A 113399-nucleotide genomic window follows, 5' to 3' on the forward strand; every position below is an offset into this window, starting at 1 on the left:
GGAGTCTGTAATCAATAGAAATTGATAAGAGGCCAGAGGAGAAATTCAGGAAAGGCTTCTTTGGGACTCGCTGTGAGGGAATGAAAACAAGCAACAGGTGCCCTTGCTCGCCCTCCGAGGGGCTTGGATGGTTCCGTGAATGGGGTGAGGCGGGGGCAGACCTGGGTCGGGCCGGAGGGATGGCTTAGATGGTCTGCCCCCGCTGCTGGTGGTGCCGTGTGCCGGGATCATGCACAGGACCCTGCTTTTCCTCAGCACCTCAGAAATGGCAGTTCCTATCTTATGTTCTTAATTGTCCCCGCTGGGCATGTTTGCCGTTACTTTTAGTCCCTTAGAGTTTCTGTATCCTGTTGAAGGAGAAGATGTTTGTCCAAGGGCAAGGGCAAGCACTGCAGTGAAGGGTCCCAGCCTATCTCACTTTCACACACACCACCCATCCTTGCCCTTGAATCCTGTATGCAGCTGTGACAGTGGTCCAGAGAGGTAGTGCACAATCACAGGATCATTAACAGTTTGGTGACACAATTTTTATGGAGCCCCACGTTTAAATATCACGACTTATGTGGAACACTTATGTGATTTGTGTCACTAAGTGAACAAATTCTCTGTGTGAAAAATTGGGCAAAGTATGGTACCAAACGGTATACTGTGAAAAGAGGTCCCATGCCAGTCCCCATGTCACTTGGTTGGGCCCATTGAAAGCCATCAGAATTTCCAGGTGCTTGTGGGGTTTTCAGATCTCTGCGTGTATCAACGTGTGATCTTCTGTAAGCCCGAACGACCACTGACCTGTACGTTTTAAATTGTAATAGAAACTGCCAGATTGTTGTTGGAATGGCTCCCAGGGTCTGAGAAGGGCTGTTCTCCCCCATTCTGGCCAATAGCTCTGAAGTTCATGGTCACATGGAAGGGTTGAGTCAGCCCTCACTTGTGTGGCTGGGTTCACCTTACTCACCGAAGCTAGCTTTGCATCTTTTTGAAGTTTCCTTCTATGGCAAGATTCCCTGGCCAGGTTTTGCAGAACTAGAAGATTTGATCCTTCTATTAATTTTAGTCCACAGTTCTTTTTTTCCTACCATGTCTGACTTCTCAGAATGAATTCTGGAAATTTTCAGTGTCCTACATGCTGTGGTTTTTCTGTTGTTTTTCTTTCACGGAGGCATGTGCTCTCCAATATGATAACCAGTAGCCACATATCTTGTTTTTATTTAAAGAGTTTAGTGTGTATTTTTAAAAAACAGCTTCATTGAACTATAACTCACGTACCATATAATTCACCATTTAAAGTGTATGCTTTAGTGGCTTTTCGTATTCAGAGTTGTACAACCGTCATCACAGACATCTTTAGAATATCTTCACTACCTCAAAAAGAAACCCTATCCCTTTTACCTGTCACCCCCTATCTCCCCAACCCCTACCCCCGCCCTAAGCAACCACTAACCTACCTTCTTTCTCTATAGATTTCCTTCTTTGGGGTATTTCATATGAATAGAATCATATAGAATGTGGTCTTTTACGATTGGCTTCTTTCATAATGTTTTCATGGTTCATCCATGTTGTAGCCTGTGTCAGAATTTCCTTTTTAAGGCTGAATAATATTCCCGTGTAAGGATGGACCCCATGTTTATCCATTCATCTGATGATGGACACTTGGATGGCTAACACCTTTTGGCGTTGTGAACAAATGTTGTGAACATTTGTGTACAAGTATGTGTTTGAAGCTGTTCTCAACTCTTTTGCTAGATCCCTAGGAGTGGAATTGCTGGGTCATGTGGTAACTGTATGTTTACTCATTTGAGGAACTGCCAGACCTTTTTCCACAGCAGCTACACCATTTTACATTCCCACGAGCAGTGAATGAGGATTCTGATTTCTCCACATGTCACCAAGACTCGCTGTTATCTGACTTTTTGATCCCAGCTCCCCAGTGCATGTGAGTGATGCCTCGTCGTGGTTTGCGTTTGCACTTGCTTGGTGGCTCATGCTGTTGAGCGTCTTTTCATGTGTTTATTGGCTCCTTGTGTATCTTTCTTGGAGAAATGTCTCTTTAGCTCCTTTGCCCACTTTTACTGGATAACTTATCTTTTTATTCTTGAGTTGTAGGAGTGTTTAAAAATCCATTCTAGATACAATTCCCTTATCACATATATGATTTCCAGTTATTTCCTCCTATTCTGTGGATTGGCTTTTCACTTTCTAGATCATGTAAACACATCCTCAGCCTTGCCCCAACCCCTGTTCAGTCACCCTGGGTGAGCCCTCCAGCACCAGAAGCATTCCTTCTAGAACCTGGAAAAGGTTGGGGCTGGCTCTCTGGGGAGGTGGGGTGTGGGCGAGGTGGGGGTCAGGGCAGAGCAGAGGCTTCCCTGTGTGTGATGGGAATCAAACAGCTGTGCTGGGCCTGAGAGAGGCAGCAGAGGGACAGGTGCTCACAGACACTCCCCTGTTCCTTACCTGTGTACTGTGCCCTTAACATGTGCCCCCATACTGGGATATATTATATTTATTATATATGCTATTCGTTAATACGGTTATTTCCTGTCCCTCCTCACTGGAATCTAAGAAGAGTAAAGGATTTTTGTGATCATTTACTACCATACTGTCCAGTTCGGAGAACAGTCTGGGACATAGGAGATGCTTAACAAGTATTTATTAGAGGAATACGCTGCATTTTTCTTTGTGCGCACACAAAAAGTCTTTGTAAGGTTATACAAAATGCTGGTGATGGTGTTTGTCTTGAGGGAGGGCTCTGGGGGATGCGGTATTTGGATTGAGAGGATCTTTTTATTGATAATGAATTGCCACAAAAAGTCCTTAACCTTCAAATAGTTAGACCCTGTGCTTTGGTTTGGGCCAATTATCATATTTATTATTCAGTAAAAGAAAAAGATATAGTTGCACAAAAGTGTGTATGAAATGATGCCACTTTTGGAAAAAATTGGAAGCATCATAAGAAAACCCTAAATATGGGTGTATCATTTGACAGCCTTATAAGGATGAAGAAAAAGAAACAGGATTTCCCTGTTCTGGATGTTTCACATAAATGGAGTCACACACTATGTGTCATTTTGTGTCTGGCTTCTCTCACTGAGCATCCTGTTTTCAAGTTCTGTCCACATACCATGTGTCAGTGCTTCATTCCTTTTCAAGACAGAATAATATTCTACTGTGTTGTTGGCTCACATTGGGTTTATCCACCCATCTGTTGATGGACACTTGAGTTGTTTCCACCTTTCAGTTGTGAATAATACTGCAGTGAACATTGATACACAAGTATCTGTTTGAGTACTTGTTTTCAATTCCTTTGGATATATTCTGTTGACCTAAAACAATAAAACAGCAAAATGGGTTTATTTGGGAACAGCAAAATTGCAGTCCTGGACTTGTAATTTATGGTGAGCCACAGGCAAGTCTGGAGGACCAAAGAAAGCAGGATTCTTCTATAGAGGAGAAGGGGGAGCTGGGAGGGGCTGTTATAAACAGAGTCCATTGGAGGAAACTGGGGGTTCAGAGTGTAGTGGTTTTTCCTTGGCTGAGTGCTGATGCTCCCTCATCGGCTGGGCTGTTGCCAGGTGAGGAGGAATTCTTCCTCCTCCTGCTGAGCAGTAAAGTAGTAAACTTCCTGCTAGAGATGCAAAGATATGTCTCTTCCTATTGAGTTAGAAAGGCTTAAGAGCGCCCCCTTCTGGCCTCCCGAAATTTTACGTGAGGATTTTGTTTATTTTCACAATACCTAGGAGTGGAATTAATGGATCATATGCTAATTCTCTGTTTAACTTTTTGAGGAACCACCAAACATTTCCATAGCACCTGCCCCATCTCACACTCCCACCAGAAGTGTACAGGGGTTCCAGTTTCTCCACCTCCTCACCAATGCCTTTACTCAAGGCTTTTTTTAATTTTCTGTGTCCTGATGCTCTGACAGCCGGGGCCTCAATGACCCTAGAGGGATCTGCCCCTCCCAGGGGTAGCCAATCCCTAGAGAGTAAACTCACCCATGAGTTCACCTTTCACACACAAACCAGCCAGTGCAGAGCTGCATCCCAGCCCCTCCTCTACGGGGTTCCCACACTCAGGGCCACTATCCCCCTGTCCTAGTCACCCCAGTAGCCCCTCCTCCCCAGAGCCCTGGAATCATGCAAACTAGCCGATCCTGAGCCTGCTCACCCTGCCTGCCGGCTCCTTCCCCAGGGAACCGCAATAAAGCTTCTTGCCCACATTCTCCCTTCATCCCTCTGCCTCCTGAGCATGCCTGGTGCTTCTCCGTCTGGCCCTGTGTGCCCCCTCCCAGGGGGGGGGGTCTGTGAGAACACATTATCTTTTCAGTGACATTCACCTCCTAAACTGCTGGCCTCGCCATAGCTGAATAATAATAATCCCTGCATCTCAAAACAGCCAAGACTTGTTATGTTCCATTTTTTAAATTATAGCTTAATGAAATCTATTTTATCTTTTTTTTTCTTCTTTTGTAGCTCATGCTTCCTGGGTTCTATCTAATAATTCTTTGTTCCTAGAACTCAAGGATAGACCCTAATGTTTCTTTCTCAAAGGTTTGCATTTTACAGATGGGCCAACAGGCACATGAAAAGATGCTCAACATCACTAATTATTAGAGAAATGCAAATCAAAACTGCAATGAGGTATCACCCCACACCAGTCAGAATGGCCATCATCTAAAAATCTACAAACAATAAATGCTGGAGAGGGTGTGGAGAAAAGGGAACCCTCCTACACTGTTGGTGGGAATGTAAATTAGTACAGCCACTATGGAGAACAGTATGGAGGATCCTTTATTATTATTATTATTTTTTTTTTTTTTTTTGCGGTATGGACCCAGCTGCTCTGCGGCATGCGGGATCTTCCTGGACTGGGGCACGAACCCATGTCCCCTGCACTGGCAGGCGGACTCTCAACCACTGCGCCACCAGGGAAGCCCCTATTATTTTTAAAAATATTTATTTATTTGTTTGTTTTTATTTTGCTGCACCGGGTCTTCTTGGTTTCGGCACAAGGGATCTTCGTTGCGGCATGTGGGATCTTTGGTTGTGGCATGTGGACTCTTAGTTGCGGCATGCATTTGGGATCTAGTTCCCTGACGGGATGGAACCCGGGCCCCCTGCATTGGAAGCACGGAGTCTTAACTGCTGGCCCACCAGGGAAGTCCCTGGAGGTTCCTTTAAAAATGAAAAATAGAGTTACCATATGATCCAGCAATCCCACTCCTGGGCATATAACTGGAAAAGACAAAAAAACTCTAATCTGAAAAGATACATGCACCCCATTGTTCACAGGAGCATTATTTACAATAGCTAAGACATGGAAGCAACCGAAGTGTCCATTGACAGATGAATGGATAAAGAAGATGTGAGATATATATATATATATATCTATATATATATATACACACACACACACACACCACATATATACATATACATCTACACAGTGGAATACTCCTCAGCCATAAAAAAAAGAATGAGATAATGCCTTTGCAGCAACATGGATGGACCTAGAGATTATCATACTAAGTGAAGTAAGCCAGACAGAGAAAGACAAATACCATATGATATCACTTATATGTTGAATCTTAAAAAATGATATAAATGAACTTATTTACAAAACAGAAATAGCCTCACAGACATAGAAAACAAACTTATGGTTACCAAAGAGGAAAGGTGGTATAAATTAGGAGTTTGGGATTAACAGATACTACTATATATGAAATAGATAAACAACAAGGTCCTGCTCTATAGCACAGGGAGTTTTATACTCAATAAATGTGTAATAACCTATAAGGGAAAAGAATCTGAAAAAGAATATAGATAGATAGATATGTATAACTGAATCACTTTGTTGTACACCAGAAACTAAAACTATTTACAACTATAGTTGTAAATCAACGGTACTTCAATAAATAAAAAGCTTTGTACTTTAGCTTTTACATTTAGATCTATAATCCATCTCAAAATAATTTTTGTTTATAGTGTGAAATTGGGACTAGAGTTCATTTTAATATGGATTTCCAGGTGTTCCAGAACCATTTCTACCTTGAATTGCCTTTTGGCAAAATTAATTGAGCATATATATAGGGTTTACCACTGGATTTTTAAATTCCATTCCATTGATTGATTCAACTGTCCTTATGGCAATACAACACTGTCTTGATTACTAGATGTATTAATTTGCTGGGGCTGCCATAGCAAAATACCACAGACTGGGTGGCTTAAACAACAAGTTTATTTTTCTTCCAATTCTAGAGGCTTAGAAGTTCAGACTTCTAAGATCCAGGTGTCAGCAGTGTTGGTTCTTTCTGAGGCCTCACCTTGGCTTGTAGTTGGCTGTATTCTCCCCTCCTCCCTGTGTCCTCACGTGGTTGTCCATCTGTGTGTGTGTGTTTGTGTGTGTCCTAATCTCTTCTTATTAGGACACCAGTCAGATTGGATTAGTGTTGGAGTAAAATGAGGATTAGGGGAATTCCCTGGCTCAGCACTTTCACTGCCTGGGCCCCGAGTTCAATACCCAGTCTGGGAACTAAGATCCCGAATGCCTTGGGGTGTGGCCAGAAAAAAAAAAAAAAAAAGGTTGGGAAAAAAATAAAATGAAGATTAGGATCTCATTTTAACCTAATCACCTTTTTAAAGATCCTCGTCTCCAAATATAGTCACATTCTGAGATGTTGGGGGGTCAGGGCTTTGACAAATGAATTGGGCACACAATTCAGCTCTGTGACACTAAACACTATCCTTATACTAAAATTCATAGAACTGCACACTGAAAGAATTAAATCAATTTTACTGTTTAATACTCTAAAAATAAAAAAAAGAAGATACAACAAGTGGTTTGTGTTGGATCTTGGTTAGGACAACCAGCTATAGAGAACACTTGGGGATAGTTAAAGGAAATGAAGACACAGGCTATTGTCAACTAAAAAAAAAAGCACAACCTAAAAGTTGAGAATTACATTTTATTCAGTGGACATTTGTAGGACTTCAGGCCCGGGAGACAGCATCTCAAATAACTCTGAGAGACTCCTCCGAAGTGGAAGGGGGGAAGCCAGGATATATAGGAGTTTTTGCAACAAAAGCAGGTAGAACAGAAAATGAAACAGAAAATGAATTTTTCTAGTTATAAGTAAAATGGTCAACGGTATAGAAGTTTATAGTTTTTTACTCCAACTCAAGTTGGAGGGTATTTTTTTTTAATTTCTGTGAACTTTATTGACCCTCGCATGATACAGACCCTGTGCTTAAGAATACACCTTGCAGCACTACCCAGTTATTGCTGTATTTTATAGCAGCAATACACAAGCCATGTTTAAGGAAGAAAATATAAAAATGCTTATAAATAGACCTATGTTTTGCCAAAAGGAAGGTACAAAATGCCACATTCAAACTAAATGCTTCAAATGACCAATTGAAGGAGCTTCCCTGGTGGTGCAGTGGTTAAGAATCTGCCTGTCAATGCATAGGACACGGATTCAATCCCTGGTCTGGGAAGATCCCACATGCCATGAAGCAACTAAGTCCACGCGCCACAACTACTGAGCCTGTGCTCTAGAACCCGTGAGCCACAACTACTGAACCCACATGCCGCAACTAATGAAGCCCATGTGCCTAGAGCCTGTGCTTCACAAGAGAAGCCACTGCAATGAGAAGCCCTCACACCACAGTGAAGGGTAGTCCCTGCTCACCACAACTAGAGAAAGCCCGTGCGCAGCAATGAAGACCCAACGCAGCCAAAGATAATAAATAAATAAATAAATATATATATATATATATATATATATTTTTTTTTAAAGACCAATTGGAGAACAAAACCGTCAGATTGGGAAGGTCTGTGGCATTTGGTTACAGTGAGACAATCACAAGACTGTGACAGTGCTGAGGCCCCCAGACCACGTGGGTACAGCCAGTGCAGAAAACACAACTTCAAAAAGGTGTCGACAACCAGCCAGACACAGCCAGCCCACTGAACCCACGTCCAAAAGGCTGTCTGTGCTTCTGGGTGAAGCCACCCAGCCATCAGCAGTGTGGGCAGATAAGCCACTAACTGCTGGGGTTCAGCGTCCAGAGCCTTCTGAGTGGCAGTCAATCTACCTTGAATGCTGAGCTCACGGGTCTGGCTAAATACCACCAGTGGTTCATAGGCCCGAGGCAGCTCTTGTTATAGCTCTGGTACCTGGTCTGTCTTTTAATAAAGGACTTGAAGTGGACAAACACTAGCCTCAACCAGATGCCCTTAAAAACATACCAGCTGGGATTTTCCTGGTGGCGCGGTGGTTAAGAATCCACCTGCCAATGCAGGGGACACGAGTTCGACCCTTGGTCCAGGAAGATCCCACATGCCGCGGAGCAACTAAGCCCGTGCGCCACAACTATTGACCCTGAGCTCTAGAGCCCGCCAGCCACAACTACTGAGCCCATGTGCTGCAACTACTCAAGCCCATGGGGCTAGAGCCCGTGCTCCGCAACTAGAGAAGCCACCTCAATGAGAAGCCCGTGCACCGCAACCAAGAGTAGCCCCCACTTGCCGCAACTAGAGAAAGCCCGTGGGCAGCAACGAAGACCCAACGAAGCCAAAAATAAATTAATTTTTTTCAAAATCAGGGCTTCCCTGGTGGTGCAGTGGTTGAGAATCCGCCTGCCGATGTAGGGGACACAGGTTCGTGCCCCGGTCCGGGAAGATCCCACATGCCACGGAGCGGCTGGGCCCGTGAGCCATGGCCACTGAGCCTGCGCGTCCGGAGCCTGTGCGCCGCAGCGGGAGAGGCCACAACAGTGAGAGGCCCGTGTACTGCAAAAAAAACAAAAAACAAAAAAATCAACTGATTTTCTTCGTCTACAGAAAGTAACAAACCAGGAGAGATTGTAGGGGAAGGTGACCCACTTTCAAAAGCCTGTCAAAGCACATCTTCCCCTAGAAGGTTCATCAACAGAAGACGTTTCCAATAAACTCAAAAGAGTAATTTGCTGCTTTACCTGGCAGACGGCGCTGTGTTGTTACCGTCCAGTGACTGCAGGGCATCTACTAACTACTCACGCCACCTCACTTAGCTGGGATCCCGTCTACCAATCAGTGTAACCACCACTCATGTTAGACTCTGGCGTCAGCACCAAGTCTTGAAACCACTGTCCATTTGCAAATCTGAAGAACTCTAGATCAGAAAGCTGCTGTCTATGCTGGCACTCTCAAGATCAGACAAGCAGCACGCCTTGGGGAACACTGCTCCATTTCTTTGATTCTTTCTCCAGCAGTGGACAAAACTGATCTTTGGCTTATGCCTCACATAGGGAAACAAACAGCTCCCTCGTACAGAATACTCTCCGAAACACAAAATGAAATATTCTCAATTTTTATTGTTCAAGTTAAACTTGCACACTAGCAATTCGGTTCTATTTCCCCTAACCAAAATGTACCCCTTATAGAAATTAATAACAACCCAAATCTACTTTTCATTAAAAAAATCACGACAATTTTAAGAGTTTAAAAACTAGCTCCATTCCATTAACAAACCAAAACAATAACCACCCCTCAGACGTCTCTAGCTCAGGCCTCTGTCCTCTCCCTGTAACTCTCAGGCCAGTAGGCCAGCAGATAACTGACCTTCCATCCTCAAGTTTACCCAGGAACTTCCCTGCTTCCAAAAAGCCTTTGTATTCCACCTCAAGAACTATTACTCCAACAAGAGATGACAACGATTCATATCAACAAATTTAAAAAATGTCACACGTACTCAAATCAGTCAAGAATCGCTGCAAGAACTATTTCCCATTCCAGAGACCCAGGGGTTATTAACCCCCTTGGCAAGCAAGACCCTGCCACAAGCCAAGAAGAATACAGACACCTGGCTGACAAACTGGCGGACACCAGCTCCTTTAAGAAAACCAAACAACCTTCCCTCGAGGTCCCCGGGAAGACAACAGTTTTACAAATCAGCAATATTCATGAAGGGTATTTTCTGAAATGAGCAGTCATATGAAATGCTATTAAGTGTTTTCGCCTAACTTAATCAGAATATTAAGAGTTTTCAGGTCCAATGGAAACTATTTAAGCTTTTCTTGCTTTTTCTTATGTCAGTTAAAATAGTTCAGTTGCTTTAGGGATATCACAGACTTTTTGTATTTCAGAATTTTCTAGCGACACAAAAAAACGGATCTAAAAAACATTTCCTTGCAGTTTAAAATGCACACCTGAAAACTGTGGCATCTCACAACTGTGGATGTGCTGAGACGAGTTCTGCACGCCCGCTGGGGCCTCGGGGTCCGACTTCTCACGGGGGAAAGGTCCCTGGCCCTTGGGTTGCTGATCTCAAGCCCCAGAGGCGGGGGAGGGGACGAAGGGCGGGGCTTTCCCGTGTCAGAGGTGAACCTGCTTTGCACGTGGTGATGTTAACTGCGAGTCTTTGTTTTTAAAGGGAATATTTCCACAGTGACCTCGGCCCTTGCAATGTCCGGCCTTCTCTCATCCTCACTCCGGATATGTAGCGATCCGCGGGGAAACTGAGTCTGGACTACCAGGTGCAAGAAGAGGACACAAGGGAGCCGCCCAGCTGTGGGCACATGCCACAGGGTCGGCCAAGCAGGGAGCCCAAGTCCAAGACAAGAGGATAAGCTACGCGTGTCCCTGTGGCCTGTCACTCAGGAGTAGGGGCGGGGTCTGGTTAAAATGTCCAATCAGCGGCGACTGGGTGGGGTCCGGACAACCTGCAATCAGAATAGGATGGGGTGAGGAGGATTGAGCGTGGGGGCGGGGCAAGGATTACTGTCCAATCAAGGCCAGGGGCGGGCGCAATTTCGGTCCCAAGAAGAGGCTGTTCGCCCTCTGCTGCGCTTGTACGCTCGCCGAGCTCGTGCGCGCCTACCCCGCGCAGCCTCAGGTTTACGTTCCTCATCGCTCTCACCTGCCCAAGTCTCGGGGCCGCTGACATGACGCTGGGGAGCGCTCAGAGCGAGGCGGAGATGGTGAGTGCCCAAGCCGGGGCCGGAGACAAGGAGGGGCTGGTTCGAACCGGCAAGGAACCCGCTGGAAGCTGACGCGGTCTCGCGTCGCCCTCCCCGCTCCCCCTGCTAGCCTCCACCCCAATAAGCCCTCCGCCCCGGGGTGGGGTCTTGGCGTCCTGTCCCGTCCCCACGCGGGGGTCCCTCCCCGAGTCCTTTGCTGGGTGGGGTCGGAGGGAGGACAGGACTTGGGGAGGGCGGTTGGGGTGGCTGCAGGGGACCCGCCCTGGACCTGACGGTTCTGCTTTCACTCTGGCCTCAGTTTTCAGTAAAGGTAAAATAACGGATCCTTCCCCCCTCCTCTTCCACTTAGAGTAGTAAGTTCCTCAGGTCTGTTCTTGGTCTCCTGGCGCGGAGCGTGTTGTTTCGACTCGTGTTGTTTTGGGAAGGTTCTCAGGAATGTCCTGTCTTCCACTGCAGTTGTGGGGAAAATGCGGAAAGTTCCATGGAATTAATTGAGGAAACCTCAGCTAAAGTTGGAGTGGAAATGGGCCTATAGGGAGAGCTCTCTGCGTCCCCCTCCCTCTCCCCAAGCTTCATCAATTACTCCAAACAGGTAGAGACCACCCTCTACATCTCCAACCGGAAGGCGCATCTTACTACCCAGCAGAAAGAAGAAAACCTCTCTGGGCCAGGACAGCCCAGCCACTGAGAAGCCTCCATATTTTGGACGCCCAGCTCCTCCAATGGACCCCTCGGTTATTACAGCCCCTCCAGACTACTCCTTTTCCCTGTAATAGTAAGCGCCCCGTCATTATCCTCTGGGTTTGCCGGTGCTCCGTCATAGATTGCAATTACGTCCTCTATTGCTGAACTCACTTTTGCTGGTAAGATAAGTGGCTGTTACACTGATAAACTTGACAGGACACTGAAATAAGGTCGACAAAGAGGTGGATTCATGTCTTTATAAAAATAATAGTGACTCATCCATACAAGGTACAGAGTTCCTGACGCTCTGGTCCTGTTCCATTTCCTGTTAACACGTGGCATTCAGATTAATGAAAATTCTGTAAAATGTGACCTGTAAAAGCAACTAGTGTTCAATTCTGATTAATTAACAAACTGTGTTACCATGAGGGTATTAGCTGATAACTGTTACCTGGGTTCTTGGAGCCCTTAATCAGTAGAAATAGATCAGGCCAGGTGAAGAGTTCAGGCAAGGCTTTATTGAGGTTCGTGCTACAGCATGAGGGAGCGAGAACAAGTTACTGGTGCCTTTGCTGGATCCAGGAGGAGGGGCGGGCTGGTCCCTTAAACGGGGTGAGGGTGGGGGTAGGTGGGTGGGTCGGGCCGGAGCGGTGGCTTAGATGGTCTGGCCACCCCCTTGGTTCTGTGTGCGGGGATCATGCACAGGATCCTGCTTTTGCTCCCGTATACCTCGTTAGTGGCATTTGGGTTTTGGCCTTTTTGTATCTTGTTCTTAATTTGCCCCCACTGCGCATGCGTGCAGTTATTTTTAGTCCCTTAGAGTTGCTTTGCACCTGTTGCTGGAGGAGATGGTTGTCCAGGTGCAAGCACTGCAGCAAAGGGTCCCAGGTCCCAGCCTGTCTCAATACCTGTCTTCTGAAAGGAATAAGCAGGATCCAGTTATTAAAACCATAAAAGTGCCCTAGAATTTCCCTCCTTTACGTTATCCATGAACACAGGTGGAAGCAGGGATCCTGCAGGCTGCCATTCACACTCTGGGAGGAGGGTCTTTGTTTCCTGTAAATGACCCACGGAGCTTGAAGCAGGGGCATCACCTGGGGTGGGGGACAAGCTGAGCACAAAGCTGAGCCTGCGAGGGAGGTGAAGGGAGGTGCCCTGGGGTCTTGCTGCCCCCCTCACCCCATGCAGGTGGCCTCCAGACCATGGAACTACCACAGGAGGAGCTGTTGATGCCACGATCATGAGGGGAGGGGATCCACTTCCAGTAGTGCTGGCGGTAGTGTGTCCTCTGTGAGGTGTACTGTGCTTGCCGTGGGGCTGCTCTTAAATCGTGTGACTTTTGCATTAAGTTAATGATGCCAAAATAATCTTGGCTTTTTGTGCACCGATGCGGAACCGAAATAGGGAGACAGAGTTTTGAGGAAAAGAAAGAAAAGCTGGATTCTTTGCCAGGCAAAGGGGGGAACACAGTAGGCTAGCGCCTCAAGAACTGTGCCCCCCTCGAGAGGGTAGAGAGAAGTTTTTTATACTCAGGACTCTCGGTCTGGGGTAGGTGATAAGGATCAAAGTTGTGAAGGTGTTGAATTTTTTTCTTGCATTATTTCAAAATGGTCACAGCTGGCGTTAGGCAGCCTGGCAACCGGGTCCAGTATCCCTGAAGTTATAGGCCTCTGACCTTCTTTCTGAAATAAAGAGCGCTACAAGGGAGTGTAGGGAGAGAAGAGTGCCAGGTGCAGAGTGTAATTCATGTGGATTCCTAGGGTAATCAGCTTTGTGAAGGACAAGTCTAGCTACAAGTGTTTGTTAGTAGTAACAGCTAAAGAATAACCAAGGTTGCTTATCTCTTTCAGGCCCCTTTGCTTGTTTCTGTTTTGCTGCAACATTAATAACTATAAACACCTGTGGACTCACCCCCCAGGTGTACAGGCAGGCCCTGGTACCTGTTGGCATCTCCGCATCTCCTGTGCTTCTCCCACATCTTCTCTCCCTCCTGTTGCCAAGGTGACCTCTGTCCTGATTCTTTATTATTATTCATACCTTTACCAAGCAGTGCGTCGTCTGATTTTGCCCCTTCAGTTTCCAATAAGTGAACGTTAGTTCGTAAATCACCAGTAATGTCACACAGAAGTTTCTCTGGGGTTTCTCAGCCCCAGTCTGTTTCACACGTGCTGGTGTCTGAGGCTCAGCTCTCCCCATTGACTCTTGTGTTCCAGTGCCTTTGCTGCCTGGGTTTTTCCAAGTGTTTTTTTTCTTTTTTTGGCTGCACCATGGCTTGTGGGATCTTAGTTCCCGGGCCCCCTGCAGTAGAAGCGCAGAGCCCTAACCCCTGCATTGCCAGGGAATTCCCCAAGTGCATTTTTTGATTAGTTAGCAATGCTGCGACAGTCATTCTTGTTTTTATCTCCAAGTGCGAGATAAGACTTGAGTTTCTGCACTTCAGAGAAAAAAGCGTGGCTTTGTAGCTTATGGATAAGTTTAAATTTATTCAGAAAATGCTGGTCGTGTCTGGAGTGTATTCTTGCCCGCCTGTTTATTTCTTCCTTGTGGTCCCCATCGCTGAGTGACCTCGACAAATGTTTGTCCACCTCGAGTGGGACCCAGGGTCTCTTCGTGGTTACGTAGGGTTCTTACCGGACAAGGGTGTGGTGGTTCATCTTCTGTGTGATGTGTGTATTTGTATGTTTATTGATTTCTTCAGTTTTCTTTAGATGCTCTGGGCATGAATCCTTTTTCGTTTGCAGGCACTGCCAATATTTTCTCCCCATGTGTGGTTTATCTTTTCATCCCCTTTATTCTGTGCTGGTGAATGGACTCAAGGTTAACAGGTCCATCTCCTCCTTTGTAGCTTCTTTTTTATTTTCCTTATAGAAGAAAAATCTGTATACAGAAGTCATGGGACACTTGCCTTTAACTTCTTCTGAAAGTACTTCCCTGGTGGTTCAGTGGTTAAGACTCTGTGCTTCCACTGCAGGGGGTGCGGGTTCAATCCCTGGTCAGGAAACTAGGATCCCTCATGCCTCGGGGCTCGGCCAAAAAAAACCCCCCAAAGTCTGCATTAAATGGATTATTATACATGACATTGACAGTGTTACTCAGCCCCCTACCCCACCGCCCGTAGACAGCCGTTTGTCATCGCCCTGTGGGCCAGTGCCTGCCCCAGAGGAGATTCCTGCCCCACATCCATTCTTTCCCCAGGTCTGTGGGTCCCTCCTCCTGCTAATGCTGTGTGGCCCCAACTACTGCCCGGACTTAAATGCTTTGATGTGTTTTAAGGAAAGTTCTTCCACCTTGTTCTGTAGGAAACTTGGCTATTCTTAGACATTTGGCTCTCATTTCAGTTTTCAGAAGTAGTTTTTCATAAACAAACCAAAAAAGCCGACCTGGTATTGGATGCAATGGAATTTTGTTAACAGTCTGCATCTGTTTGGGGGAGTTGCCATCAGGATGGCATCGCGTCTCTTTTCCGAGAACTCGCGCTCTCTTTCTTTCTCCTTTGATGTTGTTCGGTAATGCTTTATAATTTCCCATTAAGATCGTTTCAGGGACTTCCCTGGCAGTCCAGCAGTTAAGACTCCGAGCGTGCACTGCAGGGGGCCCGGGTTTGATCTCTGGTCGGGGAACTAAGATCCCTCAAGCCAAGTGGTGTGGCCGAAAAGAAAAAAAAGATCATTTTATGTCCTTCGTTAGAGATTGCCGTGGAAGAAACTACAGCTCTCTGCACTGTGTCTGTCTGTTTTACTTTCACACAGAACATTTCACTTCTGATACTTCTGGTCACCAGAGCTATAGGGGTTTCCCAGACCCAGCAATTCTGTGACACCAACCAGGTGTCCTACAACCCAACTCAGTTCTGACACCGTCCACCTGGAACCAGTGTCAGACCCCACAGGTTAAGGGCTCAGTCCCTAAGGACCGTCCCCCCACTTTAGATGCTAATCGAAAGTAGTTGGTCCCTAGGTTGCCCACAACTTCTGCCTGACTTGGCTACAGATCAGAGTTTCCCATAAACCCCTTCTCAGTTTCAGTTAATTTGCTAGAGTGGCTCTCAGAACGCAGGGAAACATGTGCTTATGTTTACCAGTTTAGTGAAGGATATGATAAAAGATACACACGGCTGTCCAGATGAAGAGATAACACAGGACGAGGTCTGGGAGGGTCCCGAGTGCAGGAGCTTCTGTGCCCCTGGACTTGGGGTGTGTCACCCTCCTGGTGTGGATGTGTTCACCTTGAAGCTCTCAGAACCCCCTGCTACTGGGATTTTATGGAGGCTTCTTCACACAGGCGTGATCACTTACTCACTCCGTTTCCAGCCCCTCGCCCCTCTCTGGAGGGTGGGGGGTGGGGCTAAAAAGCCCAAGCTTCCAATCATGGCACAGCCTTTCTGCTGACCAGCCTCATCCCGGAGCCCACCCAGTTGCCTCCACAGAACAGAAGATGCTCCTGGTGCTTTTATCGCTTAGGAATTTACAAGGGTTTTAAGAGCTCTGTGCCAGGAACCCGGGGTAGACATCACTATATAAATTTTGTATTATTTCGCAGACATACTTTAGGACTTAAAATTTCTAACAAATTGAAGAGGTGCCATTAAAGTTAGTTTTAATAGTCTAGGTTATCTTCTAAGAATGTCTTTTAGCTGCTGTTACTAGTGATTCAGAATGCACCAAGATCTGTTTTTGTATTGCATTTCTGGAAACTTACCAAAAACCCTATACTCTGATTATAAGCTTATTCTCTTGATTCAACTTCTTTGTGGATCTTCCATATGTAATACTTAGTTATTTCATGTTGGACTGTATTTGATTTACAATGTGATAGTTTCAGATGTACAGCAAAGTGATTCAGTTATACATGTACATATATCTATTCTTTTTCAATTTCTTTTCCCATTTAGGTTATTATGGAATATATATATTTTTAAATTTTATTTATTTATTTTTGGCTGCGTTGGGTCTTTGTTGCTCCGCGGCATGTGGGATCTTCCCGGAGCAGGGCTCGAACCGTGTCCCCTGCATTGGCAAGCGGATTCTTAACCACTGCACCACCAGGGAAGCCCTATTATGGAATATTGAGTAGAGTTCCCAGTGGTCTTGTTGGTTCTTGTTGGTTATCTATTTTATATATAGTAGTGTGTGTATTTTTTAAAATTAATTAATTTTTATTGGAGTATAGTTGCTTTACATTGTTGTGTTAGAGTACTGTGTGTATGTTAATCCCAAGCTCCTAATTTATCCCACCCCCCAGGTTTACCCTTTGGTAACTGTAAGTTTGTTTTCAAAATCTGTGAGTCTGTTTCTGTTTTGTAAATAAGCTCATTTGTATCATTTTTTCAAATAAGATCCAACATATGAGTGTTATCATATATTTGTCTTTCTCTGTCTGACTTACTTCACTTAGTATGACAATCTCTAGGTCCATCCATGTGCTGCAAATGGCATTATTTCGTTCTTTTTAATGGCTGAAAAATTTCATTGTATATAGGTATCACATCTTTATCCATTCATCTGTTGATGGACATTTAGGTTGCTTGCATGTTTTGGCTATTGTAAACAGCACTGCAGTGAACACTAGGGTGATGTATTCTTTCAAAGCATGGTTTTCTCCAGATACATGCCCAAGAGTAGGATTGCTGGATCATATGCTAGCTCTATTTTAAGTTTTTTAAGGAACCTCCAAAGGAGCCTCCATACTGTTCTCCATAGTGGCTGTACAAACTTACATTAATACCAACAGGGTAGGAGGGTTCCCTTTTTCCCACAGCCTCTCCAGAATTTATTATTTGCAGACTTTTTGAAGATGGCTCTTCTGACTGGTATGAGGTGGTATCTCATAGTTTTGATTTGCATTTCTCTAATAATTAGCGATGTTGAGCATCTTTTCATGTGGCTCTTGGCCATCTGTATCTCTTCTTTGGAGAAATGTCTATTTAGGTCTTCTATTTTTTTTTTAAGATTTTTTTTTTGATGTGAACCATTTTTAAAGTCTTTATTGAATTTGTTACAATATTGCTTCTGTTTTATGCCTTGGTTTTTTTGGCCATGAGGCATGTGGGATCTTAGCTCCCCGACCAGGGATCGAACCCACCCCATGCATTGGAAGGTGAGGTCTTAACCACTGGACTGCCATGGAAGTCCCTTTCTGCCTATTTTTTGATTGGGTTTGTTTTTTGTTTGTTTGGTTGGTTGGTTTTTTTTGCTGTACGCGGGCCTCTCACTGTTGTGGCCTCTCCCGTTGCGGAGCACCGGCTCCAGATGCGCAGGCTCAGTGGCCATGGCTCACGGGCCCAGCCGCTCCATGGCATGTGGGATCTTCCCACACCGGGGCACGAACCCGTGTCCCCTGCATCGGCCGGCGGACTCTCAACCACTGGGCCACCAGGGAAGCCCGGGTGTTTGTTTTTTTGATATTGAGCTGTGTGAGCTGTTTGTAAATATTGGAGATTAATCGCTTGTTGGTTGCGTGGTTTCTAAATATTTTCTCCCATTCTGTGGGTTGTCTTTTTGTTTTGTTTATGGTTTCCTTTGCTGTGCAAAAGCTTTTGAGTTTAATGAGGTCCCATTTGTTTGTTTTTGTTTTTGTTTTCATTACTGTAGGAGATGGATCAAAAAAGATATTGCTGGGCCTCCCTGGTGGCGCAGTGGTTGAGAGTCCGCCTGCCGATGCAGGGGATACGGGTTCGTGCCCCGGTCTGGGAGGATCCCATATGCCGCGGAGCGGCTGGGCCCGTGAGCCATGGCCGCTGGGCCTGCGCATCCGGAGCCTGTGCTCCGCAACGGGAGAGGCCACAACAGTGAGAGGCCCGCATACCGCAAAAAGAAAGAAAAAAAAAAAAAAAAAAAAGATATTGCTGCGATTTATGTCAAAGAGTGTTCTGCCTGTGCTTTCCTCTAAGAATTTTATAGTGTCCGGTCTTACATTTAGGTCTTTAATCCATTTTTTATGGCGTATAATTGTTTTACAGTGGTGTGTTAGTTTCTGCTTTATAACAAAGTGAATCAGTTATACATATACATATGTTCCCATGCCTCTTCCCTATTGTGTCTCCCTCCCTCCCACCCTCCCTATCCCACACCACTAGGTGGTCACAAAGCACTGAGCTGATCTCCCTGTGCTATGCGGCTGCTTCCCACTAGCTATCTATTTTATGTTCAGTAGTGTATATATGTCCATGCCTCTCTCTCGCTTTGTCACAGCTTACCCTTCCCCCTCCCCATATCCTCAAGTCCATTCTCTAGTAGGTCTGTGTCTTTACTCCTGTTTTACCCCTAGGTTCTTCATGACATTTTTTTTCTTAAATTCCCTATATATGTGTTAGCATACAGTGTTTGTCTTTCTCTTTCTGACTTACTTCACTCTGTATGACAGACTCTAGGTCTATCCACCTCATTACAAATAACTCAATTTCGTTTCTTTTTATGGTTGAGTAATATTCCATTGTATATATGTGCCACATCTTCTTTATCCATTCATCCGATGATGGACACTTTGGTTGTTTCCATCTCTGGGCTATTGTAAATAGAGCTGCAATGAACATTTTGGTACATGACTCTTTTTGAATTATGGTTTTCTCAGAGTATATGCCCAGTAGTGGGATTGCTGGATCATATGGTAGTTCTATTTGTAGTTTTTTAAGGAACCTCCATACTGTTCTCCATAGTGGCTGTTATCAATTCACATTTCCACCAGCAGTGCAAGAGCGTTCCCTTTTTTCCACACCCTCTCCAGCATTTATTGTTTCTAGATTTTTTGATGATGGCCATTCTGACTGGTGTGAGATGATATCTCATTGTAGTTTTGATTTGCATTTCTCTAATGAGTAAAGATGTTGAGCATCCTTTCATGTGTTTGTTGGCAGTCTGTATATCTTCTTTGGAGAAATGTCTATTTAGGTCTTCTGCCCATTTTTGGATTGGGTTGTTTGTTTTTTTGTTATTGAGCTGCATGAGCTGCTTATAAATTTTGGAGATTAATCCTTTGTCAGTTGCTTCATTTGCAAATATTTTCTCCCATTCTGAGGGTTGTCTTTTGGTCTTGTTTATGGTTTCCTTTGCTGTGCAAAAGCTTTCAAGTTTCATTAGGTCCCATTTGTTTATTTTTGTTTTTATATCCATTTCTCTAGGAGGTGGGTCAAAAAGGATCTTGCTGTGATTTATGTCATAGAGTGTCCTGCCTATGTTTTCCTCTAAGAGTTTGATAGTTTCTGGCCTTACATTTAGGTCTTTAATGCATTTTGAGTTTATTTTTGTGTATGTTGTTAGAGAATGTTCTAATTTCATACTTTTACGTGCAGCTGTCCAGTTTTCCCAGCACCACTTACTGAAGAGACTGTTTTCTCCATTGTATATTCTTGCCTCCTTTGTTGTACATTAATTGACCATAGGTGTGTGGGTTTATCTCTGGGCTTTCTATCCTGTTCCATTGATCTACGTTTCTGTTTTTGTGTTAGTACCACATTGTCTTGATCACAGTAGCTCCATAGTATAGTCTGAAGTTAGGGAGCCTGATTCCTCCAGCTCCATTTTTTGTTGGCCCAAAGATTGCTTTGGCTATTTGGGGTCTTCTGTGTTTCCATACAAATTAAAAAATTTTTTGTTCTAGTTCTGTGAAAAATGCCATTGGTAATTTGATAGGGATTGCATTGAATCTGTAGATTGCCTTCGGTAGTATAGTCATTTTGACAATATTGATTCTGTCAATCCAAGAAAATGGTATATCTTTCCATCTGTTTGTGTCATGTTCAGTTTCTTTCATCAGCATCTTATGGTTTTCATAATACAGGTCTTTGCCTCCTTAGGTAGGTTTATTCCTAGGTATTTTATTCTTTTTGGTGCGATGGTAAATGGAGTTGTTTCCTTTATTTCTCTTTCTGATCTTTCATTGTTAGTGTATAGAAATGCAACAGGTTTCTGTGTATTTAGTTTTGTATCCTGCAACTTTACTGAATTCCTTGATGAGCTCTAGTAGTTTTCTGTAGCATCTTTATGGTTTTCTATGTATAGTATCATGTCATCTGCAAAGAGTGACAATTTTACTTCTTCTTTTCCTTTTATTTCTTTTTCTTCTCTGATTGCCATGGCCAGAACTTCCAAAACTGTGCTGAGTAAAATTGGCGAGAGTGGACATCCTTGTCTTGTTCCTGATCTTAGAGGAAATGCTTTCAGCTTTTCACCATTGAGTGTGATGTTAGTTGTGGATTTGTCATATATGGACTTTATTATGTTGAGGTATGTTCCCTCTGTGCCCACTCTCTGGAGAGTTTTTATCATAAATTGGTTTTGAATTTTGTCAAAAACCTTTTCTGTATCTATTGAGATGATCAGATGGTTAAAGTGGTGTATCACAGTGATTGATCGGCAGATATTGAAGAATCCTTATATCCCTGGGGTAAATCCCACTTGATCATGGTGTATGATCCTTTTAATGTATTGTTGGATTTGGTTTGCTAGTATTTTTTTTTTCTTGCCCATGCTGCGTGGCTTAAGGGGTTTTAGTTCGCTGACCAGAGATCGAACCCAGACCCTCAGCAGAGAGAGCATGGAGTCCTAACCCCTGGACTGCCAGGGAATTCCCACGGTTTGCTAGTATTTTGTTGAGGATTTTTGTGTGTGTGTTCACCAGTGATATTGGCCTGCAATTTTCTTTTTGTTGTGGTATCTTTGTCTAGTTTTGGTATCAGAGTGATAGTGGCCTCATAAAATGAGTTTGGGAGTGTTCCTTCCTTTGCAGTGTTTTGGAATAGTTTCAGAAGCAAGGCATTAACTCTTCTCTAAATGTTTGATAGAATTCACCTGTGAAACAGTCTTGTTCTGGACTTTTGTTTGTTGGGAGTTTTTAAATCACAGTTTCAATTTCAGTACTTGTGATTTTTCTGTTCATATTTTCTATTTCTTCCTAGTTCAGTCTTGGGAGATTTCACTTTTCTAAGAATTTGTCCATTTCTTCTAGGTTGTCCATTTTATTGGCATATAGTTGCTTGTAGTAGTCTCTTATGATCCTTTGTATTTCTGTGGTGTCTGTTGTAACTTACGCATTTTCATTTCTAATTATTTTGATTTGAGCCCTCTCCATTTTTTTCTGGATGAGTCTGGCTAAAGGTTTATCAGTTTTGTTGTTTATCTTTTGAAAGAACCAGCTTTTTGTTTCATTGATCTTTTCTATTACTTTCTTTTTCTCTAATTTCATTCATTTCTGCTCTGATCTTGATGATTTCTTTCCTTCTACTAACTTTGGGTTTTGTTTGTTTTTCTTTCTCTAGTTGCTTTAGGTGTAAGGTTAAGTTGTTTATTTTATATTTTTCTTGTTTCCTGAGGTACAACTATCTTGCTGTAAACTTCCTTCTTAGAACTGTTTTTGCTGTGTCCTGTAGGTTTTGAATTGTGTTTTCATTTTCATTTGTCTCTAGGTATTTTCGATTTCTGCTTTGATTTCATCAGTGATCCATTGGTTGTTTAGTAGCATATTGTTTAGCCTGTATGTGTTTGTGTTCTTTACAGTTTTTTCTTGTTGAATTATAATCTCATAGCATTGTGATCAGAAAAGATGCTTGATATGATTTCAGTTTCATAAATTTACCGAGGCTTGCTTTGTGGCTCAGCATGTGTTCTATTTTAGAGAATGTTCCATGTGCACTTGAGAAGAATGTGTATTCTGCTGCTTCTGGTTGGAATGCTCTATAAATATCAATTAAGTCCATCTGATCTAGGGACTTCTATGGTGGCGCAGTGGTTAAGAATCTGCCTGCCAATGCAGGGGACACAAGTTTGAGCCCTGATCTGGGAAGATCCCACATGCTACGGAGCAACTAAGCCCATGCGCCACAACTACTGAGCCTGTGCTCTAGAGCCTGTGAGCCACAACTGCTGAGCTTGCGTGCCACAACTACTGAAGCCCCCATACCTAGAGCGTGTGCTCCACAACAGGAGAAGCCACCACAGTGAGAAGCCCGTGAACCGCAACGAAGAGTAGCCCCCGCTCGCCGCAACTAGAGAAAGCCCGTGCGCAGCAGTGAAGAACCATCGCAGGCAAAAATAAATAAATAAATAAGCATTAAAAAGACTCAATGTATAAATAAATAAATAATAGGGCTTCCCTGGTGGCGCAGTGGTTGAGAGTCTGCCTGCCAATGCAGGGGACATGGGTTCGTGCCCCGGTCTGGGAAGATCCCACATGCCGCGGAGCGGCTAGGCCCATGAGCCATTGCCGCTGAGCCTGCGTGTCTGGAGTCTGTGCTCCGCAACGGGAGAGGTCACAACAGTGAGAGGCCTGCGTACTGCACAAAAATAAATAAATACATACATAAAAAATAAAAAAGTCCATCTGGTCTAATATATCATTTAAGACCTATGTTTCCTTATTGGTTTTCTGTCTGGATGATCTGTCAATTGATGAAAGTGGGGTGTTCAAGTTCCCCACTATTATTAAGTTACTGTTAATTTCTCCTTTGATGGCTGTTAGCTTTTGCCTTATATATTGAGGTGCTCCTCTGTTGTATGCATATGTATTTACAATTGTTATATCTTCTTCTTGGATTGATGCCTTGATCATTATGTAGTGTCTTTCTTTGTCTCTTGTAACAGCTTTTATTTTCATGTCTGTTCTGTCCAATACGAGTATTGCTACTCCAGCTTTCATTTGATTTCCATTTGTGTGGAATACCTGTTTCCATACCTTCACTTTCAGTCTGTATGTGTCCCTAGATATGAAGTGGGTCTTTTGTAGACAGCATATGTACGGGTCTTGTTTTTGTATCCATTCAGCCAGTCTGTGTCTTTTGGTTAGAGCACTGAATCCGTCTATGTTTAAGGTAATTATCGATTTGTACATTCTTATTCCCATTTTGTTAGTTGTTTTGGATTTGTTTTTGTAGGATTTTTTTGTTCTCTTGTGATTTGATGGCTAACTTTAGTGTTGTGTTTGAATTCTTTATTCTTTTGTGTGTGTGTATCTATTGTAGATTTTCGGTTTGAGGTTACCATGGAGTTTTGATATAGCAGTCTATATACATACAAGATTGTTCTCAGTTGCTGGTCTTTTAATTTCAAATGCATTTCCAGTATCCTGTATTTGTATTTTCTCTTCTCACAATTATTGGTTTTGATGTTATATTTGTATGTGGATGATTTCTTACCTCTGCTGTATGTTTGCCTTTAGTGGTGAGCTTTCCCATTTATAATTTCCTTGTTTGTAGTTTTGGCCTTTTCTTTGCCACCTAGAGAAGTTCCTTTAGCATTTGTTGTAAAGCTGGTTCGGTGGTGCTGAATTCTCTTAGCTTTTGCTTGTTTGCAAAGCTTTTGATTTCTCCGTTGAATCTGAATGAGAGCCTTGCTGAGTAGAGTATTCTTGGTTGTAGGTTTTTCCCTTTCATAACTTTAAATATATTGTGCCACTTTCTTTGGGCCTGTAGCATTTCTGCTGGAAAATCACCCTATCACCTTATGGGGATTCCCTTTTATGTTATTTGTTGCTTCTCCCTTGTTGCTTTTAGTATTTTCTTTTTGTCCTTAATTTTTTTTTTAATTTTATTTTACAAATTTAATCAGTTGTACATATACATATGTTCCCATATCCCCTCCCTTTTGCGTCTCCCTCCCACCCTCCCTATCCCACCCCTCCAGGCGGTCACAAAGAACCGAGCTGATCTCCCTGTGCTATGCGGCTGCTTCCCACTAGCTATCTACCTTACGTTTGGTAGTGTATATATGTCCATGCCGCTCTTTCGCTTTGTCACAGCTTACCCTTCCCCCTCCCCATATCCTCAAGTCCATGCTCTAGTAGGTCTGTGTCTTTATTCCTGTCTTACCCCTATGTTCTTCATGACATTTTTTTTTCTTAAATTCCATATATATGTGTCAGCATACAGTATTTGTCTTTCTCTTTCTGACTTACTTCACTCTGTATGACAGACTCTAGGTCCATCCACCTCATTACAAATAGCTCAATTTCATTTCTTTTTATAGCTGAGTAATATTCCATTGTATATATGTGCCACATCTTCTTTACCCATTCATCCGATGATGGACACTTAGGTTGTTTCCATCTCCGGGCTATTGTAAATAGGGCTGCTATGAACATTTTGGTACATGTCTCTTTTTGAATTATGGTTTTCTCAGGGTATATGCCCAGTAGTGGGATTGCTGGGTCATATGGTAGTTCTATTTGTAGTTTTTTAAGGAACCTCCATACCGTTCTCCATAGTGGCTGTACCAATTCACATTCCCACCAGCAGTGCAAGAGTGTTCCCTTTTTTCCACACCCTCTCCAGCATTTATTGTTTCTAGATTTTTTGATGATGGCCATTCTGACTGGTGTGAGATGATATCTCATTGTAGTTTTGATTTGCATTTCTCTAATGAGTAAAGATGTTGAGCATCCTTTCATGTGTTTGTTGGCTGTCTGTATATCTTCTGTGGAGAAATGTCTATTTAGGTCTTCTGCCCATTTTTGGATTGGGTTGTTTGTTTTTTTGCTATTGAGCTGCATGAACTGCTTATAAATTTTGGAGATTAATCCTTTGTCAGTTGCTTCATTTGCAAATATTTTCTCCCATTCTGAGGGTTGTCTTTTGGTCTTGTTTATGGTTTCCTTTGCTGTGCAAAAGCTTTGAAGTTTCATTAGGTCCCATGTGTTTATTTTTGTCTTTATTTCCATTTCTCTAGGAGGTGGGTCAAAAAGGATCTTGCTGTGATTTATGTCATAGAGTGTTCTGCCTATGTTTTCCTCTAGGAGTTTGATAGTGTCTGGCCTTACATTTAGGTCTTTAATCCATTTTGAGCTTATTTTTGTGTATGGTGTTAGGGAGTGATCTAATCTCATACTTTTACATGTCCCTGTCCAGTTTTCCCAGCACCACTTATTGAAGAGACTGTCCTTTCTCCACTGTACATTCCTGCCTCCTTTATCAAAGATAAGGTGACCATATGTCCGTGGGTTTATCTCTGGGCTTTCTATCCTGTTCCATTGATCTATCTTTCTGTTTTTGTGCCAGTACCATACTGTCTTGATTACTGTAGCCTTGTAGTATAGTCTGAAGTCAGGGAGCCTGATTCCTCCAGCTCCATTTTTCGTTCTCAAGATTGCTTTGGCTATTCGGGGTCTTTTGTGTTTCCATACAAATTGTGAAATTTTTTGTTCTAGTTCTGTGAAAAATGCCATTGGTAGTTTGATAGGGATTGCATTGAATCTGTAGATTGCTTTGGGTAGTAGAGTCATTTTCACAATGTTGATTCTTCCAATCCAAGAACATGGTACATCTCTCCATCTATTTGTATCATCTTTAATTTCTTTCATCAGTGTCTTATAATTTTCTGCATACAGGTCTTTTGTCTCCTTAGGTAGGTTTATTCCTAGATATTTTATTCTTTTTGTTGCAATGGTAAATGGGAGTGTTTCCTTGATTTCACTTTCAGATTTTTCATCATTAGTATATAGGAATGCCAGAGATTTCTGTGCATTAATTTTGTATCCTGCAACTTTACCAAATTCATTGATTAGCTCTAGTAGTTTTCTGGTAGCATCTTTAGGATTCTCTATGTATAGTATCATGTCATCTGCAAACAGTTACAGCTTTACTTCTTCTTTTCCCATTTGGATTCCTTTTATTTCCTTTTCTTCTCTGATTGCTGTGGCTAAAACTTCCAAAACTATGTTGAATAAGAGTGGTGAGAGTGGGCAACCTTGTCTTGTTCCTGATCTTAGTGGAAATGGTTTCAATTTTTCACCATTGAGGACGATGCTGGCTGTGGGTTTGTCATATATGGCCTTTATTATGTTGAGGAAAGTTCCCTCTCTGCCTACTTTCTGCAGGGTTTTTATCATAAATGGGTGTTGAATTTTGTCAAAAGCTTTCTCTGCATCTATTGAGATGATCATATGGTTTTTCTCCTTCAGTTTGTTAATATGGTGTATCACGTTGATTGATTTGCATATATTGAAGAATCCTTGCATTCCTGGAATAAACCCCACTTGATCATGGTGTATGATCCTTTTAATGTGCTGTTGGATTCTGTTTGCTAGTATTTTGTTGAGGATTTTTGCATCTATGTTCATCAGTGATATTGGCCTGTAGTTTTCTTTCTTTGTGACATCCTTGTCTGGTTTTGGTATCAAGGTGATGGTGGCCTCGTAGAATGAGTTTGGGAGTGTTCCTCCCTCTGCTATATTTTGGAAGAGTCTGAGAAGGATAGGTGTTAGCTCTTCTCTAAATGCTTGATAGAATTCGCCTGTGAAGCCATCTGGTCCTGGGCTTTTGTTTGTTGGAAGATTTTTGATCACAGTTTCAATTTCAGTGCTTGTGATTGGTCTGTTCATATTTTCTATTTCTTCCTGATTCAGTCTTGGCAGGTTGTGCATTTCTAAGAATTTGTCCATTTCTTCCAGATTGTCCATTTTATTGGCATAGAGTTGCTTATAGTAATCTCTCATGATCTTTTGTATTTCTGCAGTGTCAGTTGTTACTTCTCCTTTTTCATTTCTAATTCTATTGATTTGAGTCTTCTCCCTTTTTTTCTTGATGAGTCTGGCTAATGGTTTATCAATTTTGTTTATCTTCTCAAAGAACCAGCTTTTAGTTTTATTGATCTTTGCTATCGTTTCCTTCATTTCTTTTTCATTTATTTCTGATCTGATTTTTATGATTTCTTTCCTTCTGCTAACTTTGGGATGTTTTTGTTCTTCTTTCTCTAATTGCTTTAGGTGCAAGGTTAGGTTGTTTATTCGAGATGTTTCCTGTTTCTTAAGGTGGGATTGTATTGCCATAAACTTCCCTCTTAGAACTGCTTTTGCTGCATCCCATAGGTTTTGGGTCGTCGTGTCTCCATTGTCATTTGTTTCTAGGTATTTTTTAATTTCCTCTTTGATTTCTTCAGTGATCACTTCGTTATTAAGTAGTGTATTGTTTAGCCTCCATGTGTTTGTATGTTTTACAGCTCTTTTCCTGTAATTGATATCTAGTCTCATAGCATTGTGGTCGGAAAAGATACTTGATACAATTTCAATTTTCTTAAATTTACCAAGGCTTGATTTGTGACCCAAGATATGATGTATCCTGGAGAATGTTCCATGAGCACTTGAGAAAAATGTGTATTCTGTTGTTTTTGGATGAAATGTCCTATAAATATCAATTAAGTCCATCTTGTTTAATGTATCATTTAAAGCTTGTGTTTCCTTATTTATTTTCATTTTGGATGACCTGTCCATTGGTGAAAGTGGGGTGTTAAAGTCCCCTACTATGATTGTGTTACTGTCGATTTCTCCTTTTATGGCTGTTAATATTTCCCTTATGTATTGAGGTGCTCCTATGTTTGGTGCATAAATATTTACAATTGTTATATCTTCTTCTTGGATTGATCCCTTGATCATTATGTAGTGTCCTTCTTTGTCTCTTCTAGTAGTCTTTATTTTAAAGTCTATTTTGTCTGATATGAGAATTGCTACTCCAGCTTTCTTTTGGTTTCCATTTGCATGGAATATCTTTTTCCATCCCCTTACTTTCAGTCTGTATGTGTCTCTAGGTCTGAAGTGGGTCTCTTGTAGACAGCATATATATGGGTCTTGTTTTTGTATCCATTCAGCCAGTCTGTGTCTTTTGGTGGGAGCATTTAGTCCATTTACATTTAAGGTAATTATTGATATGTATGTTCCTATTCCCATTTTCTTAATTGTTTTGGGTTCGTTATTGTAGGTCTTTTCCTTCTGTTGTGTTTCTTGCCTAGAGGAGTTCCTTTAGCATTTGTTGTAAAGCTGGTTTGGTGGTGCTGAACTCTCTCAGCTTTTGCTTGTCTGTAAATGTTTTAATTTCTCCATCAAATCTGAATGAGATCCTTGCTGGGTAGAGTAATCTTGGTTGCAGGTTTTTCTCCTTCATCACTTTAATTATGTCCTGCCACTCCCTTCTGGCTTGTAGAGTTTCTGCTGAGAGATCAGCTGTTATCCTGATGGGGATTCCCTTGTGTGTTATTTGTTGGTTTTGCCTTGCTGCTTTTAATATGATTTCTTTGTGTTTAATTTTTGACAGTTTGATTAATATGTGTCTTGGCGTATTTCTCCTTGGATTTATTCTGTATGGGACTCTCTGTGCCTCCTGGACTTGATTAACTATTTCCTTTCCCATATTAGGGAAGTTTTCAACTATAATCTCTTCAAATATTTTCTCAGTCCCTTTCTTTTTCTCTTCTTCTTCTGGAACCCCTATAATTTGAATGTTGGTGCGTTTAATGTTGTCCCAGAGGTCTCTGAGACTGTCCTCTGTTCTTTTCATTCTTTTTTCTTTATTTTGCTGTGCAGCAGTTATTTCCACTATTTTATCTTCCACCTCACTTATCCGTTCCTCTGCCTCAGTTATTCTTCTATTGATCCCATCTAGAGTATTTTTTATTTCATGTATTGTGTTTTTAATCGATGCTTGATTCATCTTTAGTTCTTCTAGGTCCTTGTTAACTGTTTCTTGCATTTTGTCTATTCTATTTCCAAGATTTTGGATCATCTTTACCATCATTATTCTGAATTCTTTTTCAGGTAGACTGCCTATTACCTCTTCATTTGTTAGGTCTTGTGGGTTTTTATCTTGCTCCTTCTCCTGCTGTGTGTTTTTCTGTCTTCTCATTTTGCTTATGTTACTGTGTTTGGGGTCTCCTTTTTGCAGGCTGCAGGTTCGTAGTTCCCGTTGTTTTTGGTGTCTGTCCCCAGTGGCTAAGGTTGGTTTAGTGGGTTGTGTAGGCTTCTTGGTGGAGGGGACTAGTGCCTGTGTTCTGGTGGATGAGGCTCGATCTTGTCTTTCTGGTGGGCAGGTCCACGTCTGGTGGTGTGTTTTGGGGTGTCTGCGGACTTTTTATGATTTTAGGCCACCTCTCTGCTAATGGGTGGCGTTGTGTTCCTGTCTTGCTAGTTGTTTGGCATAGGGTGTCCAGCACTATAGCTTGCTGGTCGTTGAGTGAAGCTGGGTGCTGCTGTTGAGATGGAGATCTCTGGAAGATTTTCGCCGTTTGATATTGTGTGGAGCTGGGAGGTCTCTTGTGGACCAGTGTCCTGAAGTTGGCTCTCCCACCTCAGAGGCACAGCACTGACTCCTGGCTCCTCAATTTGGGATGATTTGTTGTCTATTCCTGTATTCCACAGATGCAGGGTACATCAAGTTGATTGTGGAGCTTTAATCCGCTGCTTCTGAGGCTGCTGGGAGAGGTTTCCCTTTCTCTTCTTTGTTCTCACAGCTCCTGGGTTTCAGCTTTGGATTTGGCCCCGCCTCTGCGTGTAGGTCGCCGGAGGGCGTCTGTTCTTCGCTCAGACAGGACAGGGTTAAAGGAGCAGCCTCTTCGGGGGCTCTGGCTCACTCAGGCCGGGCGGGAGGGAGGGGCACGGAGTGCGGGGCGAGCCTGCAGCGGCAGAGGTCGGCGTGACGTTGCACCAGCCCGAGGCGCGCCGTTCGTTCTCCCAGGGAAGCCGCCCCTGGATCCCGGGACCCCGGCAGTGGCGGGCTGCACAGGCTCCCGGAAGGGCGGTGTGGACAGTGACCTGCGCTCGCACACAGGCTTCTTGGCGGCGGCAGCAGCAGCCCCAGCGTCCCACGCCCGTCTCTGGGCTCCGCGCTTTCAGCCGCGACTCGCGCCCGTCGCTGGAGCTCCTTTACGTGGCGCTCTTAATCCCCTCTCCTCGCGCACCAGGAAACCAAGAGGGAAGAAAAAGTCTCCTGCCTCTTCGGCAGCTCCAGAGTTTTCCCGGATTCCCTCCCGGCTAGCTGTGGCACATTAGCCCCCTTCAGGCTGAGTTCTCGCCGCCAGCCCCAGTCCTCTCCCTGCGCTCTGACCGAAGCCCGAGCCTCAGCTCCAGCGCCGCCTGCCCCGGCGGGGGAGCAGACAATCCTCTCGGGCTGGTGAGTGCCGCTCGGCACCGCTCCTCTGTGCGGGAATCTCTCCGCTTTGCCCTACCCAGGTATGTGGGGAGTTTCTTGCCTTTTGGGAGGTCTGGGGTCTTCTGCCAGGGTTCAGTAGGTGTTCTGTAGGAGTTGTTCCACGTGTAGCTGTATTTCTGGTGTATCCGTGGGGAGGAAGGTGATCTCCGCGTCTTACTCTTCCGCCATCTTACCCGGAAGTCTGTCCTTAATTTTTGTAAGTTAAAAAAATCTTTATTTATCTGTTTGGCTGTGCTGGGTCTTAGTTGCGGCACGCAGGATCTTCAATATTTGTTGCGGCACGTGGAATCTTGAGTTGCAGCATGAAGGATCTTTAGTTGTGGCATGCACACTCTTAGTTGTGGCATGCAGACCCTTAGTGCGGCATGTCAACTCTCAGTTGTGGCATGTGGGATCTTCCTGGACCAGGGCTAGAACCTGTGTCCCCTGCACTGGCAGGCGGATTCTCAACCACTGTGCCACCAGGGAAGCCTGGGATTGTAGTTCTTGATTCAGGTGTCTGCCCCCTGGTGGGTGAGGCTGGCGAAGGGCTTGTGCTGACTTCCTGGTAGGAGGGACTGGTTCCTGCCCACTGGTGGGTATAGCTGGGTCTTGTCCCTCTGATGGGCAGGGCCGTGTCAAGGGGTGTGTTTAGTGGGAAGCTGTAGGCTCAGGAAGACGTTAGGCAGCCTGTCTTCCAATGGGCAGGGCTGTGTTCCTGCCCTGTTGGTTTTTTGGCCTGAGGCGTCCTAGCACTGGAGCCTACAGGCTGTTGGGTGGGGCGGGGTCTTGGTGAGAAAATCTCAGCCTCCAGGAGGGTTCACGCCAATGAGCACTCCCCAGAACTTACACTGCCAGTGTCTCTGTCCCCACAGGGAGCCACAGCCGCCCCCTGCCTCCACAGGACATCCTCCAACATCAACAGGTAGGTCTGGCCCAGGCCCTTATGAGGTCATTGCTTTACCCCCCGGGTCCTGGTGTGCTCGAGACCTTGTGTGCCTCCTCCAAGAGTAGAGCTTCTGTTTCCCCCAGTCGTGTGGAATTTCGGTGATCAAACCCCAGTGGCCTTCAAGCCCAGCTGGTTTGGGCACTCTCCCTCCTGATGCCAGACTCCCAGGCTGGGGAGACGGATGTGGGGCTCAGAACGTTCACTCCTGTGTGCGAACTTTCCAGTGTAAATATTTTCTAGTTTGTGGGTTGCGCAGCCGGTGGGTGTGGAGTTTGATCTTGTCGTGATTGCGCCCCTCCTGCTGTCTCTTTGAGGCTTCCTCTTTGTCTTTAGATGTAGGGTAACTTTTTTGGTAGGTTCCGGTGGGTTTTGGTCAGTGGTTGTTCAGCAGTTAGTTGTGATTTTGGTATTTTCATGAGGGGGGCGAGCTCACGTCCTTCTACTCTGCCATCTTGTCTCCAAGCCCCGACTTCATAGAATTTAATTGTCAAATATAGTGTCTCTAGAAAATGCATAAGCTGTTGCAGGACCCACCTAAACCTACTAAAGTGGACATCCACGGAAGGACGGCCAGGCCAAGACCTGGATGGATCCCTCACACCAGCCCCCGCTCGACATGACTCCCAGACAGGCCTCCTCTGTCGGGTGAGTGACAAGTGTGTGCCTCCCTGGGTCACTGTGTTTTAATTCTGTGTGCTTTCTTTGGAGTGCAAATGGCATTGTGTCAGTTTTCCGTTACTCAGTGCTGTTAGCTGCCCATGGGATGGCAGTCTGGTCACTTTTGCTGGTCTGTAGGGCCCTGTGATGGGGCTGCACCCTGTTCATTTCTTGATTCTACTGCTAGTAGCCACTTGGGTGGCCTCGAGGGTTTTCTGTTATGACATGTGCTTCTGAAAACTTTGGAAATCATATACACTTGGATGTTGCGGCCTCATCCTCTCCAAATTGCCCATACTAGACCCCTGTTTCTCAGCCCCCAAACATTTTCTCCTCTGTTCTATGGTTGCCCTTTAGGAGGGGGATCAACCCTGCCCCCCACCCAAGATGGGCTTGGTTGTCAGGATGATGCCACTTGCACCAAGAGGATCAGAAGACAGTTGGTGATCTGGGGATATGGACGCAGGTGGACGCTCCTGCAGGTGGCCAGGGCAAGAGCTGGTGGGGCCTCCGTCGTGGCTGGGTGTTTATGAGGTTTGATCTTCCCACCACAGGACAGATGGCACTTGTGGGCCTCCTTATCCATTCGCATAGACTGGGCTGGGCAGGGAAGAGGGTGGGGCTCTGAAAGTTCTTCCTAGTCAGACCACAGATCACATCACGAATGGATCCAGCCTCTTTATTGTAATTCACCTCCGATGTCTGCTTGATGACTGACACACCTCATCTCATCCAGTCGAATATGAACGTGTCTGAGTGTGAAGATTAGAAGCCTAGTGCCCATGCAGTGTAATTTAGTTAAGACAAGCAGACGTCGGAGGAGTGTTGGAACCTGCTCAATCCCAGGGCATTGGAGAGGGGCGGGAGACACGCTGGGGGATTCCCGGTTCTGGTCTACTATTTCTGCCTTTGTGCAGCCTTGCCAGGGCTGTCTCCCACGTGCAATGAAAGGCCCCTTCAGGGAAACTGCCCCTGCCCTGGCTGGTCAACAAATAGTCCTCAGCCAAGCGGTCAGCAGCTCCATGGAAAGCATCTAAATACAAGCCATCTGCTGCAAGTGGCTAGAGTATTTTGGGTATTTCCTGAGTACCAGCTGTGTGGTGGGTCCACGAGACCATCGTCACGTGGGAGGTGCCAGGGGCACTGGTTCACCCATGTCCTGGCGGCAGCAGTTCCTTTCAGGAAGGAGGCCTCTGGAGGGGTGAGCCTGTGTGGTGCTGCACGCACAGCCCAAGGAATCCGGGCAGCTGGGTGCCAGCAGCCCGGTCTCAGGGCCTGGGAGGGCCTCGGCTCCAGCAGGGCCCAGGGAGTGGCCGTCGTGGTGGGCCACTGCTCTGTAGCGCTAGGAGGGCTACCAGATGCCCGTGGGCACTTAAGGGCACATGGTAAATTGGGCCTGCTGGCCTACAGACCTCTGGACGTGTGAGATGGTGGTGTGTTTGTTCCAGTGGATGAACCTACACTGACATGTCATCATCATCCACAGTCCACAGTTGACTTTGCATGTATGTTCTGTGGGTTTAGATGAAGATGCATCCACCTTTAGAGAATCCTACGAAACACGTTCACTGCCCTAAAAAACGCCCTGTGTGCCTCCTAGTCACCCCTCCGCCAACCCCGATCCCCGGCAACCACTGGTCCTTCTACTGCCATCTCCATAGTCTTGCCTTTTCAAATAAATTTAGAAAAATCTTTTGATATGCTGTGATTTTTCTTCTTTAGACTGTTGAAGTGATTTTTTAGAATTATTTTATTTATTTTTATTATTTTTGGCTGTGTTGGGTCTTTGTTGCCGCACGTGGGATTATCGTTGTGGCATGTGGGATCTTTCGTTGCAGCGCATGGGCTTGTCTCTAGTTGCGGCCCGTGGGCTCTCTAGTTGTAGTGCACGGGCTCCAGAGTGCACGGGCTCTGTAGTTTGCAGCATGCTTGCTCTCTAGTTGAGATGCGCGGGCTCAGTAGTTGTGGTGCGTAGGCTTAGTTGCCCTGTGGCATGTGGGATCTTAGTTCCCTCACCAGGGATCAAACCCACGTCCCCTGCATTGGAAGGTGGATTCTTAACCACTGGACCACCAAGGAAGTCCCCTGAAGTGATTCTTGAATGTTGAGCCAGCCTTGCATTCCTGGGATAAATACCACTTGGTTATGGTGTATAATTCTTCTATATTATTGGATTCAGTTTGTTAATATTTTTTAAAAATATTTATTTATTTATTTTAACTGCACTGGGTCTTAGTTGTGGCTTGCAGGATCTTCCTTGAGGCATGCAGTCTTCTTAGTTGCGGCATTCAAATTCTTAGTTGCAGCATGTGGGATCTACTTTCCTGACCAGGGTTCAAACCTGGGTCCCCCATGGAGTCTTACCCACTGGACTACCAGGGAAGTCCCCAGTTTGTTAATACTTTGGGATTTTTACATCACTGTTTATGAGAGAGACTGATCTATAGTTTCCTTGTCATGTCTGTGTCTGGTTTTGTTATTAGGGAAATGCTTACCTCATAGAATGAGTTAGTGCACATTCCCTCTGCTTCTGTCCTCTGAAACTAATTGTAGAGAATTAATTTCTTCCTTAAATGTTTGGTAGAATTCACCAGTAAACCCATCTGGATCTGGTGTTTTCTGTTTTGGAAGGTTAGTAATTATATTATTTTTTACTTTACTTTTTTATTGAAGTATAGTTGATTTACAATAGTGTGTTAGTTTCAGGTGTACAGCACAGCGATTCAGTTTTATACACACACGCCCACATACATATCTTTTTCAGATTCTTTACTCTTACAGGTTATTACAAAATATTGAGTATAGTTCCCTGTGCTATACAGTAGGTCCTTGTAGGTTATCTACTTTATATATAGTAGTGGGTATATGTTAATCCCAACTTCCTAATATAGCCCTCTGTCCACGCCCCTTTCCCCTTTGGTAACCATAAGTTTGTTTCCTATGTGTGTGAGTCTCTTTCTATTTTGGAAATAAGTTCATTGGAATATTTTATTTTCTTTTACTTATTTATTGTTTTAGATTCTATATATAAGCAATATATGATATTTGTCTTTTTCTGTCTGGTTTACTTCACTTAGTAGGACTATCTCTAGGTCCATCCATGTTGCTGCAAATGGCATTATTTCATTCCTTTTATGGCTAAGTAATATTCCATTGTATGTGTACCACATGTTCTTTATCCACTCATCTGTCGATGGAAATTTAGGTTGTTTCCATTCTTGGCTATTGTGAATAGTGCTGCTGTGAACATTGGGATGTATGTATCTTTTTGAGTTACAGTTTTGTCCAGATATATGCCCAGTAGTGGGATTGCTGGATCATATAGTAATTCTGTTTTTAGTTTTTTAAGGACCCTCCATACTGTTTTCCGTAGTGGCTGCACCAATTTACATTGCCACCAACAGTGTAGCAAGGTTGTGGGAAGGTTACTGATTGTTCATTCAGTTTCTTTCAAAGATATAGGACTATTCAGATGATCTGTTTCTTCTTGTGTGAGTTCTTGCAGGCTGTGTCTTTCAAGGAATAGGGCCGTTCCATCGAGGTTATTAAACTTGTAGGTATAGTTATTCATAGTATTCCATTATTACCCTTTCAACATCCATAAGACGTGTAATGATATCCCCTAGTTCTTTGCTAATAAGAATAATTTCTGTCTTCTCTATTTTTTTCCTAGTTAGCATATGATTTTATTAATATTTTCAGAGAGCCAGCTTTTGGTTTAGTTGATGTTCTCTACCAATTTCCTGTTTTAAATTTTATTGATTTGTGCTCCAAATTTTATTATTTTTTTCTTCTGATTACTTTAGATTTAATTTGCCCTTTTTCTAGTTTCTTAAGGTAGAGGTTTAGATTATTGATTTTTGATCTTGCTTCTTTTTAAATATATCCTTTCAGCGCTTTCTCTTTCTAAGCATTGCTTTCACTGCATCCCTCGCATTTTAAAAAAATTTATTTATTTTATTTTTGGCTGCATTGGGTCTTCATTGCTTCGTGCGGGCTTTTCTCTAGTTGTGGCGAGCAGGGGCTACTCTACGTTGTGGTGCACAGGCTTCTCATTGTGGTGGCTTCTCTTGCTGCAGAGCAAGGGCTCTAGGCACGCGGGCTTCAGTAGTTGTAGCTCACAGGCTCATTAGTTGTGGCACATGGGCTTAGTTGCTCCATGGCTCGTGGGATCTTCCTGTACCAGGGCTTCAACCCGTGTCTCCTGCATTGCCAGGCAGATTCTTAACCACTGGGCAGGGGGTTCTTAACCACTGTGCCACCAGGGAAGCCCTGCATCCCTCAAATTTTTATAAGTGTTATTTTCGTTTTCATTAAGTTCAAAATATTTTTTATTTCTCTGGAGATTTCTTCTTTGATCCATTTGTTATTTGGAAGTTTGTTGTTTACAAGTACTTCGGGGACTTTCCAGCTACCTTTATGTTATTTCCAGTTTAATTCCACTGTGGCCTAAGAGCATCTATTGTAATTTCTCTTCTTTTAAATTCATTAAGGTTTGTTTCATGGCCCAAGATATGGTGTTTGTTGGTGATGGTCCCACGTGCACTTGAGAGGAATCTGTGTGCTGCTGTCTTTGGATGACATCGTCCGTAGTTGTGAATTATATCCAGTTACGGATGGTACTGTTGAGTTCATTTATGTTCATACTCACTTCTTGCTTCCAGGATCTGTCATTTCTGATAGATATATATTGAAGTCTCTAACTTTAATAGTGGATTCATCCATTTTTCGATGCAGTTGTATCAGTTTTTGTCTCTAGCATGTGGACTCTGTTGCTAGGCGCACACGCACTAAGAGTTCTTATGTCTTCTTGCAGAATCGATGCCTTTATCATCATGTCATGCCTCTCTTTATCTCTGAGAATTTTCCTTCCTGTGAAATCTGCTCTGTGTGAAATACCACTACTCAAGTTTTGTGGGTTTTTTTTTTCATTTTTTGGGGGGCTGCGTTGGGTCTTCGTTGCTGTGTGCGGGCTTTCTCTAGTTGTGCCGAGTGGGGGCTGCTCTTTGTTGTGGTGCACGGGCTTCTTATTGCAGTGGCTTGTCTTGTAGCGGAGCACGGGCTCTAGGCATGTGGGCTTCAGTAGTTGTGGCATGTGGGCTCTAGAGCACAGGCTCAGTAGTTGTGGTGCACGGGCCTAACTGCTCCACAGCATGTGGGATCTTCCAGGACTAAGGCGTGAACCCATGGCGCCTGCATTGGCAGGGGGATTCTTTTTTTTTTTTTTTTTTTTTCTTTTTGTGGTATGCGGGCCTCTCACTGCCGCGGCCTCTCCCGTTGCGGAGCACAGGCTCCGGATGCGCAGGCTCCGGATGCGCAGGCCCAGCGGCCATGGCTCACGGGCCCAGCCGCTCCGCGGCATATGGGATCCTCCCAGACCGGGGCACGAACCCATATCCCCTGCATTGGCAGGCGGACTCTCAACCACTGCGCCACCAGGGAGGCCCTGGCAGGGGGATTCTTAACCACTGCACCACCAGGGAATCCCTGCCCTCTCATATTTATCACCAAAGGGTGTTTGGTGTAATTTTGCTTCTTTCGAACTTTTAATCATGGGTATTCCCAGTAATACACTATTGATATTATTATTGAAAATGTTTCCTGTCTTAGCCCAGTCGGTTTCACACAGGCTGGTATCTGAACCTGTGAGTCATCTGATTAACTCATCCATTTGCTCTTGGGGCCTCTGTTGTGTTTAGAGTGTGCGTGTGTGTGTTCAACAGTTCAACTGCAGTCTCGTTTTTCTCTTTTTTTTTTTTTGGCTGCGCTGTGCAGCTTGTGGGATCTTACTTCCCCAATCAGGGATCAAACCCGGGCCCTCTGCAGTAGAAGCGCAGAGTCTTAACCAATGGACTGCCAGGGAAGTCCCAACTGTTTTTATCCTTAACTGCAAATACATCAGAAATTTTCTTCACATTGGAGAGAAATCGGTGCATTGTAGATTATGCATCTACAGGTCCCTCAAGGATTTCACACTGTGGCAGTGCCACCTGGGGAGTCGACACCCAAATTGAGCTTGACCTTCATGGCAGAGATGTGGTGCTCCTACCTGTTGGCCTTGACATTGGGGCCAGAAGCCTGGGGTCAAAGGACTGACCTTCACCCATGTTGACATTCACCAAGATGAGGGGCCACTTAACCTGGCTTCACAGCAAATGAACAGCAGTAGAGAAAACGAGGAAAAAGGATATCACTGGTTCTAACTTTAAAAGGAAGTAAGCCACCGGGAAAGGAAGTGAAAAAAACTAACGCTACAGAAAAGACGTCATTTCCACTCTCTTGGTCTTCCTGCAACTGTCGTCGTGTGTTTTACTTCTAGAGATACACTAGCCCTCCAGTATATCAGCGTTTTGTTGAAATAAACAAGTATTTCTCAGACTGAAATGACAAAAAAAAGAAAAACCATCTAATTTTTTTTTTTTTTTTGGCTGCATTGGGTCTTCATTGCTGTGCGTGGGCTTTCTTTAGTTGTGGCGAGCAGGGTCTACTCTTTGTTGCGGTGCGCAGGCTTCTCACTGTGGTGGCTTCTCTTGTTGCAGAGCATGGACTCTAGGCGCACAGGCTTCAGTAGTTGTGGCTCGCAGGCTCAGTAGTTGTGGCTCGCGGGCTCTAGAGCTCAGGCTCAGTAGTTGTGGTGCACAGGCTTAGTTGCCCTGCGGCATCCGGGATCCTAGTTCCCTGACCAGGGATCAAACCTGTGTCCCCTGCATTGGAAGGAAGATTCTTAACTACTGTACCACCAGGGAAGTCCCCCATCTTACATCTATGTCCATGTAGCCACACATCCAGAACCTCCAAGCTTTTGTACAGATCTCCCATTCTAGCTGATGTCCTGTCTCTTCTGCCTGAAAGACTTCCTTTCCCTTTTCTGGTAGTGCCAGTTTGCTGGGGATGGATTCTTTCAGCATTTGTGTGTCTGACTCAGTTTCCATAGTGTAGAAAGGTGTTTCCTCTTAGTATAGACATTTTCTGTGACATACAATTTTGCTCTGAGCATTTTCAATGTTACTGCAATGTATTTGCACTGGCATTATTTCCAGTGAGAACTCATGTGTCATCCTTATGTTTGTTCATCTGTGTATTATATGTTGTTTTTCTCTGGGTGCTTTGAAGATATTCTCTTCATCTCTGGTTTTTGTTTTGTTTTGCCTCACTGCATGGCTTGTGGGATCTTAGTTCCCTGACCAGGGATGGAACCCAGGCCCTGGGCAGTGAAAGCATGGAGTCCTAACCACTGTACAGCTGGGGAATTCCCTCATCTCTGGTTTTGAGAAATAAAATTATGACAAGGCTTGGTGTAGATTTCTTTGTTTCCTGTGCTTGGTGATTGTCAGCCTTCTTAGATCTGGGCTTTATATTTTTCATTCACTTTGAAAAATTATCAGCAATAATTTTGATTATTATAGCTAGAAGATTTTCTTCTAGCTTCCTTCTCTCATTTGGGAATCCAACTACATGTTTAGTTGGTAGGGGTCCTTTCACAGCTCACACATGCTCTCTACGTTTTTTGATATTTTATTGCAGAGTTCACATCTTTGCAGTAAAGACCCATCCTGATGTTCACATCTCTTTTTTCTGCAATATTGTATCTGCTTTTAATGCCATGCAGTGTGTGTGTGTGTGTGTGTGTGTATATATATATATATATAGTTCTAATTTATTTTATTCAGTTATTTTTGGCTGCTTTGGTTCTTGTTGCTGCACGCGGACTTTCTCTAGTTGTGGCGAGCAGGGGCTACCCTTCGTTGCAGTGCACAGGCTTCTCATTGCGGTGGCTTCTCTTGTTGCAGAGCACAGGCTCTAGGCATGCAGGCTCAGTAGTTGTGGCACGTGGGCTTCAGTAGTTGTGGCACGCAGGCTCAGTAATAGTGGCTTGCAGGCTCTAGAGCGCAGGCTCAGTAGTTGTGGCATACGGACTTAGTTGCTCCGTGGCATGTGGGATCTTCCCGGACCAGGGCTCGAACCCGGTCCCCTGCATTGGCAGGTGGATTCTTAACCACTGTGCCACGAGGGAAGTCCCTCCATTCAGTATATTTTTCATGTAAGATGTTGTAGTTTCCGTGTCCTGAAGTTTGATTGGGGTCTTTTAAAATAATATCTCCATTTCTCTATTTAAGATTTTTGTCATATAGAACAGGGGTCCCCAACACCACCCCCCCAAGGCCTGTTAGGAACCAGGCCACACAGCAGGAGGTGAGTGGTGGGCAAGCAAGCGAAGCGTCATCTGTCCGTCTCCATTGCTCACATTGCCGCCTGAACCCTCCCCCCTCCCACCCTCCATGGAAAAATTGTCTTCCACAAAACCAGTCCCTGGTGCCAAAAAGGTTGGGGATCACTGATCTAGAAGACAATTATAAAAGTTCCTTCTCTAATGTTAACATGGTGTCAGTGCTGGGGTGTTTCAATAGATTGATTTCTCTCATCATCATGAGTCTTGCATTTAAACCTTTTAAAAATTTTATTTTTTGGCCACACCTCGAGGCAAGTGAGATCGTAGTTCCCTGATCAGGGATGGAAATCATGCCCCCTGCAGTAGAAGTGCAGAGTCTTAACCACTGGACCGCCAGGGAAGTCCCTACATTTCAGCTTTTTCAAATGCCTTATATTAGATCAGATGGCGCACATTATGAAGTTTACCTTGACGGGTGTTTGGTATTTTCATATTCCTGTCAATATTCGATGGACCTGAATTCATAGAAGCCTGTTGTTTACCTCTTTTGGGCCTTGGGTTCCGTGTCAAGAGCTTTGCACTTCTCCCTCACAGTTAATTTGCACAAAACTTCACACTTAAGTCCAAACTGAAAATTCTCCAAAATAATATTCCAATTGGAAAAGTAGGCCTGTGTTCTTTTTTATTTTTTAATTTATTATTTTATTTATTTTTGGCTGCATTGAGTCTTTGTTGCTGTGCACAGAGTTTGTCTAGTCATGGCGAGCAGGGGCTACTCTTCGTTGCGGTGCACGGTAGGCCTAGTGTTCTCTTAATGGCCTAGTGTTCTTCCAGAAAGATGGCCAGTGAAGATTGCTGGTGGCCATTCTGATTTCCCTCTGGGTTTCTGACAGTTTGGAAGGTGCATTAAAAAGAATACCACCTCCCCAGTCCTTCAGTGTTTTCCCATTGTTAAACACCTCTGTAGATCTGATACTTGTCTCATGTGCTGATAGCTGTGTTGGGCAAGGAAATGGGAGATAAAATAGTTGTTGTCATTTGAAATGGGTGATCTTGATGCAGACATGGTTCATTTCTAGAGCATGTCTGTCATTTCTTCATAGTGCACATGGGGACGAAATAAACCAGGAATGGTCACAGTCTAACTGCTGGGGAAATAAGTTCAAGATGTCAGAGGTGCTTGGGGAATTCCCTGGCAGTCCAGTGCTTAAGACTCCATGCTTCCACTTTAGGGGGCATGGGTTCAATCTGTGGTCGGGGAACTAGGATCTTGCATGCTGCTGTGGCTTGGCAAAAAAAGAAAAAAAAAAAAGATGTCACAGGTGCTGTTAGATCTACGGGATGTGATGAGATCAGTGATCAAGAGGACTCTGGATAGAGTGGAAAGGTCCAACTCCTAAGGCTTAAGTTTGAAGCTGGGGGACGACAGAGCCTTGGGTGAACATAGTATGACTGAGTCCAGTTCCCCTGGGCTGTGAGCTGCACCAGCCTTCCTGCTCGCACTGGAGGACGTGGGTTTGTTGCTCTAAAATATGTGTTCTGTTTCAGGACTCAGTGGTCTTTGAGGATGTGGCTGCGGACTTCACCTGGGCAGAGTGGACTTTGCTAAGTCCTGTTCAGAGGAACTCTACATAGATGTGATGCTTCGAATCTTCAGGAACTTGGCCTCAGCAGGTAGGGGTGGCATCATTCCTTCACTTGTCCTTTTAGAGAACAACCTATCTTATCTGTTGACCTTGTTCCAAGATTTGGGCTGAGAAACGGGCACACGTTAGCAAACACACAGACGTGGTCACATGCCTCATGGAGTCTTGAGACTAATGAACAGCTTTACTTTGAAAACAAAGATCTGCTTAAACATCTTTTAAGATGTTTTAAGCTGGCTTTTTAAAAAAATATTTATTTGGCTGCACCGGGTCTTAGTTGCGGCATGTGGGATCTTCATTGCCATGTGCGAGATCTTCCTTGCAGCAAGTGGTTATCTAGTTCCCCAACGAGGGATCGAACCCAGGCCCCCCCTGCATTGGGAGCGTGGAGCCTTAACCACTGGACCACCAGGGAAGTCCCTAAGCTGACTTTTTATTTCCATCTTGAGGCTCTTTTTTTTTTTTTTTTGCAGTACACGGACCTCTCACTGTTGCGGCCTCTCCTGTTGCGGAGCACAGGCTCCGGACGCGCAGGCTCAGCGGCCATGGCTCACGGGCCCAGCCGCTCCGCGGCATGTGGGATCTTCCCGGACCGGGGCACGAACCCGTGTCCCCTGCATCAGCAGGCAGACTCTCAACCACTGCGCCACCAGGGAAGCCCCATCTTGAGGCTCTTTAAACTGATAAGTGAGCACAGTTTTCAAATATTGGGTTGGGGCACCCTTATCTGAGGAATACTATGCTTAAAACACACTGCAGCATCAGAAACATAAACAGTCACAAATATTGGGTAATGTGTAGTTATAATAATCGTGAAAAACTATCCGTCCTTACATCGTTAATGATTATGAATTTTAAAAAATATTTATTTATTTTTGGCTGTGTTGAATCTTTGTTGCGGTGCGCAGGCTTCTCATTGCAGTGGCTTCTCGTGTTGCGGAGCACGGGCTCTAGGCGCACGTGCTTCACTAGTTGTGGCTCGTGGGCTCAGTAGTTGTGGCGCAGGGCTCAGTAGTTATGGCATGCGGGCTCTAGAGCACAGGCTCAGTAGTTGTGGCGCATGGGCTCAGTTGCTCCGCGGCATGTGGGATCTTCCCAGACCAGAGCTGGAACCCGTGTCCCCTGCATTGGCAGGCGGATGCTTAACCCCTGCGCCACCAGGGAAGCCCAATTATGAATTGTTAATGTACTTCGTCCATATGTGGAACAACAGTGATGTAGATGATCAGTGGGGAGAAACCAAAGCGAGACTACAATAGGTTTGGACACTATTTTTGTGTTTTTAGACATGACTATACAGTGGCCATATGGTGTTCTCCATCCCCATCAGAGCGATGGTGTGGTTTTATGCTCCACGGATTGTTTAACAGAACCCGCCCACCATTCCGTGAGTGCCAGCAGTATGTGCCAGGTCAACTGTTGGGCTGTCAGGCAGCTGTCTTTTGTCAGCCCCTTCTCTTGTCCACAAGCAGATGAAGTCCAGCTTCAAGACCCTACTGTATGGTACCCAGAACTTTATTACAGACTTTGTAATCTGGATGTTTTCCAGAGAATGTCTGTACTTGGAATAGGATTAGTCTCGCCTGCCTTTTTTTTTTTTTTTTGATGCAAAATGATCAGATGAATCCTCTGATGCGACAATGGCTGTGCAGTTTTATTTATTTTTCTTGCGGTACGGGGGCCTCTCACTGTTGCAGCCTCTCCCGTTGCGGAGCACAGGCTCCGGACGCGCAGGCTCAGCAGCCATGGCTCACAGGCCCAGCCGCTCCGTGGCATGTGGGATCTTCTCGGACTGGGGCATGAACCCGTGTCCCCTGCATCGGCAGGCGGACTCTCAACCACTGTGCCACCAGGGAAGCCCTGCATTTATTTTTTTAAAATATTTATTTGGCTGCACTGGGTCTTAGTTGCAGCACATGGGATCTTTAGTTGCGGCATGTGGGCTTTCAGTTGTTCTGTGCTAGATCTAGTTCTCTGATCAGGGATCGAACCCGGGCCCCCTGCACTGGGAGTGTGGAGTCTTAACCACTGGACCACCAGGGAAGTCCCTCTAGTTTTGATTGGTGTTAGCATGGTATGTCTTTCTCCATCCATTTTCTGTTATTCGCATCTTTATATTTAAAGTGAGTTTCTTGTAGACAACCTATGGTTGGGTCTTGTTTCCTTGATCCACTCTGACAATCTCTGTGGTAAGCTCCACAGGGGTCTTATGTAAGGGGTGCACAAGGGGAAGCAGGGGAGACTGTTGATCACAAGGGCCGCTGGTGAAGTCATATGAGGAACTTATGTTTGTTCATGACTCTGGGGGCTGCCGTCAAGTGTATGCACTCATGCAAGGGGCTAGTGTCAATTCAAGGACCCTGAAGGCTGCTTGGCCCAACAGAATGGATGCCAAAGCAGCGGTACCATGGAGCAGCTTAGCTAAACCCTCGATGATCCATCCTGTGATGCCTCGGCATCAGAAATAGCAATCCTCTGAGTAGCAGATATGTCCAAGGACATAGATACTGAGGCCCCTGTAGCACACATTTAACCAGGGGCAACAGTGATGAAGCCTGTGACGAAGACTCCATAGAGTTTGAAACCCTTTTCTCAGCCACTGCTCCTCCAGTGGATGGCAAGACCCACGGGAACAAATCAGGGACCTCAGGAGAGTGGAGTTGAAATACTTTAGTTCCATTCTGCATGACCTGTATGTCTTAAGACGTCTTCTGGAGGTTGGCCTATGCTGCCTTGAGTTGTTAGGGTTCCTACAGCAAGAGGTGCCCTGCAAGGAAGAGACTCACTTGGTGAAGCATCACTGTTTGTGCTAGTGAGCCATGCTGTTGCTGCATCAGACTCTGAGCACGGTGGAGCGTCTGCATGTGGTTGTTTAGGGTGGTTGGTCATTGCTGGGTGGCTTTTTTTCTTTTAATTAATTTATTTTGGCTGCGTTGGGGCTTCATTGCTGCGCGCGGGCTCTTTGTAGTTGCAGCGAGACGGGCCTACTCTTTGTTGTGGTGCGCGGGCTTCTCATTGTTGTGGCTTCTTGTTGAGGAGCACGGGCTCTAGACGCGTGGGCTTCAGTAGTTTGGCACTCAGGCTCAGTCGTTGTGGCACACGGCCTTAGTTGCTCCACGGCATGTGGGATCTTCTCGGACCAGGGCTCGAACCCCTGTCCCCTGTATTGGCAGGTGGATTTTTAACCACTGCACCACCAGGGAATTCCCTGCTGGGTGGCTTTTAATATTTGATGTTATTCCTATGCCCCCCAGTCCACTGGTGATGGCCAGTCCCAACAGGACAGGGACAGGAATGGCCCTTTCTGTATGTGAGCAGGACAGCTCTAGTGGAAAAGTGTCAGAAGAGTGAAGGGTGCTGGGATCTTAAAAGTAACAGTATTGTAACCATAGGGGTTATCTCTGTGGATATGCTGCAGACTGGGCAGGGTCCAGCGGGCTTGCTCCTGACTGCTCGGGGCAGGTCCAAAGCAGAATCTGAATGAGGTGTTAGCTGTCATTTGGGGGCAGTGAGTGTACAGGGTGAGGGGCAGTCTTTGTGCCTGCATACAGTTAGTAGCCTTTAGAAAGTACCACCACGGGGTTCCCTCGTGGCGCAGTGGTTGAGAGCCCGCCTGCCAATGCAGGGGATGTGGGTTGGTGCCCCGGTCTGGGAAGATCCCACATGCCGTGGAGCGGCTGGGCCCGTGAGCCATGGTCACTGAGCCTGCGCGTCTGGAGCCTGTGCTCCGCCACGGGAGAGGCCACAACAGTGAGAGGCCTGCGTACCGCAAAAAAAAAAAAAAAAAAAAGAAAGTACCACCACGAGGTGTGGGTGGTTAGTTATTCTGGTTATCCTGATGCTTACCCTCAGGGTGCCCCGTATGGGGTCCTGATTACGGGTTTTGTTTAGCCTGAGTGAGGCTCAAGGTATTTTGGAGGGAATTAGCACACAGCTGATCACTGTGAGGCACTGCAGGTTAGTGACCTGGGGATGTAGGTCTGGCCCCGCGTAGAGACAGAGACAGCGTTGTTTTGCTTGTAAGGCCAAGGCTGCTGTCAGAGGATTGCACAAATACATTTGTCCTGGCAGGTGTGGCCTACTTGGTCGTGGTGTTGGAGGGGATTCTGGCGTATGTCGGGGAGCAGCTAGTGCCTTCGCTGTGGGTACAAAGGAGGGCAGCAGCTTTGAGTACGGAAGGTGGTGGTGGGAATAACGTGGGAGTCGGATCTGTTATGGGCGCATCGGGTGGGGAGCAAACGCTGTCATCAGCGCATCAGCCAGCACACACGGCGGCAAGAGGCCCCTGATCAGAGGCTCTAGGTAGGTCAAGGTAGGACCGTTGGGAGGAGGTGCCCCCCGTGGCCGATGGGGGTTAGAGTACATGGCTTGACTTGTCATGAAGGCCAAATGACGTTACTGGTGCCATGCAGTTGGCAGGGGACCTACTGTTTGTTTTTTGTTTGTTTATTTTTTGCTTTTTTTTCTTACTGGGGTAGAGTTGTTTTACAATGTTGTGTTAGTTTCTACTGTACAGCAAAGTGGAGTTCCCTGTGCTGTACAGCAGGTTCTTATCAGTTACCTATTTTCTATACAGTAGTGCCTAGTAAGTATTGTGAGTGCAGCAAGGAATTAGCGATTTCACAAGAACAGTCTTCTAGAGGGCCCTCAGCGTCCAGCACCTGGAGGCAGTGGTGCAGCTTGACCTTCAGGTTGACCATCACCAGTCTCTTCCCTGCTGATGTGAAGGCAGTCTGGGAGGGGAAGGTCCCACTGTCCCACGAGCTCGGGGAGCACGATTTCCCTCGTAATTCTCTTGGGTTGAGACGTCACCCACTGAGACATTGGTGTGCTTGGGGTGGCCTTCCCAGGTGGAGACCCGTGAAGGGCAGAGTGGCTAAGAGGTGTTAAGTTCCGAGCAGATCTGCTGGAGGCCTGGGCACTGCACAACTACAAGCACAGGCTCTGCTGGTGGTTGAGCGGATCAGTAAGCTCCATCAGAGCAGTAGGGGTGCATCTTGGGAAGGGCATGCCGTGTCCAAGACCGAGCCTTGTGGGGATCCCATCCATGATGCACACAGATTCCGGACACACTGGTGGGCTAATTGTAGGCACACATTGTGGCCTACAGCTTCAGAATCCAGAGTTCACCCTATGAAACCACGGTAGGATCATGACAGCCCCAAACTGCCAGCCATCTGGGTCTGATTCGGTTAACACTGGGAAGGCCGTTTTGCCTGGGGTATATAACTTGAGGTTTTGTAAAAGGAGGGAGCTACTTGTTTCAGCATCGTTTCTACTGGCACCATGTGACGTGGAGAGAGGTGAGCTCTGGTTAGAATCCACACCCAGTCGTGTGCCAGCTGAAGCTCTTCTCACAGGGCCTGCCTGCACTGGCACTCAGCCGTCCCGTGACCTAGTCATGCACTTGGCTGATGTGTTCCTGCACAGCTCCTGGGGCAGCACTAGGCTCCAGGGGTCCACGAGCAACCCTGCTATCCAGGCTGTACACATTAAGAGCCACAACCAAGGGGACTCAGATGTGCACCTGGCTTGCTGGGGCCTCCTTTGAGTTGAGAAGTGTGGATACTGTGTTTAGCTGCTTTGGGGCAAGAGGCTGTTTGTCTCTTGGTCTAAAGTCGGGTAGGGACCTGGCCCACTTCTGCTGATAGTGACACTGGATTCCGGGTTTCCCCTGTGGATTTCATTTCCTAACGACACCAGCATCCACTAGGTGGGGAGCCTCTTTGTCTTTTCTCTGAGATCCACGTGAGTTGCACTAGTGGGTCCTGGAGCTATAACTTCAATCTCCTGCAAAACTTTTGATGAATATGGTTTAATAAACCAGCTGTTCAAAAAGTGAGGTGAAGCCAGTGGCCTTAAGATTTGCGGCTAGTCCTGGGCCATCATGTGGGCCAATAAAATCTGTATAATCATGATCTCTAAGCCGTTGGGTAGAGGCTTGTCCCCTTGGGGGCTTTCTCTCTATATCACGTTGCACAACCAGCCCTTGATTGACCTGATTAGGTGCGTGGAAGATGGTGAGATGGTGGGCAAGGGGAGCATTCGTCTGCTGAGCAGATGTGAACGACGCCTGACGTCAGAGGGCTGAGGGTTCCCTTTACGTGCTCAGAGAGTCGTCCGTGGAGAAGACTGGCAGCTAGTGCGTGTATGGTGGGGTGTGGAGATCTGAGGGCTGGGGGTCAGGCAGTGTTAGAGCTTGTAATGTTTTTTTGTCCATTTTGGGGACCACCTTTGTTTAAAAGCTTGGGGGGGGCCTGCCTTTGAGTAGACCATGGTATCTCTCTTTAAGTTTAGCCACTTGGGGCTGCTAAGTTAGTTGGAAATTTTACAAGAGTCCATGTGCCAGAGCCCATGACCGAACAGACTGGGAGGTGAAATGGGTACCTTGATCTGAATCCATGATGCCTGGTGGGCCGAAAGGTTTGGGCACATACCTGGTCAAGAAGGAGATTACAGCATTTCTGGAGGGAGTGGCAGAAGTCCAGGGTAGGAATCAATGACAGTGGTTGAATACCCACTACCTCTAGCAGAGGGCGGCAGTGGCCTGATAAAATCAATTTCTCACTGGAAGTAGGGTCTGTCAGCCCGGGGTGTATGCACGTGCTTACCTGGGGGGCTTCCAGAGTTTTGTTTGAGAGCAGAGGGGGCAACTATCTACCACCACTTAGGCTGGAGCCAAGGCAAGGGGCCTGTATACCACAGCAGTGAGCACTGCCACTTCCCTGTGGACCCAGTGTTAGCAGGTATGCATCTCTGGAGGAATAGCTGTGTCTGGACCTGTGTCATACTGTGAGAGGTGGCTTACGTTGGGCTCTGGAACAGGTGAGTATCTCCTTGTGGTGTTGGCATGTGTAGGCAGAGCCACAAGTATCCATAATCGGCGTGTGTGTTGCCATCTCTTTCCAAGTGGAGGCGCCCCAAGGAGGCCATTGTCCAGACCAGACTGTGAGCCCACTGGCTACTGCTCGGGAGTCAGTGAAAATCTGTGTCCTTGGGAGCCTGAGGGCCAGTGGTAGAACCAGGCACACCACCATCAACTCTGCCAGGCAAGCCCTCCTAGACGGGGGATATGCCACTAGCAGGAAAGCACAGCACAGCTTTCCAGCAGGCGGCCTTGTGTACAGTGGAGAACACCAGCTCCCTTCCCATGTCAGACAGTTGGTCCCAAGGGGCTTCACAGCTGTTAGGCCGACACTAACTGTATCTTCATGTCAGAGGGCAAGGGGCTGAGCATGGGGGAAGCCACATCCTCCTGTATTCTGGAAAGGCCCTTGACATCAGGTATAGCCCTTTCCTGAAGGTGTAATTTCCATTTCAGCAGTGAGGCCTGCTGACGAAAAATCAAATAACAGTCAAGCTAAGAAAAAAGAAAAGAATTTTATTCAAGTCAAACTGAGGATTATAACCCAGGAAACATTCTCAGAAAGTCTGAAAACTGCTCCATTGATCAGGAGTCAGAGATGCAGTTTTATACATCTTTGAGACAAATTATGTCTCATATTGACAGATTAGCACTGTGTACATAGTTCAGTCAACAAGTTGGGTTTTTTTCCCCTTAATATTGCATGTACAGACAAGCCTTTGGTCAGTGCGACCCCCATGTACCCTTGTATGAGAGGAAAAAGAAATATATTAGTCATAGAATTACAATATTGAAATGCAGGCGTCTAAAGAAAAGGGTCATCTTTTTCTCAAAGACTGATTTCATCCTGCTGCTTTGAGGAGGTCCGGTTAATGTATCATATAGATATGCACATTGAACACTGGGAAAAGCTTGCCACAAAGGGAGCATGTCATTTGTTTTTTTGTTTTCTTTCTTAGTTGATTGTCCTGCCACAGAATATTTATGATTTCCCTCATCATCTTCCCCCTTCTGATCATAAATCTTTTGATAGAAAGCATTAGATGATCAACTATTTGGTCCCGAGGTGGTTGCTTACCTGCTTCCAATTCATCATGTCCCTCCATGCTGGGTCTTGAGAGCCCGGTCCTTTTTTTTTTCTTTTGCAGGGGGAATGCACTAGTAGGATGCTTGGCAAGGACTGGTAGCCAATTCTAAGGTGTCCTGTAGGACTTAGGCCAATTGTACTTTATGTGCATTGTGTATGTCCATTACCTTATACAGAATTATAGAAATGATCAGCAGTTTCAACTTGTTTAAGCATCATTATATATTTTACCAAAGTAATTTAATGCAGTAATCATAGAAATATATTGATGAAGGCAAGTTTTATAGATTATACATTTGATCAGTCATCTCAGTTTGTTGTACAATCATTGTATGTGTGCTTTTGCTTAGAACAAGCAGTGATACATGTTATGAGTAATTTGATAGCCAGGAAGGGAAATGGATGGTAGTGCATATAATGAAAATAACAATTGTCTGTAAAGCAAAGCGGAAAACGTTGCCTAGTCCTGAGGGTAGCTGACTAAAAAGGTCACTTAAAGCAGGGGTCCCCAACCCTTGGCATGCGGACCACTACCAGTCCTCGGCCTGTTAGGAATCGGGCCGCACAGCAGGAGGTGAGCGGCGGGCAGGCGAGCGAAGCTTCATCTGCTGCTCCCCATCACTCACGTCACTGCCTGAACCATACCTCCCTGCCCCCGCCCCGGTCCATGGAAAAACTGTCTTCCATGAAGCTGGTTCCTGGTGCCAAAAAGATTGGGGACCACTGACTTAAAGGATCACTTTCTTACATCTTGTAACCATTTTGCTCTTCGGAAAATTTTTTCCGGGTGTGTCTCAACCTCTCTGGAGGTGTTAACATAAGTGTAACCCGTGTGACCAATAGCATAAAACGCCTCCTTGTTTGGGCAGTAGGAGATCTAAGGCAATTCTGTTATCTAACACAACTTGGGCTAAGGAATCAAAGGATTTCTGCTGTGCTGCAGTGCTTTTTGCAGTTTCTTCAACCATTTGACTAATGGTGGCTGATAGGTTTCTAAGCGTACCCCTGTTTACATATACTCCTGCGCTAGGAACCAAAAAGACTTTGCCACCAGGTTTCTTTGGTATCCTCCTCACATGGATCTCCTGACTCTGTAATGGGGAGAAAAAGGAGGTCCCATCTGTCTCTTTCTGGATAGACAATGGGGTAACATAACGTCCCGATCAAATAAACCTTCTACTTGCCAGCTCTTCAGACATGTATGTGAATACCCTTGGGAAGGTGGGTCAGTTCCAATACCATATATGAAGACAAAACCTGGGGGAGCACAAGTGACTCCACCTAGAGCGCTTTTGTTGATGGCTTCGTTAACTGGAAGTTCCCTTAACACAGTATTTAAACCGTGGGCCATTTCTTCTGCAGACTTTCCAAAAGCTATCGGTATGATATTGGAGGTGGGGGAGTTGCTGGCATACGTAACTCGTATTTTTCTCTTTAAGACATCTGTTAATTAAGTACAGGACACGGGGACTTCCCCAGCGGCCCAGTGGTTACGACTCCGCGCTTCCACTGCAGGGGGCTCAGGTCTGATCCCTGGTCGGGGAACTAAGATCCCGCATGCCGTGCGGCACAGCCAAAAAACAGTAAGGGACAGTGAGGGGGGCCGGGGGTGAGTTGTGTGCCGTCTCTAAGAAACGAAGATAGTGTCAGTCAAGGGACGGACATATTCGTGTTTTGGAGAATTTGAACCTGAAAAGTTAGGCCAGAGGGAGGTGTGTCTGAGTAAGTGGTATAACATTAGGAACATCTGAAAAGTCAGTGACGGGAATTACAAGGGGTTTAATCGGCCTCGTACTGACGGAGCAATCTGATGACAAATCCAACAATCAGTTAACCTCCCCCAGTACGTATACTTTGTGATAGTTTTACTAAAGAGTTTTCTTTCCACCCTAAACATTGGCCTAAGAACATAGCTAGAAATAGAACAATAACTTTCAATTTTTTTGGCTGTACCGTGCGGCATGCGGGATCTTAGTTCCCTGATCAGGGATGGAACCCATGCCTCCTGCAGGGAAAGCGGGGTGTCTTAACCACTGGACCGCCAGGGAAGTCCCATAACTTTCAATTTTGATAGAGAGGAAGACATTTTGATGGAGAGAGACAGTTTCTTACAGGTCTGGTCTGGACTCTTGGGTTAGCTGTCTACCACTGTTGTTGTGTTCTTCTCATCCTGGTTTGATGGAGCCTCTCTTAGTGGAAGTGGGGTGTCAGAAATAGGAGTTGCAGTCCATTCAGCAGGGGAGGCCCTTTTGAGGTGAGAGATGTGACGCCAAGAGATTAGTCCTTGGGCTTCCCTGGTGGCGCAGTGGTTGAGAGTCCGCCTGCTGATGCAGGGGACACGGGTTCGTGTCCCGGTCCGGGGGGATCCCACATGCCGCAGAGCGGCTGGGCCCGTGAGCCATGGCTGCTGAGCCTGCGCGTCCGGAGCCTGTGCTCCGCAACGGGAGAGGCCGCAACAGTGAGAGGCCTGCGTACTGCAAAAAAAAAAAAAAAGAGAGAGAGATTAGTCCTTTAAGTTTTGCCCCACAGGGATTTGTTAAGAGTAGCTGGTATGGTCCTTTCCAATGTGGTTGTAAGGAGTCCTTTTTTTTGACGTCTTTTCCAATAGACGACATCTCCAGGCTGTAACCCGTGACCCTTAATAAGGTCTTCGTCTCCCAGGAGCTCACTGTGGAAGGAATCAGTTACTAATTTTTCATTTTCTTTAAGCACTTTGATGAGTCCCTAACAGTAATGTAGAATGTGACCTTTAAGCAGTGCTGGTTCATAGGTACCTTCATCTAAAGGCATAGGTCGCCACCCAGTAATTATTTCAAAGAGAGACAACTGATGTTTACCAAAGCGGGTAGAACTAAGGTTGAGGAGTTACCAAGGGAAGAGCTTTTGGCCATGGAAGATGAAAAGCCTCTGAAAATTTAGCCACTTGTGTTTTAATAGTGCTCTTGGTCCTTTCTACTACCACTGAGGATTGAGGTGATAGGTGCAGTGAAAATGTTGCATTAGCGGCCGAATCTGACCAGTGGAGTTAATAATCTGTCCAGTAAAATGGGTTCCCTGGTCACTATGCAAATCAGAAGGAATTCCCCAAAGTGGAATTATTTTTTTTCCAATAGTAATTTGCCTACTGCTAAGGCTACTGGCCTTCTGCAAGGAAATGCCTCCACCCAGTGTGAAAGCATGCAGACCACAACCAGGATGCATTTATAGCCTTCAGAGGAAGGCACGTGGATGAAGTCCAGTTGCCCAAACCTACAAGGGTTCCTCAGGGAGGGGGAAGTGGCCTTGCGAGCCATGAAGGGGTTTACCAGGATTATATTTAGGACAGACAGAACATAGGTCATAAATCTTATGAGCTTTAGTGGGAGAAGGTTTCCAGATACATTGTTTTCCCTATAATACCATTTTCTCGGGTGCCCGTGGGCCAGGGAATGTCCTGGCTGGAGTAAAGGCAACGAAAAATAACTAAATTAAAAAAACCCAAAACACCCAGTAATGACCAGCCACCCCTAAACAACCGCACGCAGATACTCCGTATTTGTGAGATGGGATCCAAATAGCCCCCCTTTTTTTTCTTCCAGCCCTGCTCTTCATTTTCTTTCTTTTTTTTTTTTTTTGCGGTACGCGGCCCTCTCACTGCTGTGGTCTCTCCCGTTGCGGAGCACAGGCTCCAGACGCGCAGGCCCAGCAGCCATAGCTCACGGGCCCAGCCGCTCCGCGGCATGTGGGATCCTCCCGGACTGGGGCACGAACCCGTGTCCCCTGCATCGGCAGGCGGACTCTCAACCACTGCGCCACCAGGGAAGCCCTGCTCTTCATTTTCTGAAGCCAGTTCCTGAGCCTGCAAAAGAAATTTCTTAAGTTTCGTCAGAGTTATGATCAAGCAGAGGAGATCCTTGAAACTGGGCAGGGACAAGACTTCAGGCAGCTTGTTTACCTGCAGCATCAGCCGGTCCACGTCCTTTGGCCTCTGTTGAGTCAGATTTGGAATGCCCAGGTATCTTCATGATCGTGAGCTGTCTGGGAAATTGAGTGGAGTCTAATAGTGTTGAGATGAGCTGTCCATTCTTTACAGGCTGACCAGAAGAGGTGAGAAATCCTGTTTCCACAGCATTTTAAAATCACGAGCCACTCCAAAGGCATAGCAGCTATCAGTATAGACATTGTTTATTTGACCTTTGGCTAACTGACAAGCCCTAGTCATGCAATCAGTTCAGCTTGTTGGGCCGATTTGGTGTCTGGTAAATAAGAACTTTCACTTATTTCTGTTGAAGTTATTGCAAACCCAGCTCAATCATGTCCTTTTAAGCAGGATCCACCTGTAAACCAAATTAAATCAGAATTATCAATGGGAACTTCTTGCACGTCAGTCCTCAGAGTTAGAAGATAGTATAATGCAGTCATCTTGAGATGCTGGAAACAAAGTTGCAGGGTTAAGACCGTTACACCAGCAAGCGAAAGTAATACTGGGTAATGAGAGTTAACAATACTTCCTAAGAGGCCAAGCGACTCACAGAATAGTGCTGAGTATGATGGGAACTTAAGAGAGATTCAACTGAGTGAGAAACACAGATAGCCAGAGGAGACCCCATGACAAGTTCTTCAGTAGCTTTGCATAAAGAGGGCAGTCGCCGAAATAGCTCCCATACAGGGTGGGAGCCCTTCTGCCACCAAATCTAAAGGGCGACTATAACACCCTGTGGTCACAGTGCCTCTGAGTGAATACACCCAGGGCGTGTCCTCTGTCTTCAGCCACAAAGAGGGAAAATGGTAGTTTATAGTTAGGATGGCCCACAGCTGGAGCCTGGGCTAGTGCAGATTCCAGGGCATTTATAGCTTTCTCTCCTTCTGTTCATCCATTCAGTTGGGTCTGGCTGATCAGGTTGTTTTTTTTTTTTTAAGTATTTTTTAAATTAATTAATTGTTTTGGCCATGCCCTGCAGCATGTGGGATCTTAGTTCCCCAACTAGGGATCAAACCCGTGCCCCCTGCAGTGGAGTCTTAAGCACTGGACCGCCAGGGAAGTCCCTCTGGCAGATGAAACTTGAGTAATGCATAGAGGTTATTAGGCCACGAGGGAGAAAGTCGGTACCCAATTCCTGCAATACCCAGTTAGACCTAGAAATCCTCTCCGCTGTTTCTTTGTCTGGGGGAGTGAGAAAGCTAGGATTCCCTTAATCCTTTCAGAATCAATCAACAATCCTTCCTTAGATATTAAATGACCTAATTATTGCACAGTTGGTGAGCAGAACTGTAGTTTGTCTTTGGACACTTTATGCCTCTTTGACACTAATTGTTGCAGCAAGTGGACAGTGTCTCTTGGCAATCCTGTCCAGTTCTAGAACACAAAGTAAATTATCTACGTACTGAATCAGAGCAGAGTCATTAGGGAAGTGTACATCAGCCAAATAGGCTTTAAGTATTTGAGAAAAATAAGTAGGGCTTTCAGTATAGCCTTGTGGCATAACTGTCCAAGTAGATTGGCAATCTTCCCATGTAAAGGTGAAGAGGTATTGACTTTCTTTTTCTACTGGAATACTCAAGAATGCGCTCCGTAGGTCAACTACTGGGAAATAACAGGTGTCTGATGGGATGGCTGAGAGCAGTGTGGGAGGATTAGGGACGACAGGGTGGCGGGGAATCACAAGAGTACTTAGAGCCCTCAGGTCCTGAACCGACCTCCAGGCCTTTCCATCTGGTTTCTTACTGGTAAAATGGGAGTATTGCAGGGACTGGTGCAAGGAATTATAAGTCTTTTCTTAAGGAATTCCTGAATAATAGGTCTCATTCCTTTTAATGCCTCCGGTCTGCATGGCTATTGTCAGGTATTAGGTAGAGGCTTGGAATTATCCATAGTTACTTTAATAGGAGTAGCCATTTAAATTTTCCCAATATCTGAGGAAGATGACCATAATTCCTTAGGCACTTGTAATAGCAAATCATTTTTTTACTGAAGCCTAGTTGATTTACAATGTTGTGCCAGTCTCTGCTGTACAGCAAAGTGACTCAGTTTTATGTGTACAGTCTTTTTAAAATATTCTTTTCCATTATGGTTTATCCCAGGAGATTGGATATGGTTCCCTGCACTCTACAGTAGAAACTCGTCGTTTATCCATTCTAAATGTAATAGTTTGCGCCTACCAACCCTGAATTCCCATCCCTCTCCCTTCTCCCCGCACCGCTTGGCAACCACAAGTCTGTTCCCCTATGTCTGTGAGTCTGTTTCTGTTTTGTAGATACGTTCATTTGTGCCATATTTAATTTCCACACTTAAGTGATATGGTATTTGTCTTTCTCTGACTTACTCCACTTAGTATGATAATCGCTAGTTGCATCCATGTTGCTGCAAATGGCATTATTTCGTTCTTTTTTATGGCTAATATTCCATTGTATATATGTACCACATCTTCTTTATCCATTCCTCTGTCCGTGGACATTTAGGTTGTTTCCATGTCTTGGCTGTGAATAGTGCTACTATGAACATTGGGGTACATGTATCTTTTTGAATTATAATTTTGTCTGGATATATGCCCAGGACTGGGATTGCTGGATCATATGGTAACTCTATTTTTATTTTCTGAGGAAATCTCCATACTGTTCTCCATACTGGCTGCACCAACTTACATTCCCACCAACAGTGTAAGAGTGTTCCCTTTTCTCCACACCCTCTCCAGCATTTGTTATTTGTAGACTTTTTAATGATGGCCATTCTGACTGGTGTGAGGTGATTACCTCATTGTAGTTTTGATTTGCACTTTTCTAATAACTAGTGATGTCGAGCATCTTTTCTCATGCCTATTGGCCATTTGTGTCTTCTTTGGAGAAATGTCTATTACGGTCTTCTGCCCATTTTTCGACTGGGTTGTTTTTTTGTTGTTGAGTTGTAATGAGCTGTTCATATTGGGTTGGCCAATAAGATACTATGGAAAAACCCAAACTTTTTGGCCCACCCAATATATTTTGGAAATTAAGCCCTTGTCAGTCAGTCACATCATTTGCAGATATTTTCTCCTATTCCGTAGGTTGTCTTTTAGTTTTTTTGTTTGTTTATGGTTTCCTTTGCTGTGCAAAAGCTTGTAAGTTTAATGAGGTCCCATTTGTTTATTTTTGTTTTTGTTTCTATTGCCTTGGGAGACTGACTTAAGGGAACATTGGTACAGTTTATGTCAGAGACTGTTTTGCCTATGCTCTCTCCTAGGAGTTTCATGGTGTCATGTCTTATGTTTAACTCTTTAAGCCATCGTGAGGTTATTTTTGTGCATGGTGTAAGGGTGTGTTCTATCTCCATTGATTTACATGCAGCTGTCCTGTAACAGCAAATCATTAATTTCCTCTTGATTTGTCTGAATTTTGATTTTCATAACCATTCACTTTTCAGTAATTATGTTCTCAGCATCTACAGCTTCTAAATCTAAAATCATTTCACCTATTGGTGAAAAGGCAATAGGGGCATTATATGCCTCTAAAAGGTCTCATCCAATCAGATTAATTGGAGCACATTTCACCAAAAGGAATACATGTCTTCCTGTGACAGTTCCTAGCTGAACAATTATTGGTTCTGATTTTAAAACCTACACAGGAAAGTTTGAAACCCCTATCATTAGAATCGATTGTTTACCCCGAGCGAGAGGGCAGTGAATAAGGGTCGGATTAAGGACAGAGAATGGAGCCCCTGTGTCCACAGGGCCTTAGAAGTTTCCCCTCTGATAGTTATTTCAGTCTCCCCTAAGGTATTTGTGAGGAGGAGGGGAAAATACCCTCTCGTAATCCTCAGAGCACCCCCTCTTCCTTTTTAATTTTACCTTGTTCCAAGTCTCGCTTGAATTTGTGGCACTCCCTTTTAAAATGTACATGTTTTTTGCAATACAAGCAGGTGTGATCCTTTCAAGCCTGGCTGGAATTTGGGCAGGTGAGTTTTGGAGGGCGGCCAAACTGCTGTAGCTGCGCAGTCATAATCTCGGCAGCTTTTTCCTTCTCTCCTTTCCATAAGGTTTTAGAAAGCTTATCAGCAGTAGTGACAAGGGCATTAGTATGCATAGTAGCCCAATCAAGTTCATGTCTCTTAACCAGGCATACCAATTTTTCATCTAATCCTTTGAGAAAAATAGAATGTAATACTGAATCATTCTGATGGTTTACAAAACTCTCTGGATCCATGCCAGAGTGTTGTTTGAATGTTTTTTCAAATCTTTCAAATAATCAAATAGTTTCTCCTGGCCTCTATTTACACTGATGGACCTTTGCCCAATCTGTTTCTTCTCTCTTTTATTTCTAAAAAACACTTGTTTTATTTATTTATTTGGCTGCGTTGGGTCTTCGTTGTGGCATGCAGGATTTTTCAGTTGCGGCACGTGGGATCTAGTTCCCTGACCAGGAGTCGAACCCGGGCCCCCTGCATTGGGAGCGTGGAGTCTTAACCACTGGACTTCCAGGGAAGTCCCATGCCCAGTCTGTTTTCTGTGGGAAGATTTTTGGAATAGCCTGATATAACTTGTGGGCAACTTCTCTACATTTCTGGCAATCTGTAGCCTCACACTTATGGAAATCCTCCATAGGTGCTTTCCAATTTATGTCTTAGAGCCATTCTTAGAGCCATTCTTTTGCTTTACTTTCAGAGACTAGACAGTGTACGAGCTGGTACAACTCTGAATATCCAGGCTCGTAAGTTCTTACTGTAAGATCAAATTCCTTAGCAAAAGCTAAAGGGTCTCTGTAAGGGAGCTGGAAAATACTTAGTCAAGTTCCTAAGTTTTATCCTAGTCCAAGGGCTGTAGATAGAGCAGGTTCCCCTCTGCTCATGGGCTTCTCCTTACACTTGGTGTTGCTTTCATTTTCTACCTCGCATTCAATATATTTTTCTTTTGGTGTTGGAGGAGGGAGAGCAGGGCAACTCAGAAAGAAGAGAACATAAAGAAGCTGGAGACGGAGGTTGAGGCTTTCTCTAATTCAGCCACCACCGTTTCTAATCATTTTCGGTTTGTTTCTTACAATGAAGCCATTTTATTATTTCCTCATTTGTGAGGCTTCCAGGTCCCAATTAAAATATGCCTCCCTGGTGGCGCAGTGGTTGAGAGTCCGCCTGCCGATGCAGGGGACATGGGTTCGTGCCCCGGTCCGGGAATATCCCACATGCTGCGGAGTGGCTGGCCCCGTGAGCCATGTCCGCTGAGCCTGCGTGTCCGGAGCCTGTGCTCTGCAACGGGAGAGGCCGCAACAGTGAGAGGCCCGCGTACCGCAAAAAAAAAAAAAAAGCTTGTACACGGATGCTCAGAGCAGCAGGGGTTTTCTTCCACAACCAAAAGGTGGAAACAACCCCAATATCTATCTATCAACATACGAATGGATAGGCAAACTGTGGTGTACACACACACAGTGCAATCACACTCTGGATAGGCAAACTGTGGTGTACACACACACAGTGCAATCACACTCTGCCATAAAAAGGAAAGAGGTACTGACACATGCTGCACAAAAACATTATGCTGAGTAGACACTAGACCCAAATGATCACATATTGTGTGAATGGTTTTTTTTTGGTGGGGCGGGTGGCCATGCAGCCTGGCATGCGGGATCTTGGTTCCCCGACCAAGGGTCCAACCTGCACCCCCTGCAGGGAGAGTCTTAACCACTGGACCACCAGGGAAGTCCCCGTGTGACTGCCTGTAGAATGGGCAAATCCATACAGGCAGGAAGTAGAGGACCGCTTGCCGGGAAGGCTACAGGGGAAATAGGGAGCCACAGCCTAAAGGACACAGGGTGTGCTGGCGTGAGGAAGAGGCTTTCACATTAGAGATGGGGGTTGCACAGCACAGTGAACGGGCCAAATTGTATATTATTAAATGGTTAGCTGTAGGTTTTGTGAATTTCATCTCGATTTTTTTTTTACAGAGCCATGCAGATCTTTGCAAAAGACCATCTAGACTTGGGGATATTTCCACTGACTGTGTTTGGTAACCTAGGACCCTGTCTTCGGAGAAGAAACATTTTTATTTCTAGTAAATTTCTGTGTTACAGTTGCCCTACTCTCTTTAGAGGTTTAAATGCCACTGCAGGGACTTCCCTGGTGGCCCAATGGTTAAGACTCCATGCTCCCAATGCAGGGGGCCCGGGTTCGATCCCTGGTCAGGGAACTAGATCCTTCATGTGACAACTAACAGCCCCCATGCCGCAACTAAAGATCCCGTGTGCTGCAACTAAGACCCAGTGCAGCCACATAAATATATTTTAAAAATAAATGCAACTGCACAGCCATTGTCGCATCAGAGGATTCATCTGATCATTTTGCATCAAAAAAAAGAAGGCAGGCGAGACTAATCCTATTCCAAGTACAGACATTCTCTGGAAAACATCCAGATTACAAAATCTGTAATAAAGTTCTGGGTACCATACAGTAGGGTCTTGAAGCTGGACTTCATCTGCTTGTGGACAAGAGAAGGGGCTGACAAAAGACAGCTGCCTAACAGCCCAGCAGTTGACCTGGCACATACTGCTGGCACTCACAGAACGGTCGGTGGGTTCTGTTAATCCGTGGAGCATAAAACCACACCATTGCTCTGATGGGGATGGAGAACACCCATAAGGCCACTGTATAGTCATGTCTAAAAACACAAAAGTAGTGTCCAAACCAGAAATAAGATCAGCTCAGCACTCAAACCTATTGTATCTATATCTGCAGGAACTTTTTCCACTTTCCCCAATTACAAGTGAGCTCCACTCCATTTTTCCAGCTCTGTAGGTAAGAATTACTAACATTCTTTCCATACGCGACCCCATGAGTACATCCAATCCACAAATCCTGCCTCCTTACTCCTTGCACAAACCTGGCGAACACGAGGCGAGATCTCCTGATAAGGTCTCTCCCACCATCCTCCTGAGCTAACACATGGTTCCTCGCGGACTCACTGCAGTCAGTAAGCAGATGTTATTCAACCATAATTGTGCTGCTGGGTGTGAGGAATGAATAAAGATCCTCCCACATCTCACACTTACACGGTGAGGGCTTTTATGTCATGTAATGACGACGAAAGCCTTTCCCACATTCCTTATATTCCCAAGACTTCCATTATGAGTAGTCACGGGTCATCTAAGGGCAGAGCAATAAATAAGAACCTTGCCGTGTTCTTTCCCTTCATAGGTTTTCTGCTTGTGACCACTCCCATGTCTGAAAAGATGAGTGACGATAGAGTTCTGCCACATTCCTCTCGTGGCATTTACCAGGGAGACATGTTTCTGAAGAGGAGAGAAAAGGAAAGGCCATCCCACATTCCTGACATGGACAGGTTTTGTCTACAGCATCAGATCTCACATCAACGCTTAGATATGAGACCCGTCTAGCCTCACACTGAAGGCGGGGGTCTAGACTTGGGTTTCCACTGAAGCCCTCCCCGCCCCTGCACTCGGTACATTGGTAGGATTCGACTCCAGGAGGGTGTCTTTGTTTCACAGCAAGACTGTAGTCTCGCTTTGGTTTCTCCCCACTGATCACCTACATCACTGTTGTTCCACATATGGACGATGTACATTCATAATCGGGCTTCCCTGGTGGCGTAGGGGTTAAGCTTCCGCCTGCTAATGCAGGGGACACAGGTTCCAGCCCTGGTCTGGGAAGATCCCACATGGCACGGAGCAACTGAGCCCATGAGCCACAACTACCGAGCCTGCGCTCGACAGCCCGTGAGCCACAACTGAGCCCACGAGCCACAACTACTGAAGCCCGCGCGCCTAGAGCCCATGCTCAGCAACAAGAGAAGCCACTGCACTGAGAAGCCCGTGCACCGCAACGAAGATCCAACGCAGGCAAAAATAAATAAATAAATAATATTTTAAAAAATTCATAATCATTAATGATGAAAGGACTGACAGTTTTTTACGATTATTATAACTACACATTTCCCAATATTTGTGACTGTTTATGTTTTTGATGCTGCAGTGTGTTTTAAGCATAGGATTCCTCAGATAAGGGTGCCCCAACCCAACATTTGAAAACTATGCTCGCTTATCAGTTTAAGGAGCCTCCAGAGACAAATAAAAAGTCAGCTTAGGGACTTCCCTGGTGGTCCAGGGGTTAAGGCTCCATGCTCCCAATGCAGTGGGGGGCCTGGGTTGGATCCCCGGTGGGGGAACTAGATAACTGCATGCTGCAAGGAAGATCTCGCACGTGGCAATGAAGATCCCGCGTGCCTGCAACTAAGACCCAGTGCAGCCAAACAAGTATTTTTTAAAAAGTCAGCTTAAAACATCTTAAAAGATGTTTAGGGCTTCCCTGGTGGCGCAGTGGTTGAGAGTCCGCCTGCCGATGCAGGGGACACAGGTTCGTACCCCGGTCCAGGAAGATCCCACATGCTGCGGAGCGGCTGGGCCCGTGAGCCATGGCCACTGAGCCTGTGCGTCCAGAGCCTGTGCTCCGCAACGGGAGAGGCCACAACAGTGAGAGGCCTGCTTACCGCAAAAAAAAAAAAAAAGATGTTAAGAAGATCTTTGTTTTCAAAGTAAAGCTGTTCATTAGTCTCAAGACTCCATGAGGCCTGTGACCACGTCTGTGTGTTTGCTAACATGTGCCCGTTTCTCAGCCCAAATCTTGGAACAAGGTCAACAGAGTAAGATAGGTTGTTCTCTAAAAGGACAAGTGAAGGAATGATGCCACCCCTACCTGCTGAGGCCAAGTTCCTGAAGGTTTGAAGCATCACACCTCTGTAGAGTTCCTCTGAACAGGACTTAGCAAAGCCCACTCTGCCCAGGTGAAGTCTGCAGCCACATCCTCAAAGACCACTGAGTCCTGAAACAGAACACATTTTAGAGCAACAAACCCACGTCCTCCAGTGCGAGCAGGAAGGCTGGTGCAGTTCACAGCCCAGGGGAACTGGACTCAGTCATACTATGTTCACCCAAGGCTCTGTCATCCCCCAGCTTCAAACCTAAGCCTTAGGAGTCAGACCTTTCCACTCTATCCAGAGTCCTCTTGTTCACTGATCTCATCACATCCCATAGATCAAACAGCACCTGTGACATCTTTTTTTTTTTTTTTTCCAAGCCACAGCAGCATGCAAGATCCTAGTTCCCTGACCACAGATTGAACCCATGCCCCCTAAAGTGGAAGCATGGAGTCTTAAGCACTGGACTGCCAGGGAATTCCCCAAGCACCTTTGACATCTTGAACTTATTTCCCCAGCAGTTAGACTGTGACCATTCCTGGTTTATTTCGTCCCCATGTGCACTATGAAGAAATGACAGACATGCTCTAGAAATGAACCATGTCTGCATCAAGATCACCCATTTCAACTGACAACAACTATTTTTATCTCCCTTTTCCTTGCCCAACACAGCTATCAGCACATGAGACAAGCATCAGATCTACAGACGTGGTTAACAATGGGAAAACACTGAAGGGCTGGGGAGGTGGTATTCTTTTTAATGCACCTTCCAAACTGTCAGAAACCCAGAGGGAAATCAGAACAGCCACCACCAGTCTTGACTGGCCATCTTTCTGGAAGAACACTAGGCCATTAAGAGAACACTAGGCCTACCGTGCACCGCAACGAAGAGTAGCCCCCGCTCGCCACAACTAGAGAAAGCCACGTGCAGCCACGAATACCCAGAGCAGCCAAAAACAACTAAATAAATAAAATAAATTAAAACTATACACACACACACACACACTGCATGGCATTAAAAGCCGATAAAATATTGCAGAAAAAAGAGATGTGAACATAAGGATGGGTCTTTACTGCAAAGATGTGAACTCTGCAATAAAGTATCAAAAAATGTGGAGAGAGAGAGAGGGGAAGATGGCGGAAGAGTAAGACGCGGAGATCACCTTCCTCCCCACAGATACACCAGAAATTCATCTACACGTGGAACAACTCCTACAGAACACCTACTGAACGCTGGCAGAAGACCTCAGACCCCCCAAAAGGCAAGAAACTCCCCACGTACGTGGGTAGGGCAAAAGAGAAAAGAATAAACAGAAAAGGATAGGGACGAGACCTGCACCAGTGGGAGGGAGCTGTGACTGAGGAAAAGTTTCCACACACTAGAAGCCCCTTCACGGGTGGAGACTGCGGGGGGCGAAGGGGGGAAGCTTCAGAGCCACGGAGGAGAGCGCAGCCACAGGGGTGCAGAGGGCAAAGCGGAGAGATTCCCGCACACAGGATCAGTGCCGACCGGCACTCACCAGCCCGAGAGGCTCGTCGGCTCGGCCGCCAGGGCGAGCGGGGGCTGGGAGCTGAGGCTCCCAGCCATGGCTAGCCAGGAGGGAGTCCGGGAAAAAGTCTGGACCTGCTGAAGAGGCAAGAGACTTTTTCTTCCCTTTTTGTTTCCTGGTGCGCAAGGAGAGGGGATTAAGAGCGCTGCTTAAAGGAGCTCCAGAGACGGGTGCGAGCCACGGCTAATAGCGCAGACCCCAGCAACGGGCGTGGGACGCTGTGGCTGCTGCTGCCGCCGCCAAGAGGCCTGTGTGCAAGCGCAGGTCACTGTCCACGCCCCCCTTCCAGGGAGCCTGTGCAGCCCGCCACTGCCAGGGTCCCAGGATTCAGGGACCACTTCCCCAGGAGAGCGCATGGCGTGCCTCGGGCTGGTGCAACGTCACGCCGGCCTCTGCCGCCACAGGCTTGCCCCGCACTCCGTACCCCTCCCTCCCCCGGCCTGAGTGAGCCAGAGTCCCCGAAGCAGCTGCTCCTTTAACTCCGTCCTGTCTAAGCGAAGAACAGAAGCCCACCGGCGACCTACACACAGAGGCGGGGCCAAATCCAAAGCTGAGACCCAGGAGCTGTGAGAATAAAGAAGAGAAAGGGAAATCTCTTCCAGCAGTCTCCGAAGCAGCGGATTAAACCTCCACAATCAACTTGATGTACCATGCATCTGTGGAACATATGAATAGACAACGAATCATCCCAAATTGAGGAGGTGGACTTTGAGAACAAGATTTATGATTTTTTCCCCTTTTCCTCTTTTTGTGTGTATGTGTATGCTTCTGCGTGAGATTTTGTTTGTACAGCTTTGCTTCCACCATTTGTCCTAGGGTTCTATCCGTCCGTTTTTTGTTTTCTTAATTTTTTTTCTTAATAATTATTTTTTATTTTAATAACTTTATTTTATCTTTATTTTACTTTATCTTCTTTCTTTCTTTCCTTCCTTCCCTCCTTTAGACAACGAATCATCCCAAATTGAGGAGGTGGACTTTGAGAACAAGATTTATGATTTTTTCCCCTTTTCCTCTTTTTGTGAGTGTGTATTTGTATGCTTCTGCATAAGATTTTGTCTGTACAGCTTTGCTTCCACCGTTTCTCCTAGGGTTCTATCTGTCCATTTTTTGGTTTTTAAAAAATTTTTTTTCATAATTATTTTTTATTTTAATAACTTCATTTTATTTTACTTTATCTTCTTTCCTTCCTTCCCTCCCTCCCTCCCTTAGACAACAAATGACCCCAAATTGAGGAGGTGGACTTTGAGAACAAGATTTATGATTTTTTCCCCTTTTCCTCTTTTTGTGAATGTGTATGTGTATGCTTCTGTGTGAGATTTTGTCTATATAGCTTTGCTTCCACTATTTGTCCCAGGGTTCTATCCATCCGTTTTTTTTAAATTTCTTTAAAATAATTATTTATTATAATAACTTTATTATATTTTATCATACTTTATTTTACTTTATCTTCTCTTTTTTTCCTACCTTCCCTCCTTCCTCCCTCCCTCCCTTCTTTCTTTCCTTCTTTCTACTTCTACTAATTCTTTCTACTTTTTCTCCCTTTTATTCAGAGCCATGTGGATGAAAGGTCTTGGTGCTGCAGCCAGAAGTCAGTGCTGTGCCTCTGAGGTGGGAGAGCCAACTTCAGGACACTGGTCAACAAGAGACCTCCCAGCTCCACATAATATCAAATGGCGAAAATCTCCCAGAGATCTCCATCTCAACACCAGCACCCAACTTCACTCAATGACCAGCAAGCTACAGTGCTGGACACCATATGCCAAACAACTAGCAAGACAGAAACACAACCCCACCCATTAGCAGAGTGGCTGCCTAAAATCATAATAAGGCCACAGACACCCCAAAACACACCACCAGACGTGGACCTGCCCACCAGAAAGACAAGATCCAGCCTCATCCACCAGAACACAGGCACTAGTCCCCTCCACCAGGAAGCCTACACAACCCACTGAAACAACCTTGGCCACTGGGGACAGACACCAAAAACAATGGGAACTACGAACCTGCAGCCTGCAAAAAGGAGACCGCAAACACAGTAACATAAGCAAAATGAGAAGACAGAAAAACACACAGCAGGTGAAGGAGCAAGATAAAAACCCACCAGACCTAACAAATGAAGAGGAAATAGGCAGTCTACCTGAAAAAGAATTCAGAATAATGATAGTAAAGATGATCCAAAATCTTGGAAATAGAATAGACAAAATGCAAGAAACAGTTAACAAGGACCTAGAAGAACTAAAGATGAATCAGGCAACAATGAGCAACACAATAAATGAAATTAAGAATACTAGATGGGATCAATAGCAGAATAACTGAGGCAGAAGAACGGATAAGTGACCTGGAAGATAAAATGTGGAAATAACTGCTGCAGAGTAGAATAAAGAAAACAGAATGAAAAGAACTGATGACAGTCTCAGAGACCTCTGGGACAACATTAAACGCACCAACGTTCGAATTATAGGGGTTCCAGAAGAAGAAGAGAAAAAGAAAGGGACTGAGAAAATATTTGAAGAGATTATAGTTGAAAACTTCCCTAATATGGGAAAGGAAGTAGTTAATCAAGTCCAGGAGGCACAGAGAGTCCCATACAGAATAAATCCAAGGAGAAATACACCAAGACATATTAATCAAACTGTCAAAAATTAAACACAAAGAAAACATATTAAAAGCAGCAAGGGAAAAACAACAAATAACATACAAGGGAATCCCCATAAGGTTAACAGCTGATCTTTCAGCAGAAACTCTACAAGCCAGAAGGGAGTGGCAGGACATATTTAAAGTGATGAAGGAGAAAAACCTGCAACCAAGATTACTCTACCCAGCAAGTATCTCATTCAGATTTGATGGAGAAATTAAAACGTTTACACACAAGCAAAAGCTGAGAGAGTTCAGCACCACCAAACCAGCTTTACAACAAATGCAACAAAAAAAAGGAACTTCTCTAGGCAAGAAACACAACAGAAGGAATATACCTACAATAACGAACCCAAAGCAATTAAGGAAATGGGAATAGGAACATACATATCAATAATTACCTTAAATGTAAATGGACTAAATGCTCCCACCAAAAGACACAGATTGGCTGAATGGATACAAAAACAAGACCCATATATATGCTGTCTACAAGAGACCCACTTCAGACCTAGAGACACATACAGATTGAAAGTAAGGGGATGGAAAAAGATATTCCATGCAAATGGAAATCAAAAGAAAGCTGGAGTAGCAATTCTTATATCAGACAAAATAGACTTTAAAATAAAGACTATTAGGGCCTCCCTGGTGGCGCAGTGGTTAAGAGTCCGCCTGCCGATGCAGGGGATACGGGTTCGTGCCCCGGTCTGGGAGGATCCCATATGCCGCGGAGCGGCTGGGCCCGTGAGCCATGGCCGCTGGGCCTGCGCATCCGGAGCCTGTGCTCCGCAACGGGAGAGGCCACAACAGTGAGAGGCCCGCATACCGCAAAAAAAAGAAAAAAAAAAAAAGAAAGAAAAAATTAAAAAAAATAAAAAATAAAAATAAAAAAAATAAAATAAAATAAAGACTATTAGAAGAGACAAAGAAGGACACTACATAATGATAAAGGGATCGATCCAAGAAGAAGATATAACAATTGTAAATATTTATGCACCAAACATAGGAGCACCTCAATACATAAGGCAAATACTAACAGCCATAAAAGGGGAAATCGACAGTAACACAATCATAGTAGGGGACTTTAACACCCCACTTTCACCAATGGACAGATCATCCAAAATGAAAATAAATAAGGAAACACAAGCTTTAAATGATACATTAAACAAGATGGACTTAATTGATATTTATAGACATTCCATCCAAAAACAACAGAATACACATTTTTCTCAAGTGCTCATGGAACATTCTCCAGGATAGATCATATCTTGGGTCACAAATCAAGCCTTGGTAAATTTAAGAAAATTGAAATTGTATCAAGTATCTTTTCCGACCACAATGCTATGAGACTAGACATCAATTACAGGAAAAGATCTGTAAAAAATACAAACACATGGAGGCTAAACAATACACTACTCAATAACGAAGTGATCACTGAAGAAATCAAAGAGGAAATTTAAAAATACCTAGAAACAAATGACAATGGAGACACGACGACCCAAAACCTATGGGACGCAGCAAAAGCAGTTCTAAGGGGGAAGTTTATAGCAATACAATCCCACCTTAAGAAACAGGAAACATCTCGAGCAAACAACCTGACCCTGCACCTAAAGCAATTAGAGAAAGAAGAACAAAAAACCCCTAAAGCTAGCAGAAGGAAAGAAATCATAAAGATCAGATCAGAAATCAATGAAAAAGAAATGAAGGAGACGATAGCAAAGATCAATCAAACTAAAAGCTGGTTCTTTGAGAAGATAAACAAAATTGACAAACCATTAGCCAGACTCATCAAGAAAAAAAGGGAGAAGACTCAAATCAATAGAATTACAAATGAAAAAGGAGAAGTAACAACTGACACTGGAGAAATACAAAGGATCATGAGAGATTACTACAAGCAACTCTATGCCAATAAAATGGACAACCTGGAAGAAATGGACAAATTCTTAGAAATGCACAACCTGCCAAGACTGAATCACGAAGAAATAGAAAAATGAACAGACCAATCACAAGCACTGAAATTGAAACTGTGATTAAAAATCTTCCAACAAACAAAAGCCCAGGACCAGATGGCTTCACAGGTGAATTCTATCAAACATTTAGAGAAGAGCTAACACCTATCCTTCCCAAACTCTTCCAAAATACAGCAGAGGGAGGAACACTCCCAAACTCATTCTACGAGGCCACCATCACCTTGATACCAAAACCAGACAAGGATGTCACAAAGAAAACTACAGGCCAATATCACTGATGAACATAGATGCAAAAATCCTCAACAAAATAACAGGAAACAGAATCCAACAGCACATTAAAAGGATCATACACCATGATAAGTGGGGTTTATTCCAGGAATGCAAGGATTCTTCAATATATGCAAATCAATCAATGTGATACACCATATTAACAAATTGAAGGAGAAAAACCATATGATCATCTCAATAGATGCAGAGAAAGCTTTTGACAAAATTCAACACCCATTTATGATAAAAACCCTGCAGAAAGTAGGCATAGAGTGAACTTTCCTCAACATAATAAAGGCCATATATTGACAAACCCACAGCCAACATCATCCTCAGTGGTGGAAAACTGAAACCATTTCCACTAAGATCAGGAACAAGACAAGGCTGCCCACTCTCACCACTCTTATTCAACATAGTTTTGGAAGTTTTAGCCACAGCAATCAGAGAAGAAAAGGAAAAGGAATCCAAATCGGAAAAGAAGAAGTAAAGCTCTCACTGTTTGCAGATGACATGATACTATACATAGAGAATCCAAAAGATGCTACCAGAAAACTACCAGAGGGCCTCCCTGGTGGCGCAAGTGGTTGAGAGTCCGCCTGCCGATGCAGGGGATACGGGTTCGTGCCCCGGTCTGGGAGGATCCCATATGCCGCGGAGCGGCTGGGCCCGTGAGCCATGGCCGCTGAGCCTGCGCGTCCGGAGCCTGCGCGTCCGGAGCCTGTGCTCCGCAACGGGGGAGGCCACAACAGTGAGAGGCCCGCATACCGCAAAAAAAAAAAAAAAAAAAAAAAAAAAAAAAAAAAAAAACTACCAGAGCTAATCAATGAATCTGGTAAAGTAGCAGGATACAAAATTAATGCACAGAAATCTCTGGCATTCCTGTACACTAATGATGAAAAATCTGAAAGTAAAATCAAGAAAACACTCCCATTTACCATTGCAACAAAAAGAATAAAATATCTAGGAATAAACCTACCTAAGGAGACAAAAGACCTGTATGCAGAAAATTATAAGACACTGATTAAAGAAATTAAAGATGATACAAATAGATGGAGAGATATACCATGTTCCTGGATTGGAAGAATCAATATTGTGAAAATGACTCTACTAGCCAAGCAATCTACAGATTCAATGCAATCCCTATCAAACTACCACTGGCATTTTTCACAGAACTAGAACAAAAAATTTCACAATTTGTATGGAAAAACAAAAGAGCCCGAATAGCCAAAGCAATCTTGAGAAACAAAAACGGAAGTGGAGGAATCAGGCTCCCTGACTTCAGACTATACTACAAAGCTACAGTAATCAAGACAGTATGGTACTGGCACAAAAACAGAAAGATAGATCAACTGAACAGGATAGAAAGCCCAGAGATAAACCCACGCACATATGGTTACCTTATCTTTGATTAAGGAAGCAGGAATGTACAGTGGAGAAAGGACAGCCTCTTCAATAAGTGGTGCTGGGAAAACTGGACAGGGACATGTAAAAGTATGAGATTAGATCACTCCCTAACACCATACATAAAAATAAGCTCAAAATGGATTAAAGACCTAAATATAAGGCCAGAAACTATCAAACTCTAAGAGGAAAACAGAACACTCTATGACATAAATCACAGCAAAATCCTTTTTGACCCACCTCCTAGAGAAATGGAAATAAAAACAAAAATAAACAAATGGGACCTAATGAAACTTCAAAGCTTTTGCACAGCAAAGGAAACCATAAACAAGACCAAAAGACAACCCTCAGAATGGGAGAAAATATTTGCAAATGAAGCAACTGACAAAGGATTAATCTCCAAAATTTATAAGCAGCTCATGCAGCTCAATAACAAAAAAACAAACAACCCAATCCAAAAATGGGCAGAAGACCTAAATAGACATTTCTCCAAAGAAGATATACAGACTGCCAACAAACACATGAAAGAATGCTCAACATCATTAATCGTTAGAGAAATGCAAATCAAAACTACAATGAGATATCATCTCACACCAGTCAGAATGGCCATCATCAAGAAATCTAGAAACAATAAATGCTGGAGAGGGTGTGGAGAAAAGGGAACACTCTTGCACTGCTGGTGGGAATGTGAATTGATAACAGCCACTATGGAGAACAGTATGGAGGTTCCTTAAAAAACTACAAATAGAACTACCATATGACCCAGCAATCCCACTACTGGGCATATACCCTGAGAAAACCATAATTCAAAAAGAGTCATGTACCAAACTGTTCACTGCAGCTTTATTTACAATAGCCTGGAGATGGAAACAACCTCAGTGTCCATCATCCGATGAATGGATAAAGAAGATGTGGCACATATATACAATGGAATATTAGTCATAAAAAGAAACGAAATTGAGCTATTTGTAATGAGATGGATAGGCCTAGAGTCTGTCATACAGAGTGAAGTAGGTCAGAAAGAGAAAGACAAATACCGTACGCTAACATATATATGGAATTTAAGAAAAAAATGCCATGAAGAACCTAGGGGTAAAACAGGAGTAAAGACACAGACCTACTTGAGAATGGACTTGAGGATATGGGGAGGAGGAAGGGTAACCTGAGACTGGCATGGATATATATACACTACCAAACGTAAGGTAGATAGCTAGTGGGAAGCAGCCGCATAGCACAGGGAGATCAGCTCAGTGCTTTGTGACCGCCTGGAGGGGTGGGATAGGGAGGGTGGGAGGGAGGGAGACGCAAGAGGGAAGAGATATGGGAACAGATGTATATGTATAACTGTTTCACTTTGTTATAAAGCAGAAACTAATACACGGTTGTGAAGCAAATATACTCCAATAAAGTTGTAAAACAAAAAAAATGTAGAGAGCATCTGTGAGCTGTGAAAGGACCCCTAACAACCAACTACACATGTAACTGGATTCCCAAATGAGAGAAGGAAGCTAGAAGAAAATCTTCTAGCTATAATAATCAAAATTATTGCTAAGAATTTTTCCAAGGGAATGAAAAATATAAAGCCCAGATCTAAGAAGGTTGACAATCACCATGCACAGGAAACAAAGAAATCTACACCAAGCCTTGTCATAATTGTATTTCTCAAAACCAGAGATGAGGGAATTCCCCAGCTGTACAGTGGTTAGGACTCCATGCTTTCACTGCCCAGGGCCTGGGTTCCATCCCTGGTCAGGGAACTAAGATCCCACAAGCCATGCAGTGAGGCAAAACAAAACAAAAACCACAGATGAATATCTTGAAAGCACCCAGAGAAAAACAACACATAACACAGATGAACAAACATAAGGTTGATACATGAGTTCTCACTGGAAATAATGCCAGTGCAAACACATTGCAGTAACATATTGAAAATACTCAGAAAAATTGTATGTCACAGAAAATGTCTATACTAAGAGGAAGCACCTTTCTACACTATGGAAACTGAGTCAGACACACAAATGCTGAAAAAAATCCATCCCCAGCAAACTGGCACTACCAGAAAAGGGAAAGGAAGTCAATCAGGCAGAAGAGACAGGACACCAGCTAGAATGGGAGATCTGTACAAAAGCTTGGAGGTTCTGGATGTGTGGCTACATGGACATAGATGTAAGATGGGGGACTTCCCTGGTGGTACAGTAGTTAAGAATCTTCCTTCCAATGCAGGGGACACAGGTTTGATCCCTGGTCAGGGAACTAGGATCCCGGATGCCGCAGGGCAACTAAGCCTGTGCACCACAACTACTGAGCCTGAGCTCTAGAGCCCGCGAGCCACAACTACTGAGCCTGTGAGCCACAACTACTGAAGCCTGTGCGCCTAGAGTCCATGCTCTGCTACAAGAGAAGCCACTGCAATGAGAAGCCAGCGCACCACAACGAAGATCCAACGCGGCCATAAATAAATAAATATTTTTAAAATTCATAATCATTAATGATATAAGGACTGATAGTTTTTCACGATTATTATAACTACACATTTCCCAATATTTGTGACTGTTTGTTTTTGATGCTGCAGTGTGTCTTAAGCATAGTATTCCTCGGATAAGGATGCCCCAACCCAACATTTGAAAACTATGCTCACTTATCAGTTTCAGGAGCCACAAAGGAGAAATAAAATTCAGCTTAGGGACTTCCCTGGTGGTCCAGTGGTTAAGGCTCCACGCTCCCAATGCACGGGGGGCCTGGGTTTGATCCCTGGTGGGGGAACTAGATAACCGCATGCTGCAAGCAAGATCTCGCACGTGGCAATGAAGATCCCGCGTGCCACAACTAAGACCCAGTGCAGCCAAATATTTTTTTTTAAAAGTCAGCTTAGGGCTTCCCTGGTGGCGCAGTGGTTGAGAGTCCGCCTGCCGAGGCAGGGGACACGGGTTCATGCCCCGGTCCGGGAAGATCCCATATGTCGCGGAGCGGCTGGGCCCGAGAGCCATGGCCGCTGAGCCGGCACGTGAAGCCTGTGCTCCACAACGGGAGAGGCCACAACGGTGAGAGGGCCGTGTACAGCAAAAAAAAAAAAGTCAGCTTAAAACATCTTAAACGATGTTTAAGCAGATCTTTGTTTTCGTAAAGCTGTTCATTAGTCTCAAGGCTCCATGAGGCCTCTGAACACGTCTGTGTGTTTGCTAACATGTGCCCGTTTCTCAGCCCAAATCTTGGAACAAGGTCAACAGAGTAAGGTAAGTTGTTCTCTAAAAGGACAAGTGAAGGAATGATGCCACCCCTACCTGCTGAGGCCAAGATCCTGAAGGTTCGAAGCATCACATTCTCTGTAGAGTCCCTCTGAGTAGGACTTAGCACAGCCCACTCTGCCCAGGTGAAGTCCGCAGCCACATCCTCAAAGACCACTGAGTCCTGAAACAGAACACATATTTTAGAGCAACAAACCCACGTCCTCCAGTGCGAGCAGGAAGGCTGGTGCAGCTCACAGCCCAGGGGAACTGGACTCAGTCATACTATGTTCACCCAAGGCTCTGTCGTCCCCCAGCTTCAAACCTAAGCCTTAGGAGTCAGACCTTTCCACTCTATCCAGAGTCCTCTTGTTCACTGATCTCATCACATCCCATAGATCTAAAAGCACCTGTGACATCTTTTTTTTTTTTTTTCCCAAGCCACAGCAGCATGCAAGATCCTAGTTCCCCAACCACAGATTGAACCCACGCCCCCTAAAGTGGAAGCATGGAGTCTTAAGCACTGGACTGCCAGGGAATTCCCCAAGCACCTTTGACATCTTGAACTTATTTCCCCAGCAGTTAGACTGTGACCATTCCTGGTTTATTTCGTCCCCATGTGCACTATGAAGAAATCACAGAAATGAACCATGTCTGCATCAAGATCACCCATTTCAACTGACAACAACTATTTTTACCTCCCTTTTCCTTGCCCAACACAGCTATCAGCACATGAGACAAGCATCAGATCTACAGACGTGGCTAACAATGGGAAAACACTGAAGGGCTGGGGAGGTGGTATTCTTTTTAATGCACCTTCCAAACTGTCAGAAACCCAGAGGGAAATCAGAACAGCCACCACCAGTCTTGACTGGCCATCTTCCTGGAAGAACACTAGGACATTAAGAGCACACAGGCCTACCGTGCACCACAACAAAGAGTAGTCCCCGCTCGCCGCAACTAGACAAAGCATGTGCACAGCAACAAAGGCTCAACGCAGCCAAAAATAAATAAAATAAAAAATAATAAATTAAAAAACAAAAAAGAACACAGGCCGATTTTTCCAATTGGAATATTATTTTCGAGAATTTTTAGTTTGGACGTAAGTGTGAAGTTTTGTGCAAATAAACGGTGAGGGAGAAGTGCAAAGCTCTTGACATGGAACCCAAGGCCCAAAAGAAGTAAACAACAGGATTCTATGAATTCAGGTCCATCAAATATTGACAGGAATATGAAAATACCAAACACCCATCAAGGTAAAGTTCATAATGTTTGGCATCTGATCAAATATAAGGCATTCGAAAAAGCTGAAATGTAGGGACTTCCCTGGCGGTCCAGTGGTTAAGACTCCGCGCTTCTATTGCAGGGGGCATGGTTTCCATCCCTGATCGGGGAACTAAGATCTCACGTGCCTCGAGGTGTGGCCAAAAAATAAATAAAATTTTTTAAAAGGTTGAAATGCAAGACTCATGATGATGAGAGAAATCAATCTATTGAAACACCCCAGCACTGACACCATGTTAACATTAGAGAAGGAACTTTTATAATTGTGTTCTAGATCAGTGATCTCCAATCTTTTTGGCACCAAAGATCGGATTTGTGGAGACAATTTTTCCACGGATGGTGGGAGGGGGGAAGGTTCAGGCGGCAGTGTGAGCAACGGGGACGGACAGATGACGCTTCGCTTGCTTGCCCACCACTCACCTCCTGCTGTGCGGCCTGGTTCCTAATAGGCCTGGGGGTTGGCGACCCCTGTTCTATATGACAAAAACCTTATATAGAGAAATGGAGATATTATTTTTAAAGACCCAAATCAAACTTCAGGACACGTAAACTACAACATCTTAGATGAAAAACATACTGAACGGAGGGGCTTCCCTGGTGGCGCAGTGGTTAAGAATCCACCTGCCAATGCACAGGACCAGGTTTGAGCCCTGGTCCAGGAAGATCCTACATGCCGCGGAGCAACTAAGCCCATGCGCCACAACTACGGAGCCTGCACGCCTAGAACCCGTGCTCTGCAACAAGAGAAGCCACCGCAATGAGAAACCTGTGCACCACAACGAAGAGTAGCCCCCACTTGCCACAACTAGAGAAAGCCCACGTGCAGCAACAAAGACCCAATGCAGCCAAAAATAACTAAATAAAATAAATTAAAACTATATATATATATATATATATATATACACACACACACTACATGGCATTAAAAGCAGATAAAATATTGTAGAAAAAAGAGATGTGAACATAAGGGTGGGTCACTGCAAAGATGTGAACTCTGCAATAAAGTATCAGAAAATGTAGAAAGCATCTGTGAGCTGTGAAAGGACCCCCACCTTTAAACATGTAGTTGGATTCCCAAATGAGAGAAGGAAGCTAGAAGAAAATCTTCTAGCTATAGTAATCAAAATTATTGCTAAGAATTTTTCCAAGGGAATGAAAAATATAAAGCCCAGATCTAAGAAGGCTGACTATCACCAAGCACAGGAAACAAATCTACACCAAGCCTTGTCATAATTGTATTTCTCAAAACCAGAGATGAGGGAATTCCACAGCTGTACAGTGGTTAGGACCCCATGCTTTCACTGCCCAGGGCCTGGGTTCCATCCCTGGTCAGGGAACTAAGATCCCACAAGCCATGCAGTGAGGCAAAACAAAACAAAAACCAGAGATGAAGAGAATATCTTCAAAGCACCCAGAGAAAAACAACACATAATACACAGATGAACAAACATAAGGTTGACACATAAGTTCTCACTGGAAATAATGCCAGTGCAAATACATTGCAGTAACATATTGAAAATGCTCAGAGCAAAATTGTATGTCACAGAAAATGTCTATACTAAGAGGAAGCACCTTTCTACACTATGGAAACTGAGTCAGACACACAAATGCTGAAAGAATCCATCCCCAGCAAACTGGCACTACCAGAAAAGGGAAAGGAAGTCTTTCAGGCAGAAGAGACAGGACACCAGCTAGAATGGGAGATCTGCACAAAAGCTTGGAGGTTCTGGATGTGTGGGTACATGGACATAGATATAAGATGGGGGACTTCCCTGGTGGTGCAGTAGTTAAGAATCTTCCTTCCAAAGCAGCGGACACAGGTTTGATCCCTGGTCAAGGAACTAGGATCCCGGATGCCGCAGGGCAACAAAGCCTGTGCACCACAACTACTGAGCCTGAGCTCTAGAGCCCGTGAGGCACAACTACTGAAGCCCACATGCCTGGAGCCCGTGCTCTGCTACAAGAGAAGCCACTGCAATAAGAAGCCCGTGCACCACAACAAAGAGCAGCCACTGCTCACCGCAACTAGAGAAAGCCCGCACGAAGCAACGAAGACCCAATGCAGCCAAAAGTAAAATAAATAAGGTTTTTAAAAATGTGAGGGATGCAGTGAAAGCAATGCTTAGAGAGAGAAAGCGCTGAAAGGATATATTTAAAAAGAAGCAAGATCAAAAATCAAAAATCGAAACCTCTACCTTAAGAAACTAGAAAAACGGCAAATTAAATCTAAAGTAATCAGAAGAAAAAAATACTAAAATTTGGAGAAGTCAATAAAATTTAAAACAGGAAATTGGTAGAGAACATCAATTGAACCAAAAGCTGGCTCTCTGAAAAGATCAATAAAATCATACGCTAACTAGGAAACAATTAGAGAAGACAGAAATTATTATTATCAGCAAAGAACTAGGGGATATCATTACACCTCTTATGGATGTTGAAAGGGTAATAATGGAATACTATGAATAACTATACCCACAAGTTTAATAACCTTGATGGAACGGCCCTATTCCTTGAAAGACACAGCCTGCAAGAACTCAACACAAGAAGAAACAGATAATCTGAATAGTCCTATATCTATGAAAGAAACTGAATGAACAATCAGTAACCTTCCAGGAACCTTGCTACACTGTTGGTGGCAATGTAAATTGGTGCAGCCACTATGGAAAACAGTATGGAGGGTCCTTATAAAACTAAAAACAGAATTACCATATGATCCAGCAATCCCACTACTGGGCATATATCTGGACAAAACTGTAATTCAAATAGATACATACATCCCAATGTTCACAGCAGCACTATTTACAACAGCCAAGACATGAAAGCAACCTAAATTTCTATCAACAGATGAGTGGATCAAGAACATGTGGTACACGTACAATGGAATATTACTTAGCCATAAAAAGGAATGAAATAAGCCATTTGCAGCAACATGGATGGACCTAGAGATAGTCATACTAAGTAAACCAGACAGAGAAAGACAAATATCATATATCGCTTATGTGTAGAATCTACAACAATAAATAAGTAAAAGAAAATAAAATATACAAATGAACTTATTTCCAAAATAGAATGAGACTCACAGACATAGGAAACAAACTTATGGTTACCAAAGGGGAAAGGGGCATGGACAGAGGGCTATATCAGGAAGTTGGGATTAACATATACCCACTACCACGTATAAAATAGATAACCCACAAGGACCTACTGTATAGCACAGGGAACTATACTCAGTATTCTGTAATAACCTGTAAGAGTAAAGAATCTGAAAAAGATATGTATGTGGGCGTGTGTGTGTATAAAACTGAATCGCTGTGCTGTACACCTGAAACTAACACACTATTGTAAATCAACTATACTTCAATAAAAAAGTAAAGTAGGGCCTCCCTGGTGGCGCAGTGGTTGAGAGTCCGCCTGCCGATGCAGGGGATACGGGTTCGTGCCCCGGTCTGGGAGGATCCCATATGCCGCGGAGCGGCTGGGCCCGTGAGCCATGGCCGCTGGGCCTGCGCGTCCGGAGCCTGTGCTCCGCAACGGGAGAGGCCACAACAGTGAGAGGCCCGCATACCGCAAAAAGAAAAAAAAAAAAAAAAAAAAGTAAAGTAAAAAATAAGCGGAGTCCAGCGCTGCTGGCTCTGGCGCTGCCTCTGGCCGCGGCGCTGGCCTTCTCCGACGAGACCCTGGACAAAGTGCCCAAGTCGGAGGGCTACTGCAGCCGCATCCTGCGCGTCCAGGGCACGCGGCGCGAGGGCCACACGGACTTCAGCCTCCGTGTGGAGGGCGACCCTGACTTCTACAAGCCGGGAACCAGCTACCGCGTGACACTTTCAGCTGCCCCTCCCTCTTACTTCAGAGGATTCACATTGATCGCCCTCAAAGAGAACAGAGAGGGTGATAAGGAGGAAGACCATGCCGGGACCTTCCAGATACATCAGAAATTCATCTACACGTGGAACAACTCCTACAGAACACCTACTGAACGCTGACAGAAGACCTCAGACCCCCCAAAAGGCAAGAAACTCCCCACATACCTGGATAGGGCAAAAGAAAAAAGAAAAAACAGAGACAAAAGGATAGGGACGGGACCTGCACCAGTGGGTGAAGGAGGAAAGGTTTCCACACACTACAAGCCCCTTCGCGGGTGGAGACTGCAGGTGGCGGAGGGGGAAAGCTTCGGAGTAGCGGAGGAGAGCACAGCAACAGGGGTGTGGAGGGCAAAGCGGAGAGATTCCGGCACAGAGGATCGGTGCCCTCAGGCACACACCAGCCCGAGAGGCTTGTCTGCTCGGCCGCCTGGGCGGGCGGGGCTGGGAGCTGAGGCTCAGGTATCCGCTTACAGTCGGAGCGCAGGGAGAGGACTGGGGCTGGCGGCAGGAAGAGAGCCTGAGGGGGTTAGTGCACCACGGCTAGCCCGGAGGGAGTCCGGGGAAAGGGTCTGGAGCTGCCGAAGAGGCAAGAGGCTTTTTCTTCCCTTTTGTTTCCTGGTGCTCGAGGAGAGGGCATTAAGAGGGCTGCTTTGGGAAGCGCCGGAGACGGGCGCGAGCCGCGGCTAAAGGCGCGGACCCCGGAGACGGGCGTGGGACGCTGGGGCTGCTGCTGCTGCCGCCGCCGCCGCGGGGCCTGTGTGCGAGCGCGGGTCACTGTCCGCCCCGCCTTCCAGGGGGCCTGTGCACCCCGCCACTGCCGGGGGCCCGGAACCCGGGGACGGCTTTCCCGGGAAAGCGCACGGAGCGCCTCGGTCTGGTGCAACGTCACGCTGGCCTCTGCCGCCGCAGGCCCACCCCACTCTGCGCGCCCCTCCCTCCCCTCTGCCTGAGTGAGCCAGAGCCCCCACATCAGCGGCTCCTTTAAACCCGTCCTGTCTGAGCGAAGAACGGACGCCCTCCGGCAACCTACGCGCAGAGGCGGGGCCGGTTCAAGGCTGAGACCCGGGAGCTGGAGAGCAGAGAAGAGACAGGGAAATCTCTCTGTGCAGCCTCGGAGGCAGCGGATTAAAGCTCCACGGTCCACTTGATGGGCCCTGCGTCTGTGGAGTGCATGAATAGGCAGCGAATCATCCCAAATTGAGGAAGTGGACTTTGAGGACAAGATTTAAGACTTTCCCCCCCCTTTTCCTCTTTTTACAACGAATTATCCCAAATTAAGGAGGTGGACTTAGCAAGATTTCAGACTTCTCGCCCTTTTCCTCTTTTTACAACGAAGTAACCCAAATTGAGGAGGTGGACTTGGAGAGCAATATTTTTGATTTTTCCCCCTGCTCTCTTTTTGTGAATGTGTATGTGTATTCTTCTGTGTAAGATTCTCTCTGTATAGCTTTGCCTCCACCATATGTCCCAGGGTTCTATCGGTCCTTTTTTTTCAATAATTACTTTTAAATTTTAATAACGCTACTATATTTCATACTTTATTCTATTTTACTTTACCTGCTCTTTCTTTTTTTCCTACCTTCCCTTCCTCCCTCCCTCCCTCTGCCCCCCCTTTCCTTCTTTCTCTTTCTTTCCTTCCTCCCTCCTGTCTTTCTTTCCTCCCTCCCTCCCACCCCTCTTCCTTTCACTTTTTCTTTCCTTCCTCCCTCCCTCCCTGCTTCCTTTCACTTTCTTTTTCTTTCCTTCCTCCCTCCCTCCCTCCCTCCTTTCCTTCCTCCCTCCCACCCCTCTTCCTTTCACTTTCTTTTTCTTTCCTTCCTCCCTCCCTCCCTCCTGTCTTTCTTTCCTTCCTCCCTCCCTCCCACCCCTCTTCCTTTCACTTTCTTTTTCTTTCCTTCCTCCCTCCCTCCCTCCTTTCTTTCCTTCCTTCCTCCCTCCCTCCTTCCATTCACTCTTCCTTTTTCTTTCATTCCTCCCTCCCTCCCTCCTTTCTTCCTTCCTTCCTTCCTTCCTTTCTTTCTCTCTTTCTTTCTTCTACTAATTCTTTCTTTCTACTTTTTCTCCCTTTTATTCTGAGCCGGGTAGATGAAAGGCTCTTGGTGCTGCAGCCAGGAGTCAGTGCTGTGCCTCTGAAGTGGGAGAGCCAACTTCCGGACACGGGTCCACAAGAGACCTCCCAGCTCCACATAATATCAAGCAGCGAAAATCTCCCAGAGATCTCCATCTCAACACCAGCACCCAGCTTCAGTCAACGACCAGCAAACCACAGTGCTGGTCACCCTATGCCAAGCAACTAGCAAGGCAGGAACACAACCCCACCCATTAACAGAGAGGCTGCCTAAAAACATAATAAGGCCACAGGCACCCCAAAACACACCACCAGACGTGGACCTGTCCACCAGAAAGACAAGATCGAGCCTCAACCACCAGAACACAGGCTCTAGTCCCCCCAACCAGGAAGCCTACACAACCTACTGAAACAACCTTGGCCACTGGGGACAGACACCAAAAACAACAGGAACTACGAATCTGCAGCCTGCAAAAAGGAGACCGCAAACACAGTAACATAAGCAAAATGAGAAGACAGAAAAACACACAGCAGGTGAAGGAGCAAGATAAAAACCCACCAGACCTAACAAATGAAGAGGAAATAGGCAGTCTACCTGAAAAAGAATTCAGAATAATGATAGTAAAGATGATCCAAAATCTTGGAAATAGAATAGTCAAAATGCAAGAAACAGTTAACAAGGACCTAGAAGAACTAAAGATGAATCAGGCAACAATGAGCAACATAATAAATGAAATTAAGAATACTAGATGGGATCAATAGCAGAATAACTGAGGCAGAAGAATGGATAAGTGACCTGGAAGATAAAATGTGGAAATAACTGCTGCAGAGTAGAATAAAGAAAACAGAATGAAAAGAACTGATGACAGTCTCAGAGACCTCTGGGACAACATTAAACGCACCAACGTTCGAATTATAGGGGTTCCAGAAGAAGAAGAGAAAAAGAAAGGGACTGAGAAAATATTTGAAGAGATTATAGTTGAAAACTTCCCTAATATGGGAAAGGAAGTAGTTAATCAAGTCCAGGAGGCACAGAGAGTCCCATACAGAATAAATCCAAGGAGAAATACACCAAGACATATTAATCAAACTGTCAAAAATTAAACACAAAGAAAACATATTAAAAGCAGCAAGGGAAAAACAACAAATAACATACAAGGGAATCCCCATAAGGTTAACAGCTGATCTTTCAGCAGAAACTCTACAAGCCAGAAGGGAGTGGCAGGACATATTTAAAGTGATGAAGGAGAAAAACCTGCAACCAAGATTACTCTACCCAGCAAGGATCTCATTCAGATTTGATGGAGAAATTAAAACGTTTACACACAAGCAAAAGCTGAGAGAGTTCAGCACCACCAAACCAGCTTTACAACAAATGCAACAAAAAAAAGGAACTTCTCTAGGCAAGAAACACAACAGAAGGAATATACCTACAATAACGAACCCAAAGCAATTAAGGAAATGGGAATAGGAACATACATATCAATAATTACCTTAAATGTAAATGGACTAAATGCTCCCACCAAAAGACACAGATTGGCTGAATGGATACAAAAACAAGACCCATATATATGCTGTCTACAAGAGACCCACTTCAGACCTAGAGACACATACAGATTGAAAGTAAGGGGATGGAAAAAGATATTCCATGCAAATGGAAATCAAAAGAAAGCTGGAGTAGCAATTCTTATATCAGACAAAATAGACTTTAAAATAAAGACTATTAGAAGAGACAAAGAAGGACACTACATAATGATCAAGGGATCGATCCAAGAAGAAGATATAACAATTGTAAATATTTATGCACCCAACATAGGAGCACCTCAATACATAAGGCAAATACTAACAGCCATAAAAGGGGAAATCGACAGTAACACAATCATAGTAGGGGACTTTAACACCCCACTTTCACCAATGGACAGATCATCCAAAATGAAAATAAATAAGGAAACACAAGCTTTAAATGATACATTAAACAAGATGGACTTAATTGATATTTATAGACATTCCATCCAAAAACAACAGAATACACATTTTTCTCAAGTGCTCATGGAACATTCTCCAGGATAGATCATATCTTGGGTCACAAATCAAGCCTTGGTAAATTTAAGAAAATTGAAATTGTATCAAGTATCTTTTCCGACCACAATGCTATGAGACTAGACATCAATTACAGGAAAAGATCTGTAAAAAATACAAACACATGGAGGCTAAACAATACACTACTCAATAACGAAGTGATCACTGAAGAAATCAAAGAGGAAATTAAAAAATACCTAGAAACAAATGACAATGGAGACACGACGACCCAAAACCTATGGGACGCAGCAAAAGCAGTTCTAAGGGGGAAGTTTATAGCAATACAATCCCACCTTAAGAAACAGGAAACATCTCGAGCAAACAACCTGACCCTGCACCTAAAGCAATTAGAGAAAGAAGAACAAAAAACCCCTAAAGCTAGCAGAAGGAAAGAAATCATAAAGATCAGATCAGAAATCAATGAAAAAGAAATGAAGGAGACGATAGCAAAGATCAATCAAACTAAAAGCTGGTTCTTTGAGAAGATAAACAAAATTGACAAACCATTAGCCAGACTCATCAAGAAAAAAAGGGAGAAGACTCAAATCAATAGAATTAGAAATGAAAAAGGAGAAGTAACAACTGACACTGCAGAAATACAAAAGATCATGAGAGATTACTACAAGCAACTCTATGCCAATAAAATGGACAACCTGGAAGAAATGGACAAATTCTTAGAAATGCACAACCTGCCAAGACTGAATCACGAAGAAATAGAAAATATGAATAGACCAATCACAAGCACTGAAATTGAAACTGTGATTAAAAATCTTCCAACAAACAAAAGCCCAGGACCAGATGGCTTCACAGGCGAATTCTATCAAACATTTAGAGAAGAGCTAACACCCATCCTTCTCAAACTCTTCCAAACAATTTCAGAGGAAGGAACACTCCCAAACTCATTCTATGAGGCCACCATCACCTTGATACCAAAACCAGGCAAGGATGTCACAAAGAAAGAAAACTACAGGCCAATATCACTGATGAACATAGATGCAAAAACCTCAACAAAATACTAGCAAACAGAATCCAACAGCACATTAAAATGATCATACACCATGATCAAGTGGGGTTTATTCCAGGAATGCAAGGATTCTTCAATATACGCAAATCAATCAATGTGATACACCATATTAACAAGTTGAAGGAGAAAAAACATATGATCATCTCAATAGATGCAGAGAAAGCTTTCGACAAAATTCAACACCCATTTATGATAAAAACCCTGCAGAAAGTAGGCATAGAGGGAACTTTCCTCAACATAATAAAGGCCATATATGACAAACCCACAGCGAACATTGTCCTCAATGGTGAAAAACTGAAACCATTTCCACTAAGATCAGGAACAAGACAAGGCTGCCCACTCTCACCATTCTTACTCAACTTAGTTTTGCAAGTTTTAGCCACAGCAATCAGAGAAGAAAAGGAAATAAAAGGAATCCAAATTGGAAAAGAAGAAGTAAAGCTGTCACTGTTTGCAGATGACATGATACTATACATAGAGAATCCTAAAGATGGTACCAGAAAACTACTAGAGCTAATCAATGAATTTGGTAAAGTAGCAGGATACAAAATTAATGCACAGAAATCTCTGGCATTCCTGTACACTAATGATGAAAAATCTGAAAATGGAATCAAGAAAACACTCCCATTTACCATTGAAACAAAAAGAATAAAATATCTAGGAATAAACCTACCTAAGGAGACAAAAGACCTGTATGCAGAAAATTATAAGACACTGATGAAAGAAATTAAAGATGATACAAATAGATGGAGAGATATACCATGCTCCTGGATTGGAAGAATCAATATTGTGAAAATGACTCTACTACCCAAAGCAATCTACAGATTCAATGCAATCCCTATCAAACTACCACTGGCATTTTTCACAGAACTAGAACAAAAAATTTCAAAATTTGTTTGGAGAAACAAAAGACCCCGAATAGCCAAAGCAATCTTGAGAACGAAAAACGGAGCTGGAGGAATCAGGCTCCCTGACTTCAGACTATACTACAAAGCTACAGTAATCAAGACTGTGGTACTGGCACAAAAACAGAAAGATAGATCAATGGAACAGGATAGAAAGCCCAGAGATAAACCCACACACATATGGTCAACTTATCTTTGATAAAGGAGGCAGGAATGTACAGTGGAGAAAGGACAGCCTCTTCAATAAGTGGTGCTGGGAAAACTGGACAGGGACATGTAAAAGTATGAGATTAGATCATTCCCTAACACCATACATAAAAATAAGCTCAAAATGGATTAAAGACCTAAATGTAAGGCCAGAAACTATCAAACTATTAGAGGAAAACATAGGCAGAACACTCTATGACATAAATCACAGCAAGATCCTTTTGGACCCACCTCCTAGAGAAATGGAAATAAAAACAAAGATAAACAAATGGGACCTAATGAAACTTCAAAGCTTTTGCACAGCAAAGGAAACCATAAAGAAGACCAAAAGACAACCATCAGAATGGGAAAAAATATTTGCAAATGAAGCAACGGACAAAGGATTAATCTCCAAAATTTATAAACAGCTCATGCAGCTCAATAGCAAAAAAACAAACAACCCAATCCAAAATTGGGCAGAAGACTTAAATAGGCATTTCTCCAAAGAAGATATACAGACTGCCAACAAACACATGAAAGAATGCTCAACATCATTAATCGTTAGAGAAATGCAAATCAAAACTACAATGAGATATCATCTCACACCAGTCAGAATGGCCATCATCAAGAAATCTAGAAACAATAAATGCTGGAGAGGGTGTGGAGAAAAGGGAACACTCTTGCACTGCTGGTGGGAATGTGAATTGATAACAGCCACTATGGAGAACAGTATGGAGGTTCCTTAAAAAACTACAAATAGAACTATCATACAGCCCAGCAATCCCACTACTGGGCATATACCCTGAGAAAACCATAATTCAAAAAGAGACATGTACCAAAATGTTCATTGCAGCTCTATTCTCAATAGCCCGGAGCTGGAAACAACCTAAGTGTCCATCATCCGATGAATGGATAAAGAAGATGTGGCACGTATATACAATGGAATATTACTCAGCCATAAAAAGAAACGAAACTGAGCTATTTGTAATGAGGTGGATAGACCTAGAGTCTGTCATACAGAGTGAAGTAAGTCAGAAAGAGAAAGACAAATACCGTATGCTAACACATATATATGGAATTTTTTTAAAAATGTCATGAAGAACCTAGGGGTAAAACGGGAATAAAGACACAGATCTAATTGAGAATGGACCTGAGGATATGGGGAGGGGGAAGGGTAAGCTGTGACAAAGCGAAAGAGAGGCATGGACATATATACACTGCCAAACGTAAGGTAGATAGATAGTGGGAAACAGCCGCAGAGCACAGGGAGATCAGCTCGGTGATTTGTGACTGCCTGGAGGGGTGGGATGGGGAGGGTGCGAGGGAGGGAGATGCACGAGGGAAGGGATGTGGGAACAGATGTATATGTATGACTGATTCACTTTGTTATAAAGCAGAAACTAATAAAAAATAAAATAAATAATAAAAATGAAAAAAATTTTTTTAAATTAAAAAATATATATATATAATATAATTACTAACCTTCCAAAACAGAAAACACCAGATCCAGATGGGTTCACTGGTGAATTCTACCAAACATTTAAAGAAGAAATTAATTCTCTACAATTAGTTTCAGAGGACAGAAGCAGAGGGAATGTGCACTAACTCATTCTATGAGGTAAGCATTTCCCTAATAACAAAACCAGACAGGGACGTTACAAGGAAACTATAGACCAGTCTCTCTCATAAACAGTGATGTAAAAATCCCGAAGTATTAACAAACTGGGGACTTCCCTGGTAGTCCAGTGGGTAAGACTCCATGGGGGGCCCAGGTTTGATCCCTGGTTGGGGAAATAGATCCCACATGCCGCAACTAAGAGTTTGCACGCCGCAACTGAGAAGCCCGCATGTCTAAAGGAAGATCCCACAAGCCACAACTAAGACCCAGTGCAGTCAAAATAAATAAATATTTTTTTAAAATATTAACAAACTGAATCCAATAATAGAAGAATTATACACCATAACCAAGTGGTATTTATCCCAGGTATGCAACGCTGGCTCAACGTTCAAAAATCACTTCAGGGGACTTCCTTGTTGGTCCAGTGGTTAAGAATCCACCTTCCAATGCAGGGGACGTGGGTTTGATCCCTGGTGAGGGAACTAAGATCCCACATGCCACAGGGCAACTAAGCCCACGCGCCACAACTACTGACCCTGCGCACCTCAATTAGAGAGCCAGCATGCTGCAAACTACAGAGCCCGTGCACTCTGGAGCCCGTGCACCACAACTAGAGAGCCCGTGGGCCGCAACTAGAGAGAAGCCTATGCGCTGCAACGATAGATTTCACACGCCACAACGAAAATCCCACGTGCGGCAACTAAGACCCAACACAGCCAAAAATAATAAAAATAAATAAAATAATTTAAAAAAATCACTTCAACAGTCTAAAGAAGAAAAATCACAGCATATCAAAAGATTTTTCTAAATTTATTTGAAAAGGCAAGACTATGCAGATGGCAGTAAAAGGACCAGTGGTTGCCGGGGATCGGGGTTGGGAGAGGGGTGACTAGGAGGCGCACAGGGCATTTTTTAGGGCAGTGAACATGTTTCGTAGGACACTATAAAGGTGGACGCATCTTCATCTAAACCCACAGAACATATATGCAAAGTCAACTGTGGACTGTGGGTGATGGCGACATGTCAGTGTAGGTTCGTCCACTGGAACAAACACACCACCATCTCACATGTCCAGGGGTCTGTAGGCCGGCAGGCCCAATTTACCATGCGCCGTTAACTGCCCATTGGCATCTGGTAGCCCTCCTACTGCTACAGAGCAGTGGCACACCACGACGGCCACTCCCTGGGCCCTGCTGGAGCCGAGGCCCTCCCAGGCCCTGAGACCAGGCTGCTGGCACCCAGCTGCCCAGATTCCTTGGGCTGTGCATGCAGCACCACACAGGCTCACCCCTCCAGAGGCCTCCTTCCTGAAAGGAACTGCTGCCGCCAGGACATGGGTGAACCAGTGCCCCTGGCACCTCCCACGTGACGATGGTCTTATGGACCCACCACACAGGTGGCACTCAGGAAATACCCAAAATACTCTAGCCACTTGCAGCAGATGGCTTGTATTTAGATGCTTTCCATGGAGCTGCTGACCGCTTGGCTGAGGACTATTTGTTGACCAGCCAGGGCAGGGGCAGTTTCCCTGAAGGGGCCTTTCATTGCTCGTGGGAGACAGCCCTGGCAAGGCTGCACAAAGGCAGAAATAGTAGAACAGGGCTTCCCTGGTGGCGCAGTGGTTGAGGGTCCGCCTGCCGATGCAGGGGACGCGGGTTCGTGCCCCGGTCCGGGAAGATCCCACATGCCGCGGGGCGGCTGGGCCCGTGGGCCATGGCCACTGAGCCTGCGCGTCCGGAGCCTGTGCTCCGCAATGAGAGAGGCCACGGCGGTGAGAGGCCCGCGTACCACAAAACAAAACAAAACAAAAAAAAAAAAACAAAAAAAAGAAATAGTAGACCAGAACCGGGAATCCCCCAGCGTGTCTCCCGCCCCTCTCCAATGCCCTGGGATTGAGCAGGTTCCAACACTCCTCCGACGTCTGCTTGTCTTAACTAAATTACACCGCATGGGCACTAGGCTTCTAATCTTCACACTCAGACACGTTCATATTCGACTGGATGAGATGAGGTGTGTCAGTCATCAAGCAGACATCGGAGGTGAATTACAATAAAGAGGCTGGATCCATTCGTGATGTGATCTGTGGTCTGACTAGGAAGAACTTTCAGAGCCCCACCCTCTTCCCTGCCCAGCCCAGTCTATGCGAATGGATAAGGAGGCCCACAAGTGCCATCTGTCCTGTGGTGGGAAGATCAAACCTCATAAACACCCAGCCACGACGGAGGCCCCACCAGCTCTTGCCCTGGCCACCTGCAGGAGCGTCCACCTGCGTCCATGTCCCCAGATCACCAACTGTCTTCTGATCCTCTTGGTGCAAGTGGCATCATCCTGACAACCAAGCCCATCTTGGGTGGGGGGCAGGGTTGATCCCCCTCCTAAAGGGCAACCATAGAACAGAGGAGAAAATGTTTGGGGGCTGAGAAACAGGGGTCTAGTATGGGCAATTTGGAGAGGATGAGGCCGCAACATCCAAGTGTATATGATTTCCAAAGTTTTCAGAAGCACATGTCATAACAGAAAACCCTCGAGGCCACCCAAGTGGCTACTAGCAGTAGAATCAAGAAATGAACAGGGTGCAGCCCCATCACAGGGCCCTACAGACCAGCAAAAGTGACCAGACTGCCATCCCATGGGCAGCTAACAGCACTGAGTAACGGAAAACTGACACAATGCCATTTGCACTCCAAAGAAAGCACACAGAATTAAAACACAGTGACCCAGGGAGGCACACACTTGTCACTCACCCGACAGAGGAGGCCTGTCTGGGAGTCATGTCGAGCGGGGGCTGGTGTGAGGGATCCATCCAGGTCTTGGCCTGGCCGTCCTTCCGTGGATGTCCACTTTAGTAGGTTTAGGTGGGTCCTGCAACAGCTTATGCATTTTCTAGAGACACTATATTTGACAATTAAATTCTATGAAGTCGGGGCTTGGAGACAAGATGGCAGAGTAGAAGGACGTGAGCTCGCCCCCCTCATGAAAATACCAAAATCACAACTAACTGCTGAACAACCACTGACCAAAACCCACCGGAACCTACCAAAAAAGTTACCCTACATCTAAAGACAAAGAGGAAGCCTCAAAGAGACAGCAGGAGGGGCGCAATCACGACAAGATCAAACTCCACACCCACCGGCTGCGCAACCCACAAACTAGAAAATATTTACACTGGAAAGTTCGCACACAGGAGTGAACGTTCTGAGCCCCACATCCGTCTCCCCAGCCTGGGAGTCTGGCATCAGGAGGGAGAGTGCCCAAACCAGCTGGGCTTGAAGGCCACTGGGGTTTGATCACCGAAATTCCACACGACTGGGGGAAACAGAAGCTCTACTCTTGGAGGAGGCACACAAGGTCTCGAGCACACCAGGACCCGGGGGGTAAAGCAATGACCTCATAAGGGCCTGGGCCAGACCTACCTGTTGATGTTGGAGGATGTCCTGTGGAGGCGGGGGGGGGGGGGGGGGCGGCTGTGGCTCCCTGTGGGGACAGAGACACTGGCAGTGTAAGTTCTGGGGAGTGCTCATTGGCGTGAACCCTCCTGGAGGCTGAGATTTTCTCACCAAGACCCCGCCCCACCCAACAGCCTGTAGGCTCCAGTGCTAGGACGCCTCAGGCCAAAAAACCAACAGGGCAGGAACACAGCCCTGCCCATTGGAAGACAGGCTGCCTAACATCTTCCTGAGCCTACAGCTTCCCACTAAACACACCCCTTGACACGGCCCTGCCCATCAGAGGGACAAGACCCAGCTATACCCACCAGTGGGCAGGAACCAGTCCCTCCTACCAGGAAGTCAGCACAAGCCCTTCGCCAGCCTCACCCACCAGGGGGCAGACACCTGAATCAAGAACTACAATCCCAGGCTTCCCTGGTGGCACAGTGGTTGAGAATCCGCCTGCCAGTGCAGGGGACACAGGTTCTAGCCCTGGTCCAGGAAGATCCCACATGCCACAACTGAGAGTTGACATGCCGCACTAAGGGTCTGCATGCCACAACTAAGAGTGTGCATGCCACAACTAAAGATCCTTCATGCTGCAACTCAAGATTCCACGTGCCGCAACAAATATTGAAGATCCTGCGTGCCGCAACTAAGACCCAGCACAGCCAAACAGATAAATAAAGATTTTTTTAACTTACAAAAATTAAGGACAGACTTCCGGGTAAGATGGCGGAAGAGTAAGACGCGGAGATCACCTTCCTCCCCACGGATACACCAGAAATACAGCTACACGTGGAACAACTCCTACAGAACACCTACTGAACCCTGGCAGAAGACCCCAGACCTCCCAAAAGGCAAGAAACTCCCCACATACCTGGGTAGGGCAAAGCGGAGAGATTCCCGCACAGAGGAGCGGTGCCGAGCGGCACTCACCAGCCCGAGAGGATTGTCTGCTCCCCCGCCGGGGCGGGCGGCGCTGGAGCTGAGGCTCAGGCTTCGGTCAGAGCGCAGGGAGAGGACTGGGGCTGGCGGTGAGAACTCAGCCTGAAGGGGGCTAATGTGCCACAGCTAGCCGGGAGGGAATCCGGGAAAACTCTGGAGCTGCCGAAGAGGCAGGAGACTTTTTCTTCCCTCTTGGTTTCCTGGTGCGCGAGGAGAGGGGATTAAGAGCGCCACGTAAAGGAGCTCCAGCGACGGGCGCGAGTCGCGGCTGAAAGCGCGGAGCCCAGAGACGGGCGTGGGACGCTGGGGCTGCTGCTGCCGCCGCCAAGAAGCCTGTGTGCGAGCGCAGGTCACTGTCCACACCGCCCTTCTGGGAGCCTGTGCAGCCCGCCACTGCCGGGGTCCCGGGATCCAGGGGCGGCTTCCCTGGGAGAACGCACGGCGCGCCTCGGGCTGCTGCAACGTCACGCCGACCTCTGCCGCTGCAGGCTCGCCCCGCACTCCGTGCCCCTCCCTCCCGCCCGGCCTGAGTGAGCCAGAGCCCCCGAAGAGGCTGCTCCTTTAACCCTGTCCTGTCTGAGCGAAGAACAGACGCCCTCCGGCGACCTACACGCAGAGGCGGGGCCAAATCCAAAGCTGAAACCCAGGAGCTGTGAGAACAAAGAAGAGAAAGGGAAACCTCTCCCAGCAGCCTCAGAAGCAGCGGATTAAAGCTCCACAATCAACTTGATGTACCCAGCATCTGTGGAATACAGGAATAGACAACAAATCATCCCAAATTGAGGAGCCAGGAGTCAGTGCTGTGCCTCTGAGGTGGGAGAGCCAACTTCAGGACACTGGTCCACAAGAGACCTCCCAGCTCCACACAATATCAAACGGCGAAAATCTTCCAGAGATCTCCATCTCAACAGCAGCACCCAGCTTCACTCAACGACCAGCAAGCTATAGTGCTGGACACCCTATGCCAAACAACTAGCAAGACAGGAACACAACGCCACCCATTAGCAGAGAGGTGGCCTAAAATCATAAAAAGTCCGCAGACACCCCAAAACACACCACCAGACGTGGACCTGCCCACCAGAAAGACAAGATCCAGCCTCATCCACCAGAACACAGGCAGTAGTCCCCTCCACCAAGAAGCCTACACAACCCACTAAACCAACCTTAGCCACTGGGGACAGACACCAAAAACAATGGGAACTACGAACCTGCAGCCTGCAAAAAGGAGACCCCAAACACAGTAACATAAGCAAAATGAGAAGACAGAAAAACACACAGCAGGAGAAGGAGCAAGATAAAAACCCACAAGACCTAACAAATGAAGAGGTAATAGGCAGTCTACCTGAAAAAGAATTCAGAATAATGATGGTAAAGATGATCCAAAATCTTGGAAATAGAATAGACAAAATGCAAGAAACAGTTAACAAGGACCTAGAAGAACTAAAGATGAATCAAGCATCGATTAAAAACACAAACATGAAATAAAAAATACTCTAGATGGGATCAATAGAAGAATAACTGAGGCAGAAGAACGGATAAGTGAGGTGGAAGATAAAATAGTGGAAATAACTGCTGCACAGCAAAATAAAGAAAAAAGAATGAAAAGAACAGAGGACAGTCTCAGAGACCTCTGGGACAACATTAAACGCACCAACATTCGAATTATAGGGGTTCCAGAAGAAGAAGAGAAAAAGAAAGGGACTGAGAAAATATTTGAAGAGATTATAGTTGAAAACTTCCCTAATATGGGAAAGGAAATAGTTAATCAAGTCCAGGAGGCACAGAGAGTCCCATACAGAATAAATCCAAGGAGAAATACGCCAAGACACATATTAATCAAACTGTCAAAAATTAAACACAAAGAAATCATATTAAAAGCAGCAAGGCAAAAACAACAAATAACACACAAGGGAATCCCCATCAGGATAACAGCTGATCTCTCAGCAGAAACTCTACAAGCCAGAAGGGAGTGGCAGGACATAATTAAAGTGATGAAGGAGAAAAACCTGCAACCAAGATTACTCTACCCAGCAAGGATCTCATTCAGATTTGATGGAGAAATTAAAACGTTTACAGACAAGCAAAAGCTGAGAGAGTTCAGCACCACCAAACCAGCTTTACAACAAATGCTAAAGGAACTTCTCTAGGCAAGAAACACAACAGAAGGAAAAGACCTACAATAACGAACCCAAAACAATTAAGAAAATGGGAATAGGAACATACATATCAATAATTACCTTAAATGTAAATGGACTAAATGCTCCCACCAAAAGACACAGACTGGCTGAATGGATACAAAAACAAGACCCATATATATGCTGTCTACAAGAGACCCACTTCAGACCTAGAGACACATACAGACTGAAAGTAAGGGGATGGAAAAAGATATTCCATGCAAATGGAAACCAAAAGAAAGCTGGAGTAGCAATTCTCATATCAGACAAAATAGACTTTAAAATAAAGACTACTAGAAGAGACAAAGAAGGACACTACATAATGATCAAGGTATCAATCCAAGAAGAAGATATAACAATTGTAAATATTTATGCACCAAACATAGGAGCACCTCAATACATAAGGCAAATATTAACAGCCATAAAAGGAGAAATCGACAGTAACACAATCATAGTAGGGGACTTTAACACCCCACTTTCACCAATGGACAGGTCATCCAAAATGAAAATAAATAAGGAAACACAAGCTTTAAATGATACATTAAACAAGATGGACTTAATTGATATTTATAGGACATTTCATCCAAAAACAACAGAATACACATTTTTCTCAAGTGCTCATGGAACATTCTCCAGGATAGATCATATCTTGGGTCACAAATCAAGCCTTGGTAAATTTAAGAAAATTGAAATTGTATCAAGTATCTTTTCCGACCACAATGCTATGAGACTAGATATCAATTACAGGAAAAGATCTGTAAAACATACAAACACATGGAGGCTAAACAATACACTACTTAATAACGAAGTGATCACTGAAGAAATCAAAGAGGAAATTAAAAAATACCTAGAAACAAATGACAATGGAGACACGACGACCCAAAACCTATGGGATGCAGCAAAAGCAGTTCTAAGAGGGAAGTTTATGGCAATACAATCCCACCTTAAGAAACAGGAAACATCTCGAATAAACAACCTAACCTTGCACCTAAAGCAATTAGAGAAAGAAGAACAAAAACATCCCAAAGTTAGCAGAAGGAAAGAAATCATAAAAATCAGATCAGAAATAAATGAAAAAGAAATGAAGGAAACGATAGCAAAGATCAATAAAACTAAAAGCTGGTTCTTTGAGAAGATAAACAAAATTGATAAACCATTAGCCAGACTCATCAAGAAAAAAAGGGAGAAGACTCAAATCAATAGAATTAGAAATGAAAAAGGAGAAGTAACAACTGACACTGCAGAAATACAAAAGATCATGAGAGATTACTATAAGCAACTCTATGCCAATAAAATGGACAATCTGGAAGAAATGGACAAATTCTTAGAAATGCACAACCTGCCAAGACTGAATCAGGAAGAAATAGAAAATGTGAACAGACCAATCACAAGCACTGAAATTGAAACTGTGATCAAAAATCTTCCAACAAACAAAAGCCCAGGACCAGATGGCTTCACAGGCGAATTCTATCAAACATTTAGAGAAGAGCTAACACCTATCCTTCTCAGACTCTTCCAAAATATAGCAGAGGGAGGAACACTCCCAAACTCATTCTACGAGGCCACCATCACCTTGATACCAAAACCAGACAAGGATGTCACAAAGAAAGAAAACTACAGGCCAATATCACTGATGAACATAGATGCAAAACTCCTCAACAAAATACTAGCAAACAGAATCCAACAGCACATTAAAAGGATCATACACCATGATCAAGTGGGGTTTATTCCAGGAATGCAAGGATTCTTCAATATATGCAAATCAATCAACGTGATACACCATATTAACAAACTGAAGGAGAAAAACCATATGATCATCTCAATAGATGCAGAGAAAGCTTTTGACAAAATTCAACACCCATTTATGATAAAAACCCTGCAGAAAGTAGGCATAGAGGGAACTTTCCTCAACATAATAAAGGCCATATATGACAAACCCACAGCCAGCATCGTCCTCAGTGGTGAAAAATTGAAACCATTTCCACTAAGATCAGGAACAAGACAAGGTTGCCCACTCTCACCACTCTTTTTTTTTTTTTTTTTTTTTTTGCGGTATGTGGGCCTCTCACTGTTGTGGCCTCTCCCGTTGCGGAGCACAGGCTCCAGACGCGCAGGCTCAGCGGCCATGGCTCACGGGCCCAGCCGCTCCACGGCATGTGGGATCCCCCCGGACCAGGGCACGAACCCGTGTCCCCTGCATTGGCAGGCGGACTCTCAACCACTGCGCCACCAGGGAAGCCCTCACCACTCTTATTCAACATAGTTTTGGAAGTTTTAGCCACAGCAATCAGAGAAGAAAAGGAAATAAAAGGAATCCAAATGGGAAAAGAAGAAGTAAAGCTGTCACTGTTTGCAGATGACATGATACTATACATAGAGAATCCTAAAGATGCTACCAGAAAACTACTAGAGCTAATCAATGAATTTGGTAAAGTTGCAGGATACAAAATTAATGCACAGAAATCTCTGGCATTCCTATATACTAATGATGAAAAATCTGAAAGTGAAATCAAGGAAACACTCCCATTTACCATTGCAACAAAAAGAATAAAATATCTAGGAATAAACCTACCTAAGGAGACAAAAGACCTGTATGCAGAAAATTATAAGACACTGATGAAAGAAATTAAAGATGATACAAATAGATGGAGAGATGTACCATGTTCTTGGATTGGAAGAATCAACATTGTGAAAATGACTCTACTACCCAAAGCAATCTACAGATTCAATGCAATACCTATCAAACTACCAATGGCATTTTTCACAGAACTAGAACAAAAAATTTCACAATTTGTATGGAAACACAAAAGACCCCGAATAGCCAAAGCAATCTTGAGAACGAAAAATGGAGCTGGAGGAATAAGGCTCCCTGACTTCAGACTATACTACAAGGCTACAGTAATCAAGACAGTATGGTACTGGCACAAAAACAGAAAGATAGATCAATGGAACAGGATAGAAAGCCCAGAGATAAACCCACGGACATATGGTCACCTTATCTTTGATAAAGGAGGCAGGAATGTACAGTGGAGAAAGGACAGTCTCTTCAATAAGTGGTGCTGGGAAAACTGGACAGGGACATGTAAAAGTATGAGATTAGATCACTCCCTAACACCATACACAAAAATAAGCTCAAAATGGATTAAAGACCTAAATGTAAGGCCAGACACTATCAAACTCCTAGAGGAAAACATAGGCAGAACACTCTATGACATAAATCACAGCAAGATCCTTTTTGACCCACCTCCTAGAGAAATGGAAATAAAGACAAAAATAAACACATGGGACCTAATGAAACTTGAAAGCTTTTGCACAGCAAAGGAAACCATAAACAAGACCAAAAGACAACCCTCAGAATGGGAGAAAATATTTGCAAATGAAGCAACTGACAAAGGATTAATCTCCAAAATTTATAAGCAGCTCATGCAGCTCAATAACAAAAAAACAAACAACCCAATCCAAAAATGGGCAGAAGACCTAAATAGACATTTCTCCACAGAAGATATACAGACTGCCAACAAACACATGAAAGGATGCTCAACATCTTTACTCATTAGAGAAATGCAAATCAAAACTACAATGAGATATCATCTCACACCAGTCAGAATGGCCATCATCAAAAAATCTAGAAACAATAAATGCTGGAGAGGGTGTGGAAAAAAGGGAACACTCTTGCACTGCTGGTGGGAATGTGAATTGGTACAGCCACTATGGAGAATGGTATGGAGGTTCCTTAAAAAACTACAAATAGAACTACCATATGACCCAGCAATCCCACTACTGGGCATATACCCTGAGAAAACCATAATTCAAAAAGAGACATGTACCAAAATGTTCATAGCAGCCCTATTTACAATAGCCCGGAGATGGAAACAACCTAAGTGTCCATCATCGGATGAATGGGTAAAGAAGATGTGGCACATATATACAATGGAATATTACTCAGCCATAAAAAGAAATGAAATTGAGCTATTTGTAATGAGGTGGATAGACCTAGAGTCTGTCATACAGAGTGAAGTAAGTCAGAAAGAGAAAGACAAATACTGTATGCTGACACATATATATGGAATTTAAGAAAAAAAAATGTCATGAAGAACATAGGGGTAAGACAGGAATAAAGACACAGACCTACTAGAGCATGGACTTGAGGATATGGGGAGGGGGAAGGGTAAGCTGTGACAAAGTGAAAGAGTGGCATGGACATATATACACTACCAAACGTAAGGTAGATAGCTAGTGGGAAGCAGCCGCATAGCACAGGGAGATCAGCTCGGTTCTTTGTGACCGCCTGGAGGGGTGGGATAGGGAGGGTGGGAGGGAGACGCAAAAGGGAGGGGATATGGGAACATATGTATATGTACAACTGATTAAATTTGTAAAATAAAATTAAAAAAAAAATTAAGGACAAAAAGAAAATACTAAAAGCAACAAGGGAGAAGCAACAAATAACATAAAAGGGAATCCCCATAAGGTGATAGGGTGATTTTCCAGCAGAAATGCTACAGGCCCAAAGAAAGTGGCACAATATATTTAAAGTTATGAAAGGGAAAAAACCTACAACCAAGAATACTCTACTCAGCAAGGCTCTCATTCAGATTCAATGGAGAAATCAAAAGCTTTGCAAACAAGCAAAAGCTAAGAGAATTCAGCACCACCGAACCAGCTTTACAACAAATGCTAAAGGAACTTCTCTAGGTGGCAAAGAAAAGGCCAAAACTACAAACAAGGAAATTATAAATGGGAAAGCTCACCACTAAAGGCAAACATACAGCAGAGGTAGGAAATCATCCACATACAAATATAACATCAAAACCAATAATTGTGAGAAGAGAAAATACAAATACAGGATACTGGAAATGCATTTGAAATTAAAAGACCAGCAACTGAGAACAATCTTGTATGTATATAGACTGCTATATCAAAACTCCATGGTAACCTCAAACCGAAAATCTACAATAGATACACACACACAAAAGAATAAAGAATTCAAACACAACACTAAAGTTAGCCATCAAATCACAAGAGAACAAAAAAATCCTACAAAAACAAATCCAAAACAACTAACAAAATGGGAATAAGAATGTACAAATCGATAATTACCTTAAACATAGACGGATTCAGTGCTCTAACCAAAAGACACAGACTGGCTGAATGGATACAAAAACAAGACCCGTACATATGCTGTCTACAAAAGACCCACTTCATATCTAGGGACACATACAGACTGAAAGTGAAGGTATGGAAACAGGTATTCCACACAAATGGAAATCAAATGAAAGCTGGAGTAGCAATACTCGGACAGAACAGACATGAAAATAAAAGCTGTTACAAGAGACAAAGAAAGACACTACATAATGATCAAGGCATCAATCCAAGAAGAAGATATAACAATTGTAAATACATATGCATACAACAGAGGAGCACCTCAATATATAAGGCAAAAGCTAACAGCCATCAAAGGAGAAATTAACAGTAACTTAATAATAGTGGGGAACTTGAACACCCCACTTTCATCAATTGACAGATCATCCAGACAGAAAACCAATAAGGAAACATAGGTCTTAAATGATATATTAGACCAGATGGACTTTTTTATTTTTTATGTATGTATTTATTTATTTTTGTGCAGTACGCAGGCCTCTCACTGTTGTGACCTCTCCCGTTGCGGAGCACAGACTCCAGACGCGCAGGCTCAGCGGCAATGGCTCATGGGCCTAGCCGCTCCGCGGCATGTGGGATCTTCCCAGACCGGGGCACGAACCCGTGTCCCCTGCATTGGCAGGCAGACTCTCAACCACTGCGCCACCAGGGAAGCCCTATTATTTATTTATTTATACATTGAGTCTTTTTAATGCTTATTTATTTATTTATTTTTGCCTGCGATGGTTCTTCACTGCTGCGCACGGGCTTTCTCTAGTTGCGGCGAGCGGGGGCTACTCTTCGTTGCGGTTCACGGGCTTCTCACTGTGGTGGCTTCTCCTGTTGTGGAGCACACGCTCTAGGTATGGGGGCTTCAGTAGTTGTGGCACGCAAGCTCAGTAGTTGTGGCTCACAGGCTCTAGAGCACAGGCTCAGTAGTTGTGGCGCATGGGCTTAGTTGCTCCGTAGCATGTGGGATCTTCCCAGATCAGGGCTCAAACCTGTGTCCCCTGCATTGGCAGGCAGATTCTTAACCACTGCGTCACCACAGAAGTCCCTAGATCAGATGGACTTAATTGATATTTATAGAGCATTCCAACCAGAAGCAGCAGAATACACATTCTTCTCAAGTGCACATGGAACATTCTCTAAAACAGAACACATGCTGAGCCACAAAGCAAGCCTCGGTAAATTTATGAAACTGAAATCATATCAAGCATCTTTTCTGATCACAATGCTATGAGATTATAATTCAACAAGAAAAAACTGTAAAGAACACAAACACATACAGGCTAAACAATATGCTACTAAACAACCAATGGATCACTGATGAAATCAAAGCAGAAATTGAAAATACCTAGAGACAAATGAAAATGAAAACACAATTCAAAACCTACAGGACACAGCAAAAACAGTTCTAAGAAGGAAGTTTACAGCAAGATAGTTGTACCTCAGGAAACAAGAAAAATATAAAATAAACAACCTTACACCTAAAGCAACTAGAGAAAGAAAAACAAACAAAACCCAAAGTTAGTAGAAGGAAAGAAATCATCAAGATCAGAGCAGAAATGAATGAAATTAGAGAAAAAGAAAGTAATAGAAAAGATCAATGAAACTAAAAGCTGGTTCTTTCAAAAGATAAACAACAAAACTGATAAACCTTTAGCCAGACTCATCCAGAAAAAAATGGAGAGGGCTCAAATCAAAATAATTAGAAATGAAAATGCGTAAGTTACAACAGACACCACAGAAATACAAAGGATCATAAGAGACTACTACAAGCAACTATATGCCAATAAAATGGACAACCTAGAAGAAATGGACAAATTCTTAGAAAAGTGAAATCTCCCAAGACTGAACTAGGAAGAAATAGAAAATATGAACAGAAAAATCACAAGTACTGAAATTGAAACTGTGATTTAAAAACTCCCAACAAACAAAAGTCCAGAACAAGACTGTTTCACAGGTGAATTCTATCAAACATTTAGAGAAGAGTTAATGCCTTGCTTCTGAAACTATTCCAAAACACTGCAAAGGAAGGAACACTCCCAAACTCATTTTATGAGGCCACTATCACTCTGATACCCAAACTAGACAAAGATACCACAACAAAAAGAAAATTGCAGGCCAATATCACTGGTGAACACACACACAAAAATCCTCAACAAAATACTAGCAAACCGTGGGAATTCCCTGGCAGTCCAGGGGTTAGGACTCCATGCTCTCTCTGCTGAGGGTCTGGGTTCGATCTCTGGTCAGCGAACTAAAACCCCTTAAGCCACGCAGCATGGGCAAGAAAAAAAAAATACTAGCAAACCAAATCCAACAATACATTAAAAGGATCATACACCATGATCAAGTGGGATTTACCCCAGGGATATAAGGATTCTTCAATATCTGCCGATCGATCACTGTGATACACCACTTTAACCATCTGATCATCTCAATAGATACAGAAAAGGTTTTTGACAAAATTCAAAACCGATTTATGATAAAAACTCTCCAGAGAGTGGGCACAGAGGGAACATACCTCAACATAATAAAGTCCATATATGACAAATCCACAACTAACATCACACTCAATGGTGAAAAGCTGAAAGCATTTCCTCTAAGATCAGGAACAAGACAAGGATGTCCACTCTCGTCAATTTTACTCAGCACAGTTTTGGAAGTTCTGGCCATGGCAATCAGAGAAGAAAAAGAAATAAAAGGAAAAGAAGAAGTAAAATTGTCACTCTTTGCAGATGACATGATACTATACATAGAAAACCATAAAGATGCTACAGAAAACTACTAGAGCTCATCAAGGAATTCAGTAAAGTTGCAGGATACAAAACTAAATACACAGAAACCTGTTGCATTTCTATACACTAACAACGAAAGATCAGAAAGAGAAATAAAGGAAACAACTCCATTTACCATCGCACCAAAAAGAATAAAATACCTAGGAATAAACCTACCTAAGGAGGCAAAGACCTGTATTATGAAAACCATAAGATGCTGATGAAAGAAACTGAACATGACACAAACAGATGGAAAGATATACCATTTTCTTGGATTGACAGAATCAATATTGTCAAAATGACTATACTACCGAAGGCAATCTACAGATTCAATGCAATCCCTATCAAATTACCAATGGCATTTTTCACAGAACTAGAACAAAAAAATTTTTAATTTGTATGGAAACACAGAAGACCCCAAATAGCCAAAGCAATCTTTGGGCCAACAAAAAATGGAGCTGGAGGAATCAGGCTCCCTAACTTCAGACTATACTATGGAGCTACTGTGATCAAGACAATGTGGTACTAACACAAAAACAGAAACGTAGATCAATGGAACAGGATAGAAAGCCCAGAGATAAACCCACACACCTATGGTCAATTAATGTACAACAAAGGAGGCAAGAATATACAATGGAGAAAACAGTCTCTTCAGTAAGTGGTGCTGGGAAAACTGGACAGCTGCACGTAAAAGTATGAAATTAGAACATTCTCTAACAACATACACAAAAATAAACTCAAAATGCATTAAAGACCTAAATGTAAGGCCAGAAACTATCAAACTCTTAGAGGAAAACATAGGCAGGACACTCTATGACATAAATCACAGCAAGATCCTTTTTGACCCACCTCCTAGAGAAATGGATATAAAAACAAAAATAAACAAATGGGACCTAATGAAACTTGAAAGCTTTTGCACAGCAAAGGAAACCATAAACAAGACCAAAAGACAACCCTCAGAATGGGAGAAAATATTTGCAAATGAAGCAACTGACAAAGGATTAATCTCCAAAATTTATAAGCAGCTCATGCAGCTCAATAACAAAAAAACAAACAACCCAATCCAAAAATGGGCAGAAGACCTAAATAGACATTTCTCCAAAGAAGATATACAGACTGCCAACAAACACATGAAAGGATGCTCAACATCTTTACTCATTAGAGAAATGCAAATCAAAACTACAATGAGATATCATCTCACACCAGTCAGAATGGCCATCATCAAAAAATCTAGAAACAATAAATGCTGGAGAGGGTGTGGAAAAAAGGGAACGCTCTTGCACTGCTGGTGGAAATGTGAATTGATAACAGCCACTATGGAGAACAGTATGGAGGTTCCTTAAAAAACTACAAATAGAACTACCATATGATCCAGCAATCCCACTACTGGGCATATACTCTGAGAAAACCATAATTCAAAAAGAGTCATGTACCAAAATGTTCATTGCAGCTCTATTTACAATAGCCCAGAGATGGAAACAACCAAAGTGTCCATCATCGGATGAATGGATAAAGAAGATGTGGCACATATATACAATGGAATATTACTCAACCATAAAAAGAAACGAAATTGAGTTATTTGTAATGAGGTGGATAGACCTAGAGTCTGTCATACAGAGTGAAGTAAGTCAGAAAGAGAAAGACAAACACCGTATGCTAACACATATATAGGGAATTTAAGAAAAAAAATGTCATGAAGAACCTAGGGGTAAAACAGGAGTAAAGACACAGACCTACTAGAGAATGGACTTGAGGATATGGGGAGGGTGAAGGGTAAGCTGTGACAAAGCGAGAGAGAGGCATGGACATATATACACTACTGAACATAAAATAGATAGCTAGTGGGAAGCAGCCGCATAGCACAGGGAGATCAGCTCAGTGCTTTGTGACCACCTAGTGGTGTGGGATAGGGAGGGTGGGAGGGAGGGAGACACAATAGGGAAGAGGCATGGGAACATATGTATATGTATAACTGATTCACTTTGTTATAAAGCAGAAACTAACACACCACTGTAAAACAATTATAAGCCATAAAAAATGGATTAAAGACCTAAATGTAAGACCGGACACTATAAAATTCTTAGAGGAAAGCACAGGCAGAACACTCTTTGACATAAATCGCAGCAATATCTTTTTTGATCCATCTCCTACAGTAATGAAAACAAAAACAAAAACAAACAAATGGGACCTCATTAAACTCAAAAGCTTTTGCACAGCAAAGGAAACCATAAACAAAACAAAAAGACAACCCACAGAATGGGAGAAAATATTTAGAAACCACGCAACCAACAAGCGATTAATCTCCAATATTTACAAACAGCTCACACAGCTCAATATCAAAAAAACAAACACCCGGGCTTCCCTGGTGGCCCAGTGGTTGAGAGTCCGCCGGCCGATGCAGGGGACACGGGTTCGTGCCCCGGTGTGGGAAGATCCCACATGCCATGGAGCGGCTGGGCCCGTGAGCCATGGCCACTGAGCCTGCGCATCTGGAGCCGGTGCTCCGCAACGGGAGAGGCCACAACAGTGAGAGGCCCGCGTACCGCAAAAAAAACCAACCAAACAAACAAACAAAAAACAAACCCAATCAAAAAATAGGCAGAAAGGGACTTCCATGGCAGTCCAGTGGTTAAGACCTCACCTTCCAATGCATGGGGTGGGTTCGATCCCTGGTCGGGGAGCTAAGATCCCACATGCCTCATGGCCAAAAAAACCAAGGCATAAAACAGAAGCAATATTGTAACAAATTCAATAAAGATTTTAAAAATGGTTCACATCAAAAAAAAAATCTTAAAAAAAAAAATAGAAGACCTAAATAGACATTTCTCCAAAGAAGAGATACAGATGGCCAAGAGCCACATGAAAAGATGCTCAACATCGCTAATTATTAGAGAAATGCAAATCAAAACTATGAGATACCACCTCATACCAGTCAGAAGAGCCATCTTCAAAAAGTCTGCAAATAATAAATTCTGGAGAGGATGTGGGAAAAAGGGAACCCTCCTACCCTGTTGGTATTAATGTAAGTTTGTACAGCCACTATGGAGAACAGTATGGAGGTTCCTTTGGAGGTTCCTTAAAAAACTTAAAATAGAGCTAGCATATGATCCAGCAATCCTACTCTTGGGCATGTATCTGGAGAAAACCATGCTTTGAAAGAATACATCACCCTAGTGTTCACTGCACTGCTGATTACAATAGCCAAGACATGCAAGCAACCTAAATGTCCATCAACAGATGAATGGATAAAGATGTGATACCTATATACAATGAAATTTTTCAGCCATTAAAAAGAACGAAATAATGCCATTTGCAGCACATGGATGGACCTAGAGATTGTCATACTAAGTGAAGTAAGTCAGACAGAGAAAGACAAATATATGATAACACTCATATGTTGGATCTTATTTGAAAAAATGATACAAATGAGCTTATTTACAAAACAGAAACAGACTCACAGATTTTGAAAACAAACTTACAGTTACCAAAGGGTAAACCTGGGGGGTGGGATAAATTAGGAGCTTGGGATTAACATACACACAGTACTCTAACACAACAATGTAAAGCAACTATACTCCAATAAAAATTAATTAATTTTAAAAAATACACACACTACTATATATAAAATAGATAACCAACAAGAACCAACAAGACCACTGGGAACTCTACTCAATATTCCATAATAGGGCTTCCCTGGTGGTGCAGTGGTTAAGAATCCGCTTGCCAATGCAGGGGACACGGTTCGAGCCCTGCTCCAGGAAGATCCCACATGCCGCGGAGCAACAAAGACCCAACGCAGCCAAAAATAAATAAATAAAATTTAAAAATATATATTCCATAATAACCTAAATGGGAAAAGAAATTGAAAAAGAATAGATATATGTACATGTATAACTGAATCACTTTGCTGTACATCTGAAACTATCACATTGTAAATCAAATACAGTCCAACATGAAATAACTCTAAGTATTACATATGGAAGATCCACAAAGAAGTTGAATCAGAGAATAAGCTTATAATCAGAGTATAGGGTTTTTGGTAAGTTTCCAGAAATGCAATACAAAAACAGATCTTGGTGCATTCTGAATCACTAGTAACAGCAGCTAAAAGACATTCTTAGAAGATAACCTAGACTATTAAAACTAACTTTAATGGCACCTCTTCAATTTGTTAGAAATTTTAAGTCCTAAAGTATGTCTGCGAAATAATACAAAATTTATATAGTGATGTCTACCCCGGGTTCCTGGCACAGAGCTCTTAAAACCCTTGTAAATTCCTAAGCGATAAAAGCACCAGGAGCATCTTCTGTTCTGTGGAGGCAACTGGGTGGGCTCCGGGATGAGGCTGGTCAGCAGAAAGGCTGTGCCATGATTGGAAGCTTGGGCTTTTTAGCCCCACCCCCCACCCTCCAGAGAGGGGCGAGGGGCTGGAAACGGAGTGAGTAAGTGATCACGCCTGTGTGAAGAAGCCTCCATAAAATCCCAGTAGCAGGGGGTTCTGAGAGCTTCAAGGTGAACACATCCACACCAGGAGGGTGACACACCCCAAGTCCAGGGGCACAGAAGCTCCTGCACTCGGGACCCTCCCAGACCTCGTCCTGTGTTATCTCTTCATCTGGACAGCCGTGTGTATCTTTTATCATATCCTTCACTAAACTGGTAAACATAAGCACATGTTTCCCTGCGTTCTGAGAGCCACTCTAGCAAATTAACTGAAACTGAGAAGGGGTTTATGGGAAACTCTGATCTGTAGCCAAGTCAGGCAGAAGTTGTGGGCAACCTAGGGACCAACTACTTTCGATTAGCATCTAAAGTGGGGGGACGGTCCTTAGGGACTGAGCCCTTAACCTGTGGGGTCTGACACTGGTTCCAGGTGGACGGTGTCAGAACTGAGTTGGGTTGTAGGACACCTGGTTGGTGTCACAGAATTGCTGGGTCTGGGAAACCCCTATAGCTCTGGTGACCAGAAGTATCAGAAGTGAAATGTTCTGTGTGAAAGTAAAACAGACAGACACAGTGCAGAGAGCTGTAGTTTCTTCCACGGCAATCTCTAATGAAGGACATAAAATGATCTTTTTTTTCTTTTCGGCCACACCACTTGGCTTGAGGGATCTTAGTTCCCCGACCAGAGATCAAACCCGGGCCCCCTGCAGTGCACGCTCGGAGTCTTAACTGCTGGACCGCCAGGGAAGTCCCTGAAACGATCTTAATGGGAAATTATAAAGCATTACCGAACAACATCAAAGGAGAAAGAAAGAGAGCGCGAGTTCTCGGAAAAGAGACGCGATGCCATCCTGATGGCAACTCCCCCAAACAGATGCAGACTGTTAACAAAATTCCATTGCATCCAATTCCAGGTCGGCTTTTTTGGTTTGTTTATGAAAAACTACTTCTGAAAACTGAAATGAGAGCCAAATGTCTAAGAATAGCCAAGTTTCCTACAGAACAAGGTGGAAGAACTTTCCTTAAAACACATCAAAGCATTTAAGTCCGGACAGTAGTTGGGGCCACACAGCATTAGCAGGAGGAGGGACCCACAGACCTGGGGAAAGAATGGACGTGGGGCAGGAATCTCCTCCGGGGCAGGCACTGGCCCACAGGGCGATGACAAACGGCTGGGCTGTCTATGGGCGGTGGGGTAGGGGGCTGAGTAACACTGTCAATGTCATGTATAATAATCCATTTAATGCAGACTTTGGGGGGTTTTTTTTGGCCGAGCCCCGAGGCATGAGGGATCCTAGTTTCCTGACCAGGGATTGAACCCGCACCCCCTGCAGTGGAAGCACAGAGTCTTAACCACTGAACCACCAGGGAAGTACTTTCAGAAGAAGTTAAAGGCAAGTGTCCCATGACTTCTGTATACAGATTTTTCTTCTATAAGGAAAATAAAAAAGAAGCTACAAAGGAGGAGATGGACCTGTTAACCTTGAGTCCATTCACCAGCACAGAATAAAGGGGATGAAAAGATAAACCACACATGGGGAGAAAATATTGGCAGTGCCTGCAAACGAAAAAGGATTCATGCCCAGAGCATCTAAAGAAAACTGAAGAAATCAATAAACATACAAATACACACATCACACAGAAGATGAACCACCACACCCTTGTCCGGTAAGAACCCTACGTAACCACGAAGAGACCCTGGGTCCCACTCGAGGTGGACAAACATTTATCGAGGTCACTCCGCGATGGGGACCACAAGGAAGAAATAAACAGGCGGGCAAGAATACACTCCAGACACGACCAGCATTTTCTGAATAAATTTAAACTTATCCATAAGCTACAAAGCCACGCTTTCTTCTCTGAAGTGCAGAAACTCAAGTCTTATCTCGCACTTGGAGATAAAAACAAGAATGACTGTCGCAGCATTGCTAACTAATCAAAAAATGCACTTGGGGAATTCCCTGGCAATGCAGGGGTTAGGGCTCTGCGCTTCTACTGCAGGGGGCCCGGGAACTAAGATCCCACAAGCCATGGTGCAGCCGAAAAAAGAAAAAAAACACTTGGAAAAACCCAGGCAGCAAAGGCACTGGAACACAAGTGTCAATGGGGAGAGCTGAGCCTCAGACACCAGCACGTGTGAAACAGACTGGGGCTGAGAAACCCCAGAGAAACTTCTGTGTGACATTACTGGTGATTTACGAACTAACGTTCACTTATTGGAAACTGAAGGGGTAAAATCAGACGACGCACTGCTTGGTAAAGGTATGAATAATAACAAAGAATCAGGACAGAGGTCACCTTGGTAACAGGAGGGAGAGAAGATGTGGGAGAAGCACAGGAGATGCGGAGATGCCAACAGGTACCAGGGCCTGCCTGTACACCTGGGGGGTGAGTCCACAGGTGTTTATAGTTATTAATGTTGCAGCAAAACAGAAACAAGCAAAGGGGCCTGAAAGAGATAAGCAACCTTGGTTATTCTTTAGCTGTTACTACTAACAAACACTTGTAGCTAGACTTGTCCTTCACAAAGCTGATTACCCTAGGAATCCACATGAATTACACTCTGCACCTGGCACTCTTCTCTCCCTACACTCCCTTGTAGCGCTCTTTATTTCAGAAAGAAGGTCAGAGGCCTATAACTTCAGGGATACTGGACCCGGTTGCCAGGCTGCCTAACGCCAGCTGTGACCATTTTGAAATAATGAAAGAAAAAAATTCAACACCTTCACAACTTTGATCCTTATCACCTAACCCAGACCGAGAGTCCTGAGTATAAAAAACTTCTCTCTACCCTCTCGAGGGGGGCACAGTTCTTGAGGCGCTAGCCTACTGTGTTCCCCCCTTTGCCTGGCAAAGAATCCAGCTTTTCTTTCTTTTCCTCAAAACTCTGTCTCCCTATTTCGGTTCCGCATCGGTGCACAAAAAGCCAAGATTATTTTGGCATCATTAACTTAATGCAAAAGTCACACGATTTAAGAAGAGGCCCACGGCAAGCACAGTACACCTCACAGAGGACACACTACCGCCAGCACTACTGGAAGTGGATCCCCTCCCCTCATGATCACGGCATCAACAGCTCCTCCTGTGGTAGTTCCATGGTCTGGAGGCCACCTGCATGGGGTGAGGGGGCAGCAAGACCCCAGGGCACCTCCCTTCACCTCCCTCGCAGGCTCAGCTTTGTGCTCGGCTTGTCCCCCACCCCAGGTCATTCCCCTGCTTCAAGCTCCGTGGGTCATTTACAGGAGACAAAGACCCTCCTCCCAGAGTGTGAATGGCAGCCTGCAGGATCCCTGCTTCCACCTCTGTTCACGGATAACGTAAAGGAGGGAAATTCTAGGGCGGTTTTAATAACTGGATCCTGCTTATTCCTTTCAGAAGACAGGTATTGAGAAAGGCTGGGACCTGGGACCCTTTGCTGCAGTGCTTGCACCTGGACAACCATCTCCTCCAGCAACAGGTGCAAAGAAACTCTAAGGGACTAAAAATAACTGCACGCATGCGCAGTGGGGGCAAATTAAGAACAACAAGATACAAAAAGGCCAAAACCCAATTGCCACTAACGAGGTATACGGGAGCAAAAGCAGGGTCCTGTGCATGATCCCCGCACACAGAACCACCAAGGGGGTGTCCAGACCATCTAAGCCACCCCTCCTGCCCGACCCACCCAACTACCCCCACCCTCACCCCGTTTAAGGGACCAGCCCGCCCCTCCTCCTGGATCCAGCAAAGGCACCAGTAACTTGTTCTCGCTCCCTCGTGCTGTAGCAGGAACCTCAGTAAAGCCTTGCCTGAACTCTTCACCTGGCCTGATCAATTTCTACTGATTAAGGGCTCCAAGAACCCAGGTAACAGTTATTAGCTAATACCCTCATGGTAACACACTGTTTGTTAATTAATCAGAATTGAACACTAGTTGCTTTTACAGGTCACATTTTACAGAATTTTCATTAATCTGAATGCCACGTGTTAACAGGAAATGGAACAGGACCAGAGCGTCAGGAACTCTGTACCTTGTATGGATGAGTCACTATTATTTTTATAAAGACATGAATCCACCTCTTTGTCGACCTTATTTCAGTGTCCTGTCAAGTTTATCAGTGTAACAGCCACTTATCTTACCAGCAAAAGTGAGTTCAGCAATAGAGGGCGTAATTGCAATCTATGACGGAGCACCGGCAAACCCAGAGGATAATGACGGGGCGCTTACTATTACAGGGAAAAGGAGTAGTCTGGAGGGGCTGTAATAACCGAGGAGTCCATTGGAGGAGCTGGGCGTCCAAAATATGGAGGCTTCTCAGTGGCTGGGCTGTCCTGGCCCAGAGAGGTTTTCTTCTTTCTGCTGGGTAGTAAGATGCGCCTTCCGGTTGGAGATGTAGAGGGTGGTCTCTACCTGTTTGGAGTAATTGATGAAGCTTGGGGAGAGGGAGGGGGACGCAGAGAGCTCTCCCTATAGGCCCATTTCCACTCCAACTTTATCTGAGGTTTCCTCAATTAATTCCAGGGAACTTTCTGCATTTTCCCAACTGCAGTGGAAGACAGGACATTCCTGAGACCCTTCCCAGAACAACACGAGTCGAAACAACACGCTCCGCGCCAGGAGACCAAGAACAGACCTGAGGAACTTACTACTCTAAGTGGAAGAGGAGGGGGAAAGGATCCGTTATTTTACCTTTTCTGAAAACTGAGGCCAGAGTGAAAGCAGAACCGTCAGGTCCAGGGCGGGTCCCCTGCAGCCACCCCAACCGCCCTCCCCAAATCCTGTCCTCCCTCCGACCCTACCCAGCAAAGGACTCGGGGAGGGACCCCCGCGTGGGGACGGGACAGGACGCCAAGACCCCACCCCGGGGCGGAGGGCTTATTGGGGTGGAGACTAGCAGGGGGAGCGGGGAGGGAGACGCGGGGCCCCGTCAGCTTCCAGCGGGTTCCTTGCTGGTTCGAACCAGCCCCTCCTGGTCTCCGGCCCCGGCTCGGGCACTCACCATCTCCGCCTCGCTCTGAGATCTCCCCGGCGTCATGCCGGCGGCCCCGAGACTTGAGCAAGTGAGAGCGATGTGGAACGTACACCTGGGACTGCGTGGGCCAGGCGCCCAGGAGCTCGGCGTCCTCATGAGCTCGGCATGCGTACCAGCACAGCATTAAGTACAAGAGCCACGATCACTGGGGCCGAAATTGCGCCCGCCCCCGACCCTAATTGGAAGGTGCTCCTGGGGCCCGCGCCCTGATTGGACGGAGTTCCGGGACTCCACGCCCTGATTGGCGGGTTTCCAAATTCTCCCTAGACCCTTGATTGGGTAGCTCTCCAGTCCCTACTTTCAGATGAGAGGTTAGTCCTCCAGGCCCCGCCCCCGCCGTCCCTAATCGGAAGCATCACGGACTCCCTGGGAACCCGAGCAAAAGGCCGGATGAGGTCACGTGTTGTCTGCCTCAGTCGGTACCTACGTGGCCTCCTTCCCGGGACGTGTCTCCGAGCGGAAGCCCCTCCCTGCAAGGCGGACTCGCCGCCCGCCCGCCACTCGGCGGCCCCTCGTGGTTGTCCTGCTGGACCTGGATGTCCTGACTCAGTTTCCTTGCGGAGCGCCCCATGTCCGGAGCGGGGACTGGAAGGACGAGAATGGGACAGGGCAGGGGGTGCTGCTCTGGTGACCTTCGGGGTCAGGGGTCGGCCAGATGCGAGGTCATCCTGGGTCTGTGCCCTTTAAGAACAAAGACCCAGTGACGTCACCGCGTGCAACGAAGGGTCAGGCTCCGTCCCACAGGTGACCTTTGACACGGGGAGGGCCCGCCTTCCATCCTCTTCCCCATCTCTTGGGCTGGAGGTCAGCAGCCCTCAGCCAGGGGCCTTTGCCGCGTGGGAATTCGGACCCCCAGGCCCCAGACTCCGTGCAGGACTGGTCTCAGCACAGCCATAGGTGTGAGAGGCCACAGACCTCAGGTGTGCATTTTACACTACAAGGAAATTTATGTCAGATCAGGCTTTAGTCCATGTGAAATTTGAAACGTTAAAAGCTATTATTTGCTTTTTCAGATTATAAAGTGATGGTTGCACGGGTGAGCGACATACAAAAAACAGTGAGTTTTACACTTAAGAGTGAACGTGGGCTTCCCTGGTGGCGCAGTGGTTGGGAGTCCGCCTGCTGATGCAGGGGACACGGGTTCGTGCCCCGGTCCGGGAAGATCCCACGTGCCGCGGCGGGGCTGGGCCCGTGGGCCATGGCCGCTGAGCCTGTGCTCCGCAATGGGAGAGGCCACAACAGTGAGAGGCCCGCGTACCGCAAAAAAAAAAAAAAGTGAACGTTATGGTATGTGAGTTACATTGCCATTGAAAAAGAATTAAAAGCAGTAATAGCCATGATAACTCTACCTCCTGGTCACCACTAAAATGTTTTCTGACTCTAGATTTGCCTATTCTGGATCTTATGTATATATATAAATCATACAATATTGGCCTTTTCTGCCTGATCTTTTCCTCAGCATGTTTTCAAGGTTCATCCACGTTGCAGCATGTGTCAGAGCTTCCTTCCTTTTCGTGACTATTATTCTCATCTTATGTACAGGTAACACTTTATCCATTCATCCACTGATGGACATTTGGAATGTTTCACCTTTTAGCTATTTTAAATAGTACTGCAACCAGCATTCATGTACATGTATTTCAGCATCTGTTTCAGTAAAGGCAGGAGTGCAATAGTTGGGTCATAGGCTAATTCTATGTTTAACTTTCTGAGGAACTACCAACATCTTACCTGCAGTGGCTGCACCATTTCACATTCCCACCAGCAGTGTACAGGGTTCTAATTTCTCCATATCCTTGACATTTCTTTTCTGATTTTTTTTATTCTACCCATCCTGGTGGTTGCAAAGTGGTTATCTCATTGTGGTTTTGACTTGCATTTCCCTGATGATTAGTGATGAATATTTTCATGTCTTTATTGGCTATTAGTATGTTATCCTTGGATAAATGTCTATTTAACTCCTTGGCCCGTTTTTTAATTGAGTTGTTTGCATTTTTGTGACTGACATGTTAGGCTTTTTAATGTGCTCTGGATAATAAAACCTTATCACATTTATGATTTGCAAATATGTTCTACTCTGTAGGGATGTCTTTCCAGTATCCTTTGATGCACAAGAGATTTTAATTTTGATGATGTCCAAGTTATTTTTTCTTGTGTTCCTTGTGCCTTTGGTGTCATATTAAGAAATCATTATGAAATCCAAGTTCACAGATTTATCCCTGTGTCTCCGTCATTCACTGGGTTACCCAGGATAGCCTGCGGGGTGGGGATGGGATTCTCAGCAGACACTTTCAACTCCAACTCCTGGGACTGGAAAGAAGCTCCTGGTAAAGCAGGTGTCGCTAGGTAAATTTTTAATGCGAAAGCCTGTGAAGTTTAAGGTATATCACTCCTTTAAATGGTAATCATTCATTCCTATGGGAACATACTTTACTTTCATATTTTCATAATTAAGCTACCAACGTTAAGTTTTTTTTTTTTGTTTTGTTTTGTTTTGTTTTGCGGTACGCGGGGCCTCTCACTGTTGTGGCCTCTCCCGTTGCGGAGCACAGGCTCCGGACGCGCAGGCTCAGGAGCCATGGCTCACGGGCCTAGCCTCTCCGCGGCATGTGGGATCTTCCCGGACCGGGTCACGAACCCGTGTCCCCTGCATCGGCAGGTGGACTCTCAACCACTGCGCCACCAGGGAAGCCCCCAACATAAGTTTTTAATCCTTGATCATTTTAAGCTAACCACCCCCCAACATTGTTTAGAAAAACACTGCTACTACTAAACGTTTGTTCTTATTTGTAAAGCTTAGAAGTGAGATTTGTGAAGTTCTAAGAAACACTGATTGTAGAAAAAAGGGATTTTATGAAC

General features: G+C 44.7%; 2 long non-coding RNA genes across 5 annotated transcripts; one reads left to right on the plus strand and one right to left on the minus strand.

Annotated features, from left to right (window-relative positions):
• Positions 1-10808: 10808 nt before the first annotated feature.
• Positions 10809-61735, plus strand: LOC132487040 (uncharacterized). 2 transcript variants are annotated; one of them, XR_009531503.1, is made up of 3 exons: positions 10809-10961; positions 41847-41972; positions 61028-61735. It is a non-coding gene; the product is annotated as an uncharacterized LOC132487040 (long non-coding RNA). The 2 variants fall into 2 exon arrangements; XR_009531504.1 differs by lacking the exon at positions 61028-61735 and adding an exon at positions 59782-60195.
• Positions 49345-110673, minus strand: LOC132487039 (uncharacterized). 3 transcript variants are annotated; one of them, XR_009531502.1, is made up of 6 exons: positions 110508-110673; positions 109736-109918; positions 73644-73770; positions 62543-62668; positions 53831-54212; positions 49345-52370 (listed from the first exon to the last, which is right to left on the minus strand). It is a non-coding gene; the product is annotated as an uncharacterized LOC132487039 (long non-coding RNA). The 3 variants fall into 3 exon arrangements; XR_009531501.1 differs by having other exon boundaries at positions 109648-109918; XR_009531500.1 differs by lacking the exon at positions 109736-109918.
• Between the last annotated feature and the right edge of the window lie 2726 nt (positions 110674-113399).

The sequence above is a fragment of the Mesoplodon densirostris genome, chromosome 3, assembly GCF_025265405.1.
Source record: "Mesoplodon densirostris isolate mMesDen1 chromosome 3, mMesDen1 primary haplotype, whole genome shotgun sequence".
NCBI classification, from domain to species: Eukaryota; Metazoa; Chordata; class Mammalia; order Artiodactyla; family Ziphiidae; genus Mesoplodon; species Mesoplodon densirostris.